Genomic DNA, 124,981 nt, shown 5'->3' with positions numbered 1-124,981 from the left:
ATAGATGCATCGTCTTCATGTTGTAAGTGCATCCTCTTCCAGTTTTACCAACATTGTCTTTTAGTTATGTTGATCATTCTTTTCTAGTTTTCGAAACGTATCCCTAAAGTCTAAAGGTGTTCATCTTAACTCGAAAAGGATGTTGAAAACTTAGGTTTTTAAATAATTTTTAATAAGTACATATATTTTTTCAGATTTTTAACAGACTCTAATTAAAGTGTTGTTATATTTTTAATAATTTCATCGATTTTTTCACAAAAAAAAAAAACCATAAATATTACTTTTTATATTAATTACTTTGAATATAAGATATACACAAGTCAAACTGCGTTACAAATTTTGCACTAAAATTAATATACCTTAAGTGCAAATAGTGTATAGAACGAAAGAAACCAGTTTATTGGGCAAGGTAATTGGCATAAACAAAAAATAAAATTTAACTGAAGTAGATTGATAAGGACTAATAAATAGACCTAGCGAACATATCAAGTAGTATTCTAAGACTTCTGATGCAATATTTTTCAGTTTTTGTGTTTTCTAGTCTGTACCTTTAGACTAAGTAAATGCGTTTTGAAAAACTGAGAGAGATATTAGTTGCCATTTTGTTATTCTTACGTTTTTATTAATATTTAAAAACAAAATTCGATTATAAGTCATTACAGTATAATTTTTATTAAACTGTAATGAAAATTTCTCTAGAACAGCTTGCGGTAGATTTCCCCTTTGTTTATATTATCTAAATATAATACTTAATACCAATCGACCTTGGCATTGGCCTAGACTAGATCAGACATGCCTAACGAAATGAAAAATTAAAAACTGTCAATCGCTTGACTGGTTTAACTTGACTCAAGTAACTAAACTCTGACTCAAGTTTATTATAATTATATATATTGTCTTGTTTTCCCGCTATTCCCCTTTTGTGTGTGCGTGTGTGTGCTTATATAATTCTCCCCAAATAGAACTTCAAACTTGTAATATTTCATCAACGATGACGTAAAGTTTCTTAGCCCAATGAAACCGCTTGAAATTGACGTTTACTGTTTGAATATTTTAGCAGTCTAACGAACAAAATCGAATGAATACTCTGAAAGTTTGTCGTTGGTTTTGCTGTGAAACAGTTAAAACATCACAATTAGCCGCAAGCGTTAAAGCAAAAATATAATTAAATATTTAGACAGTTTGTGGCTAGTTTTTGTGAGTTGAAGACAAACGTCAAGTCCAAGTCGTTGGGGTCTCTTTTCGGCTGACTGGCATTTTTGGAAATTAACTGAGTCTATCAGACGACAGACTTTAATACTGGAGAAGGAGTTGGCAGACAGAAAAAGAAAAAGGGGGAGCTAAGTAAATATATACATATTATATGCATACATCACATGTCACGAGTTGGGTTAGTCAACGATATTGCAAGTACAGTCAAGACTCACAGGGATCAAAATATTGACTGATGAAAAAATAAGACCCAACAAAAAAGTTTAAGCTAATGCTCCATAAGTTTTTGTTCGATTTATTTAAAAAAAAGAAAATTACTTTTATATTATTTACATGGCACTAAATGTACCCAATATCCACTTTGTGGTGTTAACTAAAAACCACGCAAAACAGCCATCAAGTCCTTAGCAGTGTTTAGAGATCTTTCAATTTGGGGCATAAGGATTATATGATAGAGCATGGCCTTGGCCTGCATCAGAACATATCTACTTCCAGGACTCCGAGGCCATATCCATATACTTTATATTTTGCCTGGGTCTCTTTGGCCTTTTTCTGGAGCAACTCATAGGCAGTGGGGCGAATCAAACTGGCATTATTTTCAAAGGCAGCAAACCCGAAAAACAAAACATTGGCCAACAATCTCATCATCGGTCAAAGGATTCTTTTCGGCCAGCATAAGCAATTTAATCATATCCGGACGCACAATGTGGTTCTCCTCACTATATTTTATGACATCCACTACCATCCGCATAAAATAATCGGTTTTGCTGCTATCAAAGGCCTCAAATCCTAAAAACTGTAAGAAATATTTGGAGGTAATCTACTTTAAGGAACTCATTGTTTAACTCTTTGTAGAAACTGCCATCAACGCAAAATCCGTGGTATCATTCAAATCATTCGATGAGCAAGTGCATCATTTCCAAGTCGAGCCCTTCTCAAAATTTGAAATTTCTCTCCAATCATTGAAGTGCTGCATGCATGCATTTAATTACGCTCGACATTTATTAACATGGAGCTCCATGGTGCTTAAAGAAGATGGATGATTGGGAAATTAATCAAAATCCTTGACGCAGATCTTTTTAGTAATTGCTGAATCAATATTCAGAATAAGAGTTGTACGAAAATCTGGAAGACTGGAACAATTTTTCTAAGATAATAGAGATTTCTCAATAGAGAAAAGAACATACTGATATTCAAAAAACAGTTTTTGAAACAGGCTTTGCCCGTAACCACATCAGCCAAATTACAGTGAAACCTCGATATAACGAACTTCGTTATAACGAAAAACCCAATATAACGAATTTTTTGTTAAGTCCCTTGAAAGGACTAAGGTTTTACATTTCAGTACCTATAGCGAATCAATAGATATAACGAATAATTTTGCGATCCCCCTCAGATTCGTTATATCGAGGTTTCACTGTACTTACTAGTGGTAGAAGCTTTTCGTAGAACAAACCTCGTCTCTTGAATGTTGTGGCCCGAATTGAATGTGGTTGTGGCCCGTTTTTAAATCGTTATTGCCAAGGTAAAAATGGGCAATGTTATGTCCAAAAAAGCCATTGCACCTCTATTCGTTCCTTCAACATTTGTTGTAATAAGATAAGTTAACTTTCTCTAGTGCATTTTATATTGGTTTAATTGATTGCCCGCTTTTTTATAGTCTACGACGAATGGGCATTTAGAGAGTCGGTTGGAATGACTCTCTCTCTCTCTCTCTCTCTCTCTCACTCTCCCAGTTAGAATAGTAAATAGCGTAATAGATAGGTTAAAGTCCAATTTTTTGTTATTTTATTGTTTTTTAATTATATATTGTTGGGATCTTGCAAACGACTATAATTGATAAGGAATAAACTTGAGGTATCAGTTCATTTTAATCGAATACTTATGTGTAATGATAAGAAAATTTTGTATGAAACGAAATATAAAAATGTCTGAGTTGGTCGGCCAACAAAATTTTGGAGGGGTTCACATCCGATTAAACACAATAAAAGTGTTTAAAAACTATTTCAACTTTTAAAGGGTTTTTATTAAAATCGATTTACCACTGGATATTTCAATTGAATTTATTTCTTATCGAATAAAAATAGAATTTATCAAATCTAAAACTTGCTGTAAATTTAAAAATTAAAAACTAATGCTAGCAAAGAATCCTTGGTAAATTTGTTTGCTATATGCACCTAAATGCTTTGTTATCTTATCTGATTTCTTGCTTTAATTTCAAGTAGCCAAGTTAAGCTATCTATACGAGTATTCACTGTGGTCTTAGTCATATACAACTATTTGGCATTTAGAATTCAGGGTTTATTCACCCGTTCAACCAGCATAACTTTCGTTTGCCATTGCCGTTGAAGTTGTAGTTGTAGTTGTAGTTTGTGTTCTAGACCCGTTGTCTGTTATATAACGCCTTTAACATTTTATGCGCAACTAAAATGGTCTCTATGTAGTTGTGTCTATGTATACAATATATAAATATATATGTATGTGTAAATGTGTGTGCGAATTTATCAAAGCCTGGCCAGGCAGTTGGCCATGTCTGTCAGTGTCTGTTGCTCTTGTATGCCATTCTATTCACTTCTGCTTGTCTTTCTTTTCATTTTTATTTTATGCTCAAATCATGCTGCATCATTAAATCTTGGCTCAGTGTACGCTATGCGGTTCTTGTTTTGCTTTTTCCCATTTTTTCTTTTGCTTTCGCTTTTCTTTTTCCCTTTTTTGTGTGTGTGTGTTTGTAGTAGCTTTTCATTTCTATTCGGCAACTGGGAAATTTATGGCCTTCAATGTTGATTTTCTGTTGTTCGTTTTGGATTTTTTTTTGGTTTTTTTTTTGTTGCTGGGTAGGGATCTCTGTTTTATTTTATGTGTTTTTAAGTAGTCGTAAAGCGTAACACTTGATGAGATATTAAACGTTTGCCACCCATCCTTTTGAACCCGAATATCAGGGAGCAAGACCCTAAATCTAAACGAAAAAATCCCAAAAGGGATCGTCTCATTACATTGTTGCACTTTGTTTTGATTTGATGGCAGTTTAAATATTGGTTTTTGAATTTTTCATTATTTCCTGTGAGCATTCACTTGCTGAGCGGTTTAATAGATTTGAGGCCTCGTAAAAAACACTGAACACAAAACGTTACGGAAATGCTGTCAGCCTATATGCTATTCACACATACATATACACCTGGGCAAAGGATAACCAGAGACCACACACAAACCCAAAAGCACTAGGAACCTTGTCTGCAAACTTGTCAATGAGCCAAGCAACTAAATATTTTATTAGGCAGTTGCAGAAAAAAAAAGCTCAAGAAAAATAAGGAAGCAGGAAGGCAACTTCCCTATATACATATATTGTATGTGTGTGTGTGTGGTGGTCGTGATTGCGTGAAATTTAGTAGCTCTTGGGGCAGACATGTTGATGCTGACGATGCCTCATGATGAGTACAATGATGATGACGATGATGATGTTAATAATGATTATGAAGTTGCCTTCGGCTTGTCAAGGGAATTGGGACTGGGAGTTGGCGGCAAAGTTGTTTGAGACTCTTCCGCTCTTCTTTTTCTCTCTCCCTGTCTCTTTCGTGCTTTCTCTCTATCTCTTTCTGTCTGTCTTTCCACTGGCTTTTGCTTGAGGTCCCTATATGTTTGCTCCTTACAATTGGCCGTACGTGTGCAACATTTTTAAGTAGCTTTTCTCTGTCTTTGGCTGCTTCTTTTCCCTCGTTTTTTTTCTGCTACTTCTTCTCATTTTGGCATGTTTGTTTTATGGCAACGTTTGTTTTAACTTGAAGGCAAATGCTAGGCGAGCATATGTTTTCAATTTGCTGGCAAATGGAAAAACTTGATTGAATTTACCGAAGCAAGCAAAATGAAGATCGATGTGTCTCTGACTCTCTAGCTTTAATTTCAATGCTTGGCCTTAAAGCATTGACCTTAGGGCTAAAGCGAATAGCAACTGCTATGCAAACTTCATCTGTCAACTGAGAAGGTCCCCATGCGAGTCCCAGTCCCAAACACCGTTGAAGTTCCCACCGAGACAAAAGCACAAATTACATTTGCGGCTGTTGTCTGGTGCCTGCATCAATCATACGCACTGTGGCACCAATGAGAGAAGATGTCGGTTGGATGATGGTTTCACCGTTGACAGGGAGCCGTCTACAACCATCGCCTAATTGTATGCCACTGACTTTGCTGAAAATTAAAATAAATTGTGCAAAAATTAAAGAAAAACTTTTACTTTCTGGTTACATTTCACAGGGCTTTTGCCTTGTTTGGCTCTGCCTGCTTAGGAATTCAAATGCCGTCGTTAGAAGCTCCTACATGTCTCGTCTCACTCTCTGTCTCCCTCCCTCTATGTGTGTGTGTGTGTGTGTAAAAGTGTGTCCTTTAGCTGACATTCATTTTGAAATTCACGGAACGTAACCGGCTTTGGCTTTGACTCGCAACTCAGCTCAACTTTTTGCATATTACGCACTTGGTCACGTACATTTCTCATATTTATTTTGCATAAGTTTCAAGTTCTTCTCATCGTCGACGCTGTGAGTGATGTTGAATTTCTTTTGCTTTAACTCAAAATTAGCCCAATTAAGCTCAGCCCATATGCAGACACAGTAATGCTGATAAGACTTCGATAAGGATAACGACGAACAGAAGCAGAAAAAAAAGGCAGCAGCAAAACACAAAGGCAATTTTCTAGACACAGTAATTGGTGGTTGAGCACATTGGAGGGGGCAACTTTGAATTATGGCAAGCACTTGTAAATTTTTAACGTTTCTTTTTTTTATTTATATGCCTTTTCATTTCTGTTGGGTGACCTTTCCACTCCCCAAGAAGCACAACAACAGGTTCAATGCCTGCAACCTGCCAGCGCCCAAAAAAGCAGGCAACACAATTTTTCATTTCGCATGTTGCGATGCTAAGTGCTTCCTGTGCCACAGGGTACAGTAGAAGCACTCGTAGGGAGGAGTGGCCCAGCGAGGGTAGATGGGGGAAGGTGCCACATCAACTTTGGCCGCCATGCCATAATATTAATTGTGCCTCGGTAGCACACACACACACCAAAAAGAAACAAATATGAAGTGAAAGAAAGGACGCCACTTAAATGCCATTAAATTTTTATACATTTTTATGAATGATGTGCGTGTATAAGTGGTGTGTGTGTGGAGGATTGCCCTTAAATTTTTATAATTATTCATAGGTCGGCATTTGCTTTATAATCTCTGTGCTGCCAGCTATTTGCTTGGCCATTAAAGCCTCAAAGGACTGGACCGAGAACCACAGTTATAAGTATTTGCATTTCCGCTTCTACACTTGCCATTGTTGTCAAATCGGGGAGCGGGAGGAGCAACCCCATGTTGATGATGGTGGTGGTGGAATACAAGTATTATGATGATTTTCCTTTATTTTTTATTTCTGCACCAGCTGAGTCCACATACACACTAAGAGGAGAGAGGAGAGAGAACAGATATGTATGTATATAGTGTGGGCAATGGTAGGTATTCAGTTGCTGGGGCTACCTTTACTACATAGAACTAGTTGGCTGCTGTCAACCCTCATTCGTTCTTTGTGCGTGGGTGTTTGTGTTAGCCGTGTCGCGTCTGCATTAAATGACAAATTGTCTCATCAGTCAACGCAAATGTAACAGAACAGTACCTACAAAATTTTTTTTTGTGCTAGGCTAAACAATCATTATGATTGTCTACTTTTAAGGGCATCAACTACACTCAAAAAGATTTGGGCAACTATTTTCAAACTCATCTTGAGATACACAAAAAAAAACACAAAGATTACTTATTAAGTTCAAAGAGATCTTTCTTTAAAGTTATTCGCTTGTGTGCTTTTCTACTTCACTGTACTTTTTCTCAGTGCACATTTGCGTTTTTTTCTTGACGGTCTATTTGGTTTTCACTACCTCCGTCAGACACATGTGTTTTTGACAAGCTGCCGCTCATCGTCTTGTGTGTGACATCATTCATTATATTTCATTGCAATGTCTCACTTTGTCTGCATTCTGTTGAATTTCTGCTCAATCCCCTTGCGAAAATGTTGAGTAATGGTATTTGTTGTCGTTTCTTTGCCTTTTTCTCTCTTCCTCATCTTGGCTAAATGCATAAATTTTTCTGCATATATGGAAAACTTTGCTGTCATTCAGCTATTTAATGAGCAAAGTTTCAATTAAATCGATGCTATTTTTTTTTGTTATGTTTTGCACTCAGCTGCTCCAATAGAATCGAATTGAAGCAAATACAAATATAAACAGGGGGAGATTGAGAAAGTGGTTGGGGGCGAGCTACAGGGTCGAGGTGGAGAGTTAGAGCAGCAATGCCAATAAAACGGCAAAAAGTTTATGTGTTTTTCAACGTTTCCCAGCTAAATCACAGCCAAATCTCTCTTCTCAGCAAGCAAAAGCATCATCATGGCTTTTATTTGTTTGTCGTTCGCTTGGCTATAACCTTTTATGAACGGCTATTTTAGCTATAAGCAGAAGTTTGTACATAGAAAATTATAAAATATTTTATTTTTATCTCTAATGGTAAGTGAAATTTCGATATGATTTAAAATATTATTTGATATTACGTTGAGCGAATAAGTTAAGTTTTATTTCTAAGGCTTAAAGTTAATTTCTCTAATATAAAAAGATGTATTAAAACAAAACATTTTCCTCTCTGCCCTTTTGTTTAAAGCAACCAAATAAACTGGAATATATGTACATAGATTCTGAAAATAAACCTTGAAATTTTTGCAAATCGAAAAGGGTATATAAAATTTCCACAGGATCTCAATTCGTATTTCTTTTTGCTTGTTTTTTTGTTTTTGTTAAATGTAAACTGATAAAAACAATTGAAAGCAAACAGAAACCAAATGGGGGAAAAAAGTAATCTTTAAATTAAGGGGCAAAGTATTTCTTTCGTTTCAGTCTTATTGAGTAAAGCTGGAGTAAGGCAAGGGATGGCAAACGCCCCTTTCCTGTTACTCAGGGGAGGCAGAGACTTACCCTTAGACTTATAGAAGTTCTTAGTGCAAACACACACACACATCCTACTTATATATATATATGTATTTTTATATAGAAAGTAAAGTCATTTGATTTCGATTTGAATTTAAATTGCCTTAAGTTTGGAATATTAAAGTGTTTACCACAAAATTGCCACAAAAAAATCAGAGGAGTGGTAATGCAAGGCTGGTGGGGTAAGGAGGACACGCACGGAGATGGCGGCACCCTGTGTGAAAATGTGTGTGGGCGATGCTTTAATTGATTTTTGGACCCCACATGCATGTTATATACTCATTATGATTTAATTAACAGTGCGCACTATTTTTTCGGTAATTCATATTTAGGCTCCATTGGCCAAGCGTGTCTGACTGAAGTCGTTCGTCGCACCGACCCACCGACCCACTGACTGAGAGTTGTGCGCGTGCTGAATGTAGTAGAAATTTCCTTCTGCCTCGCTTGGTATCCTTGTGCTGTTTGTTTTATAAATTACCAACAGGCCACGCATAATTTTCACATTTTAGCTTATCTAAATGTTAAATTTAGTTTTTCATTATTTAACACAATTTGGCCAAGGAGTGGCTGACCTTGGCTTGTTGACTGAATGTTAAGTAAACTCACTTAGGGCTGATGAAATCAAAAGAGTTAAACAAATATGTCACTCCTAATGTAATTATGCAGATGTCTTTTCATTTATTTTATTTTTATTATAATGAAGTGTGTGTGGAAAAAACAGGTTTTTTCTATATAAGGGGGAATATTAATCAAATTTATATTTAAAAATTCTTAAGGAATTCTGTTAATGGAACGTTATTTATATTTCAATCGATTTCGAAAGAAAGAAGGTCAAATAGAGAATATTCAGAATAAAGTTTCTTATCACAATTCTGTTAAAACATCTTTAATAGGAAGATCTTAGCTTAACGGATTGTATAATTATTTAGTTAATGTTAAATGGCTTCTAAAAAACCTTGACGACTCCAAAATGTAGAATAAAAGGTGAAAATCTGTAAAGTCAGTAAAGAAACAAACATGAATTCTAGATACAAGCTGAATATAGCATCGATTCATATACAAAACTTATTATTCATATATAACTTAGTCAATTGAAGTGTACTTATTATTTTCATCAAGCACGAATTTCTGCAATTTCCTTTTTTTTTTGCTGAAACTTTTAAATAAAACTATTTTTCTTTTCCAAATTATTGTATTTTTAAAAACAAATGTTCAATAAAGAAAGCTGCTTTTAAATTTTGGTGATCAAAGCAATAGAAAAAAAGTTGTGCTAATCTAAATTCAATAAAGATACATTTTAAGGGGTGTACTTTTATTACATTGGCTTACAGATATTTAAAAATAAACAAAAACGTTTAACCCTCTAGGACGTAAGAATGCCTCAAGGCACGTATTTTATTTTTATTTTTTAAAAAATAACTAAGAGCTTTTAGTTAATTTAAAAATTATTGAACTTTTAAAAATAACTGCCAAAAAGCACTGCCAATGTTGTAAAGCGCTCGGAAACTTTTATCGATGCTTTTGATAAACATATTATCGAATCATGTGTTACTTCGCGCCAAAAATTTCAGCTTCTGCACATTGTCTTTTGCTGTGTTGATAAAAGTGAATTTATACAACCAATTGAACTCAATATTTTTTTTTGTGAAAGGTAAGTTAATGTGCTATTTAAATAAAGTTTAATATGTGCGAATATGTTAAAGTTCTGCTTTGTAGCATTGTAAAAGTGATAACTGCCTTGAGGCACTTTTGGGGCTCCACGGCAAAATTTGTTGCTAGCAGCTATTTCACAACTGCTTGCACTTCTTGTGTAATTTGTGTGTGATTTTTATTTATTGTTGAATTTTTTTAATAGAGATTGAATAATGGCTTTGAGAGCTCGCTATAAATGGTCTGATTTGACTGATGAACAACTGCTGGAGTTGTTCGAATCAGTCCCGTCGGATGTAGACATGTCGAGTGACGACGAGGATGAAGACGTGGCAGAGGCACTTAACACTGCATTAGAAGATGTCTCTACTGTATCCTTAATGTGCAGTAATATTGAAAACAATGAAAATACTGTGCACAGCCATGAGCCTTCCCGAAAAACTCGTAAGAGGCCTCGATCACCATTGCCAGTTATTGAAGGAGCAACACCTGTATCTTTACCGTCTTCTGGTGGTTTTAATGGGCTTGGTAAGCAAATCATTACTTTGATTTGTAATACAACTCATTAATTTATTTATGAATAGGTATCGAATCAATTATAAAGGAACCTAGTAAAGTTATGTGGCGACAGCAATCTATGCAATTGCACATAAACAATGTTGCTTTTCAAGGCGACTCTTCGTTGCCATCCAAAATAACTGATCTGAAAACTCCGTTTCAACTATTTTGTTATTTTTTAAACTCGGACATTATAAGTATAATCGTCAAGGAAACAATGCGCGCAGCCTTAAAGGACAATATTGCCAACAAGTTTAAGATAACAACGGAAGATATTCATCACTATATAGGAATTTTAATTTACATGTCTATATATCGCTACCCTAATTTGAAAAGTTACTGGGGGCAAAATGCATTTGCACCCATACAAACCTGTATGACCCGTAGCAAATTTGAAGCAATTAAGAAATACTTCTCATTGTGTGACGAGAGTAAGCGAATCAAAAAGGGTGAGCCTGGCTACGATCCACTATTTCGCACGCGAAGAGTTATTGACATTTTGAATGAAAGATTTGACTCCGTGCCTAAGCAAGCTCGATTATGCGTTGACGAACAAATGTGCAGCACAAAAATGAAGCACCATTTGCGGCAATACATGCCCAATAAACCACACAAGTGGGGTATTAAATTATTTGTCCTATGTGATTCTTTTGGATATGCCTACCGATTTGAAGTATATAGCGGCGCAGGTGATAATGCGATATTACCTGGTTACCCTGATATCGGTGCGTCAGCCAACATAGTTGTACGCTTGACGAAAACTGTTGAAAGTTTCAAACATCATATAATATATTTTGACAATTTTTACACATCGCTGCCTTTGATGGTATACCTTCGGGCAAAAGGGATTTATAGTTTGGGAACGGTTCGGGTAAATCGGATACCAAACTGCAAGCTCCCAAACGATAGTGCCATCAAGGAAAAGCCAAGAGGTTTTTCAGTTGAGTACGTGGGTTCCTCATATGGAGTGGATGTTAGTAACGTACTGTGGAAAGACAACAAGGCGGTTCGCTTATTATCGACCTATGTGGGCGTTAAGCCGTTTATAAGTTCAAATACTCAAGGAGGAACACCAAAGGCAGCTCGTTACGACAGAAAGTCGAAGCACAATGTAGAAATTGACTGCCCACAAGTTATACGGGAATATAACGCTCATATGGGAGGCGTGGATCTGATGGATGGGCTTATGGGACGATACCATATAAGAAGTAAAACTCACGATGCTGCAACCCGAATTTTCTACCATTTAGTAGATATGGCAACAACAAACGCCTACATCCTATATAGACCAATCCAAAAGGAAACCATGAGCAGCGAGAAATTCATTGAACTTCCGGATTTCCGCGAATCTATTGCTGCGGGTCTAGTGGGCTACCAGTCAAAAAACTTGCCAGGTCGTCCACTCATGAAGAACAATTTACCTTCACCATCTTCATCTTTGTCTGCGCGATCAAGTCGGTCGCCATCACAGACTTTGCTGTCGCCAATTTCTCGGCATCCATTGCAGTCACAACTCAAACAAGGCCAAAAATCAAATCACCCAATAAAGGACTTGAGGTTTGACCATTTCAATCATTTTCCAGAGTGGTTGGATCGCATTACGGGAAAAAGAAGTTGCAAGCACTGCAAAACTTCCCAAACGCAGTGCATTTGCACAAAATGCAACCTGCATTTACGCTGCTCGGCCAACAAAAATTGTTTTGCTGAGTATCATAGCAACAAAAAAATTCAATTTATTTGGAAACTACTTTTTTACCCTCAAAGCCCCAAGCATGCCTTGAGGCACTTATTTATGTTTTCTCACCTTCCAGGTAAACGAAAGCTTCTATATTTTTTCTGAGTTCATATTTAAGCTCAGCAGCCCCTATTTACTTAAAAAAAAATTATTCGAATTAACTTCTGCTTTTACTTTAGAAAGTAGTCTTAGAGGGTTAAATGTTCCATTTTGCATCGTTAGAAAGTGGAAAATTTACGACCCAACATATGACCCTTCCAATTATATTTGTATTCCAAATGAATGCGGTTTTACAAATTAAGTACTAAAATAGTAAAAACATGGTCGCAATGACAACTAAGTTACTCTGGAAGTCACTTCTGCTGCACATTTCCACTAATTTTCCATTTCATTTTCCTTGCACAAAGCATTAATTAAGCGGGGAAAATAGCTTTTAGTGGTAACTAGTGAACTGTCAACTTTAGACTATATACACACTAGATGTGAATGTATATGTCAACTGGATCCAATTATGACATTTTGCAATAGTCGTTGTCCTCTCCCTCTTACTCAGGTCCCTTCCGTTGAGCAACCCTCTTGAACTGGCATTATGCATTAAGCACTAAGCAGAAGTAGCAGCACTTAGCTGCGTATTTTACAGTTCATTGCATTGTTATATAATTTAACAGGCAAACACCTTGCCTGAATGCACACACACACTGGCTCACACACACACACATACGGTTTTTCCTTCTGTAAAGTCCTTTGGTCCCTTACAAAAGACCGCCAACGGAGGGGCTTGAGGGGTGGTCAAAGTCCTAGCTCTACATTGTAGCCAAAGTTTATTTGTGCTAAAAGAGTTTCTTTCACTCACCCCTCACCCCCGTTAGCACTTCACTTCACTCACTCACCCTCCTTCTCCTACTCCGACTCTCTCCTGCTGGGAGAGAGGTCCTTTGCCCCATATCAAATTCTTAAGCACTTATGGGTATAAAAAATTGCTACAAAAGATGCCATTAAAAAATCTTTGTATTGCCACAAATAAATCCAGCCAAAGAAAATACACATATACTCGCACACACACATCGACACAAACCCACACACGCACAACAAAGAGCTTTACATCCATCAAAGTAAAACTAAGTCGCAGGGCAGCAACAAAAGTTGTTAAGCCGTCGGAGTTCTTAGGTTAGAGAGAGGGAAGATTGGGATTTCGGGGTTGAGGGGTTTGACAGTTTGGAGGTTTTTTCGTTTCTTTTTTTTTTAGCCTGCTTCCTCGTCTCCCCCTTCACTCACTATGCGCACCCATTTCAGTTGGCTTAACACATTTTACACTTTTGCAATTGTTTGAATGGAATGAAGGGACGACACCTAACCCGCCTAACCCTAGCCAAATCCAAAGTGACTGCAAACAATAGCATACTTTCAGGCGCGGCATTTAAATCGACGTAGGCGAATCTCGCACATTAACACCAAGGTTTGTTTTCTGTTTTTTTTTCTTTCTGTTGATTCGACGTCATAAAACGCACTTCGCTCTAAAAACTATTTTCAGGCGAAAAGGCGTGTCGCACAATAAATTTTCCGGGACGGTCGTAAAAAACCGGCGACGACAATTTCTAGTGAAAATCCGTTTCTGTGAAACGCATGGGATACGCCGCGGCGCCCTTTTGTTTCATTTTATTTGCATATAAAGTGAGTGGGAGCCATGTGAGAGGATTCACACGATGCCTAAGCTCGCTTAAAAGCACCTCTCATCTGTGTGTGAGTGTGTGCCAATACGTCAATAAATCTAAGCCGAGAAGAAAAAAAGAGAAGAAGAAACCTACTGACAGTTCAATTTAGCGGCGCTTTGTTGAAAATTGCCTGTCATTGCATACTTTTGGGCTTTCATGGCAAATTAAAGTGTCAGAAAAGAGAACGAATTGGATGATGATGATGATGATTCCCCAAGATGATCTTACTCTCCCTATCGCTCCCTCTCTTTCTCTCTCTTTTGCACACGTTTTTTATGGCTGTTTTTTCTCTCTGTTGCTCCCATCTGATCGATGTGTCGTTTTGACAAGCAAATTAGCATACACAAAAAGTAAAACGAGCAAACAAAAAAATCAGCAGAGGCTGCAGGCAGACAGCATTATTTGCTGACGATCCGATCGGAATTACATTTTGTTGTTCCTTTTTTCTTATGTTTTTTTTTGTGGTTTTTGTTGGTAGGTTGCACGCTTGGTTTGGTTAGTCGATCCCCATCCCGCTGAGCGCGTGTGGTGGTTGGCTGGGGCTCTAACATTTTCATTTGAAAATGCCTCTTCGCTTCTTTATGTGGCCATCATTTGCAATGCAAAAGACTGAATGCCGTCTCTGAATGCCAGGCAATGCATAAACTGTAAAATAGGCGCAGCCTTCAATCCAGGCAGGCAGGAGGCATCGGACATTTTCCAGTGATCTTGTCATTCTTTCATCTGGGATCTTTTCCTCTAATTTTTTGTATCTAACAGCTTTTGTGGGCCAATTTCCTGTGGGTCATAAATTGATATAATTGTCATTCTCTGTTGCTGATTTCAATCAGCTAATTGACATTTTATGATGGACATTTGTTGCCCGAAGGTTGCCCAAAAGAGAGGCATGTGGATTTTTAAATCAAAATTCAATTCTTCAATGCTTCAAGTTCATTTCTATTTCAGTTCGGTTTGACTCAGTGTCATCGTGGTCGTCATTGTCATCGATCGTTGTTTTTGTGCCCACTTGGCATATCAATTCATTGCCTAGGCGGCTGGCTGTCAGCTGCCTTAACGGACATTCAACATCATGTTGCGTATCATTTGCCATTCTTTGGCCTTCTATATCTTGTGATTTCGTAGAAAACGAAAGGCAGATAGGGGAGTAAGCAGGGCAATGGATTGGAGGGACTCGATCTCACTTATTTTAGTGCTAATTAACGAGAAACTACAACAAGTTCTTTTCCCTAGGCTTAATTTGTCGCGCTTGAAGCCGCTCGAAATGGCAAATCCTGTTCTCCATCTCCTTTAGAACTTATTTAGTTCTGTTGTTGTTGTTGTTGTGTATTCATGGCATGATGTAGCCAATGTTGCATGCAACCCAATGTTGCGAATGTTTGCCTGAATGTGGGCAGATTGACGTGTCGTTTGTGTCATCCGAGTGTTGTTTGTTGTCAGCAAATGGACGATGCCGACGCCAAAGCTGCGTGTCTTGAGTCTGTCTTTTGCCAGGTTTTTCATTTTTCCTTCCTTCCATTTATTTTTCTTCGCTTGTTTTTTTGTTTTTTTTTTTGCATACAGCTTGATTTGTTGCTGGTTGAACGAAAGTTTTTTCAAGGCAGACCGACGCCTCGTTTTCACTAAAAGAGCCTGCGATTAGATTGTGGCACACAAACTGCATAGTTGCCTCTAATTACCCGACTGGCAAGTCTTTTCGACTGTGGCATTTAAGTTAAATATCAGGTGGAAAAAAGAGAAAAACCAATCGAAAGTTTTAGTTGGCTAAACGATTTCTGGTGAGCCTTGCTACCCACTAGAAATCAACCATAGATATCCTCATCAATTGAAATTCTTCTAGGCCGTATGTAAGAGAAAATGTTATGATCCTTGATTGAACCATAACTTTTTAACCACTGTTTGGTATAGTATCGATCGATCGATTGATGGTTCTTTTGATTGTTGCTTAACCTGCGAAAATAACGTTTCTTCTTGATTTCAGCTTCAGTTGGCCCGAAGTGCAAATTTTTCTTGGGCCCCAAAACTATATTTAGCAATTTGAGGCTGCATTTTTGTGATGGACCCCATCTAATGGTTACACCAAACACGCACAACCAGTGAGTTCCCTCTGGGGGATAATCTCTTATCCACACTGCCCCCTCGTCGCATCTGCAACTATGCAAATTTCAAGTATTCTGTTTAGTTATGTGCAAATTTATTGTTTATAGAAAAAAGCAGACAAAACAAAAGGAAAAAGTGAAGAGAGACGACGATTTCTGCCATTGTTTTCTTTTGTTGCTGTGTTTTGATTCTTTTTTTTTGGTTTTTTTCAACAGGTTTTGGGTTACTTGTTGCACGCACAGGCAGCCAAACATTCAACACAACGTTGCAACAATACATACACACACACACACACACACACACACACACACAAAGAACAGCACAGCCGATCACATAATTCGTGTGGCTGGCTCATCATTCTTATGCTTTTCCAGCTCCAAACCCGAGAAGTAGAAAAAGAAGAATCTCTTTTTTTTTTGCGCCAAGTTTTTTTTTATCAGGCGCAGCATTTTGCTGCCGTTGCATGCTGTTTGCCTCATCCGTCTCCGTCTGTTTTATCGGCATTCCTTGTATTTTGTATTATTTTTTTTTTCCTTTGCTGCCGCTGCTGCTGCTGCTGTTCCTTGTGTATCTATAAAGACAAGAGAGCTTTGCGGTCCAACATCTCACGATCTTTAACATGTTTTGTCTCGATCAGTGAAATCATTCAATCAGAACGGTCGTTGCCAGGACCGAAACACACACACACACACACACACAGGAACACTGTGAGGCAACATCAACTTGTTGTAAATTATATAAGGTTTAAGCCAAAAGCTGAAAGCTGGTTTTCGGCTTTTAAGGCAAAAAGTTATGCCCCCACATCACATTTCTGCGTTGCTTGCTTTTGGCCTGATGGAAAGTGTTTTCTAGAGTTCCTTTAGAGATCAACTACATAAGTCATAAAAAAGAAAGAAGAACCCTTTCCACACGGTAGCTGCCAATTTATGACACCAAAAAGGAGAGAGAGAGCAAGACAGAAAGGTTCTGCAATTTATGCATGACCAGAACGAAAGGCCTTACCTTAGATCCTCGCAGTTGGCAGCGATCTCCTTCATAAAGCATGTTTTTAAAATTCCATTAAAATTTATTAGCATTTCACACAAAATGTGCATAAATAACCCGAAAATTCGAAATTTCGGGACTTTTGATAAAAAAAACGGGAAGAGGCAGACGGACAAACAGAACGGTGGTCCACATCGATCGTGTTGTTGTTTAATGATAAAAAATTGGTATAACGTTTTGCTCATCGTTGACCATGGCAACGCTTTTTAGTTAGTTTACTCATTGATGATCATGCTGCGATATGGTAAAGCAAGAGCTAAAGGGCAGACCATGAATCAGGGAGGGGGGAGGGGACGAATCTTACGTAAATTTATGTGTGCGTGTTGCATTTAATTGGAACGATGCTGGGGCTGGGGCTGGGAGTTGGTATTGGATTTGGATTTGGGGTCGCAACCAGCAGTCGATAAACAATTTTCGTAACGGCTTTGTATTTGTTTGCTCTGCGTTTTGTTGTTTATGGATGCATTATCTAAACAAATACGAAAATAACTCATTAAAAGCAAATGCATAAAACACATAATTGGGCATAAAAATTAGAGTTTTGTAGTTAATGCAGCTTCCCCTCACCCTCTCTCTCTCCGCCCTACCCAGCCGTATGCCCTAACCCGTTTGAGTTGCCTGTGTAAATAGTTTGACAGACTCCGAGGAGCGAGGAGATTCTTTATGAGGTAGCTGAAACTGAAACAAGTGCAAAGGCAAAAGGCTGACTCAAGTGCAAAGAGAGAGAGAGAGAGATAGAGAGAGTGAAAAAGAAAGAAAGAGAGAGAGAAAATTCTCTTGGGAGAGAAAGGTATGATCTCTCAAAAGCTGTTCCCAGTATTCTTTTGATTTTGCTAGAGAATCGTCCCAATATCAGCTCATCATTACAGTTCCTTTCTTTCTTTCTGGATGGCTCTGTATGTCGCTCTGTCTGTCTGTCTGTCTATCTGTCGGCCTGCTGGTAGGTCTACCTGACTGTCGTTCTGTTCGCTGTTTGAAATGCAAAGCGCATAAGAAGTTGCTGACTGTTGGTGCTCCTCGGCTCTGCTGCAGTCGCTGTTGCAGTTGGCGTCATTCTTAGGCGTCATCGTGATTCCTGGCCAGGGCTATAAATGACAGCCGGTGGAGCCTTTTCACTTTTAGTCTTGAGGTGTCAACGCCAGCGCAATGAACTACCTTCATTTAAGCTGTAAGTATTTTTAGCCCGCCCCACACTTACAATTTACATTTTTTTTCGCATTTCTTTGGCAGTTTTGTTAATTTTAAGCCTGCTCTTTGTTGGTCTTGGGTGTGGCAATACCATCAAGGAGCGTAATCTCTTTGCCACCGAGCTATTCCAAACTCTGGCCACTGATCGTCAGAACGAGAATGTGATAATTTCTCCAGTTTCCATACAATTGGCTTTGGGCCTGGCTTACTACGGAGCTGAGGGTCAGACAGCCACCGAATTGCAGCGGACTCTTCATGCCTCTGCTAAGGAGAGTAAAGATGGCCTAGCCGAGAGTTATCATCGACTTTTACATTCGTATATCAAATCGAAAACCGTCTTAGAGATTGCCAATAAGGTCTACACACGAGAAAATCTCAAAGTTTCGCCACATTTCCGTGAAGTAGCCGAGAAATATTTCGATTCCGAGGTAGAGGGTCTAGACTTTAGTCGCGAAACGGAGGCACTTGAACGCATCAATCAGTGGGTGAAGCAAAAGACTCAGGATAAGATAGAACATGCGGTGGACTCTCTCGATCCTGACACCAATGTGGCTCTTATCAATGCCATTTACTTTAAGGCCCGCTGGGCTCGCCCTTTCAACGATGACGATACCAAGGATCGTGATTTCTGGCTAAACGAGAAGCAATCAGTGCAGGTGCCGACAATGTTTGCTGACAATTGGTATTACTATGCCGATTATCCTGAATTGGATGCCAAGGCAATTGAATTGTTCTTTGAGAATATCAACATGACCATGTGGTTCATTTTGCCCAATGAGCGTACTGGATTGCAAAAGCTGGAACAGAATCTCAAGGGTGTGGACTTTAAGCTTCTCGAGGAACGTTGGCAATGGAAATCTGTTTCAGTTTATTTGCCCAAATTTAAATTCGAATTCGATGCAGACATGAAACCAACTCTTAATAAGGTGGGCAGACCCTTGGATATGTTATGATGGTAATCAATCGGTTATAACTTTCATTTTTCTTTTTACTCCACATAGTTGGGCATAAGTGCCATGTTCTCGGGAGCGGCTGACTTTAGTAATCTCTTTGACCAATCACCCATTGGCACTCGCATAAGCAAAGTGCAGCACAAGACCTTTATCGATGTGAATGAAATTGGCTGCGAGGCAGCTGGCATTAGTTGTGAGTCTCTACTAAACCCATATATATATATATAATTTAAGTATCTATTTCCTACAAAACTTTCGCTTCAGATGCCGCCGGTGTGCCCATGTCTTTGCCCTTGGATCCCAAAACCTTTGTGGCCGATCATCCATTTGTGTTCATCATACGCGATCAGCATGCTGTTTACTTCACTGGACACATTGTCAAATTTTAAAACAAACCCATTCATTTTAAATACTACCCATCAAAATATATCAATTTAATTTTAATAAAACAAAATAATGTAAGCAAAAACATTTTACTTTCAATTAAACATCAAGAGTAGTACATCTTGGTACATGTTCGCGGGTGCAAAGGCCCATTGAAGCTACAAAAAATACTAAATAAGAGCGAGAGATAGAAATCGATTAATATGGCTATATGCACGACAAACCTTTAGACCTTACAATTCGCGCCCCTCAATTGACGATGACAGTTGAAATAGGATAAAGAACAAAGCTCGGCATTGAAAAAGCAGCCATTATAGGCACACGCCTCTGTAATATTAACTCCAGTGCAGTTTGAAATGCATTCCGCTTGGATCCTGTGGACCAGGACAATCAAAGCTACAAAATGGAATCATTTATGATTTAAAATTCCAACAAAACAATAAAATTTAAATCAACTTACCACACAATAGAACCCAAAGACACTTCATTTTAGACTAAAATTCTAGTTAATATTAAGAGCTTGACTTATAGGCATAACAAAATCAATTTAGCTATAGCTAAAGATCGTCTCCCTTTCCACCATGTAAAAAGAAATTATTTTTATTTTATTTTCTTCACATTACGTGAGTTAAAAATAAACATGAAAACCAATTACAAAATTAAATATTGTCTTGTTTCCATACGTGCGACCCAAAAAAACTAACTAAAGTGAAAATTATGTATCAATAATAAAATAAAAAATGAAAAAAACAAGAAACATGTATTCGTTTATAACGAATTTTGCATGCCCTAACTCGGTTGTCAAATCTCTCAGTTACAGTCTGTCTAGTTGCAGGATTAGGATTAGCTAAATGAACTGTCAGTTGGACAAAAAAAAAAAAGAAAAAGGAAACGAGTTTTCTGTTTAGTTTTACCCTTTTACCCGAGACATTTGTGGCATTTGTTTTAAACGCGCCTGCACCTGCACCTGCTGTTGCTCATGCTCTTGCACCAAAGGCTTGAAGAGATGCCCCCTTTTTAAAATTCCACTCACATAAAAGATAAAACAAAAAGAAATACACAGAAAAACTTGTCAGACAATTCTAACAAAGGGACAGAAGCAACAGCAGCAGGGCGAACTCAGCGAAGCGCTGTGGTCGGGGGTTGGCCGATGACCATCACAAGCGAGGAATTACAATTACAGCACATATGAAAAACCCCTTCAAAGTATCCAAAACTGTACCCAGTATTCTTGGTCGCCGCATACCAGTATTTACCGAGAGCCAGAGAAACAGCCAGCGCACGAGAGCGTGCGATCGAGATCGAGAGCAATATCATGGAGTTTTTGTTTTTTGAATTCGTTTGGGGAGTTTTACTCGGTTCCTCTTTGGGGCCGATCGACGAACGTTTTCAGTCTGCTGCGCGCCTCGCAAGACTACAAAACTCTTTCGGTTCGGCAAGAAAACAAAACCAAACAACATTTTACTGCCTACTGGCCCATTGTTGCGCGTGCGTGTTTTTTAGCTTGTGCTTTTCGCCGTGGTGTGCCTTCTTGTTGGTGTCCCTCGTGTCCATTGTCCATTTTTTGCCGTTTCTGGCACTGCCCCCGCGTTTGAGTTTTGCAGGCTTTTGTTGTGCTGTCTCTGCTGTTATCATGTCTTGAGGATCGGGGGCAGTTTGCGTGCCTGTGCTTTGTGCCAGGCTATGGCTATGGCCATGGCTACCTTATAAACGGCAGCCAGCCCAAAGAAAGCAACGAGTTTTCATATGTGTGTTTTGTTTTTGTGTGAAAATTGCAAAATCAGCAGCAGCAGCAGCAGTAGCAGTAGCCACATCGATTGCAGAAAATGTGCATCAATTATTTTAAATGGTCATATCCCACAAATATGCCCATTCTTGTGCCCCATTCGACGCCCTCAACCCCCTCGACCATCCAATGCGCCGCTGCGTCAGTGCGACACTTTCAGTAAAAATGTCAGTGCAATTAAATATCCCATCGTGTTAATCGAAAATATTTTGTTTAAAAATTTTTGCCGCTTTGGCTGCAATTTTTCATATACTACATATGTGTTTGAATAAATCTCAACCGTGTATATATATATATATATATATATATTGATACAATTAAGTTTTTATGGGCTCTGGAACCAGTTTATTTAGTGCTACAAATCGACAGGCACTCCACATAAAAATCTAAAAAAAAAAAAAAACAAAGAGTGGAAAAAAAACGCCTAAGCTCAAATTGTTGATTTATGTCGACGATTAAACAGAAACAAGCGACAAAATATCACAGAAAACGAGGAAAAATAATGAAATAAAACCAAGCCAAAAAGGCTGACCAGGCAAATTAATAAGAAAATCGCATTAAAAAAAGGATTTGAACATGGATAACACAAATCAAATGCATGTGGAACTCGAAAGGTAAGTTATAAATTTCAAAAACACAAAACAAAAAGACCACAACAAACGATAGAGTTGCCTTTAACATGGCACACTTTCGATACCCTTTCATTAGATTAAAAAAAAAAAATGAATTAGTTACTGAATTTCTAAGCTGTAGGTAAATAAACCGATCAAATATTAAATGAATTTGTTCATACATATCTTCTGGGAAAGTAAAGTGTTATATATAGATTTAATCCATGTAGACGGTAGAAGGTCTAATATTTCAGCAGTTAGAAAACCAAATTCATTGGTCTTAGAGTAATTCAAGTATCTTTGATATAATATACTTTAAGATAATATTCAATAAATATTATATAGACTTTCCTATTGCAAGAAAAATTTACCTACCTTGAGATTTTAGGACTAAAACTACTACAATTATTGAACACTTCTTCGGATATGTTTTCAATTTGAAATTGAAAAAAAACTTCAGACTTAATACCAAAACTTGACTGAATTTAAATGGATGTTGGCCAACAAGGATAATGCCAAAAAAGTCCTTAAGAAGTATATGTAAAACTCTAAACAAAAACAAACATACTTGACTTTTCTCTTTAGTCCTTTTGTGGCCAAGTGAATAGCAAATTCAATACGCATCTTTTACTTTTCTGATGTAGAGTATATTGGATTGGATACCTGAAATGTCAGTTTAACCATTCATAAATTTATTTATCATTTGGCTGAAGCAATAAATTAACATTAATATTGTATTCATTTTGCATTCATTAATGGCATACACGAAATATTTATTTAATTTGCACCTCACAAATTATTTTAAACCTGATTGTCGAGTGCTCTAGACATAGGCATAGTTGGCAACATGACCCACAAAAACAATCGAATCTCGAAATTTGACAGCGAATGCAAATGGATGGTCAGCCTCGAATTTCTTCGAACGTGAGAAGAGACCCTTGAGAACTGTCATAAGAAAAGAGGAAATTAAATAATTGTAAAATACTTTGTAGTTTTTGCTTACCGCCCTGTTCAAGAGACGGCTCCACACCAGCCTCAGAGACCTCCACATGGGCCTTGTGCTCGAATGCATTGATGAAATGACTGACAAACATGCGGTACATGTTGCCAAAGTCACCATTTCTGGAGAACATTGTGGTCACACCCAACTAGAAATAATTACTCATTAGTTTTTTGGCGAAGAGAAAAGTGGGTAACTCACCTTCTTAAAAGGTTGCTCAAGACTGACACCAAAGGTCACACTAAATTTGGGCAATTCGACCTCAACCTTTTGCTGGGTCATCTCACCTATTTCGGCTATTAAATTTTTACCCACAAGATTCTGTTGTAAGGCCCTGAGACCATCCTTGCGATTGGGCAGCAGCAAGAGCATTGAGAATTCAGCATTCTGATAGGGCAACTCCAAAACCTTGGCATCCAGGCTACGGACTTCGGCATAGTTAAAGTTATTCAATGTCCACATGGTGTCCACTTGCACCGACTGACCATTGCCGGTGGTGAAGGAACGCTTCTTGGTCTTGTCCAATTTGAATGATTTTTGCCAGACACCCGCATACGATACACCATTCACAATGACCCCCTCGGTGCGATCATTGAGCAAATCAGCATTCAATATGTCTTTGATCTTTTCATTTGTCTTGGTTGCTATGGCCCTATTGATGCCATCGGCTGTGCGCTTATTGTACGGTGGATGGAAGTCCAATTTATCAATATTCGAATCGAATTGACGTTGCGCCACATCGCGGAAGGCGCCCTTGTATTCGAGATTCTCGTTTATGTAGATATTGTTGGCCAGACGTAGATTGTTGTCACGTGTCAGTGATTGCTGGAAGCTGCCAAAACGTTGGGCCACCTGCTCCGCATTACCGGCCCCCAAATGTAAACCCTGCTGCAATTCGCTGGCAGTCTGACCTTTAGCCCCATAGAAAGCCAAGGCCATGGAGCTTTGGATGGCGGCTGAAGCAATCACTACATTCTCATTGAGATGTTCGGCTCCCACAGCATTGTAGAGATCGGCAGCTAGTAAATTACGTTCCACTGAACCATCTACAGCTCCGGATGCGGTTTTGGCCGATGTTAAAGCCAAGAATACTGTAAAATTAAAGGGGTTACAAGGCGTTAAAATTTCATAGTCTTCTCGAATAGATCGACTTAATTTAATTGGCGGGGCTTACGTAATAGGCAATGCAGGCCACTGATGATGGCAGCCATGATCACTTTAAATTCTCTATATATATATGTATGTTTACTTATATTTCTGTGTTTAGTTTTGATGATGTTTGTCTCGCAGATAGGCGTAGCCTGAATCTTTTTTATTGCCTTCTCTGAGCTCGACGGAATGTGAACTGAATTAACTACCGCTAGCCATAGACTTTTGGAGGCTGATTTCGACTTGAAGACTCATAGATTCGCTCTCTCAATTTAGCAGCTGAGCTCGTTTTGTCTCACTGTTTACACATTATTTATCACCTTTGGTTTTATTTCGTTGTTTATTTGATAAGGCGATAACCTTTCCAGTTTGACTCACATTGAATTTAAATACACATATGAATGTATACGAAACTCAGGATTAGTTGTCAATGTCTACTACATATATGACCAGCCAGAAGCAAATACTTGTCATACCCTATGGACACAGAAGAACGGATGATTGATTACCAAGGGCGTAGCATGACGTAGAAGATTAGCTCCAAGCTAAAAAACAGAGAGACAGCTGGTTAAAGTGAGGTTTTCTACTTAATAGATATTCAATTTGCTTAGGACTTAAAAACCAATCACTGACAGAGTCACCAAAAGTTTTTATAATCAACAATTGAGAAGAATTCGTTACTTTAGTTAAATAAAGCCCTGGTCTAGGCTTAAATCTGTACCGCAGTCACATTCACATGAGAAAATAAGAAAAAAAAAACAGAATAGTATATATGACTTACCTCTCTTTGAATCTGTTGTTATATATATCGTGATTATTTTGTTATTCTTCCAACTTCTTTAAGTTACTAATTTCTTATTGGAACTATTGAGGATCAGTCATTTATTTTCCCACTTTGAGAGGGCCATTAGCTGGACATCCAGTTTTTAATTCAGCTGTGCAAACATGACATCGATTAATCTTCGTCTCCATCGATCACTAAGAAATTGAATTTTATGCGTTTGTCTAGATTCGAAATCCATCATCAAAAACGCGCTAAATATCAGCCGAAAAATATGAAGAGTACCTCCTTAATAACGTTTCACATACGCTAACCATTTCACGATCTGAACAGTTGCACTATCATATCAGCTCTAGCAAAAAAGGGTCTTCTTCCGGATGATTTAATGCCTAAATCTAATCCTTCTGGTATAAAGAATAACATCAATCAAAGTCAGTACTAGCCAGCTACTTAAAATCCATCTATCTATATTGTAAGTAGCGAACAACCTTGGGAAGTTTATTGAATTACTTCCTAACACACACTTCCTCATTTCGTAGGGCTTGACTACTTCAAATAGTAGGTCCAAAGCGACCTTTATTAATATTCATAGTATATCCAAACTGTATTTTAGATTCTTCAGTCCCGCAATATTTAGTAGACGGTTGTATTACACATGTTCTTTCCTCGACTCACAGTAGGGCACTAAGTGATACTAGAACAGAGAGTCGTAGAACTAGAAGTTGTCTCCAATAATTATTATAATTGGCCTGGGTCATGCTTCCAGTTTGGGGTATTCCAAGCTTAGAATATTGATGATGAAAATCCCACAGAGAACTAAAACAAAGTCATTCATGGAAATTGTTTACACACGCGACATTGAGCCGGTTTTTTTCACATTATTTTAATGATCATAATAAAAATAAATCTAAATACAAAATACAAAAGCTCAAGATTAAAAAAAAAAAATTTTTTTCCTGATAATAGCAGAGAGAGGAAAGTAGAGAGAAAGGTTGTTTTTTTAGAGAGAGAACGGGAATAAGAGAGTGTGGGAACAAGTGATAAGGCCAAGACTTGTTTACATTTGGAGAATTTAGTATGCTCTCCCTTTCAGTTCTCTTTCTGATTCTCTCTCTCACTCACTCTCTTTATCTTTCTCTCTGTATGTTTGAGTAAACCTTGGACCGACCGTCCGTCTCTTAATTTAAATCAATTAATTATGCCCACCTTTCAGCGGGTTATTTCAATTACTCATCTTATCTCAGGCATAATAGATAGCTCTCTGGATCCTCTGGACAGGGCATTCCCCCTCAACTATTCCATTTGATCCAGCATTCGATTGCGCACGAGGAAGCTCTTAACTTGTTGTTGTTTTGTGAAAAATGATTTAGAATGAATTTCAAGTTTTTTTTTTTTATTATTTATTGTCGATATGTCCGGAGCAGAGGCAAACTGTGACTACAGGCACAGGTCGGGCGATAAAGTTTGCATTAGCATTAACAACATTTCAAGCAATTGGCGTCAGAAGTTGCCCCTGAGGGTCTCCCAAAAACGGGTTTGCAAACCTGGGCAAAACCATTCGCTGGAAAAGGCACACACAACTGATTTAAAATTATGTGATGTGGGGCAGTTGGAGGGGAGGAATCGTGTCAGCTGCGGCTGCTGCATAATCAGTGAAAACCAAAAGCAATTCAAGCAAAAGGTTATCGTAGGTGAAATTCGGTTTTTACTTTTCGTTGTTTTTGTTTGTGTGGAAAAGTCTGAGTATTAAGTTTATTTTATTTTAATCATAACTTAGGGCTACGAATGAGAGTCAATGTGGATATATATAATAGACACACTTTATGCCACCTGTGTGGGCTGCACCACATGTCCAATGAAGAGCACTGCATTGGGTGAGCGAATGGCAAAAATGAATGGATGATCGGCAGTGAACTCATGCGATTTGACGGGCAGGGAAAGAGGCACAAACTTGGCATCTACAAAGAGATCAAAAATTAGTTTCTTCTTGTCTCCCAAGGAGAACAATTTCACTTACATGAAGAAGCAGAAGCCTCGGAACCAGCCTCGTTCACATCGATGAAGGCTTTTTGTTGAATTTTCGACACCATCGCAGGTTTGTCCAGCATGGCATCCACTTGTGAACGGCTGGTAAACATCTCTTTGACACCTAATCGCTGCAATGGCTCAGTCATATCCTGCTCGAACTCTATACGGAATCTGGGTATCCTCACGGTAACTGTCTCCCTACGCAACCGAGCTGCTATGGCATTCAAATCGTACTCTGGGCGGGCCAATTGGCGTTCCAATTGCGTCAAGCCATTCACCTGATTGGGTAAAATGATCAACATGGATATCTGAGTGCCGGCATAGGGCATCTCTAAGGCAGTGGCATGCAGGTCGGGCAATTCGGCGTAATCGAAAACATCGTCATTGTACATCATGGCCACGTTAATGGCAGCTCCATTACCCATACGGAACTTGGCCGGCATGGTGTCTCGAGTGGAGAACTCGTTGGCCCAGCGTGCCTTGAAGTAGATGGCATTCAATAATATAGCCTGGGTCTGATCATCTATTTCACTCTGGGTGATCAATTGTTTGATGGTGTTCTTTGTACGGTCCCGCACCCAGCCATTTATAGCATTAGCTGTATTTCTGGGATCCTGAGGATTGAAGGTTTCAATTTCGGTATTAAAGTAGGTCAGGGCATATTTTGGAAATCTTTCATTCGGTTGACCTAATGCTGGATTGTATAATACTTTGCTGGCCACAATTATCTCAGCATTTTGCAATTGCTGCAGACTGAGCAATGAAAGAAAATCTTGGGACACCTTCGTAGTGTCAACGCTAAAGATGCCCGCCTGTTGCAGCTCCTCGAATGTCTGGCCATGAGAAACAATATAGAGCATGGCCAATTGGGAATGAACCATTGCTGGCGAATACACAATGTTCTTTTGTTGAGCTCTAGTCGCAATCTGCTGGAAGAGTTTAGAACTGAATTGCTCCATGTAGTTTTTCTGTGCTGGCGGTCTTGTCGGACTGGTAGATACAGGGGGCTGAGAAAGTCCACTTCCAGAACCGGATTCATCTACACCCTGAACACGCGGAGAGTCGTTAGCTGTGGGACCATATTGTTGATTCGTTTGGACATTATTATTATTCCATTGCTGATCCCATCCTCCAATTGGACGCTGCAGATCATTAGCTCCTTTTGCTGCTGCTGCTGGAACTGAAGGCGCTGCTGCTGCTGCTCTCGGCACTAGATCCTGTCTTGCTACTGGCGCCACTGGCTGTTGTTGAGGGCGTCGATTCTGTCTTCCAGCCGAAACTGAGGCTGGTGAAGCTGGCGCTGGTTGATCAAAAGAGGATCTTAGTCCTAATATGGGTTGATGTACGTTATTTATTTGTCTCGTAAAGAAGGCATCGCCCTGTACATAGATGAGATAACCCACTAGCAACAGAATCGCTAGAAGTATTTCAAGTAAAAAATAATTTTAAATAGATTTAGCCAATGATTCGATAGGTCGCCGCTTCCGTCCTTACAGTATTTACACGTCATCTTTCAAGCTAACTTGTTTTCCGTTCTCTTCTTCCTTTTTTTGTTTGTAATTATTTTCTTCTGTATATATACTAGTTTTATTCTTTTTTTTTTTTTTTCTTTTTTCGTCCGTCTTAACGTTGTGTGGAGATCAGCTCTTGGTCAGCTTCAATATAAAACTGATCAGTGCAAAAACCAACATGCTGAACCAAACGCAAACTTGAACTGAGCAGCGTATTGAGCGACTGATATTATTGCTGAGATAACCGGTCTAGAATGCCGCGGCTCCGTTTCCAGAGCTCTGGAGCTCTTGGCTCTGGCCATCGGGGGGTTCTCTATATGTTCTCAATGGGTGCGCCGAGGCAAAAAAAATTAATAAAAAACACTACAAAAAATATATACGAAAATCCAAAACCAGTTGCCTATGCGGAGAGCTCTCTCCCATTTTTGCCCCATCGCATGGCAAGGCATTGTGTGGAAGGGGCAATAAGTGCTCAACTTGAGCTTGGAAAAACCCCGGCATTGTTGATTCTAATTACATAAAGAAATATATATATATATTTATATATATATATATATACAATATGGCTACCGACTCGATCGGGAATCTCGCATTGCATACGTGAGAGTTTCCAGCCAAACTCATTGCCAGCGGGCAGGTTTTTCCCTCTCAGCTTTTCCGCGAGGGAGTACAAAGTCATTCAAAGAGACAATGTTCAATGACTCATTAGCAAATCAATCGAAAAGTAAATACAAAAGAATTCGCTTCGCTCTCGAGACTTTTAAAGCATTAAAACAAAAAGAACAAAAAAAAAAAACCTGTTGAATCTGTTGTTTATTTATAGAATATGCAGCTCTCACAACTCCACGATTTCCTGATGAATTTTCCCATTACGTAAAAAAACTTTGCTGACATTTTTATGCTTTCGAAGAGTGTTTAAGAATTATTACTTTAGACCATTTTGTAACATTCCACATAAATATTAAACACCGAGAACTAATTAAATATTCTAGAAAACCGAAAAGGAAATCTAAGTGGAAGATAAAACTGGAGAAAATTACACACAGAAAGACCTCACACACACGCGGTCCGCACTCGTCTCTCCCTCTGCCACTGCCACTCTTTCTGTCTGTTTCTTTAGTTGCATTCAACATTCTTAATTATGTAAAACTCAACTAACGAAATGCATTTCATATCAGCACTCCAAAACACAAACAAACACACACACAGAGAGTCATACATTTGACCCAATTGCACGGCCAAATGTGTAAACATAATTTACTCCAATTAGAGTCCGCCGCCTTATTAGTGAGCCACGCCTCTTGTTGCAATGGAAATTGGGGCACAAGTCCGGAGTACATCGCAGATATGACTACGAGCACGAAATGCAATCAATAAATTCAACTCGTTGTCCAGAGTCAGTTCCACCGAGTTAATTGCCATACATCAGGTGGTTCAGGAGCTGCAAATGGTAAAACGGGGGGGGGGGGAGAAGATGGGAAAAGAGGGAATGGATTGAATGGGTTCAGGTTTCGATGGCTTTTCCCGTCGATTGATAAGGAGACATGCAGAGCTACGCGTTGAGTTGAGGAGGTAACAAAAAAGGTTTACAGAATAAAAGAAAATACAAGAAAATCGTTGAGTTATTAAGCACTTTGGATTGTATAAATTGATGTTATCGTTATTTTTAATCTCTATTTAAAGATAAGTACTTTTTCTCAAGGCCTTGTGGAATGCAGGAGACTCGCCTTATTAATAATATACATCTATTCTAGATATTTGTTTGTTTAACTAAATATTTTATTATAATTAACTATAATAAGTCATAGTAAATATTATAATTAATCCTGGCAATTACTTTACTTTTCTGCTCTCCAAATTATACAGAACAAAAGAAAGTATCAAGTCATGTCTAATGAAATTAATTTTTACTTGAACAATCAATTGAAAGATAGATAAATTGTAGGCCTTAAAAACTTTATAAACTATATTTAGGAAGTTAAATTTCAGAATTCATTAAGTTAAGATTTGAGCTTAAAAAATAAATAATATCCAAATTAAATTTCTACATCTGCTTCTATCGATATGGACTAATAAGTTTGTATTGAATAGTTAATGTTTTATACACTCATGAACAAAAGAATAGGTGTGAGCCTTAGGACTTGACAAGTGTCCATATAAAAAATGTATGACAAGTTGTACGATAATAAAACTGATTCCCAATGATTAGTGGTAGTATCCTAAAGTAAAATAAGTCATTCCCAGTAATTATTTTTTGTCCGTGAGTGTATCCTCTAAGCATTTGCTCTTGTCTATTTAAGTTAAATATATTTATTGCAGTTTCTGATGAAGTCATAAGTTAAGTCACAAGCCATCAAGGCGATTTCAAAATAATATTTTAGATCGTTAAATGAATTATACCAGCCAAATACTTTATATTAAATTAGTATAACCTTTTACAAATGATAAAGATTAATCTGAGAACCTATTCCAAACAAAATGCTTAACAAAAGCGTATCTTTCAAGTCATTTTGAAACTTTTGAAATCTGCAATTTTTGACTTACTTTTTAGCACCCCACAAATTAGGCTAATTCCCAAAAACTTTAGCAAAACAAAAGTTCGCAGCAAATGTCAGTGCAATGTTGCTGCAATTTGTATGCAACATGTTGCTGCTGTTGTTGTTTGAAGCAAAACCACAAGGCAATTTGTTGGCCACAGTCAGTTGCATGTGCACAACAAAAAGCACACCAGAAGACTGTCAGGGGGAGAGACACATTTAATTAATTTACATGTTAAGCCAGTCGAGCATTAAACAGAGACACAGCGACAGAGAGAGAGATGGAGAGAGAGGGATAGCCAGACAGACAGACTGATGGATAGGTACATACATATATGTATGTAGAAAAGTTTGCCGACGACAATATAAAAGGCGCGAAAAAATATGTTTGGGGGCAACTTGCTTAACAAATCGCATTAAATTGCACACATTTGCCGCTCGATTTGCCAGCTTATATGGGGAGAAACACATACATACACACATATGTTTATGTATAATTAAAGCAAATAAATCAAAAGTAATTTTTACAATCACAATATTTATTTTACAAGTGCAATTGTTACAATTTGCATTTCTAGTGTGACAGTAAATGTTTGTTGAAGGCGTTTTGCGAGCCAAGGTTGCGTGAGTGTTGGCAACATGTTGCTAACGAGCTGGATTGCATTGCATTGGAATTTTAGTTTACTGCATGTCACTGACTCATCTGTCATTTTCATAACTGGCCCTCATTTCTCTCTTCTTCTCTCTCTCTCTATCACTGTCTTAGTGTCTCTGTGTATGTGTGTTGCATCCGGCATCAATTAAAGCGACATAAAAATGTTCTGAAAGAAAAACTATAATTTTCAGGTCTGTAAACTTAATCATAGGCGGCTTAGGCATAGGTCTCCATAAATCCGGCTTCATCTCAGGCAGCTCAGGCATTTAGCAGCATTTATAGAAAATTGCCAGCCCCCAAAAGTGGACAGCTTCAGAGAACTGACAGGCAGCATCTCCTCTATCTCTATCTCTCTCTCTCTCTCTCTCGAGTGAGACAGAGGAAGGGAAAGGAGAATAATCGCAGTTTAAATTTGTTCTTCGTGATGCAATCATTCGCTAAAGTCAGGGCCCAGCATCAGCCACCATCAGCAACTACCAGGACCAGTCTTCATCTACCTTTACCCCTCTCCATCTCTCTCTCTCCCTCTCTTCATCTTGATGCAGTTGGTCATGTCTTGTACGTTAGGCGCCATAATGGGTTAAGCTTAACACACCCACACACATATCCCAAGAAAAAACGCAATGGAGCGAGCCATTGTTTTGGCATAGCTACATTTTTGGGTTGGGTTCTATTTATCTACCTCTCTCTTCCTTTAGCAATCTCTCTCTCCCTCTATATCTCTGTCTCTTTTCTTTGTTGTACTAAATTTGTGGTTGTAAATTCGACTTTATCGCATTAGGCATTCCTTTGCTTCTCCTAATGATCACTGGCCAAAATCTAATGCATTTGCATTTGGATCTTTTCTTTTTGCGTTTGCAATTGCTATAATTTGACTTATGGATTTAACTTAGGCTAATGAGTTGAGTATCTAGTTATGGCCGTTAACGCCTAATTGAGGCTGCCATGCCACACCCTCGTCCAAAACATGCAATGTTCCCGTACTACATGCTAGAATATACATGTCTAAAAAGCGAGAAAGAAAAAAAAAACAGAAAACACCGCTAAGCTAACGTTTCCGTCAAGCATTTCCAATTTTTTCCTTATGTTTTTCATGCCAATATATCAAAAAAAGTAAAAGAGAAAAAAGCCAGCGGAACCCTTTCATTAAACAAAACCAAAAACAAAAAAAAACAACAGAACATAGAAACGAACAAGAACAAGTACAACAATATAATAATGATGAATTGCGGTATTATCGCACGGTAATACCTCTTCTACTTACTTATAGTATGTAGTTTTTGGACGATGGGGCGGGGGCTTGCTAGATGGAAAGGAGGACTAGAAAACTAGAGCAGCCACACGAACATTGTGGAAAGTCAGGCCCAAGACAAATATGTAATTGGCCATTGCCAGAACCAAGAGAGAATCAAGAATCGAGAGTCAAGAACCAGGCCCTGGCAGACACGAAGGTATCACGTACTAAACTCAAAATGCATCGACATGATGATTTATTTGCATTGCAAAAGTCAGGCCAAGTTCCATGTCAAGGGGAAAGAGATAGTACAGAGAGAAAGAGAGAGAGACAGAGGGATGTAGAAGACTAAAAACACGTAGCTTGAGTCCAATTCCCCGACAACTTAATTGAATTTAGATAGAATGATGATCTCAGGCACAGAGAAAAAAAACAATAACGCAAGAATTAAGCTCAAAGCTAGCTGGAAGCTAATCCAATAAGAACAGATATATGCATATTTTTATTATCTTTCCTCATAGTGACTGTTTCTAGTTATAGGTACTTTTTGTAATGCCCAAATTTGGATATAAATATACATATATATTACAAGGGTATAAAAATGATGTTATAAGCTGATATTCAATTTAATTTTATTTAACCATGTGTTTGGTGTCCATTTGTCAAAGGATTAAGAGATTTCTATTAAAATATGATTTTTATATATTTTTTGTATATTTAGTTCCAACAAATCGATTAGTAGGACTGACATATGAATTTGGGACAGATAATTATCATCTTTCTAAGTTTATGTCATTCATTTTCAAAGACTATTTTGAAAAACAAAACTTATAGACGTTCAGGAAAAATAAAGCGTCTGACTAGAACCAAAAGTAGTATAAAAATTATATATATGGAATTTCAAAAGATTCGAATTGCGAAGAAGTTTTCCTCTTAAAGATCCTAACTATACGAGCGTTTTCCTTGAGTATCTGTATTTCAAATTTCAGAATCAGAATTGACATTCTACTAGAATATCAAAAGAATGAAAGTGCGTGTTAATTGCTTCTTATCAGTGATTTCTAAACAATATTATAATATCTATTTAAATGATATTTTTTACTAAAATTAACCATTAACCAAACTATTTATGTCAATATTAATGCATTTTTAATAATAAACTTCCATTCCATTCTTCTACTTTTGAGATATTTATCTTATATATCTAGTAAATACTTACTTTCTCTCATACTAAATACCTAGGTCATAATTCCAGGTAATTCAATTGTAACTTTTATTCTCATAAACTCATTGTATGGGGAAAATTCTAATTTCTTTCTTTCGGTGTATGCAAATGATGTGATTCTCTTACCCATTGGCATTCTCCTTTTGCCCCATTTGCTTCATTTGAGTTGCACGCACGTTTCCTCGGCTGAATAATTGTTGGCATTCTGTTTGTTTTGCTTTCTCAAGTCTCAACTTTAACATTTTGACATAGTATTTTTTTTTTTGCAATTAAAGCAACGCCTTTAAAGAAATCTATATGTACTTACCATATTGCTGGCCGGTTGGATCCACCCAAAAAACAAAATCAAAAACAAAAACAATGGCATTTGACATTTAGGCAAAAAACTGCCAAGGCGACTGGAGCTTAGATTGAGACTGGGGCGAACTGCAACTACAAAAATCCAATTTAAAACTAGGCAGGGATTGAATTGAAATGAACTGAAACAGAGGCACAGAGAGACTCTCTGTTCGGTAACTGTATTAAAGCCGCAGAGGTACATAGACCGCACCTTTGACGGCGGCGGCTTCGGCGGCTTGTCAAACTGGTAAACTGGCCAAGAGCACATAGAGCCACTCAAGCTAACAGTTTTGACAATTTACCACCACCGACAAGCGAGGCGGGATTGGGATTTGGATTTAGATTCGGATTCGGATTCGGATGCGGACTTGGTTGGACGTCTGTCTGACTATTTATATAATTGGCATCTCTAATTTTTTTTGGTTTTTTGTGGCTGCTTTTTCTTACCACTTGAATCTGGAATCAACAGTCTCTGTCTCACTGTCTTGTTGGCTACCAGTTCCAGTGACTTATTTTGAGGAGTTCAGTGAAGCTCAGGGAGCTGGAAAATTCATGAGCACACAGAGGAGACATAGAACGAACGGATTCTTGATTCTTGGTCAGCTCAAGCGTGAGTAATCAGAAAGCTAAAACGCGTTGCATAAATAAGCATACAAAAAAGAATCTAAATTGTGTATGTGTGTGTAAAATAATGAAACTGGTTTCAGGTTTTGGGGCGGCCATTCGAAAGAATTACACACACACACAAACACACACAGAGAGAGATAGATACACGCACATGAACATACTGAGTACTCATAGATACATTTACAAGAGCAACTGAAGTGAACCAGTAGTGTGGCCATAATGCTAGTCATAAATTCTCCAAATTACCCAACATGTCTCCCGTCTCCCGTCTCCCCAGTCCCCAAAAAGATCCGTGAGGCCCGTTTTGGCTCTTTGATTGCAAATTGTGTGACAGCGGCGCGAGCGTAAATTGAATTTATGTTGCGATCATTGGAGTAACTTTACTTTACTTTAGCTACTTACTTAAAGGATTAATTGTTCATCGACGCCTCAATGACTGACTGACTGACTGAGTGACTGGCTGGTGAACTGACTGATGGACTGTTGCAATTGGCCATGGACTGATGGACTTGAGTACTCTGATTGACTGAGAACACACAGTCCACAGCTGTGACAATTGAAAAGAGAAAGATAGTTGTGGCATTTCGCAATGGGGCATCCTCATGATGAACATGAGTTTCAATTAACGACAATTGGAAAGAGTTCTTGGCAGTGCATTGAACTTGTCTGGTTGCAATCGTTAGATCCAACAGAGATCATTAGCTCAGATTCTTAAATTGATCTTGCCCATAAAATTCAATCTACCCTTACCCCAAATCATCAAACCGTATATTAAGGCATTAAATGCTAAGAAATTTTATAGCATAAACATAACTATAAATGATTTTTGATGAGCCAAAGAGAAAAAAGCATTCAAAATAAATATGTGAAAAACTTAATGATCAAAAACTAATGACTAATAATGGTGGTCTCTTGCCCCTATTTAAAAGCATATTTTGTTGAAAACTGAAAACTCTGTCGAATTAACTATTTCAAGCACTAAATGACAGATCCTCAGGAAATCTCTGTTTGGCTTTTGCCTTTCGTGGTTTTGCCGGGCCACTTGATCTATTACCCAAGTTGGGGAAACTGTGATTCATTTACCGTAAAGCGTAACCAACTTTTGCCTGCCTCCCAAAAAGCAAAACTTTATGGGCTAACATTTTGTGTAACTTTATTTGTTTCTCTCATATTTTTTTGGTTTTTGTTTTTGTCGTCCACTTGGTAGGCTCTTGGGTCATGCACTTCAAAGGCCTAGAAGGTAGGCTCCAAGTTCCTACCAAGGCCCACGCGCGAGCGCGCCTTCAAAGAGCTGACGAAACATTATAACCGTTTTGCCATGTGGGTTTATGCCAAGTTAACGTCTCTTGGACATTATGTGTACACAACATAAAATTTGTATCTGTATGCCAAGTTGTATATATATATATCTGTGCATGTATCCATCCATATTTATAAGCATTACGCACATTTGCGTAACAGAAACAGATTCAAGTGCGCGATATGTTCAAGTCTCAAGTGCGAGGCAAGCACATCAAAAAATATATTTCCAAAAAAAAAAAAAAGAAACTGTTTTTAAAAAACTCTTCTTGTAGTTGTTGTTGTTGTTGTTATGGCGGTTGTTGGCGGCGGCAACGTTACGCAGCAATTCAAGTTTTTTAAAGTGCTTACAAAAAAAAACTGAAACTCTCTGAAACTCTGTGAAATATTTTGTTTCTTCTACGTAATGAGTTTGCAGAAGTTGTGCTTGAAAGGTTGTATGTGTGTGTGTGAGTGTTGGGACGGGGGAATGGGTGGAGCAACGGATTGCAGGGGGGTAAACTGGTTATCCAACATTAAATACAACAGGCAACAATTTTTTCCAATTTAAAATTAACTGTGTTTTGATTAATACTCTATTATTGAGCCGCTCGGCATGTGTCTAGAAATTAGTTGTTCGCTGTGGTTCTTGTTGTTGTTGTTTTTGTTGTGGTTATTGCTGGTGGCGGAGCGTTAAACTTCTAATGAATATGTTAAATGATGGCTAGAGAGCTTCCATCTGCTGTATTTACTGGTAACTATCCAGATGTCTCTCGATCTATCTCTCTCTCTTTGTCTATAAAATGCATTAAATTGCTTAAGGAAAGAAAATTTGTGTAATTTATGAGCAGTTTGCCAGCTAATTGGCCTAATTATGCCTGACCGGGGCAAAAGAGAATCTTGGAAACTGGTCGAGACTAGTAAAGCGATGTTGGCAATTCACACTTCCGCAATTGCACACACAGAGAGAAAAGAGAGAACGGCAAACAACAAAGGCTTCAGAAGTCGAGAATCGAGCACAGCGAATGGCACCCAAAGTCACACAAAAACGACAAAAAAAAAAGAACCAACAACCAAAACCCAGAAGAGCAGAGGTATCTGGCGACATCAGTTAGTGAGCTGGAATTGGAAATGGAGTTGCAGTTGCACCGAAGAGAGCGGTAATGTTGCTGGTGGTGACTGGAGTCTGGCCTGCAGTATGTCTCGCTGCCAACATCGTGACTAATTACATGCGACATAAGACAACAAAAAAAAAACACAAAAAAACCAAACTGCAAAGGAAAAAAGAAAAGCAAAGAAAAAGGCTAAGCAACCGGGTCGTATACGTAATTGAAGAAAAAGTATCTGAAAATTGCCAAACAACAGCGGTAACAGCGGCCAGTAATTGGCAGCAGCAGCAACAGCACCGGCAACAGCAACTTTAACTAAGGAAAGGCCACACAATATCTCTCTATATATATATACAAACTTGACAATTCAATAAAACTCTTGATGGCAATTGCACTTTGCCGTCTCGTTGACAGGTCTTCTCCCTCTTCTCTTTCTGTTTTTTTTTTTTTTGCCATCTAATTATCTGATGGGATTTCATGTTTATTTGCATTTTTAACAAATTAATACTAGCAAATTATTAGCGAAAGTTGTTTTCAGGAAATTCCAAAAAAAAGAAGCAAAATTTCCCACACTTCTTAAAAATATACGAAAAATATTTCTGTGTTGGAAAAAAATAAAATTATTTTTAAACTGAAATTGCTGACGTTGCATATTTCTTTTTTCAATTTTTCTTTTTTTTTTTTGTGTTTGTTGCTCTGGTTCTGGTTCTTGCAACTTGAACGCCCACTAGCGTGCCATAGCCATCTGCTTGCCACACGAAAATAGCGCAAAGTAGTGCATCAATAAACAATAACAATGATGCTGCTGATGCGGCTGCTGCTGGAAAACAGGAAAACGCCAAGCAAAAGTAGACCTGAGCCACATGTGCGGATGTTGCTATGCCTGCCGCTGGCTAACAGGAGGAGTTTCAGCTACAATAAGCAGAAAAAAGATATATATATATGTATATACCGAATGTAAGAAGGAAAGAGCAGGCAAGAAATAAGTAAAACATGTGCAAGTTGCACTGGCCCGCGGTTAAGTGAAAGAAATCGCTGCCAATAGCGGAAATATTAGGAAAGCATCAATCAGCAACAACAGCAACAACAAGAGATATAAAAACCAAAAAACCGTAGAAAAGACAATGTGTTTATTATTGATCTTAGCCAGAGGGTAAACGAGACCAAAAAGAGAGTGGGCAACAAACATAAAGCAAAATCTCTGTTGTGTATGGGGGGAGGGGGGGGGGGGGGGGGGGAGTGGCGCGGAGCGGGGGGACAGTTGCTGCAGAGGCAGATTAAATAATATGGCAAGTGGAGATTAAAACAGTTGAAATGCTTCTAAATGATAAATGCATTAGATAAATCCTATTAATTAAGTAATTATTTCAATCAAATTTGCATAGCAAGTTTTTCAATCTACTTAAAGATACTTTAAGATATAATCTAGATACATATTGATATATTGCATATTAAGTTGCATTGCTCACACCAAGAATGTGTAAACAACTAAATCGAAGCAAAAATTAAAAATAAACAACAATATCAAGATATTATATGACAATAAAGGAACTAAAGCTCAGCAAATCTTTTTATTTTATTTGTTAAACTCGTATCTAAAGCAATTTTAGTTTTCCCATTTTTATACCTTTTAAAAGAAGTTTAAAGATAGCTATAAAAATGTTTCAGACTTGGATTTTTTATAGCCTGCACAACATAGGATTTTATATAGATACTGAAACCTGAATTTATGAGATCCTAACGACTTTTGAACAATTTCAAATAGTTTTCTAGAAAACTAATTTATGCTCATGTCTCTGCAATTGTCATGGATCATGACGATCGTTAAGCTAAAATAGTGTCGAAATCATTTTTATTTCCATAAATCTAAATATTTAGTAGTATTTTAAATTTAAACAATAAAACCAGGCTAAAGGTTTTTGAATTTGACAAGTAACTACCTAACGAAAAGGCTAAGTAAATCGAAATAACTAGTTACACAAGTACTGAAGCTTTTTTAATTTAATTGATATAACTTACTTACTATGCGCTCTCTTCTAGTCACAGCCTGAGCTAAAGTGATACGAAATGGGGTCTAAGTTATACAAAATGTTAATAAACCACTCAATATTTCAATCCACTGCCCCACAATTGTATACATCATTTTTGATCTATTAGTTCGTGTCCATAATTCTTTAAATAACATTAGTTATTTTTAAAACACATTCATAAGTTTTCTGATCTTCGTTTGAACATATATTTACATATTCAACTATCTTTTCGAGACAAATTAAATATTCTATATAGTTAAATGACTCAAAAAGTTGCTTTAATCGATCCAAAAGGGAGCACCATATTAATTTAACGTATGTGACTTAATATATCCTGTAACTTGTGAAACATTTGAAGTCAATCTTCGATCTAATGACATAAAGAAATCGTTCTAATTGAGGATTAAATAAGAAAACTAATAAAACATTTGTTTATCTTATGCTCTTCTAGTAATAAACGGATTAAAGTCATCACAAAAATCATTAATCGGTTCAGATTTCTTTTGTTTATAAAGTAAGGCAATATTGTGGCCTCAGGCGATATGCATTTCATTTTGGAAACTTCTCAACTTGCCAGGCAATCAAAATGCCAGAAGTATGCTCAATTACATGACGCCCCATGTCATCAACGTTGTCGTCATCGACATTGACAACCTCAGCATCGTCAAAGTCATTCTGGGCCTAATCCAATTGTCGCTGAAAGGGCCAACCCTCCAGAATTCGGTGTGTATAGTGTGCAGAGAGACCTGAGAGCATGTCAAAAGTCTGACCATCAAAATGCTTTGACAGTCAACCGATTGTGTTAAATCAAATGAAGCATAATTTTTACTCAATTTATATGGGCAACTGCAGGGCAGGTTGTGTCAGTTTCCCCAGTTACCAGTCACTAACCCCAATCCCCATGGAACGCTTAGAGGACACTTCATCCATCCATCCATCCACCCACACCGAATGCTGCATTTATCGGCCTGTGCGTTTCTTTGTTTTGGGGGATGCTTTGACTTTGACTTTGAGAGACATGAGAGAAAGGATATATTTGGGTTATGGATATGGCTCTCGCCTCGGGTTCATCATATTTCTATTAATGACTTGCATATTTATGAACTGCTAAAGGGGGGCACAGTGCTGGGAAATGAGTGCAAACAGTCTGATTTTAATAATAATAAACAAACACAACAAGAACAAATAAGCTTCAAAATGTGTGTTCCATTTACTTGGTCTTGGCCGACGGCTATGATTTTGACTTACACGAAATATTTGGACTATATATGTATAAGCCCATATAAATTTTGTGGCCAAAAACATTTAGTCTATGGGAGGGCCAGAGGGCTAGAAATAAACATTTAACTGGAATTCTGTATCTATTTCGAAAGGCGTAATAAACAGAGATAAATACATATATAGAGAGAGAGAGGGAAAATTCTAGGGGTATGTCTTTCCTTTGATGTGGCATCGCGCCCTGGCCATGGATTTAGTCAACATGTGGCTGCCGCTCTGTCTAACGATGCGTAGAAAGTCTTTAAATAAACAACCTGAAATACACAAAACGCCGCTACAAAACCAGAAGAAGGAAGTTGCCAAACAATATGAGCATGAGCAGCAACAGCATTTGCATATCATCATATGGTTTGAGTTTCTTCTTCTAGTTTTCTTCTTTTTTTTTTGGCACAAATGCCTTGAGTGTAACGACCCAGAGATAGTCTTGAAAAAAACCAGAAGTACCTACTATAAGTACCTAGTTTTCATACCCTAACAAATAAATCACAATGAAAGGTATAAAAGCCTAACATATGCAACTGGTATTAAAAAATTTCCAATTATCATAGGCATCTTAAAGATTACAACACTTTATTGAGGAGTCTATACAGATAAATTGCTTTAAGCCTAGACAACTACAGGTTGCCTTCGTTAGTTTATGGCCTTAACTATTATTAACAAATAAATCTTGGCAATGACTTTTGTTGAAATAAATATAAGTGAACCTAGTAAGCGAAAGGATAACTCTTTTCTCCAAAACCCTTGAGGTTAACGTGTTAACTTATATATATTTATGATGCCACAGAGTATGCAGACTTCGTTGCCATTACTTGGATGATGAAATGATTTTTTTATTGCCCGCTTCTTCTACTTACTGAAAGGTATTTTTTGTTGTGTTTATGTAGACCCATGACTACTGCTAAGTAACTATCAGTGGTTAAACTCGGCTTCCCAGATCACCTTCAACGGGCGGTCACAATGGAAATGGCAATGGGAATAGCCATATTAAAGTCACGGCAAAAGGCAACTAATACTAATCACCATAGAGTTGCCACATAATAAAATGCTAAAAGAAAAAAAACTAAAAATACTATATGAAAACCAAGAGTATTGTATCAGAGAGAACTGCTAATGAAAAACTCATCTTCCATGTCAAGATAGCTGAAAACATACATTGTACATAGATACGATACAATGTAATGGAGAAGAAAAGATAGAAACCAACCAAAAGCGGGGCAACTCATTAAAGTGGGAAATTACAAGCACTTTTTGTCTGCCATTTGATAAAATGACTAAATTTGTAGATAATGATGGGAACAAAAAACCCAACTCCACAAATGTTTAGATGCCTAAAAATCATTTAATACAAAAAAACCTCAAAAAAACTTTGAGAAACTTTCCTTTTTGAGATACATAAAATATTTTCACTTACCCCAAATAAGAAACATTTTGTCTAGCATTTTGTCGATCTAAACAAATTAGAATATAACCAAGGGCAGTTTTTCTCTTAACCCCCTAAGTTGAGGTGTGTGATCCACCCCAAAATACGAAAAAACGGGGTCTGCAAAATGGAATTAGGAAATCTAGCCAAAAATCCAACAAATCATATTAAAGGCGTCCCAAAAAAGAAAGGAGTCCGTCCGGAGACTTGCCGGCGGCGGTATAAATGTTTATACCGCTCTCTGGGTTTTACTTGTTGTGAAAACTCTGCGGTTTTGGGGGGAGGGGGTCAGGGTGAGAGATGTGTAAGGGAAGTGTGTGGAGCGTGTGGGCGTGTGGGCGTGTGGGTGACATTAGCGAGGGTGGAAAATGCACATTGGAACAATCAAAGAAATGCCAGACGGCAAGGGCATAAAGTTTATATAATTATTTTTATGCCATCTCTGGGTACTTGGGTATCCCTTCAATTCTTTTTTTTTTTTTAACTTGCTAACTACGTGCGTTATGCAATGAATAAATTAAATTACAAGAAATAATCATTTTACTGTGGTATGATGGTAAATGTTGCTGGCAACATGTTGCCAATGACAGCCAAGACTCAAACCCATTAGGCATCGTGCAATCAAACTCACAGAACGAGATGATGCATTTTAATTAAAATTCTACCTTTACACTGTATGGTAACCAAAGGGATAACGGAAATTGTTTGTGTGTGTTGTGTGAGTGTGAGTGTGAGTGAATGTGTGTGTTGAAGTGTTGGTTGTTATTACTGTCCCCACCAACAACAGTCAACGCCCACTCGCAATGCCCCCCTCTTTCGGCAGATTTATGTTTGTTTTAGCTGTTGGCATTGTTTGGTCTGTCTGTAGGGTTGATTTGGCAAAAGCGACGCAATTTGTACAACATAGCAACAATCTGAAGAGTACGAGTATGTTAACATGGTCAAAAATGCAGAGTTTATGGCTAGAGTATGAGATATTTGCACATTAAATACCATAAACATAACCCAGAGACTTTCACTTTTTCTGCCTGACAGTTCCTGACGATTCCTGCCTCGTTGCGTTTTCAGATTCCCGTGGGTCTCGTAAGTGTTCATAAAGTGCACTGTCTCTTTTTTTTGTGTTTGTTATTGTTGCTGTGGGTTTCTTGGCGTGGGGTACAGTTGTGCTTGAGTTGAAGTTTTTGCGCTTTAATTACTGCACACGGACATGGAGCAAATGGGGGAGAATGAAGAAAATTAAGCTCATCCATCCACCTTGGAGAGTCATCTGTGTCTGTTTTTAACTAGCATATGAAAAATCATAAAATTTAACGATCGCTTACGGTCTGCGTGTGTGTGTGTGTGATTGTGTGTGTTTGGGTTTGTCTGCGGCAACCACCCCCAGGGTTAACTCCCCCTCAACCTCAGCGATTTTCCTATGACTGACTCACTGACCATACCAGACCAGCTAGAGTTGCCACCACCCAAGTGAGACCTACTCTTTGGCTAGTGGCACGTGTTCAAATTACCGTGAAGACGCTTAGGGGTGAATTCTACGCGAACAACGAAAACGAACAACATTCAAATTGAGTGAGTGAATTAAAAAACCTGACAATGTTTTCCAGGAGAGTCAAACCAATCGAGAGAGAGAACAAGAGTGTGTGGTCCTGTGAGAGAGAAACACATGTAGATAACCCGAGAGAGAGAGAGAGACTCTCTAGCAACATATTTGTAGCAAAATATGAGCATACGTTCGAGCGTTCATTTCCTTCCTTCCTTCCTTTCTTTGTTCCTTTCGATTTACTTTTCCATTTGGGGTTCGTTGTGTGCGTGTGTGTGTGTCCTGGTCTGAGAGAAAAATAGAGTGAGAGAGAGTGAGTTTGCCAATGTGTGTGTGCTTGTTTCTTTGTGAGAGTTCAAGGGGATCGTGCCGGCACTGTGGTTCAAAAGTTATTTACCAAGCGAAAAGGGATAAAAAGACAATTATTGAATAAAATTCAAAAGATTTTTAAATAACTCGACAGATTTTGGAATTTATTTTCACAATAAAGTTAAATTTTTTAAAACTATTTATGATGATTAGTCAAAATTTAAGCAAATATTTACGACTACCATAGGGCTTAAATCAAAATATTAAAACACATTACACAAAGTTTAACAACAAAAGTTTTTAAATTTGACCAGATCAACGTAATTTAAGGTGCAAAACCAGCAAATATTTTAAACAATTTCTTTATAAAACTCTAATCTTAAACTCAATTTTCAAATTATTTTGTTATAAGCTAATAATTTATATTTTGTGGGGGACAAACTGGTTAATATTTATAGGCCCAAATGTATTTACAAAGAGTAATAATATAAAATATATTTATGTAAATAAATTTCTTAATTTGTTTTGAATAACGAGATTTAGTTTTCTAATAGATTGATGAAAAAAACAAGCGTCTAAATCAGTTAAAAATAGTCATAGCATCAAAATTTTAATCGTTTTCAGTATAACACCTCTAGTTAACAGAAATCCAGAATACCTGTGACTACAGAGTTTCAATATTTGGAATTTCTCAAATTTTGAATAATGTCTTACAACCTGAAAAATATGAGATCTTACAAAACAACAGGCTCAAGATAATTTTCGAGCAAAAATAAGTTCATTCAAAGATATTCCAAAGGATTACTTAAGTCCTCTAAGATCTCTTCAAAGGTTTCTTTAATATTTTAAAGAATTAAATTCTAACTTAAATGTTAAGACACACTGTTTCATAATACTTTTCGAACTACATTGAAGAGCTTAAAAGGTGAACACCTCTTGCCCTTGCCGGTGGCCCATCACCATTCCACTTTTGTCCCACCCCATTTTTATCACCAAGTCTTTGGCAACATTCACACAAAGGTATTGGGTATATAGGATATATACACACACATACACATGTACATATAGTAATTTCAACAATATGCAACCAACCTCCCCCTTCTGCATAGACCTTGTATGCCTGTGCCGTGTGGGCTGAAATCAGACAGAAAAACATTAAATTACAAACCCTTATTTTACACACTAAAAAGGAAACGAAGGCAAGGAGAACAATAACAACAACAATAGCAACAACCAAAAAAAAGCCCAAAAGAACCGAAACACCGCGATACCAAATAACTGTAACTGAAACAGAGCTAAAAAGCTGAGGCAACACACGTAAAGGCAAAGGCAAAGGCAAACCAAGGACACGGGGCGAGTTCTCTGCCAGGAAGAACAGCAGCAGCAGCAGCTACAAGGGATGCAAAAATTCTATACTTTGATATTAACCCCTCTTGCTACCACTGTGTGTGTGAGTGAGTGTTCGAGTGTGTGTGTGTGTACGTTTCGCCGTGCTGCTTGTCAATTCTCTTGCCAAAACAAACGCAACGAGCATTTTTGCCGATTAGAAACAAACAATTCGTGAGTGCAATGTGAGCGCGTCGCTTCGAACTGCGAGAGAGAAGTTCTCGACAAAAAACAAAAAACAAAATAATACTGATAATACGAAAAAAAATATATTTAATTTATATTAATTGCAATAAACAAATAAAACTGTCTCCGATTTCGGGTAAATCCTCAAAATCAAATCAATCAAAGTGTAGCTAATCCAATCAGAGTGAAAAATCCCAAGAAAAAATCACCTTTATTTTTTTGTTTTTGCTGTTTGCCGGCTTTTTCTCTTGGTCTTTGTTATTGTTTGCTCTCCTTCGTCTTCTTCTTCTTCGTGTTCTTGGGAAATAGTTCTTTGTGTCTGTGTGTGTGTGTGTGTGTTTGTGTGAGAGTGTGACTCAGCGCAAATGGCAATGCGCATCTTTGTTTACCCACCGAATCTCAAGTGAGGCAAGTGAAAGCGGCGCCAAAATTTTGTGAAATTTTTTTTTCGGTTGGTGGATTTTCCACACAAAATAAAAGAAAATAAAGAAAATGAGCGATTCCATTGATAATTTACTAGCCGATAGCCAAAATCAAAGCAACAATAATATCAACAACAATGATGCCGACTCCGATGAGGAGGTCATCGAGGGCATGGCCCTGCTGGAGGGCAACTATCAAGTGCTACGACAATGGGTACCACCCGCCCCCAACTATTGGGATGCACCGCCCAAGGCCATTATCAAATCGGCTGAAGTGAGGTAAACACTAAAATGATTTCCATAAGCTTGCTTAAAAACTATATTCTCGTTTGATAAGTTTTATGTTTCTTTTTTCTTAATTAAGTGCCTTTTGACTTTGATTTTGCCTGCTCACAAATTGCAAAGCAATTAAGCCAAAAACTAGTTGGGGAATGTCTGGGTTTTACGTAGAGGTGGCGGTGGCAAGTCAAGTCAAGTTTTTCTATATGCAGTTATTTGTAACGCACTTTTATAACCACACAAGCATTAAGTTGCGATACGAAACGATCGACCAATCGACCGTCTGTCGTCTAACCAATGGAAGCCAATGGATTTAACCTCGCCATTTGACAAACTATAATATTTGCAAATTTACAACTCTGCAGCAATTCATTCAATAAAAATTTGATTATTATGGGCGTCGTCAAATTGCAATAGTTAAATAGAAAAGATAGAGAAAAACACACACAAACATTTACATACCAATTGAAATTGCAGTGCAAATGAAAATTAATTGCACTTTTAGATGGCAAACCGATAAATGTCTGTAGAGTAATAGAAATAAAGCATAACTCTTTAAAAAGCTATTCCTAAATATGTCAAATTATGATTTCACCAAGATCTCTTCAAAAGAGTTTATGAATATAATAAAATAGTATTCTAATAAAGTGTCTTTCAAATAGAACTTTCTGCTATTTTCTTGAAAATTCTAGAAGTTTTGCCTAAGTTTATGTAGTTTAAAATATATTATTATTAAGAAAGATTTACAAACTTTTATAACAAAAGCTAGCCTGATGTTAATCACCCTCTTATCAAAAAAGACTCTCATTATATATATATATATGTATATATACTTTCTTCGTAGAAAACCAATTAAAGATCCATTAACATAACATGAGACAAATAAGTTAGCAACCATTCTTTAAATGGGATATAATTTAGCCACTGCTGTGGGTATTTTTTTAATTATTTACATTAATTATTTTAAGTCAAGGACGTTTCTTCTACATATTTATTTACATATATAAAGGGACCACTAATACTAGAGTTTTCCTTGAATTCAATACCATTTTCCAATAAGATTAAGAGTAAGATCGCACAAAGAAAGGATGTAAGACCGTATACTAAATATAGAAGAATTTTTAGGTCTATTTAAGTATTACTTTCTGATTATTATATAACAATTCGTGTACTTCGAAATTAAAAAAAAAAAGAAAACAAATTAAATAAATGTAAAAGTTGTTATGTTTAACTGAACAAACAATCAAAGCAAGTAAAAATAAAACCAACTAGAATCAATATAGTCTTAAAAGAAACAATTCATACTAATTATAGGTAGATAGATTGCATGAATCTTCTCTCTATCCTCTAGATAGTCAAACCTTCATCTATCCACCTATACCTAAAGGTTTTCATCTATCTACCTATACCTAAAGGTTTAGCTAGTCAAACCTTTATCTAACTACCTATACCGAGAGGTTTGACTAGCTTAACAACGACTATATACTAATCCATTATCAAGAGAAAGTGCTAGACTATATCTGTAATCTACTGATCATAGCAACAGATATTTTTCATAATTGAATTAAGTTCCCTTTTCATTCATCAATTCAGTCTCTTTTTAATCCATTTTAATCCATGATGGTTTCTAAATCCTATGCAAGTCATTACCTAGCCTACTAAATTCAATTCGAAATACTTCAAATAAAGTCATTTGCATGGTAAATAATCTGTTGCCTCTGGGAAACCTTTTAACAAAATGAAAATGCTTGCTTGATTATGAAATTCTCTTTTCAATTACATATAGGCTAAAAGTTTCTCAAATTGAACATATTTGATTGAAAGCATTTTTTCATGTTGTTGATCAAAACTTGGTTACCCCCTACAAGTGGATGTCGGTTTATCTGTCTATCCTCACTCGAAGTGAGCCAACAGTTGTTGTTGTTATTGTTGTTGGTGGTGTTGTCGTTGCCATTGGAGTTGCTGCTGATGCAGTTGCTGTTGCCGTCTGAGAGTTGCTGCTGTTTCTGTTGCTGTTGCTGCTGTCAACACCAAGTGGTATGCATGCAACAAGCAGCAGCTGGCTGCTTACAAGTGGAAGGAGTATGATCCCCCGTCTCCAAGACCCACCTTCCTCTCTCTCCCCTACAAGTGTCTTCGTCCCCCGGTCTCAGTGTGTGTGTGTTTGCTTCGTCTGTTTTGTTGACAACTCTGCCGTAGAATGAGTCTGCGGAATTGAGTTGCCTGGCTGGTAAATAATAAATGCGTTACTTGAGTGCATGCGAAATGAGAATCAAAATGCAAACGCTGCCAGATTTCTGCTGTTGCTCTATCAAGTGCAAGCAACAGCAGCCGGCAGCAACCAGCAAGAGCAGCAACAGCAGCAACAATGTCTCCCGGCTCGTTTTGTTTTTGTCCGCCCGGCCGTTAAGTGCAGAGCCCGAAAGTTTCGCATTGCATTGAAGAGTATCTTTTGCACGTTCTCAATATGCATTTCTGAATTACAATATGTTGATTGCATTTCTCAGGCACGTACATATCTCGGCTTTAGCTCCCTAGAGTTGAGACCATAATAATGATGAGTATTGAAATTGCTAACAATGCGACGACGCATTTCCGCACACCGGAGTGCTCATCTCATTCCGCTAACCTGCTCCCTCTGGTAATCCCGTTTTCATCTATGGCCATTGCCATTGCCAACGGGCCGTGCTTCCTTTTTTGTGGTTAAGTTGGGCTTTTGTGCTCAACAGGATTCAATTGTGGGACTAAATTACTTGATACACTTGTTACTCTTGGGTAACTGATATGGCTTTGTTTTAGTTACAAAACACACACAAAAGAAAAGAAGCGAAAAAGAAGTTGGTTAACCATTTCATTCTATTCCCTTTCCTTTGTAGTGTTTTTTTTTTTTTTTTTGTAAAGACAATTAGCAGAAAGACTTAAGTATTCATTCTGGGTAGACGAAATTAAAGCATTAAAGCAACTCAATTTAACCGCATCAAAAAGCCTCAAGCACATGAAAACATCAAACATGTCCTGCCAGAAAACCGCAAATCACATTATTAATGAGCCCAACGACTAACATAAATAACCAATAGTTTTTACCCATTTGCTGTTAGTTTTGTTTGTGTATGCCGACTAAATAAATCAATTTTCTCTTTTCCCTTTTCTTACCATTTCAGGTAAGTTTCAAAGACGACGACAACGACGACTTCTGCGATTCCTTCCCCTTTCACTTTTTGTTGTTGTTGCTGTTGCTGTTGTTGTTGACGGTGCCAGTCACAACATTAACAACATTTTGAATTGTGTGAAGGCGGCACGTCAATTGGAATTGAGGCGCAGGTTTTTGGAAAATTACGATGACTTGTCACACGACTTCAAGTTCAAATTCAAATTCAAATTGTTAGCAAATTAGCAAGACAAAAAACTGGAGCTCATAAATCCTACGTACCTTTAGTCATTTATTTTCTCTCAATTGGCCTATCACATGGAAGCATTACAATTATGTTTGCTTTGACTTTACCATCAATGGGAACTTTTCTTTTTCTGTTAATATTGGGAGTGAGATGAACAGATAGAAAACAAATGTAATATAAAAACGACAAAACTAAAAAAATTCTCCCGCACACACATACACATAGATATTATTGACAAATCGATCAAAATGCATTCGAGATTTCCTACAATCCACTCATCCACTACAATTATGGGATCGAAAAACAATTACAAAAATTTCTTTGATATTCATGAACATGTAAATCTCCCGACGTCGGAAATACCGCGTTATGTAGCCGAAGATGCTGTCCATGTTGTTGTAGAGAATGTTTTTGAAAATGATAATTGCCACGCCAAAAGGAGCGATAGCTTCTGTGATTTTGATGCAAATGAGTTTGATTCCGTAGATCCAGCAACTGCGGATCCTCGTCTGGTAAATTGGCAACGTACATTGCAAAGGCGTAAGAAAATCCAGCAACGCATTCAACGACACACCGGAAAGAGAGCCGAGGACGTACTCTTCAATCGTCAGACCACTATCGATGAGAGGAACAAGCAAATGCTTCTCCGTGTGCTTGACAATGCCAATCGTCAGAATCCAACGAGAGTAAGAAACCTAAAGTCTGGCATGTCAAAGCTAAAGCCTCGCTGTGATCTGGAAATGTGTCGTGAGATCAACGAACTGGTGGCCACTAGGCCAAAGCCTCAGCAATTGGAGATTGTGGGATTACCGGAAGTAACACAGATGGAGCTGGCCAGCAATAAGCCAGGCAAGGAGAGCAAATGGGCAGCTTCTAACGCATTGGATGAACATTTGAAGCAGAACGTAGACGATATTAAGCGCGTGTTAGAATTTGCTCCAGACACGGATAAACTTCAGGTAACTTCGACATGGACTCGACCAACTGTTAAACGGATGAAGAAAGCCTTTTGCTATGAGGAAAATTTAAAAGAAATATCAACGGATACCGACAATGACAATGAACCTTATACAGAGGAAAAAACACCAGAACCCGTACTTCAGCCAGAGACATCAGAACAATCATCAGGGGTTGATCTAACTATGGGCGGTCTGAAGATCAATGGTTGTCTTTACAGTTTTCGGGAGTTGGTACCTCGTGCTTTTGCCGAAATACAAGTAACCCTTCAATGCGATCCGCATCAACGTGTGGTCAAGACATTGCTGGAAATAGAGAATTTGGGGCCCAAGGTGCTATGCGGTATGTGGCAATTGAGAAGAATGAGGGCCCAAAAGGGTTCCGTGATCGACACCAATCTGGAAAGCTTTGAGTTCATCTTTGACAATCGTAACTTTTCACTGGAAGCGGGTGAAATTCGCCACATAGACGTCATGTTTAGACCCCAGTGTGTCGGCCTATTCAAGCAGTCGTGGTGTCTATATCTCTCACAGTCTCCATTCTGTGGGACTCGATACCTAATCATACGTGTTCAGGGGCTATGCACTATGCCTGTGGTTTACAGAATGCGACTGGATGACCATTTACGACATCCAATCCAGAGTTATGAAAATCAAATGGCAACGAAAGTTTCCCTTCAGCAGGCCGATATGGCTATTACACTAGCTGAAATGAAGAATTCTGGACCACAATGTCCTTATAATCGAACATTGAATGAACTGGAGATATTCAATGCGCAAAATCCCTCATATAGATGCGAGCGCTATGGCGATTTGGAATCTCTCAAGGAGCTTTATGACCTAATGAAGAAACCTCGTCAACCGAATTGGGATTTTCAAATCGAAACTCTGCAGAAACTTATAATGTGCCAAGAGGGCTTGATTCAAAGGCAAACACTGCAGAATCGTTTTATCGAGCTGCTAGAGCCAATGAAAACAGGGCAACAGGCGGAAGTTCACACTTTAGAGTTCAGCAGAGAAAAGGATCGTACTTGTTTAATTTATGTGACTGGTGGAATAAAAAACACCATAGATGAGTGGGAGAATATGGCCATGGGATTGGAACAGCAGTTCTTCAAGAATGAATATCAGCGGCAGTTGGTCAAACAGCGAAAGCCAGAAACAGATGAGTTGATGGAAGAAGTTGCCCCAAGCTTATCCAATGAATCGACAAAGGATGTTGATACAGAGAAGGTGCTAAAAAAAGTCAAAGGAAGCAAATACTTTAGGGATGCTCTTTATATGCAGACATATGATCTACTTTGCCATGCTGCTGAGAATCTTGTTTCTATTATAGAGAGCACTGGTCATGGCTAAGTGTCTCACATTATTTGAAATATCTGTCAATATATATATATGGTTACAATATATAAATATATAAATATATTTTTTTGTCTATAACATCCTTAAGTTTCTATACAAATACCTAACTTCAAACGAAAGTTTTTAAAATGCATACTTCTACATATTCTTGTCCGAACCGTCCTAATATGATTGGAGAGTTCACAATGTGCAAATACGCCTCGCACATGACCCTGAAAAATCTAATTTCACCCACAGCATCGTCTTCAAATGGAATAGCCCAAGTCCCACAGAAATGCCGCCCAAGGGCGGCACAGTATAGCGCTCTCATAGTGGAGGATATTTTGAGCGATATATTTGCCGAGCAACGGGGAGATTTTACATCAGGCGATTGTGAGGAGGTCTGCTGCAAGCCAGCAAAAGTTACCCTAGAACCAGAGCCCTATGTCGATAAACGCCTCAGGTATTGGCGTGAGGTCTTGGAAAAGCGAAAGGAAATGCAGAAACGTGTTCAGTCCCATGCCAAAAAAAGCCCCGATGAGGTGCTCTTCAACCGTCCTGTCACTGTGGACCATCGCGACGAGCAGACTGTGAAGCGTCTGTTGGACTATGCCCATCGCATGAAGCCCGACAAGTTGGCAGGCAGAATGCAAGACAAACTAAAGGGGTTTATGGATCCCTGCACATGCGAGTGCATTGAGGATGTGGATGAAACCTTGCCAAAGGCAGAACGTCATGGTCATAAGCAAGTCGAAATCGTTGGCCTGCCGAATGTTACTAAAAAGGAGCTATTGGGCAGAGGGGCAGCTAGTAGAGATCTGCCACGTGGATGGCAACAGTCGAAGGTTCTGAATAAACGTCTGGAAAAAGGTTTTTGCGAAATTCATAAAGTTCTAGAATTCTTTCCTGATTTGGATGGTCTTCAGGTTGTTGGTAAAAACATTAATATAAGCACACCAAAGCCTACAATTATTTTGCTGGATGAGGCGAGCATGCACACAATAAGTACTAGCAGCGATAAAGTCTGTCTGGAGGAATGCCAGTACGAGGATTGGGACGATCTAGCTAGCGGAGAGCCAGAGCCTTGCATTGAAGTACCAGAGTTGGCACTTCGTATAAATGGCAAAGAATTTATACCAGGCGATATATCTCTTTCCGATTGCTACGAAATAGCAACGAAGTTTTCGTGTGATCCCTTTCAGAGGCAAGTCAAGCATATACTACAAGTGACCAATACTGGCAAGCAAACAATAACTTTCACTTGGACACAGGGCGTCTACTACTACAATCGTGGATCGCTGCTGCTGCCAGAGGACAATGAGTTTCTATTCGACATGGAGGGTTTTCGCCTAACCCATGGCGAAACATACAATCTCATTGTCATGTATCAGCCGCGCAGAGTCGCTATGGCAATGGAGTTGTGGAAACTGAAAATGGAACCGCGAATCTTCTGTGGCAATCAAGAGTCTCTTCTTTTGCGCTTCCATGGTCAGTGTACACCACCCAGAGATTATGTGGCCAAGCTTAAGCAGTTGCAGACCACTCTCATCCACAAATCAAACACGGCCGAAATGAATCAGCTAACAGCACAGTTAGCTTCTCTAATACCGGTCACTGTGCCTCCACCGACCTGTTGTCCCTATGATCGCACCCTAGATGAGCGAGAGGTGTTCAATGCCTTAAATCCGGGCTATAATTGCAAACGGTTTGATGACTTGGAGGTACTTAAACATATGCATAAGCAGGTGAAGAAGCCTCGGGAACCTCACTGGGATTTGCGTCTGGAGACCATCAAAGAGTTTATCTTACGGCTAGAAAAAGTGGAAGATCGAGAAAATATGTTTACTGCATTCACTACCTTATTGTCCACATTGTTGGGTGGTGGTCCAAGTCTGGACATTGTTTGTCAGCTAAATGATCAAAAGCAACGCACTAGATTTATTTATGTTCGTGGTGTCATTTCCAATGGCATTGAAGAGTGGGAGGACCTTGTTTTTACTGTCGAAGAATCCTTTTTCAAACCGGAACTACAGCGACACTACATGAGACTGCTTCAAGAAGGAGATGAACGGCAGGAAAACGATGTAGAAGAAGAGGAAGACGATGAGGACGACGACAAGGAAAGATTGCAGCACAAATTTATTCAAATAGATCAAGAAAAGATATTTGCCTTTTTGGCCAAAGGAAATGTGGATCAAGAAAAGGTTTCCTCGACTGTTATGAAGAAATTGAAAAAATCCAAGTACTTTCGCGATGCACTTTATATACAAACCTATACCCATTTGTGCAATATATCGGAAAATATTGTATCCGTTATTGAAAGCACCGAGTTTGTGCCAAACTGATTAATTTTGAATTAAAAATATCAAATTACCAGCACTTTTTTTGTCCTCTTCAATCATTTTACACAGCCAGTTTGATAAACACTGCAAACAAACCAGCAATGTCAAAAACAAAATCAAAAACATGTCAACCATTTATGCCAGCTTCTCAAATAAATTTTCTAGAACAAAGCGAACAAAACTTGGCCTACGACATTGTCGATGAACTCTTTGGTCAACATGATTCCGAGTCGTTGGTTGCCCCACAGCGGAGTATACCCTCGAGCGAAAGTTACGTAGATCAGCGTCTCAAGTACTGGAAAATGATGCTGCGGCAACGAAGAGCATTGCAGAGAAAGCTAAGACTGGCCACTGGCAAACAGCCGGAGGAATTGCTTTTTAATCATCCAACCAGCATTGAACATTCCTCCAAAGAACAAATGAAACGGCTATTGGATCAGGCTAAGAGAATTGATAGAAAGGAGGCTGTCGAAATTGTTGGCTTGCCTAGACGAGCAGCTACGGAACTTCTGGGCACTGAAAGTGCAAAGAGTGTGGTGAAAAGCAAATGGCTTCAATCCAAACTTCTTGAGGATCATGTGGAAGAGCAATTATCGAATATTAAAAGGGTACTTGAGTTTTATCCCGATACTAACAATCTGGAGGTAGTGGGCAAGGGTATCCATGTTAGGCCAACGGGCAAATTTGAAACGTGTCAATCCATCAGCAGCAGCACTTTGACAACGGAAACGGCACCAACTTTGAACGATACGATCAGTCAGATGTCTACAGCTACAAGCATTGGAGTTCGATCGTATCGTTCAAGGTTTTTGGAAGAGAACCTGGACATCGCTCTACTTATTAATGGGATGCCCTATAAGCCACAATCACCGGAGTTTTCACCCAATATGGAACGTATGTTTGTGTGCAATCCCTTTGAGAACATTTTGCGTACTGTTATGCGTATCGAGAATGTTGGTCGTGTAGCCATTCGTTTTAGTTGGATGCAGGCAGACTTCTTTGCCTATAACAGTACACTTTTCGAAATGCTGGATGATGAGTTCATTTTCGATACATCTCCGTTTCAACTTCGTTTTGGTGAAACCCGTGAGGTTTCAGTACTCTTTCGTCCCCGCAAAGTATCGATTGTGAAACAGAGATGGCTTCTGATGACACGTCCCCGCATTTTCTGTCATCGTCCTTGCGCTCTTACACTTAATATGCACGGTCGTTGCACACCATCGCCAGAGTACACCAAACTTCTCTTAGATTACACATTGGATTACCTGCAGGAAGTGCGGAAAAGTAGTTTAAAATTATCATTCGACAAGCTGCAAATAAGTAATATCATTAGTGAACCTTCGGCCTGTTCCTACCCTTATCAACGAACTTTGGAAGAGCGAGAAGCTTTCAATAAGCGGAATAAAGGGTTTAATTGTGCCACATTTGACGATATGGAGGAGCTCAAACTGTTTTATGAGCGCATTAAACCATACCCTAGATACCCAAAATGGGACTATAGTGTTCGTTGGCTTATCAACCTTGTGTGCCAACATGACGATAAGGCGGAACGTTTGCAGCTTTTCAAAGACTTGCAAAATCTTCTTGGACGACTGCGTGGCAGAACTAAAACTCTAAAGGCTGGTGATACCAAAGCTCGTCTATGGGAACGTCAACACACAAGATTTGTCTATGTTCGTGGTGTGATAGGCAATGGTTTGGACATATGGGAGGAAAAAATCTGCTTACTAGAGAAATTGTTGCTCAAACAACGTTTGCAATCTCAGAGGGCAGACCAAGAAATGACAACCAATGAGGCTCTTGTTAAAAAAGTCGAAAAAGAATTACGTCACTCAAATCATTTTCGTCAATCTATATATCTTTTTTCGTATAATGTACTCTGTAATTTGGCTGAAGATATAGTTTCCGTAATTGAAAGCACTGAATTGGTCTGAACACAGTATGCCAAGGCAGCGTAATAAAAATGGAAAACACAAACACACAGAAAACACAATTTGAATTGGAATATATACACTTTAAAGATACTGAAACGCAAACTATAACACAATGGCATACAGGGATCGACTCATTTCATTTCTAACCACCATGAGAACGGCGCAGTCCACACACAGTGTGGAATCAGCTGAGAATACTTTGGTCCTAAGTTCCACGTCTACAGAGGAGATATACGAACAGACTTGTGGCCTTAAAACTGTCACCCTTCAAGATGGTAAACAAGTGGTTGATGATATTGTCAATAAAATATTCGACAAGTCAAATGGTCTGGTTCATCTCTCAAGTAGCGCTTGTTCAATGAGCAGCGTTTTGGAAGAATCCACAAAAATGGATCATCGCCTAAAGTTGTGGTATGAAACACTACAAGATCGCAGCAAAATGCAACGGAAGATACAGCGAAAATTAGGTCGACGACCAGATGAAATGTTATTCAATATGCCCACCACGATAGAGCAACGAGATAAGGGCATGGTGCAACGTCTGATGGATTATGCTGATCGCATGAATCCAGTGACTCTAACTGAAAAAAAAGCCTCCATTTTGCCGTCGCACTATGACACCGAAACCTGTCAGCAAGTGCATCAGCTAGAGGAGACACTGCCAAAGGCCGAGCGGCAGGGTAAAAAAACTGTAGAAATCAGTGGTCTGACCAAGACAACCATGGAGGAGATAATGGGACCTGGGTTTGATTATACCGACATACACAGTACTAATGAGAGAAACAAAAAAAATAAATGGATCAACTCAAAGGTGTTGGGCGAACGTCTCGATAAGAAATGCAAGGATCTTAAACGTGTACTTAATTTCTATCCGGATGTTGAAAATCTTCAAGTAGTGGGCAATAATGTGTTCGATCCTATTTTTGAAGATGACGATGAAAAAGACATCGAGAAATTGGCCCATTCTTCCCTCTACAGCATAAGCAGCAGCACCAAAGAGAGTGTCATTAGTGAAATGCAAGAGGCGGAAGAGCAACAAGATGTGGAAGAGGAAAAGCCTCCCATAATTAGGCTGGGACTCAAGATCAATGACAAAGTCTTCGTCCATAGTAAGAAACAGAGCGCATGTTCCGTTTCTTTTGAAATAAATTTTGAATGTGAACCTTATGAGCGTGTGTTGAAAGAAGTTCTACGTCTGGAGAATATTGGTACCGAGCTCATCAGTTGCCATTGGATAAGTCCAGAGTATTATAAACGCAATGCTAGCTTCTTGGCTGCCAATAACGATTGTTTTACCTTTGATCGAGAACATTTCATCCTCTTTCCTGGAGATATTCGGGTAACCAAAGTGATGTATCAACCCCGTCGTTGCTCATTGCAAAAGCAACGTTGGGACTTGAGAATTTTTCCCAATATCTTTTGCATCAAACGTGATACGGTAGTTGTGAAACTTCATGGCAAATGTGTACCGGCCCGTGAGTATATTGAGAAAGTCAATAGGCAAATTAACTCAGTGATTGACAAGGCAAATAAGAAAGCAATGGATAAACTGACAAGTCATCAGGCATCGCTAGTACCTATTATTCAGCCCCAAGAGGTTATTTGTCCATATCAAAGGGTTTTCGATGACCGGGAAATTTTCAATGCTGAAAATAAGGGCTATCACTGTGAAAGGTTCGACGATCTGGAGCAACTAAAGAACTTATATGAGACACTTAAGAAACCCCGAGAGCCCGTCTGGGATCTACAACTTGAGACTATTAGAAAGATGATACTTCGCCAGCCAGAAGCAGAACAAAGAGAAAGCACTTTCAAGAAACTGAATAAAATGTTGGACACTCTTAAATGCGGCATGGGCGATGTTGGTGAGGCAATATTCCAACATTTTGGTCATAATACCGAACAAAGTCGTTCGCGTTTTATCTATGTGCGTGGCTGTATTGCCAATGGGATTCAAGAATGGGAAGATATAATGTTAAGTATAGAACAAAGTTCTCTGAAAACAGAATTGACGCGATTCTATGCTCGAAAAGCCAACGAAGCGAATAAATTAAGCCAAGAAGACTCTTCAGAGGATGATGAGATTAAACCCTGGTTACGTAAACTTAGACAATACAATCCCGAAGAATATGTCCTGAAGAAATTGAGGGGGAAAAAGTATTATCGCGATTCACTCTATATGCAGACGTATTCCCATCTATGTGACGTTGCCGAGAATGTCGTTTCAGTCATTGAGAGTACTAAGTATGTTTGAGATTTGGTATTAATTGCCAGTTATTTGTTGCAAGGGCTAAATTTCCAGTGCATGCTTAAGGGTTAATCCGTAATATGTGTGGCATACTCTTAGGCTGCCAAAGCAAAAACTAAGACACATAGCAAATCTATTAGCACAGAACAGGGAGAAAAAGAAACGAATGGTATAGAAAATGGATTTCGATGAGTCGAGGGAGGGCAAGAAAAGAAAAAGAAAACTATTTCATGCATAAGGACACACCTGCGAACTTCTGGAACTCTAACTTTTCCCATTATTATGGCCTTTAATGGGCCAACAAAATTGCCCATTCCTGGCCCTACCCTTGGGGAGGACATCTAAATGTTCCAAATGTTGCTTGGATAAAGTTTTCCTCCCATGCCCGCCCTGTCATTCAGCCATCATCTATAACATTTGGCTTCGATTTCTGTTTGCTGCTTTGCATTGATTTGATGACACTTTGGGGGCTTATTTTATTTCCACTAATAAACGACGATTGCGTGTCAAAAAGTTGTCTGCCCATTTCATGCCATTTCGGTTTGTTTTTTTCCCGTTTCGGAGGGAATTTTTGGGAAGGGTGTCTAACGAAATGTGCCAACAAACGAGGCCATTATGCTTGCAATTAGCCAAATTGATTTTCTGATAGCGTCAACCTCTGCCACCCATCTAGCCAAAAACATCCATATTCATTTGGGCCTATTAATGAAGTTTTCTCTTTGCTTTTCATTTGCAGGTAAGCAATAGCAACATAGCACCCCAAACAATTACACGCATCTTTTGGCCAGGGTAAGTGTCTTTGATGCATATGAGATGCCGGCCCCATCACCTCGGGAGCTTCACACGCATCCGAGCTCCATAAATCATTAAAAAAAAAAGAAACACCTAGGAAAAAGTGAAGAAAACGAAGTTGCGTATTGAGAGAAAAAAGACAAAGCATTTCCGTTGAGATTTAACTTCTAATTAGCCCACAGACCGCATTAAGAGTTGCGGCTTAATGATCGTGACCAACTAACACGGCCTTGACCACACATACATGTACAATGTACATCTCTTATTATCATCGTCAAAATTTCCCCTTCTCTTTATTACTTATTATGTCTTCCACAAATGTAAAGTACATTTTCATTTCGTGTGTTAATCGATTGTTGAAATAAAAAATCAATTGCATTAGATAATCCCCCGTTGGCCAGGGTAACAACATTAGTTCAGGTTTCAAATAAAAGCCACGTATCAATAATGTGCCCTTCAAAAAGTCAATTATTAACTACATCAAATAAATAATTCAATGGCAACTCACCTCAAAGGGACACGTGTGATTGATATTTGAATATTCCTTAAACATATTGTAGATCATTATGACAAATGGATTATAGTTTTTCCTATGAAAACGGCAGCAATCCAAAGTGAAATCAATTATCCATGGCTTATAGCCATTGGCCTTCTTCAAAACCTTTGTATGCACCGAAACTTTATGGGCCGCTTCCAGCATGGTGGCGTTATAATTAAAGACGACTCTATCCCGCTTAATGGCCTTCAATCGACAGTTGTTGACTATATAGCGCTCGTCGTAGGTTAGACAAACTGCATTGGTGAATTTCCAAATTACAGCATCCTTTAAAAATGTTTTGTTTTAATTAATTTCATTCATATAAAAGCTATTTAAAAGACAACTTACCGCATAGCTAAAAACCAGCAGACAAATAATTATACGTCTAAACGGCATGACGATTCAAAAACAATTGTATTTTATTGTTTGATTATTTATGCAAAATATATTAAACGTAATACGCTTGGTTGGTCACAACGATTGACTTGATTGTCAAAATGTATATTAATGACGTTTTCCATCATAATGGTAAATATCCTCTACATAAATGAATTGTCATTAAATAAAAGACTGTCTAAATTAGAACATGCTAATAAAAGAGGTTAGTATTAGAAGTTACTTACGATTAAACTGAATAAAAGATAGAAAAAAGAAAGGGTATTCATAAATTTGGGTAAACATGGGAGATGTGAGTTTCGACAATCATCGAAAATTGCAATTTGTAAGATTTAAAAGTCTTTTTATCTATATTTTTGTATTCGATACTTTTCTGATGTACATACGAAATTTTTGTTAAACGAAAAAACCCTTAGAATTAACGTTTAATTCTAATTTGTTAAATATATACCTACATATGTAGATTAGCAGAGCATAAATGGATTCTAGTTTCAATCAGTTTTTATTTAATTTCATTATCTTGTTACGTAGCGAATACTTTAAGACATATTAAACCATTGCATCCAAAACGGGATAAACATAAGAACAGAAAATATAGTATTCTTTTAATGCATAATAAGTAGTGCAAAGGAATTGATAGCATGCCTTTAGGCTTCTCAAAAAAATAGTTTTAGTTCTAATCAAAATATTTGACCAAAGTTTTCAAAGTTTATTTTAAGTATTTTAATATTAGCTATTTACAGAAACATTATAGACCTAGAGAGAGCCAGTAGTTCTTTAGTCTTAAAAATCATGTGAATGGATACTTTTTCTTTCCCATTTAAATAATCACAAATATGATCAATAAAATAAGGGAAATACGTTATTAAATACAAAATATAAATAAGGAAGTGATGATTCATTACTAAAACAATAAAGAACTTAAAAGTTTTTCAATTAGCTGAATCAATTTTGGTTTGCCAAATCAGCTCACATTTTTAATTCCAATTGTTGTCTAAAGTGTTGCATACTTTTAGTCGCTCTTTGAATATAGCTGTCAACTCTCTCTCTCGTATCAAATACAATCCACACAAAATGGTAAGCGAACTGCAAGCCACACTCTTTTGGGCCATGTCTGGAATTCCGGCTCAGTCTGAGAACGATAGCGAACGTGAACGGTTTACACCTGTTGCCAGTGTCGGCAATATCTTCATTAATATTAACTTCATAAATACGATTGATCGTAATCGTGTTGGAGTTTGAGTTGGAGCTCGATTTCGAGATCGGGTCGCCGTCGGGTTCATGTTATCTTGCGCCAGATCTGTCAATTACCGTTTGTGCCCAAAATAAAACCCAGCTGAATTTAATTACTTCGAAATATAAAAAGGAAAAATCCAAAAAGAAATATGGCTTAAAGTATGTTGAAAAAGTGTCGCTCTATGTGTGTGTTCGAAAAGTTGTGACCAAAAAGTGTTGCCGATGCCAAAGTGAAGTGAAGTTGCTACTTCTATTTAAGAGCCGGCTAAGTGCTAACAACATGGTGTATAGCCTCAGGTCTCCAGCTATCCATTGTCTACACATTGTCAACTTTTTATGCGATACATAATACCAACAGCAACAACAACAACAACAACAACAGCAGCAAGAAAAAATTTACATAAAAACTTCAAATTGAAATTCGAAGCCGATTTGATAGGCGTGTACAGGGGCTAAAAGCATATTTGTTGCTAGTATTACCTCTTGATTCTTGTGTGTGTAGGCAGCTTTAACAGATAACCAAAAGATTCAGATTTAGATTCACAGCGATCATGGGAATTTTAATGAATGTTCGTAAAACCACTGGATATCAATTATGGTTAATCGAACTCCAAAGTTTCCCATAGAAAAGAATTTCTAGAAATTTATGCAAAACTATTTAGTCCATCGAAATTAAAACGATAATTACTGAAAAAAAACCTTAAAGTCTTAAAAAAACCTTAAGACTTAACAAAACCATCGGCCGAAAAATCCATTCCGAGTTTTCTTAAGCTGCTACTTCTAATTGATGAATGTGCTAAAATTTTTAGTTATACATTTCATTCATTTTTATTCCCTTTGTTGCCATAAATGAGCATACTTTTTTTTCGCAAGAGTATGCCAACTATAAAGCTGATGCATTTTATGTACTTAAATTTGATTTATTTTGGGGCTTTAAATTTTTAATGGGCACATTGAGTGCACTTTCACCAACTCGACACCAGATGAAACGGCAGTAGTAGCGCATTTTGTCGTCAGGAATGAAGTCATAACCAAATAAGCTAACGGCTTCACTGAACTCAAGCAACAGCGAAACGAAAAGCTATTGCAAAATAAGGCAAATGAAGCAAACATTGGATTACAAAACAATTGTCTTAAGGCTTTCACTAAATAGCTTGGGTTTTTCAAGTAACGTTTGTTAAGAAAATATCGATTGCAGATCTTATCCATTGATATTTATATTAATATTTACGATTTTCAATCAATTTGAAAACTATTTCAATTAATCGTTAGATCGAAGAAAAACTAATCGTATCGCATATATATCGTGTTACTTCATAAAAATATCGATATGTCCATGGACAAGTATAAAATGATAAAATCGCTCAATAAGATTGGAAATTGGCTTAACATGGCCTTTTGGTTGCAATGTGTCAACAATGGCAATTGGCTACATATGTTGTGTACTACATAAATATCAGTATCGGCGAGTGTGTGTGTGTGTTTGTGTGTGGGCCAGCCAAGTGACAAGCTAGCTTTTGACCAGGCCAACAACAGGCAGATACAATAACAACCTCAGTAACAGATAAAACCACTAAAAACAACCGAGTCAGAGGCAGCAGTTGTTGTGTGGGGGCATTTGAGTAAATTATCTTTGATTTTTAATTGCCTGACAAGGCAATTAATTTCCAGACGGGTTATAAAAAAATTATATATTATATTTTTTTCTATAGACTTCGCATTGGCCAAAAACCATCTCAACAATTTGTGACCATAATAATTTTTTTTTTTTTTCATTGATTTTCCGCCTTTTGCCATAGGCTTTTTTTAGAAATTCTTCATAATTATGTAGCTGCTGCCAGGCAAATCGAAAAGCACAAATTTGATACCAGTCGATGGTGTTTTATGGTCAGTCAACCAACTAGTTGGCTCAATTATAGACATCTCCATAGACAACTGCATCAACTTTCTCCCTCACTTTTGGTTGCTGTTGCGGCTGATGCTGCTTAACCCCAATTGACGCCTCAAATAAACAAAATTGGCGTGTTAATTTGTTAGTTGCTGCCACAACAATTGTTAGAGCATGAAAAACCATAAAGAAGAAGCAAGCAACAAAAACAGCAACTAAAATAGGGAAAAAATCTCAAAAAATTTTTTTGTTTTTTCGAGGATAGACAGAACAGTTTACAGTTATTGGTTGGATTGGGTTAGGTTAGCATAACAAAAGGCTAGAATGGGTCGTGATGGGTCACTAACCGAGAGTTTGCCTGTTGTGTAAAAGTTTGTGTCTTAAGTCTTTTGTATTTTCGGTTATATGGCAGTTTGTGTCTTAAGTCTTCTGTTTCAATGTCAACGAAAATTAAGATAAATGCCCTCCCATCATTTGCATTTTACACATGTTCATTCGCCGTTTTTTTGTTTTTAGCTCAACTTTTGGTGTTTCCGTGGGTTTGGCTGGCCAATTAGCCAAACTAAGAAACCCAAGAGTTGTTGTTGTGCGTGTTTTCTTTTATTTTTATGGCCACATTAATTAATTAGTCAACAAAAAACAAAAAAAAAATGGTTATGAGTATTTAAATGAGGAAGTTATAAATTTTTATTTCATATGATTATGAGTTTTCAGTGCTCGGATTGCTTTTAAATGATAAATGATTTAGTTTAGCGAAATCTATCTGGCAGGCTGTCAGCTTATGTTAGCTAACCAAATCATCTTTGCCAATAGATAAAACTGAAAACTGGTTCACAACAACAAGCGACAACAAGAACAACAAATCATACAAAAAATAGAGCAAACGTTAGTTTAGTTGGCATTCATGTTATTATTTATTTTGTTTTTGTTTTTGCATATTGATTGCATTTGACATTCAACACGATCTATTTCAGTTGACTAGCAGTTGAAATTGAGATTAGATTTTGCCATTTTTAATTAAAAATCAAAACTCACTCAACACCTACACGAGACAGATGTGTGCTAAGGAAGACAAAGTGTTGTGACTTTCCATTTGAAGTGACAAATTTTCATTTAAATGGCATTTAACACGCCTGCCTTTCATTCCACCTAATAATTAACTTTTGTGTTCTTTCTCTCTGTTTCTTAGGCGTTAGATTATTATCAACTCCAATGAAATATGAGTCGCCCCCAAACCCAAGACAATGCCTCATTAGAGTGAGAGAGAGACGGGGCTCTTTTGTTGAGACCAAAAAGATAGAAACTAGTTTGACAGCTTAAACAGCCTAAACTATGTAATTATCAAGGGGAGAGAAACCTTAAGATACTTAAATTATAGTTCAAGAATCATTGCCTCATAAGATCTGGAAACAAGTTAATCCATTAGTCCAAGTGGGAGCAGCATCTTCTCGAACAGTTATAACTGGAAAAACTTTAAGTTGAACCGCAACTTCTAGAATTGTGGGCCTATTATTAAATACATTGTTTATCTAAGCTCTTTCATGTATGTATGTTAATATTGGTTATATATATGTCAGATATAATGAATTATGAAATTTTTACAGTTGTACCTCGGTTGCAGTCAATCAGAGAGTTCTACATACTTGATGATGAAGTTGTCTTGGCTTTCTAAATATAATATCTTGATAACTCTATAAGAACGGGTCTGTCTCCGCTTCTCTCTCTCTCTCCAACTCTTTTACTTGATGAGTTTTGATAATACCATTTTCTATGTCACACTATGAATACAACTTAGGAAATTGTCAAGTGGGCAGGAACCAACAAAGGGGATTAGAGAAAGAAAAAAATAACCATAAATGGACAAAAGTAAACCAAGACAAAGCAATTGACTTTTTAACCTGCATTCAAGTGTAAATTAAACTCCAATCTACAAAAGAAGACAGGCAGAGAGATAGAGAGACAGGAGAAAGACATAAAAGGCAAAGTGCTAGAAATATGCATAAATAACAATAAAATTAATTGTCTGTCTGTCTAGCATTTGCCACGCAGCAAAAAAAAAAAAACTAAACAGCCCCCCCTAGGATACGAAAACTTGTAAAGTGATCATAAAAAATGAAAACCGAAAACTAGCTAAGGCTAGCTGGTAATAGCTATTTAGATTGATGACGACTGACCCCTGCATTTGGCAACAGACAAAATATATGCAAATTGCCAATATACATACATATATGCCCAGCCGTTAGTTGTATCGATTTCAATCAATTAGCCAGTTAGCTGTGGGTCAACATGATTTTTACTTTAGTTTGCCAACATAAATAATGTTAGTTTATTGATAAATTATGCGACGATCACATAGGCGATCACATCGCCTAGATCTTGGCGTCACTTACACATGTCCCAGCATATGTATCAATAAATACTAACGGTGCTAGCGGCAGCTTCATCTAATACACACCACACTCACACACACTCACACACACACACACATCAACTTCAATCGCCGGAAGTCTTTGTTGGGCCTACATTTTCTATGTCTTTTTTGCTTTGCTTTTTATGATTATTGTGTGATCGCGTTTTAATCACATGAACCGACTCCCAACGAGAGAGAGAGATAGAGACTGTTGATTTTCCTTTGAGGAAAACTGGTTTTTGGCCCCCCCCCCCTTCACTGTTAATGCCACTTTACCCACTCATTGGTGCTCTAATCACACCCGCTGCCAGTTCGGTCTAACTGCAAAATCTTCTATTTGAGATCGCGTGCTGCGGTTTCTACTACAACTACTACTACATTATATTCTTCTTGTTCTTGTTCTTGTTATTGTGTGGTTGCCTTTTGCGGGAAAATCATCTTCAATTTTCTTAGTTGTTTTTCTTTTTTTGTATGTTAGCCGGAAGCTAATGCCAACTGTTATGTTTGTTTATGTAGGCGGGCATTCAGTTATGATTGCATTTGTTCTTGTTTATAATTCAATTAGTTGCACGTATAGCGTGGTTTTGGAAAATAACCGGAATACCATTGCCACTGTTTTCCCGGAAAACCCTTCCCTCTCTGTATATCTTTAGTTCTCTGGTGGCTTTTGATTGACATCATTCCTTTATTTTTTCAAAACAATATGAGAAAATACCTCAAAAATATGCTTACTCTCCAATTCCATTAGTTTGCCGCAAAAGTAGACTAAGAGCACTAAGCTAAAAGCAGCTTAATGCATTTTGACTCATAAGAGACTTGAACACACACACACACACTGGCTAGAGGCAGAGGCAGATGCAACTGGAAATGGACATGGCTAAGCTGCAATTGCTGCCAAGGCTTTTGGCTACCACTCAAAGTTGATGCAGCAGCTGCCGTTGCCGTTGCAAGCTAATGCTGATGGTGATGCTGATGCCTCTACTGATGATGATGAAGATGAAGATGAAGTTATTATTATCTGACAAGGGCATCGCCGCCGTTGCATTTGGCCTCTGTTGCACTTAGCGCTGCTGCTACGTGTCTGCGTTATCTCTATTAGTGGCGTGACTAATCGCCTCTCCCTTCTGCCTAGTCTCCATCTCTCTATCGCCTTCGGTTTTTTCTACTTGTGTACGTTTTGGTATTTGCCTTAGTCAAGGCTAAGACTGCCAATTTTAACATCATAACTGTGAAAATTCGATTCGATTTTCTCCTCCTTTTTGTTTACGAGAAGTTAAAGCTTCCGTGTGTTTTGGGGGGAACAAAAAAATATATAATGGCCATTTCCATCTTCCCGTCTTCATGCATATAAAATGAGCTTTTGTGTTGTTGTGGAAAATTATGGGCAATCGATCACTTGTGGTGAAAGTAAATTTCCTTTTGTTCTCAAAAGAGTTATTAAATGGAGTTTTCAAGTTTCGTTGTTGTTTTGTGTATGGCATGAAAAGCTTTTAAAAACTGTGGCAAAAGAAAGCTGAGAAAAAATTAATAAACGAAATGCATTTCAATAAATCAATGGATAATAGAAAACAGAAAAGTGTTGGAAAATAAAGCCAAAACCTATTATTAAGCAATTGATTAAAAGACAAAGCAATTTATTTTTCTTTCCTATGAACTCAATTTATGCCGACAAAAGCTTAAAGGAAATTACTAATAATTCAAAATGAAAATTAAAAGCTAAAAAATGCAAAATTATTTAAGTTTTAAGTGTTTGTAAAACACTCAAACAAATGCTAGAGAATTTTGAATGAACTTTGAAATCTACTTGTTTAAACTTGTTAATTGATTGACAAACAAAATATATTCAGGCCTAAAATAGGAAAAACAAATAGAACTTAAAATCTGAATAAACTGAATCTATCAGCTGTCTTTTATTATTATTCTTTTATATACAAAATTCAATTAAAACATTTTAGCTACAATTACAACTTCAAGTATTAAAACTTCGATTTGATATATCTTGATATATTTTGATTAAAAATTGATTCAAAAAACGTATTTTTAACTCTGACCTACTATTAAATAAAAGTATTTTTCTGACTGAACTACCTATATACATTTTAAATCTAACTTTTATTAGATTTTGATATGAATTGTTTTCGATTAATTTTAATTAAAAAGATTTTGTTGCCTAGTTTTTCCATTTTTAAAATCTTTGTCTTTATGACACGATATACTGAAGATTTTTACAAGTTTCCAAGTAATAAAGTTCTATTTAATAGAGGATGAAACTGGATTTTTATTCCTAATAAAAGTTAAAACAAGATTTCAAAGTTCATATTCTCTAAGCTAAAAATGCAGACAAGAAAACTTGAATTAAAGCAAAACTAAGAAATTCCTGAAATATATTTAATAGATCTAAACCAAGTAAACCAATCGAAATTGTTGTTGGCCTAGAAAAGGAGAAAAAGTAAAATATAAGCCAAAATAAATTTTGACCAACAATCTAAAGCAAAAAAAAGAAAAACTATAAAGAAAAGAATACCCACAAAAAATAATGTCATCGTTAACAAGAAAAGACAGCAAATGGAACAGCAAAAACCACTGAAAATAATTACAAGCCAAGAACAATAATAATAAGCAACATGAGCAGCCTGTCAGCGGTAGGAGCAGCAGCAGCAGTTACTACAGGCCAACCAGGCCAAGTACCCACTGCAATTTCAACTTCAGGACCAGCCACAGTAACAGCAACAGCCACTGGCAGCTTGGAGCCGGCGGTGGTGCCACGTACCGCCAATTTGCTGGCATGCAAACAATGGTGGCGCGTCTGCTTTTTGTATGGCGACCAGCAGAAATATTATCGACAGCTCTATAGCAAGGCAGCGGCACAGCGCCTGGCCGGGGCTAATCAGGAAAATGACAATGCCAACAGTACGGGCAATGGGAATGGCGATAGCGGTGGGAGGATCGGAGAAGAGTATGATTTTATCGCTGGGCAATTAGATGCCAACGAAGATGCAGACGATGGCATTGATCTGGGCGATAGTGGCACTGGACAGCAAACAGGCAGCAGTAGTAGTGCTGGAGGAGGCGGTGGGGGAGGTGGCACAGTACGCCCTCTATTTCCACTCTCCTCTTCATCGCCACGGCGTAGTAAAAAGTTATTGCGTTCGCTGAGAGTCCAGGGTAAAAAAGGAGATACCAAGCAATCGCAAAAAGATAAAACTCATGTCAAGCCCAGCATGGAAACAGAGCCCACTGTTAAGCCCAAGGCCAAGGTAACTGTGCTCGATGATCCCTTTCTCTTTGGCATCGATGCCGATCATTTGGGTGATCTGGTAATTAGGGGAAAGCAATACAATTCCAGTGAAGCTGCCGAAAATCTAGCTAAATTCTATAATCTTCATTTGGAAACGGATGCCACGGCTCAGGTATTGGAGATTATTGAGCATGAAGATGAACCGCCAAAGCCCGCTTTGCCGCCCAAGCAACGTCTCTGTCCGCCACCATTGCCGCCGGCTCGAATTACATCGAAGACGCCGACGCAACCAGCCCAGCAATTGCAACCTCTGACTGCCAGTGACTTACAGTTTTTGAATTTAAGCCTGCGCCAACGCAGTTTACCGCGCAGCATGAAGCCGTTTAAGGATCCTCATGATATCAGTTTCACTTTCAATGAGCTGGACAGCTCATCCGCAACGGAAGTGGCAAGTGGAGCAATCGCAACGGCAACGGCAACGGCAACAGCAGCATCAGCCCAGCAGGAGTCAAATGAGTGAGTAATTTTTAGCCTGTTCATTTGTCAGTTGCAATTTTTGTTGGTCTCGTGCGCTGACAATTTAAATGCATAAGTTTTATGTTGTTGTTGTTGTTGTTTTTGTTGTTGCCTTGCCCCTGGGCCACATGCCGCACAATGATTGATTACCCCAAGCAAAAGCACACAAGCAAACCGAGTCTTTGCCAGAAGATCACCAACAGCATCGTCGCTGTGCAGCGGCAGCAACTTGTTGCGCAAGTTGGCAGCCAACTTCGTAAAGAAGAAGTCAATGAACACACATTGCGTGTTCTGCAAAGGCAAACCGCAAAATGCACACGCAACTAACTTCGACCGCACCAACAACAACAACAACCACAACTACTTGGCCAACTTGTTCTTCTCTGAGCCGCTTGAAATTGAAACCATCCTACAGTGGGTTAACTATGTGCAAATATCTCATAAAAATTGAAAGTGTTAGGAGAACTTTTTTTAAAACCAAAGAGAAAGATAACTTATAATTAGGACCCCTTGACCCCTCTTGACTTGACTGGTCCAAGTAAAAATAGGTTATTAAATTTGGCTAGTTTTCGTAGGTTGAAGGTTATTTAGAGGTTGAGGATCCCTAAGTCCTCACATCCGCATTGCAGTTATCTAAAAGATAAATAAAAGACCAAAGCCAAGTACCTCTTTACCCTCTTAGATGAGGTTTTAATTGGATATAATCGAAATATAATTAACAAGTAAGAAATATAAGCGCAAGGATAATAGCAAAATTAAGATTAAGATCCGAAATCAATAGATTCAAGCTTTTTGAAACACACTGAACTGAACTTTGTTGAACTGAACTCTTCGGGCAAACATATAACTTTATGCATTTTTATATTTTGCTTTATATTTTAGTTAGTCTGTTGAGAATGAATGCCCTTTATGACGAACATCGTCATACAACATTCGATACATAGCTAGATAGACCGAAATTATAATCTTTTAACATATTTAGGTCACAAAATAAGTTCTTTTCTCAAAGCAAATAAATTTTGCACATATTAATGATTAATTGAAATTATGATAAAAATCATTTAAATGAAATTTAACCCGAGTTCCTTATATGTTCTACCCATATTAAATTGTCATATAAGTCAAATCAAAGCCACTGTGCAGTTAGCTGTGTGTCGCTTGGCTGGCGGCCAGGCTTTCGTTTCGCTGCATTGCATTGCATTGCCGTTTGCCTTTACGCATCACTCACAAGAGAAGCATATATGCAGAGACATCGATATAGACTCCACCTCGATTGGAGACTCTGCTTTCCAACGCCATCTCAGGTTACGCATACGCCGTGTTTGCCTCGACAACTGCCAAAGTGTGATTTACCAGGGCCCTCTTTTCCGTGTGTGTTTGTGAGTGTCTTGTATGTCTGCCTGTCTGTACGTCCGCCTGTCTGTCGGACTGTCTTTTCTTTTAAGCAACGACGATCTTTTAACATAAACATGAAGGCAGCAGCCGCAGTTTTTCTCCTCACGCTGTTTTCTCTCTCTATCTCTCTCTCTCTTTCTGACTATGGTCTGCTCTGCAATGCTTTTGGGTCCATGTCATGATTTTGCATAATGCCATGCAAATATCGGCCCTAAGTTATTGTATTTTTTTCGATTTGGCAGCCAGCTTATGAAATATGGGCGCTGGCTGATACCAAGGCGATTGTTTTCCCGGCTCATGACATTTCCTTTTTGCGGTATAGGCATAAAAGGGTCTCTCAAATGGTTTCTAGACTCTGGGCCTCGACTCGACTTTTCTATGATTTAGTATGCAAAAATGTTGAAAACAAAAGACTTAGGCAACAAACTAGCGTGCTGCAAAAGCCCTTAAACCACAACTCAATTAACTGACTGACCAGGCAACGACGATTCAAGATGATAATGAAGATGATGATTTTAAGAAACAAAAACAAAAAAAAACAGAACCCAACTTTGGCAACTACAAATTAGTGAGCAAGTTCTGACTAACCAATTCCCGGTTGCAATTCAAATGGCCTGCTAACAGGAAAGATATCGCAGGCAGTTCTCTTTTTTTCTTCTTTCTCTGACTCCTCTTCGCTCTCCCAGAGAATATACAATCAAAGCATAATTAATAATAATAACAGACGCCGTTTTGATGTGTTCTGTCATGGCAAGCAGTAGAAGTAAGTAGGAGGCAGCTTCAACTTCAACTCTCGAGCCAATCCGGTAGCCATTTGCCATTTGCCACACGCGATTCAGCTAGAGCCCGCCAGCAAATCAACAACAATTTTCACGACTGTGCAAAATATTTCTTTTACAACCATTTCAACCAAGTTCAAGATCGGGTTTTAAAAGAAGTTGAAGCTTTTAATTGCACCAACAGCAATAGCAATAGCCAAAGCAGCAGCAGCCATCAGCCATCATCTATTTAATGAAGTTATTAAATTCAGGCAATGCGCCCAGTCAGTTTCTCCATTTTGTAATTAACTCTGTGTTCAGCTCGTGTCTAAGCATTTGCCATTCAAATAGCTGAGCAACCAACGAAAGTTGCATAAATCGAATCCACTATCTCCTATTCCAACTCCAACCAACTCCTTTCTATCTCTCTTCAATTTTAATGCTCTTTGGGGCGTTTCTATTCGAGACATTTACGACTTGTTCGGCAGCTAGCTATTTTGCAAAAATTATAAAACAACAACAAAAAAATGCACAACACAAATAACAAAGAAAATAATTAAATTTTATGATAACTCCTTACGATCGAATTTAAAGGGCTACAACAACCTTGGAACAAATTTGGAAGATTAAAAGTCTATTCATTAATTTAAAGGATATTGCAATAAATACTATAACTAACTAAAGTGAAATTCTTCAGTTTTTATTCTACTCAAATTTAAATTCTATTTATTTTTTGATGTGCACATAAAATGCAAAAAGGAGACTTAAAACAAGACTTTATTAAAAGGAAATTGCATTATGTTTAAAAAGAGTTTAAATAGTTCAATGGTACTTACAATGGCAATAACATTCCTTAGTTAAATGCAAATTTGTAAGTGATTTAGTCTAATATGTACATATGTGTGTGTGTATATATAGATTTCCTGCAACATTTTGAATGAGCTGCACTTAAAACTGAAATTTATAGATTTCTACTTATAATGTGAAATCCGCCAAGTCATCTCTGAGTATTATATATTGATATAGGCTAAAACGAGTTAAAATTTTCTTGTCTCATTTTTGCATTTTTCGGGATTTGCCAATCAGGAAAATATAAATTTAACAATATCTGTTTAAGAAAAGATTTATATACATACATAAAACGGATAAAAATTTTTCAAATTTTATGATAGAAAATTGTATTTATCTACTTATTCAAAATTTTTGATATAAAAGCATTTAACAATCAAGTTTACTGTAGGTATAAAATCTACAAATAGTTTATAAAATCTTAATCTATTCTATCTTTTCTTTAAAAAAGGTTTTTTATAAATATCATTAAAGTTTTGAATGGAATTAACAAATTTTGAATTTAAATAACTAGATCTTGAAAATATATTTACTTTTTGTTTTGTTTTTGTGAGAATTTGGTCCTGTCAATTAAATGAAATGTAACTGAATCATGTGTTTTCCAGATTTCTCATCTATAAAAGTGACTGAAAATGATTTTAATGCTTTAATTATGTTAAGAACTCTATTAATCATTTAATTATGAGTTTTTAGCTCCACCCAATTAAGTTGTGAATTTTATATTCTTATGGCATATTAATCTTGTAATGACATTTAATGGATATTCTATATGATTCCATCTTTCCCATTTGCCACATAAATTTGCCAACACACAGTCATTTGTTCGTAAGATCTCTGCGGAACATTCATATTGATTTTGGTTTTAATTAACAAAGCCATTAAGGGTACTTGGCAAAAGAGTTGTTGAATAGTTGTTGTTGTTGCAGCAGCAGCTGACAAATGCGTTTGGGGCGTGGCAAGGCAAATGCCATTCGCTTTGCTCAGATGCAACTTAATTACAACAACTGCGACAACAACATAAAATGCTGGAAAACTCTTCACTCGCTCACTGTGTGTGTGTGTGCTTGGTATGACTCTTGGCCAGACAATTGGCCAGATTGTGGCATCAACACAACTCATGGTAGATGGCAGACAGGCGCCAGGCAAGTGCGAGACTACAACAACATTTGCAACAACTTTAGCAGCTACAACAACAGCAACAACAACAATTAACTCACAACCCACCTCTGTGATTTATTTATGCAAGGCGATAAAATATGATTTTATTTTTGTCTTCCTCGGTAATGTGAAAATAAAGCAAGGCCATTAAACAACAAAAAAAAAAAAACGATGGTTTCTTTTTGTATTTCTCAAACATGTTCCCCATGCTAATTGCCCCCCAAAAGGGGCGTGGCTGCCTCATGTTTATACGCAAACTGCGTTGCATATTAATTATATATATGTACATGTATGTGTATGTGTCTCTCTGTTTTTTACTTCGTTTTGTATTTGAGCATGATTTTGAACAACCGATAATGGTTACCGGTACCCCATAAAATAAAATAAAAAACCAGAGGGCCGGGGCTAACTTCGACCGCGTCAAAGTTTGTATACCCTTGCAACTTTTTTGGTAACTTTTTCCTTTTCAAAGTGGAAAAACTTTTTATCTAAAAAGGCTAATGTTTGCGAAAGAACGGCCTACAATCTTGGCATAGGAAATATCGAAGATATTGATCAAAGTCACTGTTTTCAACCGATCGTTCCTATGGGAGCTATATGATATAGTAACCCGATCTTGATCAAATTCGGCACAGTCATTAACAGATATATTAAACTAACAAATGTTTAATTTGAAAGCAATCGCGTCAAAAGTAACGAAGTTATTGACAAAAGTCACTGTTTTCGAAAGATCGTTCCTATGGGAGCTATATGATATAGTCACCCGATCTTGATCAAATTTGGCACAGTCGTTTATATGTGTAATTAACTCACCAATATTAAATTTCATGACAACAGCTCAGAAAATAACGAAATTATTGAGAAAAGTCACTGTTCGTGACTTTGCCATTTGTATGGGAGCTATATGATATAGTGATCCGATCCGGCTGAATCCGAGATATACAACGCCTGCAGTATATACAAGCCTACATGCAAAATTTCAGCTCTGTAGCTCTTACGGTCTAGGAGGAGTTTGCGTTGATCCAGACGGACGGACAGACGGACAGACGGACGGACGGACGGACGGACGGACGGACGGACGGACGGACGGACGGACGGACGGACATGGCTATATGAACTCGTCTCGTCGTGCTGATCAAGAATATATATACTTTATATAGTCGGAAATGCTTCCTTCTATGCGTTGCACACTTCTGACCAAAATTAATATACCCTTTTTGCAAGGGTATAATAAAAGGAGAAAAAACCAAAAAAGAGATTTAACTTCAAGCGTTTTTAAGCCGCTGTCAAAATGTCAAAAAAGAAAGAGTCGAGTCGAGAGTTTTGAAATTGAAATCAGTTTCAGTCATCGCCCCTCGCCCACCTTCTAAATACTTTGATACATTTAATGCCACAGCATAAATGTAATTCGTTATGGATCCAGGGCTAAAGAGATACAGATATATCACAACAAGTGCGTAGTTTTGGGTTAGATACTCGACAACCCAAAAGTCGACACTTGACTGACAGACAGAGAACAAAAGAAGACGATAAATACAAATTCCTTCGACTACAAATCATTTCCATTTTGCATTTTCATCTCCATCTAATTAATTAAACATTTAACGCACTTAGGCCAATAAATTTATTGCCATCTACTGGAAAACTGCGCGTAATTTTCATTGACAGCTTCACTTTGAATAGAATGAGGGTTGGTGGAAGGGGGTCTATCCCCTCTCTCTCTCGTTTTTGCATTTAAATTGCCAGCATGCCACTCGACGCGCCATTTACTTACTTTGTGCCCCAAGATTCCAGCCTTCGCCTGCATTAACACTCTTTACATTCCTATGACCAGCCTCAGACTCAATCTCTCGGTCTCGGCTGGTTGGCTCGTTAACTCTTTTCTTGAACTTGCTCAAAACTGATGGCCAAGGCTGGTTTTCAAACTGGTACCCAGAGCCCATGTGAGTCTCCAAGCGCCAAGTGCCTGACCGATCTACTAATAAAGATAAGAAGTTTTTTTCTTTTGATTTCATTGGATTGGAGGCGGCAAAATGTTAACGCTTTGCGCGTTATCATTGTTCTAAGATTGATTCGATATTATGACAGATTTATGTAAACACAATTCTCTGCCCAGTTTCCTGTCATGCATGCCAAAATCGTTGCCGGCGACAACTTAAATTGACTCTCAAATCTCAAATCTGATTCACTCTACCCACAAATCATTGGAAAAAAGAATGTACTCAATCTGCTTGTGTTTCTAATCAAATCTTTTAATTCGTGATGATGTTTTACTCTTTGCACGTTTTTTGTTTTTTGGTTTTTTAAATTTCAAGGTTTTAACATACACACTCAAATATTTTTAATTAAACTAACATACATATATCGAATGAAATGAAGCCTTAAACTTAAGTGAATAATATTTGGTGTTGCCTTTGAAATGTAAAAAATTATATTTTAATAAGAGAAGTTGTCTTCCTGATCACACAAATTTTATATGAAATTTTTAAATGCAAATGATTATTCTGTTAGTTTTAAGCATGAGGTCTACCTATCAATATAAAATGAGATTCAAATTTGCGGTTAATGTCTTCATATCTCCCTATCTGTCCCTATCGTGACTTTATCTCATTATTAGGGCTCAAAATCATAAGCACAGCTAACACTTAAATCAAAATGCTAGTAGCACGACATACTTAAAGAGTTATAGAGTTAAAAACAATTCATTTTTTTGAGTGTCTAACCAATTACTCTTACTCTTAAAACCGCGCTTCCTTAAATTAAATAAATATTTCGAATGAGCAGGTTCGAGGCCATTTATTGGAACAAATAAAAAATGAGCCGGATTTCTGTTTAACACTAAGCGTTTTAAGCCACTTAAACCACTCTTTGGTAACCAATACATCATTGATAAAACTATTTGGGAATTACAGCTCACCTTTTGTTATGTTCACCTTAGGCTTACATAAAATTAAATTTGCAGCCCACTAACAACAATAACTGCTCCACATTTTCATTTCATTTCTATCGTTATTAGTTATAAACTAAGTTGTTAAACCATTTTAAATATTGTTAGTTAAATTACTTTAACAGTTTTACGAGCGTTTAGGGTTAATAGTAAAGCAGTAACTACTTAACAACAGTTTAAAGTGTGTACAATAAATATATGTCTTAATTTATAGTCATTATATATAAAATAATCTTTTACTATTTCGTTTGTTTCGTTTGTTTTAAAAAAGAAAGAAAAGAATCGAGAATATATTCAGTGGAATTCCTTCTCCAGGTTTAAAAAATAATAATATTAATTGTTTTCTAAATTTTCCAATTATCTTTCTATAACATATAGAATAATATAATATATTTCTTTAACAATTGCATCCCAACTACTCCATTCCATAGACATATATTTATAGAACTCAAAAAAACCAAATGTACCTATATAATATACTTTTATAATCTTCACTTTTGCATTCGTTTGCGTCCTAAACTAAGCATAAAAGAGAGATAGTTAAGGTTTTAAACTGTTAACAAGTCTCTTCTGTTTTAACGACCTTTTTATCTAAGATTAAATGCAAAGAACTAGTGAAGATTTATCCCTGATATAAACCTGAATACATTACCATTCAATCTTATATCCCATCAGGCTGTCTGCAAGCATGATTGGCAAATAAATAAAAGTTGCATCCGTTTGGGGACAAATCATTAAGGTGTAAATTCCTTTGAATAGTCGATCGTCGTTCTTTTTGCTGTATCATTTAACTGTTGGCCATTCATAAAAAGCAATTAGCAGCTAATTATTTGTGCCATGTTTGAAAGGTTTGTCAACAAGGCAATACATGATGTGAAAGAAGTAAAAGAAAAACAGTTAGAGTAACAAACAAAAATGCAAATGTCCAAAAGTTTACCGTTGCCTTTGTCAACATTTGCCAAAAAAAAAAAACCTAAAAAAAAAAAAATTCGGCTTCTGGCTCAATTCAGCCAAAAGAGGGAACACCAAAAACCGTTGGAGGAGCACCAGCTCCAACTCCAACTCCAATCCAAGCTCCAGCTCCGATTTCATGCTGCGTAGGCAGAAGAAGCGATGCGGTTGTTGGGATTGTGTCGTTGTTGTTGTTGTTGTTGCTAGTTTTGTTAATGGCCAAGAAATTAGATTCCAATTGCAGTCGACCATAAATCAAAACCGGCAGCAAAACTTGCACGGGAATCTCTGGGAAAATGCAGCAACAGCAGCACCAATTGAAGTTACTTTTATTACGGTTAATTTGCGAACAGTTTTGTTGAGATGCAAGTCACATAAATCAAATTTAGCCCCAGCCAATGCCATTATTAATTAGACTTTGTCTACAGAATTTAGTAATTTTGTTCGCCTTTTGGATAAAGCCCATGATTTATGGCTCTAGAATATGACCATAACGTTTTCTATCTTTTTAATGTTTACATAAATCTTCATAAAACTATCTTGAACAAATCAAAAATATTGAAATGTCTACTCCAATTGGGTACTTCAATGTTGGGCAAATACTTCTTGGAACAATTCCTTATAGACACCATTAAATAAAAAAAAAATCAATCAATGCCAATTTGTTTACCAAAAAAATTCTCTTAAATGAAAAAAAACCAACGACCTAACGGATGCGAATCATAAAAAAAAGACAAAGAAACAAATGAAAGAAAAAATGTAATTATGGTCAAAAACAAAATTGAGCATAATCACCTCACCAAAGAGACTCCACACACAGTATATATAATACATATATTCTTTACACAAAAATCGAAGCAACCGCAAAGCATAAAAAAAGTCATAGGGGATGGGAATATCTTTAGCTAAGTCGAAGTTCTTATACCCTAAAAGATGGGCACAAGGGATTTTTTAAATTCTAATGGAAAAAGCATATACTGAAACAATTTTGTTAAATTAAGCCAGAATTTTTTTTGATTTTTTGCCATATACCGTTAAAAACTCACCGAGTTGATTCCATATGTATTATACCCTATCATTCCATATTCATTAAGCTTATTACAAATAGGAAATGGTGTGTATAGGAATCGTTTTAACCCAATGAATGAATGAATCCCATAATTGAAGCTATTAAATTAAACTATGAATATTAAACTTGTGTATGTTTCCCATTCTAGCGGCTTTTGTTATTACCCGATACATATCGTTCTGTAATAATAATATCCAAAATTTAAAGTATCACATTTCAGAATTAAAAATATAGGCTTTAGGTATAAGTTCTGTTCAAAATGCTTTAAAGTCGTTTTCAAGTTTCATATAATAAAATTTTTGTTTGAATGATTCAATTTGAACAATACTTATATTCATCGAATTAATATATAACTATAGCAAGAATGTTCAATGTTCGGATTAATATAGAACTATAGTAAGAAGTTTAATATGTATTTGAAGCTAAAGTTAATTGACTCTTTAAAACTAGCTAATCAACAAATTTTGGAGTCCTTCAAAAAACTTTAAGATTATTTTCTCGACAAATAGCAAATCATGTTATGTTTAGGCAACTTTCTATAAATCGTTTCAATAAAAGATCTATTATTATTCCTTGCGATCTATACGATTTCATCAAATGATAGTTATCGATAATTTGTTTGCAGAGGATTAAGCTCTTCACCTCTTAAGTGATTTGCCTTTTGTTAAAGCAATTTCTTCATTTTAGCCTCATCAGCTTTTAGTTTAACTAATATACCCTTATATTTGCAAGTGTATTTAAAGAAACCTAAAGACATGGCTTCAATTAAAAACTACCTGAAAAAAAAGAAGAGAAAAGAAAAGAGAAACAAGTTCATAGACCAAAGACAACGACCGCAGAAGCAGCTAAAGAACTGAACAGAAAAGAACCGAACTGAACAGAACAGAACAGAACAGCATCTCGTCTGGAGATAGAAGATGAATGCCGTAGGCTGGCACTTGGAACTTGGAGCTGTAGAACACACACACAGACACTCAAACACTCATATATATAGACCCATCTCCAAAAGACAAAGAGTGTGAGGGAAAAAACGACAACCTGGTGGGCGAAGTAAAACGCATTTTTCTCCTTTTCGTTTACAACCATATTTTGTTAAAATTTTTTTTGATGAATTTACAACGAGTTAGAAATTAATTAGAACTTGCTTGACCATATAGAAGAAAGAGCAGTGAACAAACTAATAGACGGAATCAATTACCCTAAAACACAAAAGGAAAGGAGAGAAACGAAAAAAGAGATGGGGAAATTGAGATGGAGTTTCCAGATGGAGAAGAAGTAATCATTTAGCGCTTGCAAAATTTGCATTGATGATGCAATTTCTCTTCTTCAGCCAAGTTGCTGGTAGTAGCCAAGTTTTCTAAGGTTCTCTTTCTGCATGATGAAAAAAAGCAAAAACCTGCTTTTGTTTTCCAGCTAAATGCAGTCACACACACACACACACAGGCTTAACACACACACACATACACTCAACGCTTTGGTGGTGTCTCAAGTGTTTCGCTTCGATGTTTGCCGCTTAGCACACAAATTGCTGGCATAGTTGTTGTTGTTGTTGTTGTTGCCGTTGTTGCTGCATTTGTTGCAGCTGTGAAAATTTGCACGCTCACAAAACAATTTTCCTGCCCGTTAGCAGAGAGACAGAGCAAGCAAGACAGAATGAGAATGGGGGGGAAAATGTTGCAGCAACATATTTGCCGCCTGCAAAATGTTGCTGCCCGCCCCAAACATTAATTGGTTTAGTTTTTCTTTTCTTTGTATTCAGTTGTTGTTACCAAAAGATAAGTAAACAATTTGTTCACTCTTCTTTTGATTCTACATACTCTTCGGTTTTGTGTGAAAATTATGCAATTATTTCACTTATGCGCGACTTTCTCATAGGTACAGTTAACCTATGCTTGAAAGCAATTAGTACCACTTGGCGTATGAGCAATATATACATACATACAATATGTACATATGTATATAGGGACAGAAATAAGAATGACCACACAGAATAGAATGCCAGCTAGATATGAAACGTTCTTAATCAACTTTCAGGCTGTGGCAAAAATGCCAAAGTCAATAAAAATGTCAACACGCCAAATGTCATGTTGACAGCAGAGAGCAGCAAACAAACAAACAAACCAACAAAAAAAACTCAAACAAGAACAAGAAAAAGTCATCCCAGTTGGTCGGTTGAATGAACGTTTCGTTGGCTGGTAGGTGGGATGGCTGGCTCACTGGCTTACTGGTTGCTCTTGTCTACGTGTGCAATTTTTATTGACAATTCAAAAATCGTTTATGACTGGCCTGAGCTTGTCTCTAGTTTTTAATAAAGTTTTCTTTCCATTTTCCTTTGCCCTCCTCCAGGTTTTTTTTTTTTTGTTTTGTCTCTTGTTGTTTGTATTATTATTATTGTTGTTGTTGTCCTGCTTGCTCGTAAAACAATAAAGAAAAAAGCATAAGAGAGAGAGATACAACACCAAGGGAGTGGACACAAAGCAGTTTTCTAGTCCTGTCTTATAATTATGAGCCAGCTGAGAGACATCGTAAAACTCACTAACTAAAACAAAAAACACCACACTTTTCTCTCCCCCACTCCCTCTTTGCCACCAGCTGAAGCAGAGCAAACTGTGTGAGTCTGAGGCAGAAATGAAGGTGGAACATTTTATGGGCCACCAGTCGATGTTGAGGGACACAAGACATAACCACATCGACCACCCTTTGCCACAAAAGAAAAAACAAAACTAGAAACTGTATTTGCCAATACAATTTTTTTACATTTCCTAATTAGTGGATGACTACTACAAAGTACTTAACTTTAAGTTATAAGTCAAGTTTATAGATTAAATTGCTTGTAAAATATGCCTTAAGGAAAGTTTATACGACATTCTTTTTAAGCATTTAAAACTAATCAGAGTTATCAATGATCAAATTAAATAACACTTGTGGATTATAAAACATTTGAATTTAACAACTTTTATTTGAAATTCTTAAAGCTAAATCGTTAAAACTTATTTAGTATAAAAGCGAAATTAGCATAAATTGAAATTATATACCAAGTTGTTTTTCTTCTTTCGCTTTTTTCCACAAAGCTTTTAACATAATCAACTCAGTCCTATTTTTCGATTTTGCATAAATTTGTCGGGATTGAAATGGATACTGTCCATTTCATTGGCTCGTAGATCGTTTGCGTGTTGATCAGTGAATTAGTTTACAAATTTAATTCAAAAGCGATTTGGAAATGAAACTCATTTTCGTTGGAAATCGATCCAGAAAGAAAAGGTACATATAAAAATTGTTAGGAAATTTTATAGAAAATTTTCACTTTATGAATTTGTTATTTTAGCAAACATTTTTATTTTAAAGATGAATTTTAGTTTAGACATTTCAATTTCGAAAATTTTCCTTACCAAATATGTTTTTCATTTACAACTTTCGCCTTGAGTTTCGTTTTTTTTTTTGTTTTTGTTCATTAACCCAAAATCACACAAATGACTCCCAAAATAAAAAGTAAGAAAAAAAAAACCCAAGAAACCGCACACTAAAGGTGATTTGGTTAAGAGGGAGAGATGAAACATGGCATGAACCTATTATTGTGCTCAATCTGCCCCACCATCTTAGCCATTTTCAAAGCCATCAAGCGTCTACGGCTTACCATTGAGACGTCGCTCATCGCTTTGGTATTTTGTTTTTGGTTTTTTTTCTTTTACCTCCCGCTTTTTGCAATTTGTCAACGCTTCAGTCGCATAATGATCATTCATTTGGCTAGAGCGATGCCAAGCGACAGATAAAATGATCCTAAATATAGGCACTTGTAAGCGATCTTGACACCCAAGCAAATGGCAGCTGCAAAAAAAAACCCAACACAAAAATGAAGATGGCCTTTTTGCGGTTTATCAATGGGCCAACACTTTTATGTGGACTAGTTTCCATCACACAAAAGGAAGAATGAAAAGACGAAATGAAAAGACAAGCAAAAAGGAAGGAAGGAAACAAAGAGGGACCTAGCTTGCATATCTGCCTATATACATACCTATATATATTTAATGAAACCTGTTCTGGGTCAACGACTTAAACTGAACCTGAACCCTGAAGCCGTACCCCGAAGAGGTAACAACAGCTGCCCACTTTCCATTTTCTTGCCAAACACTCCACTCGACGACAAAACAAAACTGACTTGATAAAGTCAACCAACCAACCAAAATTGAAACTTGCCACACAATTTGCCGTGCGCAATTTTACGCAATTCGTTGCAGTCAGACAATAAATTTGTAAATTACAAATAGAGGAAAAAAAAAAACAGAAAAGAAATGAAAATGCAGGTCGGACCGCACAATAAATTCAGCACAGAGCCAGCACAACTTGTAGGCTCTACTCTCTGGAGCCTCACCTCCTTTTTCTTCCTCCATGGGAGTAGCAAAACATTTTGGTTTTCCTTCTTTATTTTTCGGTTTGCTTTTCATTTAGTGGAACAGTTGGAGCTGGGAATGGGAATGGGAGTTGGAGTTGGATTTGGATTGCCGGTTCCCGCCACAGTTGGAGCCATTTGTTTGGTCTGGTAATTTGAGTTTGAATGCAGCTGATTTGACAGCAGCCAACACTTTTGTGGCGGGCTCTACTCTACTATTTCGCTGTATCCAGCTGAGCGTGCTGAAAATGCACGTGCATTTACTCTCGCAGTTCCTCCCAGTCCCCAATCCCAGTTCCAGTCCCACGTCAAATAACAAATAACAACATTTCGTACTTAAATATTCCCAAAATGTCAATAGTTGCAGCTAACCGACAAAAATCTAGACAATTAATTTGCTGTGGCCTAACCGCTGGAGTATTGACACATCACCCCCTCAAACAAACACAAAAAATACTGCAAAAAATCAACTAGAATTGGGGAATTATCAAACATTAAAGCGGATATCCCTTACTGAGAGAACAACTGACAGGGACAAAAAAAAAAAGGAAACTGCGGACAGGAATTCGCACTGGTTAAAAACAACAAAAGGGCGGACTACACATTGTTTTGATAAAACGCCCGCATGAACTCCAACTCCAAGACTTTAACTTTAACTCGCAATCGGAGTTGGCAACGCCCTCCGATTCTCCCACCACGCCCCATAGTGGTAGCCACATTCAGAGTCACAGTTACATATGAGTAGACAATGCACAGTTATCCTTTGATAGGTACAACAGCAACAAACACAGCACACAGCACAAAAAAAAACGGCCATGAAATGGTGCGTATGCCTTGTAAAACCTGTCCAACATTGCCTACTCATGAATGCCCTACACTGAAATCAAAAATAGGCACTTAAGTAAATTAATACTATACTTTAGTTCCAGCAAACTGTTTGTAAACTTCAGTTATTGACTCACTTGTTCAGTTATTTACCATTGATATATCATATTAATTTGAAAAGTGAAGCAATTTCATTAAAGAAATCGACTTGTCATTTAGACCAGAGACGGACTGGTGATTTCACTCCCATTTCATGTTTATCTTTGATAATATTTGCTTGTTGTCCAAATACTAATCCAAATAAAATTTAAAGAAATTAAACAAGGTCAGATGATGTCCGCCTTTAAGTGAGATCAATGTGAAACAACATACATGTTAGGTACAGCATGTTCCTTAGACTTTATTACTAAAATGGTTTGAAATGAATCATCTGGCAATAGTATAGAATTTGCTATTTTTATTGTGACTTAGACAGGTATCGAAATATCAATTTTAGTAGACTCCCTTTATTACACATCCTTCTCTACTTAACTATAAATTTATGCTTAGTCTTATTTTTGAATAATTTTGGTAATAATCGATTTATCATTCAACGGAGAATTAAATTTACTTTTTTTTCCTACATTAGGGGAAAAATTACTTTGGTATAATTTAGTCTTGTAAATTAGCCTCGTCCAAAAGACCAAAAAATTACATACCAAATTTAGAATTTCAATTGCCGCCAAATCGAATTTTGGGGCTACATATAAAATTTGTATCAGGCAGCTTATTTCACTTTTACTAGATCTACAACTTCAATCTTGTAATCTACTCGGAGTCTTTACCTCTTTCACCACAAACATCTATCTTTTTCCTTTTTAGATGTCGTTAATATATCATAATCTGTTTGACTTTTTGCCTTTTATATCAATGAAATTTAAAAATAGGAATAAATGTAGTTGGATTTGCCATGTTAAGTTGTAAAATTTAATATTTATTACATATGTTAAATTCCAATGGGCTTAGACAATGAAAAGTACATATGGTATATTAAACATTGTTAAGAATTTTTTTCTCTGTATTCTTATACAAACGGCTTTGCGTCTGGGCGCGGCAATGCGCTACGTGGGCGAGGATCAACACCTACAAAGTTCATTAATTCAATTGAACTTACAAGTAACAGAAAGTTTTTTAAGACCAATAAAAAGAATTAGTACAATGTGAATTGCTCATTGAGTGATTAACTAACTTTAATTAGTAATTGCATATAGACTGGTGAAGTTAACTAACCCAAATGAGCAAACTTGATTAAGCAATTGCTACTAATATTGATATTTACATACCTGTTAGAGATTAACTCATTATGCTATTAAAACTTTTAAAGTAGTTGACTAAATTTTTTTTCCCATATTATAATTTATTTATTGACCCAAGTTTTTCCTACCTTGTTTAAACAAAAGCAACCTTCTTTCGCTGCTTTATTCAATACTAAAGTATGTATTTATATTAATTCCTTTAACCAAACATCTTCCTTGCATTCAAAGAATAAATAGAGCAAAAGCAATATGCTCTGTTACATATCTTTTATGATCTGAAAGTCATTTGATAGCCTACTATACCCAACTAACAATCAATTGGCAATGGACTCGTTAAATTTGCTTATAGGGTACTTTAGCTAGGATAACAATGTCAGTCTATAGTCAAAATGACAAGAGCGACAGCCCTGCGGGCCCAAGAGCAAAAAAAATGTATAAAATGAAATGAAAAAGCAGACAACAACAACAACAATACATACATACGTATGTATATATATATATATTTATCAGACAAACAACAACATTCTGAATGCTGTCGATTTGTTTGTGTAAATGCCATGAAGCGTATATTTCCATTTTGACGTTTACTGGGGGCAAAAAAACACATACACAACCCGAATCCTTTTTTTCTGTAACTTTTTATATATTTTCGTTTGGTTTTTTTTGCTGCGTCGCTTGGAAAGCCAAACTAAAAATTGACAGCTTGTTTCGGCGGGAAGTGCAAAACCGCATAAATCCAACGCAAATTACAAAGGAATCGCATAGAGAGCAAAAAAAAAGAGGCATAGTCCACCATTTATAAATGAAAATGCGGTTTATAATTTCTGTGTGTGCAACACTTTTAACCCCGCACGAAATCATGAAAATATTTTAATTGAAGTTTCGAATTAGTCACAGGTTTATAACGAACTAAAAATATATGTATGTTCTCTTCGCTCCATTGCAGACCCATCAGCCGGACACCTTTGACGCAGATTTCCTATCTACAGAAGATACCCACATTGCCCAGGCATTTTGCGCCCAATAGCCAAGGATTGCCATCAGCAGCAGCAGCAGCACCTCCACCCACCTCGGCATTGGGAGGTAGTTTGGGCTTGCCCAGCAGCTCTTCGGCTAGTGCTTTGTATGGCGGTGGACAACATGCGGGATTGTTACCAACCTCTCCGTTGCCCCTGCAAAGGCATCAGCAATATCTGCCTCCACATCATCAGCAATTGCCCCCAGTTGCTGGAATGGGTGTGGTGGGTGTGGGACCTGGACCTGGACTTGGACAAGGAGCTCCCTCACAGTATTCACCCAAGTATTCCAATACGCAGCCACAGCATGGACCTCATCAGTTATCGCCAGCGCTATCAACACCGTCGCCACCATCCTTAATGATGCATCCACATCATCCTCCACATCATTCGCATTCGCATCCGCATCCGCATCATCCTCATCCAGGTGGAACATCGGCACATGCTGCACCATTTCTAGCCGGCCCACATATGGATATGCAACGGCAATCGCATTCGGATGATGACAGTGGTTGTGCCCTGGAAGAATACACCTGGGTACCGCCTGGCCTGAGACCTGATCAGGTAAGTTTCCCTCTCATTAAGCCAGAGGCCAGAAGGTTTTCAAGATTTGTGGTATGGCGATAAGGCGAAATACTTGAGTTATTGTGGTTTAGTTTGTCAGTTTGTCACTTGCAGCTAGTTGCATATAAATACACGCGATGTGGCCGTAAATCAGTCGGCCAAGTCAAGCTGGCGGCTATTAAGTGCAAAGAGTCTTAGCCACTATCTCTTGGCCACTCTCCTTCTCTCCTCTCACTGCTTCCAAAAACCCTGTTGGGTCTCAGATGGCGCTAATGAAAGTTCTCGTCCTCTTTGACTATCCGTTGGCCATTTCTCAATTTGAATTTGACTTTGACTTTTATGGTCACGGCTTTCGCGTATTTGGGGTTTTCCTATTTTTGCCTTTTTTCAATTATTTTCACCGACTTTGCAGGCAGGCGAACTCATAAATTATTCGCGTAAAATATGCGACAATGCCAAATAAATCTTTCACAATCTTTTTCGCAAAGTGGGGAAATGGCATTTTTTTTTTTAGCTCGCTTTTTGCAGAGGTCAACTCTTCTTTTTTTTTGTTTTTGTCTTTTTGAGCTGCCCATCAAACAGTATTGCAAAAATTTATTTTCCGGCAATTGAACGTTAGCCATGTGTCTGTCAGTAGTTTTACTCAGTTAAACTCAAAAAAAAAATGAAGGAAAATACAACAAAAACAACAAAACGTGGCCAATAAAGTTGCCGCCTAGCACGTTGTGCACCTTTTAACCCAAGAATTCGCAAAAAAAAAAACAGAGAGCGAGAGGAGAAACGAGAAGGAAAGAAAAAAGTAATCTCAAACCTGCTGTGAGCCTAAATCTAACCAGAATCTCTTTTTCAAAACTCTTTAAACTGTATTTTCTCCCCATCACACACAGGTTCGTTTGTATTTCTCGCAAATACCCGACGACAAAGTGCCATACGTCAACAGTCCAGGCGAACAGTATCGTGTGCGACAATTGCTGCATCAACTTCCGCCGCATGATAACGAGGTGAGTTTAAACAAAATCCCCCCTGGGATAGGGTACCTAAAACAGGGACGTAGCCTCAGCAGGGGCATAAGTTAGTTATGGGAAATAGTTTTCGGTTATCCTTATCAGAATATAACTTGGAACAAACATATTTAATATGAAATTATTACAATTAAATTGTTAAAAATCTTGGACAGAAATATACAATTCAAGTTTTGGGTCGTTCACTAAGTAATTTCGTTTTTTTTACTCAATTTATAAAACATTTTATGAAATTATGTATTCTCCATTTTGCCCCAATACCTTTTGCCATCTTTTGGGAAAGAGATTGATTCCACGCTCATAAAATTTAGGATCCTTGCTGGCAAAAAACTGCTTCAAATGGGTTTTGACGTCCTGATTTGAGGTGAAGGTTGTACCCTTCAAAAAATTCTGCAGAGACTGGAAAATTAAAAATGAATAATTATATGGAAGAAAGGTCATAAGAAAAGAGTGATCGTTTAGACAAAAATATTTCTGCCTTTCAGCTTTTTAAATTTGTCTTATAAGTTTTGGTTTTTTAACTTAACATAATTCAGTTTTTTGAGTTAAGTAGGACAAAAATTAGCAATCCATTCAGAGTCATACTTGAAAAATATTCATTTTTATGACTATATATCCTGAATTGGCAAATTTCATCAAAAACAATGGCCCACCCACATATAAAACTTATTATAACTGTACGATATATATCTCAAAGTTTTTTCAAAAGATCTTTTGAGATATTTTTGTTGGATAAACGTCAAATAACGTTTTTTCCCTTAATAAGACCCTGTTAAAGTCAAAAGACTTTTCGAGAATTATTGCTTAAAAACAATTCAGAATCAATTATTTGAATCGAAGATGTCTATAAAAGTCATTCTAAGAAGTAAATCTGAAATAAACTCAAATTTTTAATAAACATCACTGAAAAGGCTTATCGTTTCTAAAAAGGACTGCTATTGGTTTCCCTTCCAATCCCTTTGGGGTGCTTTCTTGTTGCCTTTTTTCGGTTTCTTCACATACGAATCAATTTACTTACTTTTGCCCTCCTCAGACTACGTTCATGACCCTTGGGCCTGTCAATTTTCATGGCATTTATTCAAATGTTTTGGGGTACTGTGTGTATGTCTTATCGCGATTGAATTACGACTATGACATTTCAAAGTCAAATTGACAAAGCGATATTTCCCACACAATCGTATGCTCTACACACACACCGCACCCTTACACACATACATACATACACTTCCTTTAATTAATCAAGGAAACAAGTGCAACTAACTGAACTGGAAAAAGGCAGACTAAACAAAAACAGAGAAAAAAACCACAAAAAATAAACCGAAAAAAAAAAAACACAAACCAAAAACCTAAGTTGAGCGGATTCCCAGATATATCAGTTAACCAACTGAGGGAAAATGCTGGGGGTTGGCCCAAGCCTAACGAGTACAGAAAACTGTGCCCGAAAAATTCCAAGTCCAACAAACAAAACAAAAAAACAGAAAAGAAAATTTGCATACAACACACAAACGAGACGAAACGAGGTGCTGACCGCAATGACTGGGACTGGGCAGAGACTGCGACTGCGACGGGGAGGATTGAAACTGGGACTGGGAGGAGACGCGTTGATGGGCAGCCTTGACTGCCGGCTACCGTTTCAGCTCTTTATAGTTTGCTGCCAGCTTCCAACTTTTTTGTCTTGGCTCTCCTCCACCTTCTCCTTCTTCTTTAACTTTAGTTTGTCTGATCTCTGCCTGCTGTTTCTTGGAAAGATCACTTGAAGCTGTTGTTGTTGTTGTTGTTCTCGTTCTTCACAACCCACGGCTAGAGAAGAGGTGGAGAGTAAATGGTGACTGGGGTCGGGGTGGGGAAAACAACCACTTGAACATATGATTTTGCCTGTCCAGAGTCTGTACTCAAAAAAACAGTTTCTGTCACTGCAGGTTCGTTACTGTCACTCACTGACGGATGAGGAGCGCAAGGAGTTGCGTCTATTCTCGACGCAACGCAAACGTGATGCACTTGGACGCGGCAATGTGCGACAGCTGATGAGCGCTAGACCATGCGATGGTGTAAGTGAAGCAAAGCTGAAGTCTGGAGAAAGGCATTCGAAGATTTGTAACCTTTTCTCTTTTTGTAGTGCGACGAACTAATCTCTACGGGCGATATTGCGGTATTTGCCACGCGACTGGGTCCAAATGCTAGTTGGCATCCAGCATGTTTTACATGCTGCATTTGCCGTGAGCTGCTGGTGGATCTCATATACTTTCATCGCGATGGTCGCATGTACTGCGGCCGGCATCATGCCGAGACCCTTAAGCCGCGTTGTTCCGCCTGCGATGAGGTAAGTCAGAGAGAGGAAGAGAAAATATGTGTGCAGCGGATTATCTTTAATGTTTCCTCTGTTTTTCTTTTAAAGATTATCCTGGCTGATGAGTGTACTGAGGCTGAAGGACGTGCCTGGCATATGAATCACTTTGCATGCCACGAGTGCGACAAACAGTTGGGCGGCCAGCGGTATATTATGCGCGAGGGGAAACCCTATTGCCTGCACTGTTTCGATGCAATGTTTGCCGAATACTGTGACTATTGTGGCGAGGCCATTGGCGTGGATCAGGGTCAAATGAGCCATGATGGCCAGCATTGGCATGCGACCGATGAGTGTTTCTCGTGCAACACCTGTCGCTGTTCGCTCTTGGGTCGCGCCTTCCTGCCCCGTCGCGGGGCCATCTACTGTTCCATTGCCTGTAGCAAAGGAGAGCCGCCAACGCCATCGGATAGCTCGGGCACGGGAATGTACACGACACCGACACCACCCACGCAAAGAGTGCGTCCGCAGACGCGTATACCGAGCAGTCATGCCTCCAGCTCACCGCCGATGTCGCCGCAACAGCAACAACAACATCAGGCCAGCTTCAATCAGGCCATGTACCAGCTGCAGAGCCAACAAATGGAGGCAGCAGCAGCAGCTGGAGGCGGCAGTCTGTTGGGCCTGGGTGGCGAACTATCCCTGCTGGAGCAGGCAAAGAGTCAAAGCTATGCCACTTCGGACTCAGATGCCGGTGTGGTCAAGGATCTGGAGCATGGCAGTGGCAGTCAGGTGGGTGGCGGCGATTTCACAGACTTTTCCGGCGGACGAGCCTCGAGCACTTCACAGAATTTGTCGCCATTGAACTCACCCGGCGAGTACCATACGAATCTGATGCCAAAGCCCATGGAATTGCAACGTGATGGCGTCTACAATTTCAATGAGATGTCTTCGAATCTGGATGCAGCCTGGCCGGCCAAACCACCACTGGGGGCCACACACAGCTATCAACTTCAGCGTCAACTGATGGACAATACTCACACCTCCAGCATGCCCGAGCTGGCGGGAAAAGGCATAATTGCAGCTCAGGGTCACTTTGGGCAGCAGCCCATGGTGGCATCGTCGCAGCAGTTCCAGCATGAATATGCGGATATTATGCATCCACCACCACCGCCTCTGGGAGGCGGAGGAGGAGGCGGTGATGTGCCCGAGTTACCTACACCAAATCTGAGTGTGGCCTCAACTGCTTTGCCACCCGAACTGATGGGTTCACCCACCCATTCGGCGGGCGATAGATCATTGAACACTCCCCTCTCTACGCAATCGGCCAACCAACCGCCCACTCATCCTGTATCCATTTTAAGTGGTGCTTCATCCTCCTCACCCATGAACGGTGAGCCGAGCAAAAAGAAGGGAGTGCGTTTTGAGGGCATACCCGATACGCTGCCACGTTCCCGCAGCTACTCTGGCAATGGAGCTGGCACAAGTAGTGGAGGAGGCGAACGAGAGAGAGAGAGAGATAAAGATTCCCGACATGGACATGGTCATGGATCGCGTAGACGGCGGCGGCGCAAGTCTTCTTCCTCCACCAGCGGCGGACATCATCGAAGTGGCAGCGGCCATCGTTCCCATTCGACAACGCGTGCCGATACTTATGCACCCGCCCAACCATTGTCCTCCTCGTATCAAGGTCCACCTTCCATACTGCAAGCAGATCAAGAGGCTCACAAATCGCCAAGACATCACTCGTCGCTCCATCAGCAGCAACAGCAGCAGCCGCCACAGCGCGAACAGCGGGAGGAATCCGATGAATCGGATGTGTGTTCCACCTGCTCGTCTAGTTCATCCAGTTCCGAGGACTACATGATGATGTACCAACTGCCACAGCGTCGTCATTATGGCGGTGTTCGTGTCAGTTATGTGCCCAATGATGCTCTGGCCTACGATCGGAAGAGGAAACCCTCCGAGCTGGCTGGCGACAAGGATAAAAACTGCATCATATCGTGATGATGGAAAGCAATAAAGTTCAACTTGTTAAGCAAATTATAACAATAAGAGCCAACCTCTCTCTCGAGGGTGGCTCACACACACACACACTGTTCCAAATCTACATAAAAAAAGAAAATCTAAAAAATCGTAAAGTAAATAATTAATATCATATACATATATATTTTATAAAAGTAACTTACAAAATAAACAAATAGAAATAACTATATTTATACAAAAACTACTATAAATTTTAATATTTTATATTTACATAAATACATATATATATATTTATAATAACAGATTTTATGTTAAGTAGTAGACTATATAATTTGGCTAAATATTTGGTTTCAATTTTAAGTTGATTTCAAAATAAAGATGAGAGTTCAAACAAGATTAGAATCGAGTATTACAACTAAATAGAAGGGTATGCATGTAGGTTGATTGGGGAGGGGAGGGGGCCGGTATGCTATCTATAATTATGCATCAGATAATGAATATAAATTACACTCATGTCGAGCATTTTTGCATGCTAAACTGAACTGCACCGGCGGCAGCGAACATGAAAATTAAAATCGAAAATAAAATAGCCCCCCCCGTTGCCTCACACTCTTTTTTTTTTCTTTGGCTAATAAGTTGATGGCAAATTATGGCAGGCCCGGTCAACCAGGCAACCAACCAGCCAGCCATCCAGCCAGCCAGTCAGCCAGTCAGCCATCGAATTGGCCAATCAGGGACAAGCCCTCAGCTATTGCAATTCCAACTGCAACATGTAGAGAAGTAAGAGCAATCACATGCATGCAACGCTGGCTGCAGGGCGTAATTAGCAAATAATGCAGGCACAAGTTGCCACAGAGAAGTAAGAGAAGGAGCCAACTGAACGAGAAGTTGGAACTGGAGGAGGTCGCCTGTTCCCAGTTGCTACTGCTGCCAGTTCGTTAGAATCAACAACTCGCGCCTCACCATCATTAGAGCAATGTTTGCATACATGTTTAGCTTAGGAGATGTCGAACGGAATGTGGGGAAGCGGATATAAAGGCAAGTATTCAACAAAATTCTTTGCCTGGCCATGTAATTTGTGGTCCAGTTTGTCGCCAAGCCCAGCTAATGGCCACTTAATAATACCCCTGGCCATCGATTTATAAGCACACCATAGTACACACACACACACACACACACACACACACACCTGAGGATGTGGTTGGGAATAGGAATGAGAATGTGGAGCATGACCAAAAGGGACTAGGATGTCCGATCCGATGCTTTGTGATGTGATGCGATGCGACCAAGCGATAAGCAGTACAAAATTGTCTGCGTCTGGCATTGATAAGCCAAATGACTTGGCGTTAACGCACACAAAGAGACCCCCACCACAAAATGGCATCAGATTTTAGGGGGATGATGGCCTCAGAGCTAGAGATGTCTACAAATATTCCAAAGCAAACGCAATTTCTTAAATATCTTATTTGAATCAATACGAGAAGTTTGAGAGCAGAATTAAATGACACTTTTCAATGCTTATAAATCAGGCCAACGATATTTTTGCAGAATATTTATAGAATCTATCGATTGTACTTACGAACAACACTTACTTTCGGCATAAAATTCAAACTCAAAAAAAATTTATCTTTCATTTAAAGATTTTGGTTTAATACAAACCTCATATATATATATATATATGTCGTTTAAAGATGTTGGTTTAATACAAACCATATTTTACTCATTGCCTTAAAAACTATTTCTTTGACACCTAAAAATATATAACAAATAAATTAAGATTCTTTTTTTTTCAATAAAAAAACTGCAAATTATCACATAAAATGAAATTCGATACTATTTATATATATACATTGCTAAAGATTCTTTTTACATTCTCAAATATCTAAATGAGAAATAAAAATTATATTTTTGGTCAATTTTAATGTGTTATTTTTAAGCTTTTCAGAACAATACAAAAGAGGTTTAGATTGTTTCTCAAAAGCAATTTATCTAATTAAAAGTTCTCAAAATTGTATGTTTTAAAGTCAAAGTTTTGCTTGAAGTTTTATTTAACCGAATTTATAGTTTAAGAGAATATTCCACAATATGAGTGTAAATAGTTTTTGTGAGAAATTCTTAAGACAACCAGTGTACGGGCAAAATCCTATAACGAATATAAAGGGCAATATTTATAGTTCTTGCTTAATACCATAGTTAGTGCAAAATTTGAGTTGTCTGTATACTATTGAAAAAGGTTTTTCAAGTTCTTTTGATTTTATTGTATAAAGTTTAAGTTGCCCTCTTTAGCTGCATCACTTTAAAATTGAACTCAAATGTTATCCCTGTTTCGTGGCACGAACAAAATGTCCATCATGGTGTCATCTCTAATCTGATTACTGGACAGCTGCGGTATTACTCTGTATCAGTGCCCACACTCTGTACCTGATTCGTCCTTTTTCTTCTTTGCTTCTGCCACGAAGCACGCAACTTTTGCAATTGTAATTTTGTAAAGTTCTGACTGAAAGTTTGAGAGGCAAGCAGATGCATTTACTAGATAGATTTTTCGTGTTGTTAGATGCCATTTTTCGTTATAATCCACAGCGGGGACAACCAGACAATGGTTCAGGGGGAGAGCTTTCACTGCTTTCACTTTGCTTTGCTGGTCGATGCGTGGGCGTGGGGGCATGTGGGCGGGTGCCTTTGTGTTTTATTGCATGTCATTTCCGTTGCCGTTTCCTCTCTGCATACTTCTGATGATTGGTATTGGTCTGTCCTGTACAATTCTCCATCTACCATACATGCTGCTCTTTCTCTGTCCCAGTGTCTGTCTGGCTGGCATCCTGGCAAATGCAATGCAACCATTACGCTTATCCTGGCACACGCATACACAGAAACAAACTCTCACACACACACAAACATGTATATGAACAGTTGTACATCAGATATGGCAAAATTTATATTCGCATTTCCGACGCTCATTTTTATCATGAACCGAAAAGCCCGAACCAGAAAACCAAAACCACACACACCAATACACCAACACACACACACACGCACACCATTACATACAAATTGTGGAACGTGCAGCTGCTATACTTATTTTCAGGGCTGCAAGTGGTTGTGGAAGAGGCAAGGACAAACAAACAAACGTCACCAACAGGCTCAATGCCACAATGCAGCGACTATGGCGACTTTTATTGTTCAGCCGTTTACAAAAGAGGACTGCGCTTTTTACGCATTTTCAATATGCTTTCGAGAGTTTTTATTACAATGAAGTTTATTTGCTTAAATATACAAATAATATCATTTGCATTAAAGCCCAAAAAATGAAACCAAATTGAGCAATTGAAAAAGTAAAGGGAACATTTAACAAGGTAACGAGGACAATAAATTGGTATATTCCTTCTACAACCATTAACAGCTGGCTAAAAAGTCATTAGCCAATCATTTTGTTAATTTTTAAAAGAAGAACAGGCCAGACTTATGGCCTGATTGTAGAAATTCCTTTAACTTTATATATATATCAGTTTGTGAATAGACGAAATTTGCAATGTCATTAATTTCCCGAAAAGGAATTGAATTAAACTGAAAAAGATTTTTAAGCCCGCAAAATAGTACCAAACCAAATGGCTCTTTAGACAAATGCTCTTTAGCATGGTTATATTTTTTCTTTCTTTACTTATTCAGCAAAAAAGCTTCTCAAATAATTTACAAAAAAATTAGTTTTCATTTCCGATTCCGAATGTTTTTTTTGCAGAATCGAATTTGATTCTCGTTTCCAAGCCAAATTATTTTTATTCAAATCGTTTGCCTTCGATTCAATGAAATGAGAAGTATTTGCAAATTGTCTTATAAATTCATAAAAATTGCTGCTTTTTAATATTTTTCTATTTATCTGTAATATGTTGAGAACAATTCTAAGTATTAGTGGATAATTTCGTTTCAACCATTAATTTTCATGAAATAGGCCAAAAAATGTAATGTTAAAAGTGTGGCAGCACTTGAAATGTTCTTTTTATGGTTAACAATAAGCGACAAATAAATTCGCTGTAAAATATATGTTCACCAATGGTGTAAAAATTAAATTCATTTGCAAGGATTAGAATCAGATGAGTTTACAAACATTAACAAAAGCATCCCTAGTTTTTTTTCATAGGATTTGCACTTAAAATTTATACCAAAATGGTAATAGAGAACGAACTTAGTTTCGAAAACGAAAATTGAGAACAGCAAGTTCAAAAACCGTGCGAAATTTTTACAAAATTCCAATTGAAATTGACTCCTAAACGAAAACAGGCCAGGAATGTAAATGAATTATTGGAGTTGGTAAATAATACCTATGTATGTTAAAAAACTAAAAATAATTGACTAGAAACATATTGAGCCATGACGTTATAAAATAGAGTAGAATTATGTTAAATTTATTTTTTCACGTTTCTCATTATTAAGTACTTAATTAATTAATTAATTGTTTTTATACGAGTTTGGCCAGATGATCTTTACTCCTCATTCTCAATTAAAATATCTATACATATATATTTATCTGCTGATGTATTATGTTTTTTTCTTGAATTTTACAAACAAATTGTTTAAAAATAAAAAATTTAAAGCTTATTACTTTTTATATTTCGAATAACTTCTCATTATATTTTTATCTTAGCCAAAAACATAAAACATTTTTTTATTTATCAATGTCGCACTCATGCTTAAGAGCTATAAAACATTTAGGTGAACTTATATTTTACTACTCCTCAAAATTGTTCTTTAAAATTTTATCCCCTGATGCACTTTGAGAAGGAATTTTAATTAACTTTATATTTTCGTTTAAAAAGCATCCATAAATTATACGACTTGGATTTATAATAGTCTAGTCGAAAAGTGATTATTTTTCTGTTTTGGCAAACAAATAACTAAAAGTCAATTTAACACAATTTCAGAAGAGAAAATGTTATTAACTCGCCAAAACAAAAAGGAGTACAAAAACCTTGTATAATTTATGTGCACAAAAGCTGCAGCTTATTATTACAACAATTTTCTCCAAGCCCACATCATTCTATGGCTCACTTTTTCACTCATCGACTGCTGGACTAATGGCACAGCTTTCAGCAATTGTTTACTGGGCCATTAATTAATACAAATATAAATTGCCAATATGAGTGCGTGCAACAAAAGCAACAACACCAACAATGAATCAAGTTTGGAGGAGGAGAAGTATCCAAACCAAGCGCCATTTTCAGGGGCCTGGCCAAAAATGGCCTCGGCGCATAAATAACCACGAAATGGCCGAGCAAAAAAAAAAAACACATATAAAAATATTTACACCCTTCGCCTAGAACGTTTAATTAATTTTTAGCGTGTTACGCAGACGTCCCCCCAACAACACAGACAGAAACACAGAAACAGAAGGCAGAAAATAGAAAAAAAAACAATTATTAATATTTGTAGGACTGTGAGATCCTGCACCCCCTCTTGCAGACATTAAAAGGATACATCATCATAACTAATAATAATCATTCGGTGGCCACGTGTGGACCTAACGGAAAGTGTGGGGGCGGGCATACCGGGTGCAGGATGCGGTTGAGGGCGGTTAAGGGTGAGCCTTGAAGCTGACTTAAAGAGATAGCAAAAAAAAATGCTAAAAAAATGGCAAGCCTCGAATTAAATTAAGCCTTATTGATGAGTGGCACAAACACACACACACACGGACACATATCCTGCCTCTCAGTAGGCAACTGTTACAGCGAAAGAGAGATGGAGAAAGTCCTCTTCTGGTATTTATCACATTGTATAGTATATAGTGTCCAACAGGCTGACCATAAACAGGTTCTTCAGGTCACAGTGGTTCAATAATCAAACCTAAAAGCATTTTGATGAGAACTTCAATCAAAGTTAGTCAAAGTTAGTCTACAAAAATGTTTAAAAAACTGTACAAAATTTCAAGTATTAAATTAAGTAATTATTATTCCTTTTTTTTACACCTCACTCGTTCCAAGACTAGAATAAATTACAGAGTTTAAGTATTAATATGATATAATTTATTATATTATAATTTTCAAAAATTTTATTAAGAAATATTTAAATTTTATACTCTGATCTTTTCAATCAATATTCAACATCACCGTAAAGCCCGACTATTGTTAATAAATACTTTTCATTTACCTTTTGTCGAGTCTTTAGCCACAGTGCATTGCGTGCTTGGAATACAAGTTCCCATACTAGTTACCCACGTATCATTAGCCAAGTCGCCTTCATCTAATGTGCAAATCTAATTAAAGCTGCACGCTGACTTGGATCGCATCGGACCGGACATGAACCAGACTACACTCCATATGTGAGCCAAGCGAAGCCACACCAAAACCGTGGCAAGCTGGGGCAGTTATTAAAGACAGCCGCAACTAGTCTCTAGCCACTGTCCACAATAAATGCCACAAATAATCATAAAAGTAATGCCACAGACTTTACTACTACTATATTCGGTTGCAGCCCCCGCCCCGTTTATATATATATTTTTTTCTCCTTGTTGGTTTTTGGCAAAAACCAGACTTTAGTTCTCCTTTGCCTTTGGTCTTCGTCTCGTTGGTTACATTGTTGCGTATTTATTATAGTTTGTATTTGTATTTGTATTGCTAGTTCCTTGTTGTTGCTTATGTTTGCAGTATCTCTTTTTGAGCTTTGCCTTCATATTTCATTATGAATTTATGATCGAGGCAAGGCATACATATAAACAAATATATATAGGGTTAGTAATGTGTTTATTGCCAAAGCTCTTTGCCTGGCCACAAAATCTGTTGTATGTGTTTTTGGTTGAAATTGGATTAGCCTTAAACTTACTATGAATTTGGTTAAAGTTGTCAACTGAAATTCTATCTATGTATATATATAATTTTGAAAGCCATATGTTTTGCCAGACAAAGCCTATCAATAGGAAATGTTTTTACAAAACAAAATAAGAACCGAAAACCCGAAAAAGAAAAACAGGCGCTTTTAATTAAGTTTTGTCGTGTCTGTGTTCGCCACCTAAGTAGCTCCATACAACAATCTAAATAATTAAAATATGCAAATGCTTCAGTCTAATCCAACAAGGCGACACGTACATCGCAGTCAGACAGGGATAGGAACAGTGAACAGGGAACAGGACAAAACACAGACAGTCAGGCAACCAGCGATTTGTTTAAATTATTCATAGCTATGCAGTTTTGGGCTGGTGGAGTTAGGCGAACAGTTTGGCCGGAAGTGATGGGTGGGGAGGAGGAGGAGACAGTGGGGGCGAGTCTGTTAGTAAAGGTAGTAAATTAAATAAATTACCTTGCCCAAATTCGCGCCGTTTAATTGAGGCAGTCAAGTGAAAGTTTTACGATTTCCCATGGCCCAGCAAATTATTGATGTGCGCGCAAATGTATGCTACACTTTTTGTAAAATAAATTCCTTTGGGTGTATCTAAACAAAACGGGAACGAATCAGTAAAAAAAAAGGGTGAACTGGCTCTAACAACTAGAAATTCAATCTAAAAAATCTATATTTTATATTTTCATCTATCAATTTAACTACTATACTTCCTTTTCCTCTTTTCCGCATTTTAAAGACGCCTAAACATTTTAATGGCTTTAACTTCAAACTTTCCCATATAATATGTCAAGTCCTTGCCTCTGGCTCTCACTTTGAAACTTTAAATTCTTTTACTTTGAATGATTTTAGTGATGAAATGAAATAAAGCACATTGCATTTCCCTTGAAGAGCAATTTTCATTTACGTATTGAGAGGTTCTTTTCTTTTTGATGTGAATTGCTCTGGTTCCCATTCCATCGACATAATCCGCCCCTGGGCTGAAATATTCAATTATCGAAATGCATAGGCCTTTGGACTGTGAACTGAGCTCGATTCGACTCAACTCGACTCAACTTTTTATTGCTTTTGTTAATTGTAAAAGTTTCAAATGTAAAAAGAAAAAACTTTACTTTTACTTTAAACATTTTTATGCATGTTTGTAACAAAAATTGTGGTACTTTTTTTTATATTTTTGTTAAATGTTTATTTCCTGTTGTTGTTGTTGTTGTTGTCCTGTTGTCGACGTTAAAAAAGAGAAGGAAAAACATAATTTTTAATTTCGTGCAGCGCTTTTTATTGGTTTTTAATTTCATTTCATTGTGGAGTCCCTTTGGCAGGACAATGTAAACAGCATCCTTAGAAGTGCCCAAAATATAAAAAAAACGAAACGAAATAGCGTGGAAAATGGGCAAGAGCATTGCTACGTTGTGTGTGTGTGTGTGTGTGTGTGTGTGAACTGGCTGTTACGTCGCCAACAATATCATCATCAAGCAGTTGGAGCTGGTTGTAGGAGTCCTTCCAGCTGCGTGCAAATATGCTTTGTCTATGGCAATCGTTTCTCCTTTTTTTTTTTGCTCCCATTCTCTTTCCTTTCCTTTTATTTTTCATGTTTCCTTTTGCTGTTGTTACTTTTTCATTACTTTGGCTTAAAATTGATATGAAAGTTTTTGCTTCATTTTCATGTTACGTCTCTGTCTCCTTTTTGCCATCAATACGCTTCATGTTTATTTTACCACATATACACAAAGGACAGAGCCTTGGCTTGGGTTTGGGTTCCGGTGGTCTCTCTGATGTCTGCTCAGGCGTTTGTGGTTGTTGCTTTCATGGGTTTTTAATTACCACAAAGCATAACAGTATACCATGTGAGAGTTTAAAGAGAAGCTCGTAGATTTTGGAGTGGGAACTCCAAAAAAAAAAACAAAAGGATTAGACAAATCAAACAAAACTTTTGTAAGAAAAACTCCATCTGAACACAAAATAAATAAAAATTGTGGGAAAATTGAATTTGATATACAGGTGAGGTTCAGAATCAAGATAAGTAAGATAAAGACGTGTACTGCCCATGTTGAGATCTTATCAATATTGATATCAGTTGGATATTAATCAAACATTCTCGTATATTTGTCCTTGGGCATTGTTACCAATCGACAGGACAACTAAAAATCTGTAAACACTTGTATAAAATTTAATTTACGTGAGTTCTTCAGTATATTTAAGAATCTTATGACTTTAGAAGTTAATTTTTTATTACTTTTTATATTGCCCATTTTACATTAGCTTTTACATTTATTTTAGGTGGATTGCTCCCAAAAGTATGCCATAAGCAGTTCAAGGATTCGCTTTTCGAAATAAATAAGGAAGTTGTACAAAATTCTGTTTGTATACAATTATAACATTACAAGGCATACAAAAAGTTATAAATCTGTTGCAAAAATTTAATACTATTCCAGCTTATTGCATACTTTTAGGAGTAAATTGCAGTTTCCCTAGGTCTGTCGATGCATTTATGTATTCTGTCAGGATAATCTACACAAATCAACACAATTTTTTTTGGTAAATCAAATATGTAGCAAATATCTAGCTTTAACATTCCTTAAAATCAACAATCTAAAATGTTACATTTCTGACGGAAACGCTTGATCAAACTAGAGAGGCAGCCATTTGTATTTCCCCACAATCAAATTTCAACCTCCATCATCTAACTGAGTCTCGCAACTCTGTTACGATATACTTCACATCAGTCCTTCCATTTCTCTTCCCCCCTATCAACTTGGTTATGTCAGTAATTTGATTTGCAAAAATCGTTTATCGCTTAAACTTTATTATGGCAGGCTCAGGGCTCAGCAAACATGCCCCCTTCCCTCACCATGTTCGCCATTCTACGCACCCTTTCCCTATGTATAGACAGGCATTCCAGCAGATTTAACTCATTGTCGAAATAGCTAAAAATATGGGCATAAATATTTGATGTATGCATATGCCATGAGACTGCCAAAGAGTTTCACAATCAAAAAAAAATAAAAACCAAAAGAAATAACAAGCTTTCGCTCTGTAAACATGGCCCAAAAGTCTGGCCCTACGTGTGGCGCCACCACCCTCAGGTGGTAAGGCAACACTTGCAACCAGCCTGTCAGGTAAGCGCTAAACGTTGTTTGCCATTCGGATATCGAAAGTTATAAAGCATAAAATCACAGTCAAGAGGGGTGCTTTTGGTGGGTGGTGGGAGAGGCTGCTTCTGTCGGTGTTTTGGGTGTCAAACCGTAGGTAAAACTTGGCGGCAAATTTAAATGTGGCTGCAGGGCGGCAGACAACGAACATACACATCCATTCACGATATGCTGCCTGCTGGTGGAGGCTTAGCAGACAGTCAAAAATGTAGAAAATGTCTCCACAGTCTGGCCAGGTTTTCAGTTAGTTCAAGTTTCGCTCACCCCTCCCCTCTACTGTGTTGGAGAAGGGGATGTGAATTTTTGGTAAACAGGAATTTTGCATTTGCTGTCTGATAAGCATTCTGATAAAGTTTCTTTACATGCCTTCGAGGTTGAACCCTTTAAGATGACTTTAAGAGAATGAAATGAGTAAACAGAGCGAGAGAGAGAAAGAGAGAGATTTCAATTTTCCGCTTGTGAGTTTTTATTTTCTAATTTCCTACTTTGTGGTGGACAAAAATAACAACAACAAACCAAAAATAAAAATACGAAGCATGAAGCAAAAGCCTGCCAAGTAATTATCCTTGTTCTTTTTCTCATTTGGCAAGCCTTGGCGTCTGTTACTCCAGTCCATATAAAGTTGTCGCTGTTTTGACAAAGCTGCTTAACAGCCAGCAACTTCTTCCTCCTCTTTGCTAGCAACTCCTAACCTGAGCAACCGGAAATTGCATAGAAGCGGAAGTAATTGGCAATGGCATTTGACTGTGAGCAAAAGAGACGAAGAAAGACCCCCCCCACTGCGTTTCGCGTTTAATTTGCTCGTGTAATTAGCAACTCTAATGACCTTTTCAGTTGGCAAAAGACAACAAGAGAGGAAAACTAAAACTCTATTGGAGATTGTGACCAAAAGTTTGGCCAGCCACAGGGCCAGCCACAAAGTTGGCTATCTATTTGGAGTTGCACTTCAATTACTTGTTTCAATGCCGCAATTACCATACATTTGCTCTAAACATAATGTGTCCTTGTCAACGCTGGGTATACCAGCATCCATGAGGATGCGGATGTGCATGCGTTTGTTGTTGCTACTGCTACTGCTACTGCTATTGCTCCTTGTAGTTGCTTTGCTTGTTGTTTGCACCTTTGCTTTGCCAATTTACACATGGCAATGACAATAATAAATCAAAAGTGAAAATACAAATATTTTCCAAAGGACCATCACCAGACGCAGGCTGTAGCCCATTGCAGGAGCCAGACACAACCCACCAACCCACACATGACTCTAGCTAGACATGGACAGTTGTTGTGGTTGTAGTTGTTAGTCGAGAGAGACTCTGGCAGCTGAGCCATGAAAATAAGTAGGAATGGGTATCTGAGGATTTATTGCCATTGACTGCTGGTGTAGAGACTTCAGAGAGGTTGTGGGGGAGGTGGTAAAGGAAAATAGTCATCAATAAATAATTGGAAAATGAATGCTTTGCTTATGAGAGATTTGCAAATGACCCTAAAGGACAATAGACTCATGATTTAAATATGATGACTCAATGGATTGCACTCTTACGTGCAGTTGATGGGCGTAATTTACATTTCTGTTTGCTTAGCAATAACTAGAGATCACAAAGTAATCGACTTGAATAAGGAACCAATGGGTTTACACTAAAAATAGTGAAAATAAAAACAGATAAAGATCTACCTATACTCAAAAAGCATTAATAATCCGATCTAGTGAATAAATTTTAAAATAGTAATTGGTAGTAAAATCTTATAGAAATCAAAAATCAAATAAAAGCCAAGATTTATTTAACTAAACATTGATTTGACCTTTTCTATAATTCAAATATGAAGACCAAAATCTTATAATGTAATAAATTATACGAGAAAAGCTTTCTAATCAAAACTTATTCATCATTCTGTTGTACGTTTATTTTCTTTGTTTTGAAGTCGTCTCCTTTTCAAATTTCCATTATGGAAAACTGATTTCCAAAACTGATGAATTTAAAAATAATCTTTAAGTCCTGAACAGTTAAACATTTCTCATTTTCCAAAAATACATCATAAAAATCATTTATCATCATGTCATAATTGATAATTAAATGACTTTTAAACGACCTGGATGATGATCAAGTTTTAGTTTATTATTCATAAGTCTTAATCAAGTGCTTGACTTTTTTAATTGTGTACATTAAATTTCCTTTAATCTCTTTATCCTAATATTTGTTTATTGAAAATAACTAAATGACATTCCTTTCTTCAACTCAACCACAAAACAGGCAACAATATTTCATTTTCAAAATGCCATCATCATCATAATGATCAACTGTCAACGGGCAGAAACGAAATGCCACAATTAAAATTAACAGTAAAAGCAACAACTGTCAATACAACTGTCAACTGGATGACAGCCAGTTGACAATTTGCAAAATATGTGAGAGAAAAAGGACATGGTGGGAGGCCAAATGAAGCCACTTGCTATCGTTGGATGATGCTGAAACTGAGGCTGGAAATAAACTCATTACGACAATTTATGCAAAATGTGGCAAAACCGCAATTGAAAATCCATTTACAATGAAAATTCCGCCCCTGCTTTTTATCACAAAAAGCCAAGGGAGGTGAAAAGGGTGGCATGTGGTTTGGTGTGTGCGTGTGGAGTTGGGGGTGTGTTTGTGCCTTGCCTTCACTGATGCATATGAATTCAATTATACAAAAGCCGCCACCTTTGACGCCCCGTTTTACAAAATAGGTAAATGGGTAAAATGGGAAAGGAAAACCGTACGGAATGACAGTAGCAGTTGCCACCGCGTTCCCATTTATATCACAAAAAGCGAAACCAAAAACTTGTTAATTTTATGCAGCAGACAGGCAACAGGACACTCGACTCGACTCCGTGTTGAGGCTCGCGGGTGGCGCATTTACATTTCCTGCCACATTTGCATATTCCCTCCAACAAAACTATAAAAAAAAAAGAATAAAAAGAGAAGCCGAGGAAAAGTAAGGAAACAAGAAAAAAAAACCAAAAGCCTAAAGGAAGTTTACATTTTCCCCGCTGAAACCGCAAAATGCAAAATTCAGTTTGTTTGGAGGCGTGACCTATAGGCGTTTACCTGCACCTGCAGGGTCCGCCAATGCCGATGGCGGCAACGCCACCAAATGGCTGGTAGCGACACAGAAGCCACATACATAAATTACACAAACAATGGGCGAAAGTCATCTAGATCCTTTCTCCCCACTTGACACCTCATAATAAAATTAAGTATACGCCATGAGCAACGAAAATGGAGAGGCGCCTCAAAAGCCCCACTGGCTTGCTGTTATTTATGTGTAAGGCATACTACACATAGCCCGCACACACACACACACACACACACAGCGTGGGGTCCTCTTAACGTTTCAAGTCCTTTGAAGTTTATTTGCGTATTTCAAGTTCGCCATTCGCCGTTCATTTCAATTTTATCAAGCGCACCCTTGTTTAGTAGTCCTTTTGTTTTATGTAGCTGCCGATGCTGCTGCTTCCACTGTTGTTTAACTAGTTCGGTGTCAGTTATAATGAATTTTAAATTAAGTTGTTATTGCTGTTGTTGTTGTTGTTGTTCGGTCATTTAAACGTTTTCCTGCTATTTTTGCTGTTGTTGTTGCTCCTGCTTTTTATTTGCATAATAAAGGACATGACTAATGGTAATTAAATTGCTATTGCTGCCAGACAACTAGTTTTTAGACAGGCTTTTTAATTAACAACAGAACAAAAAGACTAAAATATGCAAATTTGCAATATTTTCATGTTGCCGCCTAAGAGTATGCAATGCTTAATTTATAACCTAAGCGAAAGCATTGCAAATCGAATTTGCCAGAGTTTAAGGCTAAGTACATACAATTCGTAAACTAAAACAAATTCCATAAGCTAATTAATTGATTCAATTTAAGACAAAATCTAATTTTATTTAATTATGAGATTTCAGCAGTGAGAGTTGAGAGAAATATTTGTGCTAAAGTGCAAGTAGACAATTTCATTTCTTAGGTCACAATTGTTAAAATATGTAAGAAACCTTTAGGCGGAAAATACAAATTAAGGCAATATACTATAACATTATGCTTTTCATTTAATAATTTTGTGCAAGCTAAGACGAGGTTACTAAACACTAAATAAAATTGTCAACAGATAAATAATATATTATCAAGTCAAAGATATAATCCTCAAATTGAAGGCCATATCAACTGAATTGCAATCGCCATAGTACTCATCTATTAAGAAATTTGTAGCCTTACCTAGCACATTCCTGCAAATTATATGGACTTAAACTAAGTCTTTTGATGAATGCATAATATCAATTTGAAATTGAACTTGCATAATTCCCAAAGTACATAAAGTAGATATACATTTTCGTTTTGATTTCTTAATTTACATACATTTGGCTTGCTAAACAGCTGCAACCAATTTGAAAAACATTCTTATTGTAGGGTGTTTATTTGTGTGAAGGAGAAAAAGCAGGCGGATGGAGGGAGATTTTAAAGCAAACAAAAACATGTGCCTAGGAAAATGCAACAAACTAGATATTTGCCTGGCAGCTAGAGAAGCCAAAGGACTCTCGACCGAGCTACTTCTACATTCTATGGGCTACATGCCAACACTACTCTCTAAACACGAACAACTACAAAACTACCAGCAGTCCGATTAAATCCTTTCAAACGATGACGTCGACGACGACGAGGATGAGAACGAGAACGTGAACGTGTACGAACATATGCAAATGCCATCCCAGGCTAAACAACAACAACAACTTTTTGCATTACTCAGATTGCTGGCAACTTCCTTTTTCGGTTCACTCTGTCCTCTCGCTTTTTTGGTTAGGGGCTTCCAGCTCATTTGTTGGTCACGCCACGCAACATGGTAAAATAGGAATAGGATGCATTCAACAAACTCTGAAACATGGCCAAAGTCATGGGGTAAACGTTGCCAACTTTTATCTGTCGAGAGATGAAATGAAATGGAGCGTATACATAAAGCCAAAAGACTAGGATTAAAATCTGGTCTACAAAATCCAAAAAGAAGCGAAAAAAAATTAAAAAGGAAAATGAAATGAAAAGCAAAAAATACTCACCACCAATGTCCTTTGAGTTTGCATTAAAAAGATCAGAAGAGTTTTGCGAAAACGTATATCACACTCATACCATGGCACATCATAGACAGCCTCAGACACATGATTGCTCTTTGGCACAAGATATTAAATGGTTATAACTAAATATTTTTAAAATAAATTATATTTACCTCAACAACCAAATCTTGTGCTCTGTTATAGTAGGTAAAGAGAACATAAAGCATGGTAAAGATATACATAATAACCGATATCATTTGAGTAGATGAGTGTATCTATAAGATCAAACATTAATAATGGAATAATGAACCAGATAGAGATAGGAAAATTAAGTTGTTGGTCAGTTTCAACTAACTTTAAAGTTCAAAAGATGCAAAGATTATGTTTTTCGTATTAAAATGCCAAAGTAAAATATATTTAGTGAATATACATATAATGAATTGCTCACCAAATTCAAACAAAACAACAGGGAACATATGATGGAGCCAAAGATGATGGCCTCAGCACCCACAATAAAAGTGACCAAATCATTAAACATCCGTACATATCTGAAAAAGAAAAGAATTTTAATTGAAATTCAATTGAAACATGAAATTTGAAATTTCAGTCATACTTTACGACATTTGAATGAAAGTCAATACAACGGGTGAGCATTTGATAACGTTCCTCCGATGTCTTTAGGTCCTTTATGCGCGACAATTTGTGCGACAACATTTGCAACATGGCACGACCAAAGAGAGCAAAAGCAGCAAATAGACTCACAAAAGGCATATACATTATCGAAAGGACTATCGGAGTGGGTATTTCAAGTATATAGAAAATTTCATATACTGGCGAACGTGTCATGTCCACCTGAGGCAAAGCAATGCCAAACGGATGCACTGTAATGTGAGAAGAGAAGAACGAGAAGAGCATGTGGAATGACTGGAATATATCCAGCCCTCAATCGACTCACCTTTGTCCTTGCTAAAAAGGGAAAAGACCACAGCACCCGTAATGTCAAGAAAGGATGCACACAAATTGAAAATAGCTATGTCACGTGCTTCTCGTTCTGCCTCCTGCAATATGCCGCAACAAATGTCATCTTCGGTTGCCCATATAACTTCATATAACCGTTGCAGTTCCCCCAAAAATTCCTCAAACTGTACACGTTTCGCAATGACCAGCAATGTACGCATCAAAGCATTGAATATGGCCGAAAAGAAGAACGCATTCAATATGAATGCTGGGGGATCGCCCCACATGCGTTGCAAATAGATGAACTGCAATATGTTCATCAGGCAAACTGGCAGCACGAAGGCATACTTGCGCCAATTGTTCTCTCCGTTCGGATACAATATAGCCAGATATTTCCAAATCCGTATATTTATGCTCACCAAGGCAATCTCTTCAATTCGTGGCATTGCGGCAATTGGTGGTGGGTGAGAATCGAGACAAAGACCACTTGAAACTGTACCGCAAAGTGCTGGACAAATGCCTTTTATTTAGCCATTTAACACCCTGCCAATGTATTGCAATTGATTGGATGGATCAAGGGGACAATTGTCCTTATTTTTTAGCTAAAAGGACATTTTACGAGTAGGCTATAATTTAGCTAATTGGCTAATAATGTGATGCCAGTTGCGTGTTGGGAAGGGGGACTTAAAAAATGTTCGACTTGTTCAATAAGATTCCAAAAGACTTTCGTTACGAATTGCAGAACAAATGTCTATATCTTGACTGACGTGTCTGAATAAACATCTGTGCAATTTGATTTGATTCTCAGTCCAATTCGAAAATCATTTATGTTAATCACTTTAGCATTGAATCAACTTAATGAATTACATTGCTCTCAGGTACAGTCACAGCAAAATGAGTGGATCACAGAAGTTATCTTCAGAAATTCTTTTTCAATTCAGATAGTTTAAGACTATTTTGATAAGTTAGCAAAATAGACAATGAAAATAAACTATAGCTTAATTATTTCAAATGGATATCTTCCTTATTGAAATGGGTATTATGATTTGAGGATATGAGGATTATTTTTAAATGAATTAAACTGAAAATTACAAAAACATATTCTTAAAAGAGACAGAAATTTTAAAGATTGTCGTGTTGTGTAATGAAAAGCTGTATTACATTAAGGAACTGCAGAACGAAAAGCCTAAAAGTATGCTCTAAACTTTAACTTTTATAAGCAATACTGGAAAAATGCAAAGCTGAATAATTACCAAAGGAACCTGAACAGAGATTTCTAAAAGAAGAGTTGAATAAAAGCAATTTGAATGACAATTGTGAACTATACAAAACAGACAGACGGACATGGCTATATCGACTCAGCTTCCCATGCTGATCAAGAATATATATACTTTATGAAATCGGAAAAGTCTCCTGCTGTGCGTTACAAAGATCGACCAATTTTATAAAACCCTCTGCAAGGGTTAAACTAACTACAAAAGTTCTTTTTTACTTGTTGATTTGATTGATAAATTTCGAAGTGGATATGAAAAGCATTTTCTATTTGTTGTTTTGGTTTACTGTTTCTTTTGATTTCTTTAAACTTTTAAACTATATTACCGTATTCCACTTCATCTTTCTCATCCTCTAAGTCAAACAAATTTTATATTAATCCGAACATAGTCATTGAGACATATGTATGTAACAGCCCCATTTAATTTTGGTCATTGATTTTGCAAAAAAGTTTTTCAGAAGAACTTTTTCTACCTGTCACCCCCTACATTGTACATGTCCTTGGCATATCCTGTTCACACATGCTGCCAAAAAGCCAACGAGCCGCTAACATTTATGCCAAACCCGACCAGACACCACAGCAAGCTGGATGGCATGACTTATTAAACAATAAAACCGGATTATCCGTAAACAACTGAGCAAACATTACCGAGAGTCAGAGTCAAATATTTTGACCAGACATAAAGCGAATCTCTCGACACAAGGGAAAATCAACAAGCGTCTGCCTGTGCCCGGGACAGGGCATAACATAATTCAGCAACAATGCTGGCTCAGCAAATATGGCGAGGAATTAAAATAAGACCAAGAACCCTATGAGTGGAAATGGGAGCGGCGGCAGGACCTTCCAATGCCAATGCCAAGCCCATAAAAGCACACATTATGGCCACTTAACCGCGCGTTATGCCGCAAAAAGGCAAAAAGGGAGACCAAAAAGCCAGCTAAAAAGGCAACAACTGGTTTTCTTTTTTTGCTTTTATTCGGCATAAGATGGGGGACCCCTTGGTTTTTTTTGTCCTTTTCCATTCGGTCTGATGGCGTATGCGTAATATTTTAAGCAAACATGGGCAATAAGAGAAGGTTATGGAACGGGCAGAGCAAATATGCAATGTCAGTTACAGCTGACCAAATGGTTGCCATGTTGGCGTTTGCTGCTGCTGCTGTTGCACATAAATCAAACGACAAATATTTTTGCAATGACCTCCATACACTGCCATAATAATAAAAATAATTATCGTATCAATTTTTTTGCTGACTATTTTCCATATCTTTCAGAACTTCGCAAGAACAAAATGGTAGGTAAAGTACTTCTATGATAATTCAAGAAATTAATATTTAAGCAAACAGAAATCGTTTGTATGTCATATTAATTATTAATTTGTTTATTTGATTATTAATATATGACTTAGGTTTTCTGTTTTTTCTTTTAGAATATAATTTAAGATATTAAATACAACAAAATATATAAAAATGTGTTTATCTTACTTCATTTGTTTTAGTTATAGCTTCTAGACTTTAACTGTCCTTATCCATTAACTCTCTTGAAGTCAGTCCTTTAAAGAAGATTCTTTCATAGGCAAAAAGTAATATCACCATAATATATTTTAAATGTTATAACAAGTCTCAACTTTCAATCAAATAAATACAACTAATTAATTTTACCCTTGTAATAATTGTACCTTCTTTATGCGCAAAGTATTTTGAAATCATAAAATGAGGATTTTTGTCAATCTTACTCTGTTTTTCAAAGATTTAAAAGGTTTTTCTACAATTCTGTTATTCTCGAGTTCGAACCCCGACGTAGGTTGAGTTTCCCCCTGGTGAAGCAATACTAAAAGGTAGTTCCGTCGGGGATAATGGAAATGATTGTGGATAACGAATAATTTTTTTCATTGTTAATTTATAAATTCACACGATTTAGAGCAAGTAACTTTCTAAATTTGATTTCAATTTTAATTGCCTATTGTCTTGTAACAACTTATGGAAATTTCAAATCAATTTCATGGCCCATCTTAAAGCAGAATTTCATTGAAGACCACAAACATTGCACTTTTCTCTCAGTGCATTTTGCTAAATGGCAATTTATTATAAATTAAATAGCCAAGCCAGTGCAAATGACGCTGACAACGATGACATTTAATTATCACATTTGTAAGCAGGTCTTAGTCCAATGTTCAATCTGGCAGGCAAGATGGCAAGCGGACAACAAATGGAGGCCCTTAGCCATGGCCCAGACGCCACATCAAAGTGGACACTGTCTAGTGGAGGGGTCTGTATGGGGGTAGAACTGTTAACCCTGTAAACCACATGATGACATTAATTACGTGTGCTTTTAGGGCCCCAAAAACCGATGGCCAGAAGGATCCAACGACTAGGACTAGTGAAGGAAACAATCAAATTGGTTAGGGTTCCTCGTTCTCCCGAGCTTGGGCTATTTGGGGTCCTGCTGCAAGTTGTATAAAATTAATATCAAGTAATTAACAGGAGCCAGTAAATTGCCAGCTGATGTGATTTAAACTCTCTAACTAGGGAATGAAGAGGGAGGTAGTTTTATTTGTGTGTGTGAGAGCGCTTGGCCTTTAGCCTCTTGGCCATGTGAGTGTGTGTAAGCAGCTTTCTGCCAATTAGCCAACTTTAAAAGATTCCAGAATATGTTTTCCATGCCTAAGCCAAGCAATTTTGGCATTACTTTTTGTTGATTGTTCTCAGTACATCAGCTGCTGCTTGTTAAAGACTTAGCCCTGTTTATACAGGCATTGCTAATGCGGCTTAGTTTTGTTAACGATTTGCAAACATCTATGACGAATATCAGCTCCCAAAAAATCTCCTATCTCGAAAACCAACCCCAAAGCAATATACACAAAAAGAATAGAATCTACTTTGATGATAACTAGACGGTATTTGTTTGTTGCTTTTGTTACTTTTTGCCATTTTTGGAGGGGGCGGTTAGCCAACTGACTTATGTATGTATGTGGGTTGTTCTATGACTAAGTCAGCATGCCATAAGATAATGAAAATCGTTTGTTTGCCTGCAAAACTATACATATTAAGTACATATAAAATGTAGCGTAATAACTATGAGAAAACCAGATTTGAAAGCTATTGTCGATGATTGTTTGTTAACTTTGTTGTTTTGTGGGGGAGTTTCTCAAGTGGTTCAGCTAAGCTCATTGGGTTTATTTTTAAACACAATCATTAAAGTGAATCCCAATAATGTGAGCCCTGCTGATATTTCTCTCATTAACGAATGACTTCTTTCTTGCAAATGAGTAAAGCGCTTTTTACTTAATATATGTAAAAACCCAGAAGATTGTGCTAATTTCTGATTTTTTAAGTTCACATACCCTTGGCAATTCGCTTTTTGGGCATGTATGAAATAAGTATAACATTGGCTTATGAATGAATTAAATAAATATTAATGAATAAATAATTTATTGGAAATCAAAAATGTAAAAGAAATAATAATGGAAGTGGAATATATTATCCGGGGTTTTACAGAATTTTTGTGATATATTTATTTTAGTTAGTTTTTATTAACATTACCTTCTAACTGTTTTTATATAGATTAAACTTAGATTTGTAATTATATTACATTAGAATAAATTTAAAAAAAAAAAAGTATAATAAATAGTATTTAAATTTGTCGATTTAGCAGGCTCGAGGTGATTTTGGGAGAAGGAAAAAGTGAACAGGTTGTCTTTGTAGTGTTATTAAAAAAAATACAAAGTTCCCTCAAGAGCAGACTTGGCTAACTACTTTAAAATTGTAAGGCCTTACCACTATTTCAATACTGAAACCAGTTGGGAATTTTAACTAGATAATTCAGAGCAAAGGCGGGCAAAGATTACGACTCCAAATGTTCTCCCTTGAGTTTTCGTATTACAAAAAGCACTTACAGATTATTGAAAGAAACAAAAATCGAATAGACTAAGCGTCGACTTTTTATAACATTTCTGTACAGAATATTGGTAATATCAATTTGAAAGGCATCAAATCGCTAAAGCATTACTATAGTTATAGGAACTCGAACTTCCAAGATTAAAGTTGTTTGAATTTGTCTGCATTTGTACCTAAAAAGAGAGTAAAAAGCTACAGTTCTTTGTTTTAGGTTTATGATTTAGTACATCTGATCAACAATATACATAATATATGTATTTGTTTTGACGACAACTTCGTTTCGAAATAGTTATTCCTTTAACATCAAGGGAAGTTCAATCAGTATTATTTCATCTACTTTAATTTCACATTAAAGATAAACATAATATGATTCACATTTAATTAAGTAAAACCCATAATACAATTGTGACAATTCCTGAGATATCTGTTTATGTAGCTGATTGTGAGTTAACTCAATTGTAAATAGATCTTTTGTAAGTCTGAAGTAATATTGAAACAGATTTATAACAAATATCGTCCCAAGTATAAGGGGTAACAACCTGGAGAAAAAGGAATGAGTATCACTGAATGGAATTTTCCAAAGCTTAAACAAAGATTATGCAATTCCCTGTGACTGCGTTTTATTTTCCTCAATTAAAAAGAAAACTCCATGGTAAACAATTCTAAATAATTAGCGCAATCCAGTTAAATTCAAGTAATTAAACAACAAAAAGAAAACAACAGCGCAAATAGAAAGTGTTAATGAACCAAAATACATAATCAAATACAAAATTATCTGAGTTGAACGATAAGGCAATTCGACTTCATTTAAATATACTTCAACTGACATATCATATGTCATAATTATGACAGGGAATTTACTTACAGCTGATTATAAATTATTGCAAAAACCTCGCCTCTGCTCGTTTATTTATCATCTTTTACATTTTTGCCAATCATCAATAGTTCATATGACCTTTGCTATTGACTGTCGTGCTGATAAGCTATCAGTTTTGTGCCAAAATTTGAGATACATATAGAGTACAGTCTATTTACCAAGGTCAAGTAAATATAATTTCCAACTATGGATTATCTTTTATACTCATTAACACTAAGTGCAAATGCACTTTAAGTAAAAACAAATGACTTTTGTTTTATACGAGATTGTTATATATTCAGCTTAATGACTAAGTACATTGCTTTGAGAAGGAACTAACTACTAAATGGATGTACAAGATTCATACAAACAAAAGTCTACTTTGGTGCCATATTTTGTGTGTGTGCTCACTCACTTATTAAAGAGATTATGGGTGAATAAAATCATAAATTCATGTCTGAGGAAGATTGCAACCAACTTGTGTGACCACTTTGGCGGCCACATTTGTGGCAATGCGTATGCTTTCGCTCAGGGAACGCCTCTCCAGCCAGGCATGTAGGAAACCAGCCACAAATGAATCACCAGCACCTGTTGCATCCACCAGTTCGTCCACCTGTTGAGCTCGATAGTCCTCAAAGATAATGGGACCTGCAGCAGATTGTTCTTCCACATAGTTGGTGATAATCTGAACACCCTTTGAACCATTTGTGATAAGTATTACTTTAATATTGCCACCTTCAAGCAATTTCTCGGCCAATTCATCGATACTGGTGTGACCCGTTGCTTTGACCAGTTCCTCGAACTCTTGACGATTGCCAAAAATGAAGAAAGCTCTCAACGCCAATTGCATTATGGTCTGAGTGTGATTTTTCACAATATATGGAGCACTTAGATTCAAGGCCATGCGACGACGTTCTCTAATCAAATGATGCATTATATAAACACAGACTTCTTCACGCTTGGGCACAAAGAAACCTTCGATATATACAATTTGTCGTCGTTCCACTGGACGTAAGAATGTCTCGCCCTCATGGATGACGGCATGTTTGAATGGCTCAAGTGAATATAAAGCCGAGGCACCAATATTCGCATACAAAGTGGGATTATCATTATACATAAGGCACACACATTGTCCAGTATGGGAGGAGTCCACAGTCTGTAGTTTGGCATCAATTCCACGTTCTTCGAATATCGAACGCAATTGTTCGGCATGTTTATCGGCTCCCACGGCTCCAAAGAACAAAGCATCTGTACCCAATTGCTTTAAGATTCGAACTGTATTAAGAGCAGAGCCGCCGGGATTCGTCAGACAATGGGAACTGAACACAGAAAATTAACGTGTTAATTGGCAAATGTGAAACTTATAAATCATGTTTTACCTATTGGCAGCATCCAAAGCCAGTTGGTTCAGCTTCTCCAGTTCCATTTCGCCTTTCGAACCCATTTTTAGATCATAACGCTTAAGTAATTCCGGATCTTCTAGTTTGACTATGCGATCCAGCAGAACATTGCCAAAACAAATCACTTTTCGTGGTCTAAAAATAGATAATTTTGGGAAAGGTCGTCCTATTAATCACTTTTGGAACTCCCCCTCAAATGAATTCCCCAGTTGAGTTTTCGCACAGTGTGAAAAGCTTCAATTTTTATGGTAAAAACTCACGTGTGGCTAGAACATTGCGTGCCATTGATCTGGGAGCCGGCACCGAATAGTTTCTCATAGGCATAGTGTAGATACTCCATTGTAAACAAATTTTTCTATATAGAAATGTATTCCGTTTGATCGATTATCGCCGACGAGGGGGTTTTACGTTATATTTTTTTTGTAATAAAACAAAACTTTTCTCCCGTTAACCGTCACTTCCGTCGACCAGCAACGAACTGAATGAGTGCCAGCCGGTTTTTGTTGCCTGTTTTTATCTTACTTCAACATTCGCTTCAACGAATGACGCTTTAGTTTCCATTCCATGGCAGTTAATACTCTTGACTTCTTTTTTGTTTTGGGGGCATATCAAGATTTGGTCATTTCTTTTAGTCTTCTCATCTTGCTTGTTGTTGTTTTCGTTTCTTGACTTCTTTGACTTTGATGAGAGCTTTTGGTTTTTACTCAAAGCGTCTGCGTGGGCTGGACGGTGTTGTATAGCAATGTTACTTAATAATTGTTTTGAGAATTTGAACTTTAAAATGTCACAAAGTAATTGTTATGGTTCTAATGACTTAATTATCACCAGGCAGGTTATGTAAATATTATAGAAATTAAAAACAAATGTATAATTTGCACGTTAACCAACACTGAAGATTTAAATGAAACAGATGTTCGTTTGTTTATATTGACAGAACAGAAGAGAGCAGAGCTTTTTCAAAAGCCGGTAAAACCAAGAGAGAGAGAGAGAAAGTGAGAGCACAAAATGGTGGTGAATAGAAAGAAAATGGTGGGAGCGAACAAAAGCTATGGAAGTCAAAATGGTGCTGCCAACCTGATTGTGAAAGCTGTTTAATAAATTTGAAAACTAACGTATTTCTGTGATGCATTTTGCATTATTCAATATTTATGCAAATTTTTCGCATTTAAGCTTTAGGGAATTCCATACAAATTTACTATATAATTTACATTTACGTCTCTCGAGATCGTCACGCTTAATAATTTCACAATTTTGGGTAAACTACAAGTCTATCTAAAGAAACCGTTCAACCACCAATGGGAATCACCTTGATAAAGCTTGAGCCTCGTTAGCCAATCCACTTATTTTAATCAAAAAAACTAACCAAGAGCAAAAAGTACCAACTAGCCATGATAAAATTACCCTCACACTCATAAATTTTTGGAGGGGCTATTGTATGTAGAACTGCCTTCACTTGGCTCGGGGTTTTCCCGCTCAAAAATAAAAATCCCCATTATCTATATGCATGTTGCTGCTGCTGCATTCACATCTTGGCCAGACCGGCAAACTGGGCAATGGTGCACGTGAGGGAAACGCGACGATAGCGGTGACGATGCCTGAAACATCAGGTAAGACAAACTGAACCGAACTTTGGACTCACCTCCATACCACAAGTTAAAAGTAAAACTGGCTCAATGCAAAACGCACCAATTTGGGGGAATTCTCAAAACCAGTTTTCCTTGTCAACCATGCCATTTGAGCGAGGGAGAGACGTTTGGTATGTATGAAGTACTGGTGTTGGCCACGTTTTTTTTAGCTTCTCCGGCATGATTCAGCATTTAGGCATTTCACCACAAGACGAATTGATGCACCATCAAAATGCAGACAATAACAGGTAAACACTTGCAGCTGTTATTTGACACCGAAATCCATGTACAATGGTCAGGTACAGGGCCATAGTTCATTGGCCACTTTTGAGACAATTTTGGCGCGCAAAAAGTCATTTTTTTGCTTACTACAAACAACAAGCTTTATGCTGATTTTAACATATGCAAGCCGTGTTATTGTCATATATATTTTTTTATAGTTTTTTCATAGGTCAGTATTATTAAAAAGAAGAAAAAAAAAACCAAAACATTTTGGTAAACGTGAGTAGTTCCTCGTAGTTAAACTTGCGAACAATACCAGAAGAAGAGTATATCTACTTTAGGTTCATTGTATTGTGTATTTATTTGTTGTGTTTATTATAAATTCAAATTACACTTCGTTATGATTTTATTCTGTTTTCCAGGAAGTTCATTAAACTCTTTAAAAATTATTTTGCATTAATTTTGTGAAATTTAACAATAATGCCAAAATAAACAAAAAGGGTGGGAACAAGTTCAAAATTGTGCAGAAGTACAGTTATGTTAAAGATTTAAATTAAATTGTTAGGTATTAATTCAAAATATATAAAGATTGCATTTCAAAGATACACAAAAATTTATGTTTATTATTTCGGAGAAGACGCTTGGCAACAGCGACAAGAGTTTATCATATTTCACAATAAGTTTAAATATAGAAATTTGGTAGTAAAGCAAAATGAAATGATGACTCTCTGAGCCATAAACTGTAAGAAAATGGAATTATTCAAATTTTCATTAAATGATGGTTAGGAGACGACAATAGAAATATATTAAATTTTAATGAAACCATATTAGAAATTATTGCTAACAAATTTATATATAAGTACACGTTGCAATATTATGGTAACAATAATATTATTTATATGTTTTTTTTATGGATATTCCCATATTCAAGCATTTTTGAATGCAAAATAAAAACGAACACTTTAGTTAATTTGTTAGCACATAAAAATCTTTATATTTCTTAGCCTTTGAACGTTAACTATTTGGTATTTAATTATGATTTTAGTATACAATTTGTAGGTTTGTGACAAAAGTGTTTCCATTATATTTGTTTCCACTATTATTTCCGTTTTTAAGGTTTTGAATGTTATTTTCTTTAACATTTCATTTAACAAAAATTACTTTTATCAAGTAAAAATCTGTTATTACTCAATTTTGAGTTATTTGGCATTATAATTATTATTGGATTATTGGAATTGATATTAACTTTTGGACATATTTAAAACCATTGAATATTTATTATTTAAGAGATTTTTAATGTTCTTTCTATAAGGTTTTTGCAGGGATTATATAATATTTCAGAGTCCTACAATTTTATATCTAGATTAGTGAACATTTCAGCTTGACGAATGCGTTTTCAAGTCTCAATGACCTAAATTAAAGTCCAGCAAATATCGAAAACGGGGTTCCTGTGAAAATATTATAATGTGCTAAGTGGCAAGGAAAACGAAAATTGTTCTCAATGTTATGTAAAGTTGGTTACTTGGGTATTAAGGGCAATATCCATTTTATTGACACAAAAAGGTTAAAAATCTTTAAAAATTTGCTAGCTTAGTTAATATTTTCAACACGTGTTAAATAAAGATTTAAAATAAAGATTAAAATGTGGTTGATGAAGCTTAAATTTTATTTTTAAGCTTCATCAACCACATTAGGCAAATTTAGTTCACCTCCTCATGACATTTTTACAGACCAAATGAAAAACCCTTCCCCACCTTTATGACAAAATCAAAGCCCGCCTTAATATAGTAAAACATTTTTAACTTCTTCTAATGTTAAGAAACAACAATAAATGATAGAATTATTCCGCAATTTCCTTTCAAGTCTTTTATGATTTCCCAAAGAAGAACTTGCTCTTGTTATAAATATCACCCTGTCTTGAAAAGTAAAATAAAGAGGCCCGGATAGTTGTTGATTAAGAAATGTATGCATATCGAACCATCCCAAAAATTCAAAACAATAAACAAGCAGAGTTGGGTGGGATTTTCATTCGGGAGGGGTTGGAGATGGGTTAAAAGTGCTGATTGGGCATCAGTTTATTCAACCCCCATTGACATGTGAGAGTATGTAGTAAATGAGAGCTTGCATACAGGTGCATTTTTGCAGGTGGCTATTTATAAAACTTGTCATTCGACATTAATAACAACGAATAAACTGTACACCCTTCGTCAACACAAATATGCTTGGCGAATCAAAATAAAACGCCCAAAAGACAAAAACAAAACAAAAGTATTTCATTTAAATCAAAATGCATTGACTAAGTAAGAATATACGCGCCAATTTAGCGGATGGGTAGTTGAACTCGTCGGATATACATATATAGTATATATGTATATGGCGTAGTTATTTCACTTAACTGTCCCGAGGTTCAATTGATAAAAAGCAACAGACAATTTTCTGTATAAAAAGTGTGTAAATAAGAGCACGGGAAGAAGCTATTGACACCTTTTTTTTGCGCCACACGTGCTTTTTGTGTTAAGAGTTAACCCAACACCCACAACAGCTCCCCCCAGGACAGATTTCATTCACTAAAAATTCAAATGAAAAGTTTTTAATTCATTTCATTTAAATTTTATATACAAAAGTTTGTCGTACGTCGCGACGCCTGAAGAGATCATTAATTAGTAAAATCGAGAGACCTTGACGTCAAAAATTGACTCACTTATGATAATGGTATTGTTTCTTAGGTTTTTCTCAACACTTTTTTGGCTTCTTGCCACTTGGTACGCCGAATCGGATTGAGTTCAGATGAAAAATAATGATTTTGGTAAAAATTCAATTTACTTGAAATTTGCTGACAAATTTTCGGAAACTAAGAAATTTAACAAATCTCTTAGAAGCCTTTATCAAGTGTTATGACCTCCAAATAACTGCAAGTGCACCCCATGGAAAGAAACGCCCAAAAACCAAAAAAAAAAAACATGCTAATTAACCAAATAAAATCGTAAAATAAAATTTAACGGAAATCTTAAAGCTGAGACTGGCAAAAAATACAAATTTTTTTTATGAGAGCAAAGGCGTTAAGTGAAATTTTACCTGGAAGAAATACAAAACCCCAAGAGCATACAAAGAGAAGAGCAAAACGAACAAGCAAGAGCGAAAGAGTGAGAGAGAGAGAGACACGTATGGGGGATTTTACGCAGGCCCCCATAATTCCCCAAAAGAGAGCGTCACACTTCGCTCACTTACTCACTCACTGGGGGCTCTCTCTGAATATTGCCTGATGAAATTCCATAGAAATCGTTCCCCACGGAGAGGGCAGCTATAAAAGCTCCAAGCTACAAGTTTGAGGCATTCATTGTGAAATTGCAAATCAAAATTGAAGCAACGTTGAGACACGGTTAACGCAGATCGGCGGTTAAACAGCAAAAAAAAAAGAGCGCAAAGCTAAAAAACGTGAAAAGAATTTCATAATCAAAAGTTAATTAACAAATACAAAACAAAAACAAAAATACAGACACTATAATAAAGACTACGCTAAAAAGCAGTGCAAGTCAGTGCCAAGCCATTAAGAAGCTTTTGTATAAGCCAAAAAACAAAATTTTAAACCAAACGCAACTGGATAATCCATCTAAAACAAAATCAAACAAAATGGTCGTTGAGGAATCTACAGCAATGCATCAACATCAATTGGATATGGAGTGTGCTCCCATTGGACGCACTGTGAAGCAGGCTCTACTGCGGGCCCAGATGGAATCACGCGTCATTGTTGGACTATCGGCTGCCATCAATGTCTTATCAAAATCACCAGAGGGTTCACTCTTCTGCCTCATGGCAGTGCCCAAGGATGGTGACTCGGCAACTCATATGCATGAGGTTCTATTGGAGGCCTTTTGCTATGAGAATGACATCTATGTGATCAAAGTGGACGATGCCATGAAATTGAGCCGCATTCTGGGACAGGAGACCATCGAATCGTGCTGTCTGGTGCAAAAGACCTGGACTGGTGAACTGAATGAGGAGCAGCTCAATAAGGCCGAAAATCAATTGGTCGACTATTGTGAAGCCCATTGGGATGCACCACAACATCCCATTGTTCAGCTGCCGGCTGTGTAGAATGTGTGATCTAACCCATTACATATTGAATTGAAATACCATGCCCAATAAGATGGCAAGCGATGAACAAATTTCACCACAAGTTTCAAACAAAACAGAAAACAGAAAATTCAAAAACCAAAAAACCAGTTAAAGGTTGATGACTCGCAAACGTTTTGGAGAGTTCCTTGGAAGGGAAACCGACGTACGGTATCAGCTTATAACACACTATATATACATATATACATATATATCCAGTATATACCTTAAGCGATATATATATAAAGCTATTATAAAGCTACTTATATTGTATCAAGAGGATGGATATAATTGGAGAGGGCGACCTTCATTGAAGCCCGGCAATAGCGGCCAGCCACATCGAATGCAGTAGAACTTGCAGTTGAAGTAGCCGCGGAAGTAACACATACACTTACACTCAAACAAACACACACACAAATACTCTTAAACATACACAAACACACTTAAACATACACACACACAGAAACACAGAGATACTCGCTCTCATTTCGTAATTTCGCAATATTGCGGACTGTGAGATACAGATACAATTGTACCTACAGACATACAAAGCGCGTGACCAGCTGCTGGCTGAATTTTTCTTTAACATACAATCTATATACATATTGATAATGTCAAATCTATATAATTTCTAGTTCATACTGAACTTATTGTATTTAAAAAAAAAATTAAAGTCTTGTTATGTTAGCTTTTCAACAAACATACAAAAAAAAAAAAACAAACTGAAAAAATTGTTATTTAATTTTAGGTTAAATGAAAAATATTTTCATAAAAAAAAAATACAAAAAAAAAATGGAAAATAAAATTGTAATTTAAAAATGGAAATTTCTTTGGTCTTGTCATTCTGGGGAGGGTGAGAATTAATTGGGGAATTATCATACAGCTCTACTCACACACTTCTTTGACGTCAATACAATCGATCTTGCAAGCCCCAGAGCCCCAGCAATGAGTCTCTCTGGGGAATTCCCCACTGAACATGCTTGCCAAGCGTATTATGGCTCCCTCTTATCAATTAAATTCTGCGAAAAGGTTTATTTTTTCCCTTATATCTCGATATATATACACACATACAGTATATCGAATATGAAACAAAACAAAATAAGGCAGAGCGATTTCAGAGAGTTTAAGCGAGACCTGTTTAGTATATGGCCTATAATCAATGTCAGACATCGTACTATTAATTTTTTTTTTTGTTTTATAGCCAGAGAGCGTGTCTTGAACACACATGGAAAAATCACTGGAAAGATTTTGGTTTTAATATGATTAGCGAGATAATTTAGCCATAGGTCAGTTCAGTCGTTATGTCTGGGCACGATTTTTCCCCAGTAGAAGAAACATTTCCAGAGATAGTAGAAATTTTAGTTTTGATTGATTCCCATATCTTTAGGCGGAAACCAGAGTTCTCATTGCCTGAAAGACCTTAATAATTCACTGCATTTATGTACTTTAGAAATGCAATATATCAGGTACTTAATAAGCTGGCAACGTTTTGCCATATTGTTTAGAATTATTAGAGCCTAGTTTTTGCCACCTAAACAAGCAAAGGCCTTTCTATGTGTGTAGATATTTACTTAGTGCATTTTAACTTTTTTTTTTTTGCTATTGGCATCTGTTTGTGTTTTTTTTTTTTTTCTCCCAGGTGGTTATACAATAAGTGAACGAATTGCAATTACCAACTACTCAGTTAATCATCACTTTGTACTTTACACATTGTATGGAAAATCAAGCGTGAATTCCCAAGAACCTTAACAATTGGGCATGAACAAAATTTCGGTCAAGTCATGATTGGTAAGCTGAGTAATACTACCATGTGGCCATTGACTGATTTAAGCTGAAATTTGGCTGCCTGAAGCTGGCATACTTTCACATGGCAAAAACCGGGGGGAAAAACCAATTGATTTTTTTGGAGGCATGGCATCTTAAACTGTTTGAGGGGGCATCAATTGTTGTACTCTGAGCAGTTTGCTTAGTTTTTTTTTGATTTAGTCAAATACGGAATCAAGCCGAATAAAGCGTGACTTGCAAGACTTGAAGGCAGACGAGACAAGATATATATGATAGAAAAGCAAAGTGCAAATTTCAAAGATTGAAATATGTATATTGCGGCGATGTCGTCGAAGGTAAATATGAATCATATTGTCATTCAGTTTTGGTGCTAGGCGCTCCCCATGAAATTATTAGCATATTCTCAAATGATAAATTGGATATTGGACATAGGAATACCCCCACTTGACACTCTACAACCTGTTGACGCTCAGACGGCTCACGGCTGATGATCGGTTCAATTTTAACGGTCAAACTAGTTTTAATTTTCGTGACCAGCTGCTGTACATGTGACAGACATGAGCGCGTGCTATGCTATTTACCTGACGTGCCAATACATTACAGTTAAAGCTAGGCCCCTCGCACTTGGCCCCAGAGTCAATTGGTCGTTTGATACTTGGCTAAGCAATGAATTTTAAGCCAAGTCGTAATACTTAATGCGTAGACTAATTCAAGTGAAACAATAATAATCCTGTTGTATTGAAGATACGTAATACACAAGAAAAATATTTATGTGTTATTCCAAATAATGTTATTTCCCCATCATAAGCTGCAGTTCAACAAAAACTTGGCTTATCAATGTTTGTGCTCATTTAAATACAGCGTGACTTCAAATCTGCGGTGTTTCTCTGGAACTCGTGCCACAACGAAACGCATTATCAGTAAAGGAGACTAATAAGCGCCTTCTGAATACCCTTTCTTTCTCTCTCTCCCTCTCTTAAAATAAAACTATTCTCTAAAAACATTTCTTTCAATATTAGCTTGAAAAAAATTAATAATAACTGAAAACTCTTTTTTTTAAACTATTTAAAGTAATTAGTGTGAGGGGAACATAATCCTTAAAGAATTATATGTTCTCCTATGTATCACCAAACTAATTAAAAAGTAGCATATAAACATTTAAATGTTGGTCCACAATTCAAGGCTATAAAAAACAAGAGTTTTGATGATAAGAAACCACTGAGAGTGTGTTTCATGGAAAACCCACAAAACTGTTTGATAATACAAAATACTAACTAAATTGAGCTTTTAATTTACAGCAAACGATTCAGGGGAACTTCTCATAAAAAAAAAAAATTGTTTAGGACAGAGCCCTCAAATGCACACAGACACAACACATACACATCTTTGTTATGAATGAATAAAAACAGGTTTACAAAACGTAAAAACCAAAGCACAACACTATATACTATATATATATTATTATATATCAGCATCTGTAGAACATCCCCCGCATATAAATGCAATCTTTTTGGTATTTCCAACAAACAATAATAATTGCAATAATTTTTTACTACAACAATTTTTTGACCTTTTCTCACCGACGGCAAAATTTTTAATTTATGGCAATGTACTTCGAACAATTAAAGCACCTAATATTTATTATTTAATATTGACTCTTTGGTGAAATTATTAGCTCTTAACAACAATAAGCATGAAATGGCATAAAATACAATTTTTCTATTCACACCAAGCAGATAACGAAGACGCCGCCAAAAAATGTGTGTAGGTATATGTACGTATATATGTATATATATATATATAATAAGAGAGAAAAGTAAACTAAACCAAATCT

The 124,981-nt window shown here is 37.2% G+C and overlaps 13 protein-coding genes across 15 annotated transcripts; 8 read left to right on the top strand and 5 right to left on the bottom strand.

The window, feature by feature from the left end:
• Positions 1-10,074: 10,074 nt before the first annotated feature.
• LOC124459993 (piggyBac transposable element-derived protein 1-like) lies at positions 10,075-11,980 on the top strand. The gene is made up of 3 exons (XM_047009969.1): positions 10,075-10,387; positions 10,444-11,871; positions 11,925-11,980. Exons 1-3 carry the CDS (start codon positions 10,075-10,077, stop codon positions 11,978-11,980), a joined length of 1,797 nt encoding a protein of 598 aa, XP_046865925.1.
• Positions 11,981-18,099: 6,119 nt separating this feature from the next.
• LOC6640550 (serine protease inhibitor 42Dd) lies at positions 18,100-19,590 on the top strand. Its single transcript, XM_023182203.2, has 4 exons — positions 18,100-18,173; positions 18,236-19,119; positions 19,195-19,339; positions 19,411-19,590. Exons 1-4 carry the CDS (start codon positions 18,152-18,154, stop codon positions 19,533-19,535), a joined length of 1,176 nt encoding a protein of 391 aa, XP_023037971.1. The 5' UTR covers positions 18,100-18,151; the 3' UTR covers positions 19,536-19,590.
• Positions 19,591-19,605: 15 nt separating this feature from the next.
• On the bottom strand, positions 19,606-20,066 carry LOC111519859. Its single transcript, XM_023182158.2, has 3 exons — positions 19,991-20,066; positions 19,768-19,926; positions 19,606-19,700 (listed from the first exon to the last, which is right to left on the bottom strand). The coding sequence occupies exons 1-3, from the start codon at positions 20,016-20,018 to the stop codon at positions 19,630-19,632; spliced, it is 258 nt and encodes an 85-aa protein (XP_023037926.1). The 5' UTR covers positions 20,019-20,066; the 3' UTR covers positions 19,606-19,629.
• Positions 20,067-20,381: 315 nt separating this feature from the next.
• LOC6640274 (protein prickle) lies at positions 20,382-92,221 on the top strand. 3 transcript variants are annotated; one of them, XM_047010186.1, is made up of 6 exons: positions 20,382-21,930; positions 86,061-86,694; positions 87,582-87,695; positions 89,636-89,764; positions 89,833-90,036; positions 90,112-92,221. In XM_047010186.1, exons 1-6 carry the CDS (start codon positions 21,893-21,895, stop codon positions 92,005-92,007), a joined length of 3,015 nt encoding a protein of 1,004 aa, XP_046866142.1. In that variant the 5' UTR covers positions 20,382-21,892; the 3' UTR covers positions 92,008-92,221. The 3 variants fall into 3 exon arrangements, with proteins under 3 accessions (XP_046866142.1, XP_023037927.1, XP_046866141.1); XM_023182159.2 differs by lacking the exon at positions 20,382-21,930 and adding an exon at positions 46,038-46,250; XM_047010185.1 differs by lacking the exon at positions 20,382-21,930 and adding an exon at positions 68,241-69,480.
• On the bottom strand, positions 22,599-24,357 carry LOC6640551 (serine protease inhibitor 42Dd). The gene is made up of 4 exons (XM_002063147.4): positions 24,102-24,357; positions 23,129-24,018; positions 22,931-23,075; positions 22,599-22,872 (listed from the first exon to the last, which is right to left on the bottom strand). The coding sequence occupies exons 1-4, from the start codon at positions 24,136-24,138 to the stop codon at positions 22,751-22,753; spliced, it is 1,194 nt and encodes a 397-aa protein (XP_002063183.1). The 5' UTR covers positions 24,139-24,357; the 3' UTR covers positions 22,599-22,750.
• LOC6640552 (antichymotrypsin-2) lies at positions 26,596-28,463 on the bottom strand. The gene is made up of 3 exons (XM_002063148.4): positions 28,380-28,463; positions 26,875-28,302; positions 26,596-26,815 (listed from the first exon to the last, which is right to left on the bottom strand). The coding sequence occupies exons 1-3, from the start codon at positions 28,393-28,395 to the stop codon at positions 26,679-26,681; spliced, it is 1,581 nt and encodes a 526-aa protein (XP_002063184.1). The 5' UTR covers positions 28,396-28,463; the 3' UTR covers positions 26,596-26,678.
• Positions 49,823-52,026, top strand: LOC111518354. The gene has a single exon (XM_023174752.2). It carries the CDS (start codon positions 49,894-49,896, stop codon positions 51,955-51,957), a length of 2,064 nt encoding a protein of 687 aa, XP_023030520.2. The 5' UTR covers positions 49,823-49,893; the 3' UTR covers positions 51,958-52,026.
• On the top strand, positions 52,033-54,321 carry LOC6640554. Its single transcript, XM_002063150.3, has one exon. The coding sequence runs from the start codon at positions 52,092-52,094 to the stop codon at positions 54,285-54,287; it is 2,196 nt and encodes a 731-aa protein (XP_002063186.2). The 5' UTR covers positions 52,033-52,091; the 3' UTR covers positions 54,288-54,321.
• Positions 54,386-56,232, top strand: LOC6640272. Its single transcript, XM_023182140.2, has one exon. The coding sequence runs from the start codon at positions 54,386-54,388 to the stop codon at positions 56,216-56,218; it is 1,833 nt and encodes a 610-aa protein (XP_023037908.2). The 3' UTR covers positions 56,219-56,232.
• LOC6640273 lies at positions 56,258-59,221 on the top strand. The gene is made up of 2 exons (XM_002063152.3): positions 56,258-58,462; positions 59,203-59,221. Exons 1-2 carry the CDS (start codon positions 56,331-56,333, stop codon positions 59,204-59,206), a joined length of 2,136 nt encoding a protein of 711 aa, XP_002063188.2. The 5' UTR covers positions 56,258-56,330; the 3' UTR covers positions 59,207-59,221.
• Positions 92,222-106,668: 14,447 nt separating the features above from the next.
• LOC6640275 (odorant receptor 43a) lies at positions 106,669-108,426 on the bottom strand. The gene is made up of 6 exons (XM_002063154.3): positions 107,979-108,426; positions 107,637-107,904; positions 107,472-107,571; positions 107,197-107,298; positions 107,030-107,137; positions 106,669-106,895 (listed from the first exon to the last, which is right to left on the bottom strand). Exons 1-6 carry the CDS (start codon positions 108,424-108,426, stop codon positions 106,791-106,793), a joined length of 1,131 nt encoding a protein of 376 aa, XP_002063190.1. The 3' UTR covers positions 106,669-106,790.
• Positions 108,427-114,272: 5,846 nt separating this feature from the next.
• On the bottom strand, positions 114,273-116,207 carry LOC6640276 (adenosine kinase). Its single transcript, XM_002063155.4, has 3 exons — positions 115,663-116,207; positions 115,382-115,537; positions 114,273-115,321 (listed from the first exon to the last, which is right to left on the bottom strand). Exons 1-3 carry the CDS (start codon positions 115,740-115,742, stop codon positions 114,454-114,456), a joined length of 1,104 nt encoding a protein of 367 aa, XP_002063191.1. The 5' UTR covers positions 115,743-116,207; the 3' UTR covers positions 114,273-114,453.
• Positions 116,208-120,602: 4,395 nt separating this feature from the next.
• LOC6640073 (growth arrest and DNA damage-inducible protein GADD45 alpha) lies at positions 120,603-122,080 on the top strand. Its single transcript, XM_002063156.4, has one exon. The coding sequence runs from the start codon at positions 120,880-120,882 to the stop codon at positions 121,342-121,344; it is 465 nt and encodes a 154-aa protein (XP_002063192.1). The 5' UTR covers positions 120,603-120,879; the 3' UTR covers positions 121,345-122,080.
• The last annotated feature ends 2,901 nt before the right edge of the window (positions 122,081-124,981 follow it).

The sequence above is a fragment of the Drosophila willistoni genome (assembly GCF_018902025.1).
Source record: "Drosophila willistoni isolate 14030-0811.24 chromosome 2L unlocalized genomic scaffold, UCI_dwil_1.1 Seg196, whole genome shotgun sequence".
Classification (NCBI taxonomy): Eukaryota; Metazoa; Arthropoda; class Insecta; order Diptera; family Drosophilidae; genus Drosophila; species Drosophila willistoni.
The sequence above is the reverse complement of the archived record's forward strand: the minus strand, read 5'-3'. Positions and strand labels throughout refer to the sequence as shown.

Bases quoted from the DNA above. Each gene is read 5' to 3' on its own strand.
- LOC124459993 (XM_047009969.1), top strand. From the start codon at position 10,075: ATGGCTTTGAGAGCTCGCTATAAATGGTCTGATTTGACTGATGAACAA. The intron at 10,388-10,443 runs GTAAGCAAATCA...ATTTATGAATAG, and splicing joins TGGTGGTTTTAATGGGCTTG to GTATCGAATCAATTATAAAG. The intron at 11,872-11,924 runs GTCGGTCGCCAT...CATCCATTGCAG, and splicing joins ATCTTTGTCTGCGCGATCAA to TCACAACTCAAACAAGGCCA.
- LOC6640550 (XM_023182203.2), top strand. From the start codon at position 18,152: ATGAACTACCTTCATTTAAGCT. The intron at 18,174-18,235 runs GTAAGTATTTTT...TTTCTTTGGCAG, and splicing joins GAACTACCTTCATTTAAGCT to TTTTGTTAATTTTAAGCCTG. The intron at 19,340-19,410 runs GTGAGTCTCTAC...CTTTCGCTTCAG, and splicing joins CGAGGCAGCTGGCATTAGTT to ATGCCGCCGGTGTGCCCATG.
- LOC111519859 (XM_023182158.2), bottom strand. From the start codon at position 20,018: ATGAAGTGTCTTTGGGTTCTATTGTGTG. The intron at 19,927-19,990 runs GTAAGTTGATTT...TCCATTTTGTAG, and splicing joins TCTTTGGGTTCTATTGTGTG to CTTTGATTGTCCTGGTCCAC. The intron at 19,701-19,767 runs GTAAGGTCTAAA...GCTCTTATTTAG, and splicing joins TCAATTGAGGGGCGCGAATT to TATTTTTTGTAGCTTCAATG.
- LOC6640551 (XM_002063147.4), bottom strand. From the start codon at position 24,138: ATGGCTGCCATCATCAGTGGCCTGCATTGCCTATTAC. The intron at 24,019-24,101 runs GTAAGCCCCGCC...TTAATTTTACAG, and splicing joins TGGCCTGCATTGCCTATTAC to TATTCTTGGCTTTAACATCG. The intron at 23,076-23,128 runs GTGAGTTACCCA...AATTATTTCTAG, and splicing joins TTGAGCAACCTTTTAAGAAG to TTGGGTGTGACCACAATGTT.
- LOC6640552 (XM_002063148.4), bottom strand. The intron at 26,816-26,874 runs GTAAGTGAAATT...ATCTCTTTGTAG, and splicing joins CGAGGCTTCTGCTTCTTCAT to ATGCCAAGTTTGTGCCTCTT.
- LOC111518354 (XM_023174752.2), top strand. From the start codon at position 49,894: ATGCATTCGAGATTTCCTACAATCCACTCATCCACTACAATTATGGGA.
- LOC6640554 (XM_002063150.3), top strand. From the start codon at position 52,092: ATGCATACTTCTACATATTCTTGTCCGAACCGTCCTAATATGATTGGA.
- LOC6640272 (XM_023182140.2), top strand. From the start codon at position 54,386: ATGTCAAAAACAAAATCAAAAACATGTCAACCATTTATGCCAGCTTCT.
- LOC6640273 (XM_002063152.3), top strand. From the start codon at position 56,331: ATGGCATACAGGGATCGACTCATTTCATTTCTAACCACCATGAGAACG.
- LOC6640274 (XM_047010185.1), top strand. From the start codon at position 68,351: ATGAGCAGCCTGTCAGCGGTAGGAGCAGCAGCAGCAGTTACTACAGGC. The intron at 69,481-86,060 runs GTGAGTAATTTT...GCTCCATTGCAG, and splicing joins GCCCAGCAGGAGTCAAATGA to ACCCATCAGCCGGACACCTT. The intron at 87,696-89,635 runs GTGAGTTTAAAC...CTGTCACTGCAG, and splicing joins TTCCGCCGCATGATAACGAG to GTTCGTTACTGTCACTCACT.
- LOC6640275 (XM_002063154.3), bottom strand. From the start codon at position 108,426: ATGCCACGAATTGAAGAGATTGCCTTGGTGAGCATAAATATACGGATT. The intron at 107,138-107,196 runs GTAAATATAATT...CTTGTGCCAAAG, and splicing joins CACAAGATTTGGTTGTTGAG to AGCAATCATGTGTCTGAGGC. The intron at 106,896-107,029 runs GTGAGTATTTTT...ATCTCTCGACAG, and splicing joins AAACTCAAAGGACATTGGTG to ATAAAAGTTGGCAACGTTTA.
- LOC6640276 (XM_002063155.4), bottom strand. From the start codon at position 115,742: ATGGAGTATCTACACTATGCCTATGAGAAACTATTCGGTGCCGGCTCC. The intron at 115,538-115,662 runs GTGAGTTTTTAC...ATCTATTTTTAG, and splicing joins ACGCAATGTTCTAGCCACAC to ACCACGAAAAGTGATTTGTT. The intron at 115,322-115,381 runs GTAAAACATGAT...TTCTGTGTTCAG, and splicing joins GCTTTGGATGCTGCCAATAG to TTCCCATTGTCTGACGAATC.
- LOC6640073 (XM_002063156.4), top strand. From the start codon at position 120,880: ATGGTCGTTGAGGAATCTACAGCAATGCATCAACATCAATTGGATATG.